Source organism: Xyrauchen texanus, chromosome 15, assembly GCF_025860055.1.
Source record: "Xyrauchen texanus isolate HMW12.3.18 chromosome 15, RBS_HiC_50CHRs, whole genome shotgun sequence".
NCBI classification, from domain to species: Eukaryota; Metazoa; Chordata; class Actinopteri; order Cypriniformes; family Catostomidae; genus Xyrauchen; species Xyrauchen texanus.
In genome coordinates this window covers 4,755,259-4,877,154 of record NC_068290.1, presented here as the reverse complement: position 1 = coordinate 4,877,154, position 121,896 = coordinate 4,755,259, and the positions used below count along the sequence as shown (strand labels likewise).

Below are 121,896 nucleotides of genomic sequence, written 5' to 3'. Positions count from 1 at the left end.
CTGACCCCAAACTAGTCATTTAGTACACAGATCCAGTATGAAGGCATTAGAGATCTACAAGTCTGTGCGTGGAGGTTATAAAAGTGAAAATACATTAGAATTTTCCTGAAGGAAGCAGCAGTGCATGCAAGGCAGCAAAAAACATTAAAAACAGCTTAAATCAGTCAAAGGTGGTTTGCTTGACTGAGGTGGTCTGCCAGTCTGCCAAGTTCCCAAAGTCACTCTTAAACATGCAAATCAGACCAGCTTACACCAGCAAACAAACAAGACTAAGCTATTTGTGTGCGTGCATTTCTTTCAGCAGGGTATCTACAAAGTAATAATAATAATAAGTTTGAATCGAGGCAGTGCGTTAAGTGGTTTGGGCTGAATTAATTGCAGAACTTAAAAGCTTAAAAATCCCTAACTGAAAAGGAATATCAATTCAGTGCTGCTTTGCAGGCAGTTCAATTTAAAAACCAGAACAATTACAATTTCATTTTGAGCTCTGCGAGTTTTCGGTCTATGAAAATCACGGTAATCAAACAGTGGGGACTCCCTTGCAGATATGCTGCAACATGGGTAATGAATAAAAACCAAAGAGAACTGATAAACAAGACCAGCAAATAGTGATGCATTAGTTTTTATTGGCCACGTCAAACTCCGAATTACAAAATTCCCCATAGCTCATATTTAACATTTTCTTTTGCTCTTTAAAGATGAAAAAGGCAGATGTTTTGGTCGTATCTTCGCCTGGTCCCTCTTGACAATCGCTCTAGCTGCTGTGTTCCTGCAAAGCTTCGGCCATGAACAGTTTGCCGAGATTCTGTGACGTGAACTCCTTAATGTTCTGACAGTAGTTGTTGATTTGTCCTTTTGAAAAAGAAACAAAAAAATTATATATAACGAGAACAATTGATAGCTTATTTAACAAGTTGTCAAGTGTTGTCAACTTTGCCAAGCAAAGACAAATGCCATAACTACACATTGTCAAATATGCTTACTTTGATTCAAAGAAAACAGTGAGAAAATGGGATAAACTGTTTCAGTGTGTTTTTACAGAGTAGGGCATTCGCCATTGGCAGGTGTGGCAAAAGTTCAATTTTGGATGTTGTCGCTCACTTATGAATAAAACATGTTCGTAACTAGGGGTGAGTGATATACCGTTAAATCAAAATACTGGTAGAAATTTTCAAATTTCCACTGTGGGCAGCGTTAATCTCATCAACAAAATTACTGATGAAAATGATTATTGACTGTCAACGATAACAAAGATGACTAAATAAATGCATTTTGATAAACTAATTAAACATTGTTGATGAAAATATGCAACTATGCAGTAACTTATAAAAAGTAGCTAATACTATAGTGTATGCATTTTTACACTATTTCAGGAGCTCAGGTTAACACAAGGACAGTTATAATATCGGTTTATGCTCTTTTCTAAATGTTTGATGTTTGGTCAGTTTGTCTCATTTTGGACCTTATCAACAAATAAAATTGTATTTTTGTTCAGCATTATAAGCCAGTACAACAGACTAAAATGAATATGACATGATGAAATATTGATTTAAAAAGAAATTTTTGCCAAAAGACAAAATCACAAAAACAAAAAAAAAGGATCAAATTAACTCTGATTTTGAGTTATGCAAGATGTCGCCGCATGGTAGGGAATGTGCTTTCCAATCAGGGTTTATGCTACAAAAAAAAATAAAAAATTTCTACAACTATTTTATTATTTTATCCATCATTTGTTACTTTTACACTTGGTTATTTGCTTGCCAATTTTGGAATTAGACGTCAATGTCGAAAAAATTCTGCAAAAAACAAAAAAATTCCTGGTTAACACAACCTCTGGTGACAATCACTAGGACATTTTTAATATTTTTTTCTGAAGTTTTTGAATCACTTTCCATAAAAATGGCAAAGATGTGATTTTTATCAAACAAGAATTTCAAAATACTGAAATGTTTGCTTATATCACACACCCCTAATCGTAACTAATTGTAAAGAGTCTGTAAATAAAAGGCAGCGGTGGACAAACAGAAAAAAATGTTTTAGTCCTTAAAAGAAGAACTGAAGTAAAACTTCATTAAAAAAAAAAAAAAGACAGGCAAACATCAGATGTCAAAAATTAATCACATTAATGCCAAAATATAGAGATTAACTTCGATTAATTTAATCTATTTAAACTGCTAGTATTTAATCAAATGATTCAGAGATGACGGCTGTCAGATAAAAGTGGGCAAGTCTAATGAACATTCCAATCGGAATATTACTGGAGAAAAGGACACAGTGTTAAGATTTAAGACCTGCAGTTAAGGCAGATCCAATCATTGCTGAATTAGTCCATTTATGGATCAATTCTTTCAGACAAAGGACCATAAACATCATATATTCTGCAGAATGAGCAGAAAGACCATAAAATGTGTTTAACAGGGGTCGAATAGTAGCTGTTGACCCTTTGGGTACCTGCGATGAGGAGCGAGTCCATGCGGGGAGGGGGCTGTGGGGGTTTGAACATCTTGGTGATGTCTTCTTCTGGTAATGGCGGCTCTCCGCGACTCTGCCGCTGTGCGTTCTCCTGCTGTCTCCTTTGAAGGTACTGCAGACAGAGAAATGATACTTTAGTATAGGTACTGTCAAATTATAACTCAAAGTATCAATGCAAAAACGTGGAGACGGTAAAGTAAAAAGTAATGTTTGGCAGATTACAGCCTCTGGGGGAAAAATACAATGAAAGTGAATGTTGATTGAGGGTAACATTCTGCTTTTGAAATTCACAAAGAAAGTCATACAGGTTTACATGAGGATTAAATTACATCATTTACATTTTTGGATGAAATATACCTGTTAATACCAATCCTGTGTCAATATTTTATTCAAAAGTTAAAGAAATGGGAAGGAAATGTTCAGCAGAAGAAAAAAAGTCACATCAGGGATGGCATAAGGGTGAGTGAATGTTGAGCGATTTTTTTTATTTTTGGGTGAACTATACCTGTCAGGGGTTAGTGGAGTCAAAAATGACAATTTTGTCATCAATTACTTAATGTAACTAAATGCAAGGTAGAATTTTAGGAACGTACAGCCTCCGTCACCATTCACTTTTATTGTATGGAATAAGATGCAATAAAAGTGACGGAGATTCTGCCCAACATCTAATTTTGTGTTCCATGGAAAGAAAAAGTAATGCAGGTTTAAAACAACATAATTAGGGTGACAAATTATAACAGTTTAAATTTTTTGGGTGAGTTAACCATTTAAAAATTACTCTATTTTATATACAGCTGTTACCAAAATTATTGGCAGTGACATAAATTTTGTGTTTCGCAAAGTTTTCTGCTTCAGTTGTTGTGGTGTTGAATCACATTGTTTCTAGATTATTGTGCAGAGTGATCAGATGCAGTTTAAATCACAAAAACACAAATTTCACTGTTTTTTGGCCCTGGCACAAAATGACCAGCTAACATTTCACTAATCATATCAGCAGCACCTGGGAAAGTGTGAACGAGTACTAGTCAGGGGAAATGTTCTATCATTCGGATTATAAGAGCAGACTGATTGCAATAAAAGTAGGGAAGAAGTGCTTCCAATCATTGTGTTCTTGTTAGCAATGGTTACCTCTAAAGAAAGACGTGCAGCCATCATTGCTTTGCATCAAGATGGCCTCACATGCAAGGAAATTGCTGCAAAGAATATTGCACCTGAAAGAACCATTTACCGGATCATCAAGAACTTCAAGGAAAGAGGTTCAACTGCTTATTTTGCAGTTATTTTCCCTGATGAATCCTCTTTCGACTGTTTAGGGCATCTGGAAAATCGATAGTCCGGAGAAGAAAAGGTGAATGCCACCATGAGTCCTGTATCGTGCCAACAGTGAAGCATCCTGAGACCATCCAGTTGTGGGGTTGCTTTTCATCACAGGGAGTGGGCACTCTCACAATTCTGCCCAATATCACTGCCATGAATAAAGAATGGTGGCAAAACATCCTGCAAGACAAACTTCTTCCAATGATCCAGGAGCAATTTGGTGATGATCCGGGCATTTTACAGCATGATGGAGCACCATGTCACAAGGCAAGAGTGATAATGAAGTGGCTCGGAGATCATTACATTGAAATTTTGGATCTGTCGCCAGGTAACTCCCCGGATCTTAATCCCATAGAGAACCTGTGGTCAATCCTCAAAAGGCGAGTGGACAAGCAGAAGCCCACAAATTGTGATCAAATCCGAGCACTAATAAGGCAAGAATGGATCGCCATCAGTCGGGATTTGGCCCAGAAGCTAATATCCAGCATGCCAGAGGGAATTGCAGAGGTTATGAAGAACAAGGGTCAACACTGTAAATATTGACTCTTTGCATATATTGAATGTTTTTGCCAATAAAAGCCTTTAAAACTCAAGAAACGCTTATTGTTTTCCAGTATACCATAGAAACATGTGAAACAATAATCTACATATACTGAAGCAGCAAACTTTGCAAAACACAACATTTCTGTCACTGCCAATACTTTTGGCCATGGCTGTACATTTACAAGTACTTTACACCTCTGACAGGAGGAAGCAGAAAAGGAAAAAAATTGTGAGCCAAACAAGGCAAAAAAAAAAATACAAATAAACTCTAGAAACAGTCAACATTTCATGGAGGTACTCAGTGACCTGGTCGACATCAACAGGAGATACGGTTTCCAAAAGGGTGAGATACAGAGTGAACTAGAGACTCGTAATAGAAAGAAAGATATTCCAATTCTAGATGAATAAAACAGAAACATGGCTGGTGAGATCAGGTGTCATTGTAGCTGCAATTCATGCTGCATGAATACAGATGCATTTATAGGTCATATTGGCCATCGCTTTCCATGATATGTTTGTATAGCATTATTTTTTGTAGATGCCACTTGAGTCTGATAGTTTATCTAATGCAATGACATTCAGATATTTTTAAGTGAGATTTCAAGGCAGAGCGCACACAGAAATGCTAATTTTGTCATTATGTATTTACTTTCATGTAGTTCAAAATTATTATTATTATTTATTTTTAACGGAGGATTTGAAACAACAGCATGAACAACATTTCTGCATGAACAACCTTTAAAAGTGTTCGAAAACATTTGGGGGCAAAACAGACATTTCACATTCACATTTGCTCTAGTTTTTAAAAACCCTGTAATTTCTAAGGTGCATATATAAAGTTTTAAAATATGGTATACTCCTGGAAAAAAGGAAGTGAAATTTATATCCTATTTTAGTTGGTGCGACTAATGTCACCGTTGAGGATACCGGCCATTTTTGTTGAAATTAGGCATATGATTTAGGATTGCAAACAGCCAACACAGCGGCAATTTTCTTTGATATTAAATGGTGATGGATGCAGGTCATTTGGTTTATATGGTCCACATGGGGACTGACGCACGCAGCGCTGTGTGAAGGTGGAGAAGGGAAGGATATGATCGATGACATGAGTAATTACGGCAGATTTCAGCATGGTTGATATAGGAGCCGTTGTGGCGACCTGATATTGCCAGGGCTGCTGGGGTCTGGCCTCATTTGTAGTGCTGTTAAAAGCATTCATTAAATTTATTTTGAAAGGCTAAAACTTCCTGTCAATCAGAAAGTGCTAATATTCTAATATTGGAGGGGGGTGGGGAGGATTGGTGGGGGCACCTTAATCAGGGTCCCCATAATGCCCCTTGATCATTGTTGGGTAAGTTTCTCCAAAGTAATCACTACATTATTCATTTTCTAAAATTGCAATCAGATTACTTTACTGATTACTTCTTAGGAAAAGTAATCCTATTACTAAACACTTCACTTTTAAGTTACTTTCTAAAACACAGAAAGTTGTTTTTCCCTTGTCAGTTTTTCCAATCGTTCATGGTCGCTCATCATGGGTCTCTTCAGCTGTCCGAGAAATGCAAATATATTCTATTCTACATAAATTATGTTAAAGAAATATGTGCAACTACTAACGTATATACAAGTAATTAACTTAATTGAAAGTCAGTAACCGTAATGCATTGCACATTACACTTATTGCATATTACAATAACTAATTACTTCGTAATCGGATAAAAAAATAATAAAAAAATCCTAAACGGTGTTTGCGGTCATTGCCATCAAACCTGGCAGGACGTGTCTTCGTGTGCCATTTTTAAACAAATGAACACAAATGAGATTTAAGAGCTAAAGCGGAGGCGAACACTAACAAGTCTTGGCCCTTTCCCAAATCGTACGGTTGTATGGACTACTTTATGGTACTTTTATGGTTCTTGTTTGCCTTTGTTGGGGCTTGATGGTCCCCATTTACTGTATACATTCAATGGGCCTCATTCATGAAACACGAGCAGCACTACTTTGTGCAAATAGTTCGCAAAACCATTTAAGTAAACAGTTACATTCATTAAAGTTAGTGGGTATGAACAATTTACACCTGCACCTGACCACGAGTTAATTGCGCATAAGACATTAGAACTCTATTCTTTCAGGCAAACTGCTGTGACTACATTTCGATAGAAGTAAAATTAAATAAAATTATTCATAATTGAATAAGTGAAAGTAACCTTAATAACAAATAAAAAAAGGGTTGCTTTGTTTTGTTGACATTTCTTTAAATTTTATTTTGTTTACTAACCAAATTTCTGTAAAAGATAGTCTGTAAATTAGCACGTTAATGAGTCGAACGACTTCCTCTAATCCGTAAATTTTTATTTTTTGCTGTTTTTTTTTTTAATCAACAACTGACTGTAAAGAACAGAAAGGGTATTAAAAAAAATACATTATTTAATGAGAAATGTTGTGTATGTATAAATGGATGCATGTATAAATTTGTGTGGATGTCATTTTTGGATATGTATTACACGGAACAAATTTTACTCTAAACACGCAGTGGATCTCGCTACTGAATACTCCACAACTACTGGTGAGTGAAATCTGAACATTTACCAGCCAGTTGCCAAATATATATATATATTTTAGTCACATAGCGTGCAACATTTGGTTGCAAATGCAAGTGATTTCCTCGCATTGTAGTAGAGCGGTAGCGCATAGAAAAAACATTGATCTTGGGATCTAATAATCGATATAGAGATCAAATGAAGATGGCGGTGCATTACAAAATCAATGTTTTTACTCACCCCTACTGGTCCTGCTAAGCTGTAAGGCTTAAACAGCCAGTGATCTGACTCATGTGTTTCTGGACCTGGAAAGCCCATCTTATTGAACTAATGACTTAGCCTTGCTATGTGTGGATTTATTTAAACTGTGGGCCAGTGCCTGATTTGGCTATGGCTTACCTTGATAAAAGTTTGCTTCTATGTGTCATGGCCAAAAGCATACCTTACTGTGCAAGGAGATGGAAGAAAAACCCCAGTAACCACCTGAGCAAATAGCATTTTTTGAGAAAACTCTTGCAGATCACTGCAGTTAAACAGGCTTGCAAACCGAGCAAATTTAAAATGTTAGGCAAAGAGAGTAAGTCGATCAGCTTAGACCATGTGAGCCGATTGGCTTGACACATCACATGTGAGCAAACTAACTGGTTAACAGATAACAAAACTGCTTGTGCCATTTAGAGTTTTATGCATGAACTTATTCATCAATTAACATTTTCCATTGAGCATCTGCATCTTCTCTTTCCTTAATTGACATCTGTAAGTTAGATACTGAGGGCTATTGCTGATTTCTTTTGACACTACAACCTTAGATGAACAGACAACAAGAATAGGACCAAACTAATGTGCACCCAAGCCAGCCAAATGAAATCAGAGCCTTTCTATGCCCTTTCATGCACTTCTTTCTTGTTTGTGATGTGCTATTTTCAGGTGGATCTTATAACTCATGTTTACAAAATGCCACAGAGCAAAAACCTGAAAATTAAGGGAATTTTTGAATTTTGGGGTTTTAAACAAGACAGCCTGCCTCAACTTTAAATAAGCATCTATTGGCCGGTTGTATCTCAGGCACAAAGGGACATCAATATTACTAAGCAAGACATGTTCCATGGCATAAATTAGTGCATGCACCAACTTTTAAAATGAAAAACTGACAATTTGTTATTGTTTAATAAATACAAATTAATATTTGAACATAACAAAAAGTGATATACCTGCTGCTTCTGCTGCTGTTGCTTGCTGAGGTTGCGGGAGAACGTATTGTACTTCACAATTTCTTGGCTCATGTCATCCACGCGATCCATCAACAGTTGAAGGTTTTTTTTCAGGTGGTTACTATGGCAACAGATTGAAAAAGTTTAGTCAAAGTTGTGTAATAAACGGTTGGCTGCACATTATTGCATAATTTCTCAACGCTGTTCTCCTCAATTAAAAATCCAAGATGACAGAATTATGATCAAGTCGATAAGGGCGACTATCTGCGCCGAATTTACATGGTTCAGGGAGACTTCTGATTTTAGCATGTGGCAATTTTTGAGGGCCACAAAATATCTTAAACCTTTTTTGATCTACTAACATACCGATTCAGTTCCAAAGCCATGAGCCCCCTATGTAGGCAGCATTTTAAGGTATATTTCCAAAGCAAATGCTGCTCTAAAATGTATGAGCATACTGCCTTTCATGATGCCTTCTTTTGGCCAAATTTTAAGGCCATGTGCACACTTAATAGATTTTGATTTGAAAACGTATACATTTCGCTATATTTATGCCTCTCATCCACACTCAAACAATGTTTTCCTCGACCGAAAACGTTAGGAAAAGCGGATTAGTGTGAATGTGGCCCAAGGAAGCATCATTTGGTGGAGGAAAACACCATTTCAGTGTGGATGAGTGCAAAATGTATGCATTTTCAAACAAAAACATTAGTGAGAGGCCACGTCCATTTAAGTTTGAAACCTCCGTTTTCAGTTTCCTAACGTCATCTTTTCCCAAAATATGTGGTACTAGTGTGTTTTAGAATGTCTCCATTTATGGTGGAGGAAAATGCTGTGTGACATTGTGGATTGAGAGGCATAAACTTAGTAAAATCAGTATTCAACGTAAACGTATTAGCGTAGACCAGGGGTCGGCAACCCATGGCACGCGTGCCAATGCTGGGGGTAGTAATCACTGGCACGCCAGCAATGACGAGAGTAGACTATTTTGTTCATATGAAATTCTGCAACTGCATTCCAATCTACATCTTGATGTAATCCTTCCTCATGATCACGCAGCGTTTTTTCATGAGCTGAATGGGAGGCTAAACAAAAAGTTAAATGTGACGAGACTGCAGTATATGCAATAGACTCGTGTGGTGCATGCAAGCCATCTGCGCATCACGAGCCGGTAGCACTTTTGGTTAATTGCGCAAGTAAACGTGTCCGCTTTGCTTCAGTCAGGCTGCACAGGTGACAGCCTACATTCAGTGTTCAATTAGTTACTTTTTGCTTTCAGAACACGTCATGTAATAAGGAAAACACCACTATTAATCCTTGAGATTTCCAACCCAGCATACAGGAACACTGCTTAAACCATCGTCACTTTCAAAATTACATTAAACGATTTAAAGAGAAAACATAAACCCACACTGTGGGGTTAAAAATTTAATTATTCCAAAAATAAATTAAACCTGCAAAATAACATTTTTGGATTTTGCAGGTGCGATTCACCAAAAAGGGCTAAATAGCTGATTGGCTTGCATGCGCGGCGTGAGTCTCATCACACTTTAATAATATTTACATCGAGACACCTGTGTTCTGTTCTACTTGTTGCACTACTTCCTTTTTTTAGCGTAAGAATGCGTTCAGTCTAAACATCACCTTAAGGTGTTCACACAGGATACACAATTGTGTTAAAAACAGTTAGACAGGGGTGGCCTGGGTAGCTCAGAGAGTACAGACACAGACTACCACCCCTGGAGTCGTGAGTTGGAAACCAGGGCATGCTGAGTGACACCTAAGCAACAAAATTGGCCCGGTTGCTAGGAAGGGTAGAGTCACTTGGGGTAACCTCCTCATGGTCGCTATAATGTGGTTCGCTCTCGGTGGGGCGTGTGGCGAGTTGTGCGTGGATGCCGTGGAGAATAGCGTGAAGCCTCCATACGCGTTATGTCTCCGCATTAACACACTCAACAAGCCATGTGATAAGATGCGCGGATTGACGGTCTCAGGCGCGGAGGCAACTGAGATTAGTCCTCCGCCACCCGGATTGGTCACTCACTACGCCACCACGAGGACTTGGGAGTGCATTGGGAACTGAGCATTCCTAAAAAAAATTTGAACGTAGATCTAAAAGTAGATTGAGTAGAATGGAACAGACTACAGGGGATTCGAGAGACAGCATCTAAACGTTCAAAACGGTGTGATGCGACAACGGCCCAAAAGTGCCTTTCTGACACATATACTAACTATTAAAAAATGTTGTAGACTGAATACATTTCTGTTTCAATGGCCCCTTAGAAGGCAAATGCCTGTGTATGCAGTACACATCAAGACAGCTCACTAGGTTACGGAACGGATGTTATTCTTATATTCCAAATCGGCAAATTTCAGAAATGCTTCATCTTTATTAATAAGGTAAAACAAATTATTTCCCATTTCCAGGCCTTTTCAGGAAATATTCTGGAGGGACAGACCATCCATTATAGAATTGGGTCACATCCTCCTACTAAAGATGACACTTTAACATTCATCATTACATACTTTCAGTCTGTGCTTTTGGTATGACATTTGCACTTTTGACACATTGGTATTTGCCAAGAAAGGAAAGGGCATCTCTGTACACAGGAACACCCAAATTACACGCTGAATACATTATCATTATGTGCACGCTGAGCGATCTCATCAGCAGGGCCTATTAAACACACCAGCTCCCGGGATGCTCTGAATAACAAATGAAATAAGTATTCTAAATGGCAAAGATTTTGCCAGCTCATAAAGTGTTAAAGTCTACAACACCTGCTCACATCCCAAGTATTTAGTCCATCAATTAGTCTGATTCGCAGGAGGGCCTAACCAGCTGTGACGGCTGGAGATGAATAGTCAGAAAAGCTGAATTATCAGTCACAATGTTCATTAAAGAGGACGTATCATGCAAAAAGGACTTTCCCTGCACTTTTGAAATAGAAGAGAAAAACTACATAGACTAGGACTGGGCGATTTTGCAGTTTTCCCGCCCTATTGACAATATTTGATATACATCACAATATACGTATTTGCACTGAAATGGCTATATTTTACATATACATATTTTGTTACTAAAATGTAATTAAGCAAACAAATCATTGAATCAGTTTAAAATCCATTCATTGTATCGGACTGATTTGAAGTAAATCATGAAAATTATTTGAACTAAATGAAATTTGTGGTAATTTTTTTAAATTAAAATAATTGCAATACTTTGCAAAATCACTGTGAATATAATGAAAATGGTTGTGTAAAACTAAAACAGGAGAAAAACGTTTGCCAAGTTATTGGTGCAAGAAACCTTGACTAATATAAGTGGATTTCTACAAAGAAAGAATAAATATGGCAACTGTATAGTACATCCCTTTAAAACTTAAATATGGTCCTTGAAGCTACTTGTCATATAACTAAAAAAAATAACAGTGTTCAACTGTAATGACTCATTTTCAAGAACACTTCTGTTCATCGAAATGGTCTCGTTTCAATCTGTAATAAAATTCTGTGGAATTGATTGAATAAATTAAAAAGAGAATATTTGCAGGAGAATGGCACTGTCCTGCCATGTCATAAGCCCTTTCTGATTTACCGACCTCTCCAAATAATTACATTTTAGGTCAGCGGTTCACTACTGGTGGTAGGGTTGTGCCGATGGACGATATCATCGTCCATCGTGATGGCTGACAAACATCACGATGTAGAGCCACCATCGTGATGCCACGCCCCCTTTTGCGAGTCTTGCTAGTGTGACTCACTAATCCTAGTCTCTTCTATAGTTAACCTAAAAACTTTGCAGGGATTGCTCTGTAAATTAAATTGAGAATATAACTAATGCATATATGCTATTTAGGATTGCGTAAAGAAGTCTAATATCTTTCACCATAGACCATGTTTAAATTTCGATGTTTCTGGCCAGAAATACCAACATATCCAGCACGTGCAGGCAAGGTGGCATATTCTGCTGGATGGCGCACACGCAAGTGGTCATGAAGATTGGTCGTCTGCCCATCTTTTGCGCGGCTCACACATGAGCAGATCTTGCACAAAACTTCGGACGGGTCCCTTGGCTGTCCACTCTCAACAGGTCTAAATCCAAAAAATTGCCATATAGGCGAAGTAGTACCCTTTTTAGCAACCAACACCAACGCCATTGTATCAACTCTACGTGGAAGGAAGCTTTTTTTTTCTTACGTGCAATATATTACAAAGCCCGGATGAGTAGGCTACTAATTAGTTGGGCTAGTAAAATAACGAAATTATAGTTTTTCAGTAGAAAAAAATATCTATGTAAAGAGATATATTAAAATAAAAAGTGCTTAAAAGTGCACAACTCTTAAGTGGAAGAAATATTTTTCCCCGTTACGTGCAACCTATTGGAAAGCGCGGATGAGTCAGTTGGGATAGTAAAATAACGAAATTATAGTTTAAGTGGAAAATAGTATTTATGTAAAGAGATATATTAAAATAAAAAGTGCACAACTCTTCTTAATTGAAATCAAAAAAATAAAAAAATGCTTCACGTGTCGTGCAACCTACTGATAAAGCGCCGACGAGTCATTAGTTGGGTTAGTAAAATAACGAAATTATAATTTGTCATATAATTTTTGAAAATTATATGAAATTATATACCCCGACGATATCATCGTCCATCGCAATGTTTTACTGTCAACATCGTCAACTGCCAATTTAGGGGACATCGCCCAACCCTAACTGGTGGGTTGTGATCCAAAATATGGGTCTCACATCTGTTCTGATGGGGTCACAGAAAGCAGGGAAAAAACAATGCTAAATGCATCTTTTTGGACTCTTGAAAATCAAGATTTTGATATTGTGCATAAATGAAGAATAATTTCTAGTTTCAACATTATTTGTCCTTCAAACCAAAACATTAGCTTCACAGCATGTGAACCACATTTGATTTTCCAAATTTAAAATTGTACACTTGCAGCCAACACTGACAGCCCCATATCTCTGGGATTTAACTATATAGGGCCTTAAAAATGATCCAGAATCTGAATCAGAATCTAAATGGATTTTAAGCTACTTTTAATACTTTGAGTTATCAAGTCTCAAACTTTTGAAAAACACAAAAATAGTTTACTCCATTTTTGGACTCACACCATTGGCATATAACAAGGGGTGCTGGAGACAACTGATTTCAGTAATAGACCTACATATCTCTTTCTGTGTAAAAAATAAAATGACCACCTTTTCTAATGTTATTTTTTTTTTACCTGTACTTTTGCCCCAAAATAATAGGTGGTAGACATTTTAAATTCCCTCTACACAATAATGGATTACTTAAGGCCTATAATGAAAAATGGATCAATCCATTGCATTTAATATTTTGGCTTACATCATTTATGTAACATTCACCATTTACATTTTTTTATAAAAATCAAAAAACAACATTAAAACATCTCTGGTTGATACAGAACCAGTTGAAAACCACTGCTTTAAGTTTTACTAGGGCAAGATAATATGCTAGAAGCAAAGCATGCATCCATATCCTAAGTATGTATTTGGTTGCCTGTAAGCAACAGGATTTAATAAATGCAGGCATAAAATCACAGCTTTGCATTCAGAAAATGTCTCTGCTCCCAGAAGGCTGGTTTTACGACAATATTCCTATTGCTTTCAGTTAAAGCTACATGCAAGCCGTATTTCAGGGGTCAGGATTAAACTGTGCCTTTGGGGCATGTCATCGTGTATTTCCTCTGTCAACATGCTTGTGCTAAGCAGACTCATGGAAGAGAGGCTTAAAAAGACACAAATTGACAGGTTGAATCAGCAAATTACAAATCTTTTTCCACATTCTGACCCAATAGAACTCCAGCTGTAATTTGCATGATTGGCACGGAGGTGGTCGGGGTGATACTGACCTGCTTGACAGATTGAGCAGCTCATGTTTGTCAGCCACTGTACTCTTCTCCTGAAGGTCCCACATGAGAACGTTTATAAGATGAGAGTTCTTGATGACAATGGGGACCTCCTCAAACATGTGCTCGTAGCCGATGTTGGCCTTCTTTAGCCTGCAAAATGAAACAAAATGGTTTTAACTGCATGTGCATTTAGCACTATTTGTCATTTGAAACATCATTGATTATCTTGCCCTTCAATGTAATAATGAATGGCGCCATTTTACTGGTAACATTGATTAATTGGGGACTGTGTGTACAGAAAACATTTTTACAAGATTAAGACATCTAGATGATTGCTTCCCTTTTCTTTTAAACTGAATGTAGTCAGATGAGGTTTCTTGAATGCTTGGATTAGTTCACTGATTCAGGGTCTCCATGGTGATGAAAACATGGAAATATTAGGGAATTTAAAAAATTAGATTTCCAGGCCTGGAAAAGTCAAAAATTAATACATTAAAAATAAGATTGGAACTGGTGATTTTAATCTCCTTGCCATTTTTGCTTTCAATATGCATCAGATGATCATCGATCAGTGAAAAGTCTGAAGGTGTGCCATGAAAGGCTGAGACAAGGCTACGTTAGACTAGGTCAAAACAGGCCAAAGGAACAGAAACGGAGAAACATTCTTGAACCGCAAGCATCCCTACGACATCTCAGTCCCTGGAGGCCTATTTTAGGGGGGGATTTAGCCCAGCCCAAAAATATTCATTAGCGCCCCCCAAATAAATCAATATATCAGTCAATATATTTTCTCAGTGATTTGGTTTTCCACCAACCGTTCCACCGCATCTTAAACTTGCGGGCACTTGGACCTGGGGAAGGCTGCTGCTGCACACACTCGTGACTGGCCGCTTCACACGGGACATGGCAAGCAGTGGAATCACAGCGCGGCTGCCTCTTTCTCTAGTAGAGGAAGCCTTATGTGCAGTCAAGGCGGTGCTAGTGTCACGATTTCAGGGGCAGCTGTTGCCATAGTTACAATCAACAAGAACTCAGTCACCTACACGCATAGCAACAGCAGCAGACTTCCAATGTATGTGAGAGAAATATTCTGCACCCATTTTACCTCACCTGATTAAGTGCCCTGGCAACTGTGTATATAGTCAGGGGCATAGATTCAAGGGGGTTGAGGAGATGTAACCCCCCCAATAATTAAAACAAGCAAGTACAATCCCCCCTGGCCTGGGTAGCTCAGCTACTATTGACGCTGACTACCACCCCAGTAGTCGCGCGTTCGAATCCAGGGCGTGCTGAGTGACTCCAGCCAGGTCTCCTAAGCAACAAAACTGCCCAGTTGCTAGGGAGGTTAGAGTCACATGGTGTAACCTCCTTGTGGTCACTGCTCTCAATGGGGCGTGTTAAATTGTGCATGGATCGCGAAGAGTAGCATGAGTCTCCACATGCTGCGAGTCTCCTCAGTGTCATGCACAACGAGCCACGTGATAAGATACATGGATTGACTGTCTCAGAGACTTGTCCTCCGCCACCCAGATTAAGGTGAGTAACCATGCCACTATGAGGAACTACTTAGTAGTGGGAATTGGCCATTCCAAATTGTGTAGAAAAGGGGATAAAAATAAAATAAAAATAAAACAGCAAAAACAACCCCCACCCCAAAATGTATACCATGATCAATGGAAACATGTAAATTCTTCATACTCTAGTCCCCCCAATGTTCAAGCCAAATCTATGTCCTTGTATATAGCTCATACAGAAGTTATATCTAATCATTAGTTGTTCAATTAAAAGTTTGTATGATTGGCTGTGAATAAAGCATTCACTTTCTCACATTCATCAGAAAAAGATAAAATATTTTTATCTCACGGCACCTGCCGTTAAGAGCCGTGCACATGAAAGTGGCAGGATTTTGGGTGCATGAGCACTGCTTGCTCAGCATCTGTGCGTCGCTAGCAAAATTAGCCTCCAATTGAAAATTAACTAGAGCCTTACGCTTGCAGCGTCCAGTGTGAAACGGCCTTTAGGCCTACTTGCAGCTAATATTTTGGTTAAAATTATCTACTTCTGTGGCTTTAGACTGCTAGCTAACTTAAAGGACAGATTCATGCAGATAGGCTACTATATGAATTCGTGTTGAGAGACAGAGAGAGAGATCACTACGATATAGTCATAATCAAAGCTTAAACCAGAACGTTTTTATGTGAGGCTGCCTGTAAGTTACAGTGTAACAGACGTTGTGAGCGAGCTAACGGTAACATTAATGGTCTTTTAAATTCGACATGAGTTATGTGGCGATAATATCTAATTATTTGTATTTAATGTAGTTTTGCTATCTGTGCCAGGCTATAAATGAGACAGATGATGTAACATCATGCACATTTTTTTTCATACTCAATTGCTTTCATTCAGTAGGCCATCAAAAGAGAGAAGCAGTTCTGTAATATAGGTTGTAATAGGTGTTTAGGATCTTACTTTTATCAGATTTTATGCCTAATTATTTAGTTTTGCCCCATTGTGGATGGTACCGTTTAATATGTACCATGTGTCTGAATGATTGGGTTAATTTTGAGAATTAACAAAAGGGTGAAACTTAAATAAAAATGTTTTTCTAATGGTATAATATGAATAATTTCTCTCTCAAAATAAAAACCAAAAAGTATTTTGGCTACATAGTACAGCTATTTTTGTTGGTGTTGGATGAATGGGGGACAGTGGACTTTAATTTTTTTATTTGGATAGAAATTAAGTCAGTCATATTAGATCAGTGTCTAGCACTAAGGTTATTGTTACTCTAAACCGGTATGTTACTCTTAAAATACATGATGAAAAGATGTTTTGGGGGCTTAAAAAAAATAAAAATAAAATTCTGTGGTTAGAGTCTTAGCCCCCTTTCCATGAATCTCTGCATGGAGCCAAAGACTTTCTGTAGGCAGTTTGAATTTTTCCTCCTGAAAGCTCAAACGTCACTGCTTTGCTGATACATTCTCCCATTAGACGCATGTCTAGCAGCAATTTAAAAGCAATTACCATCAGCCGAGAAGCCAGGGAGGTTGTAAACTTGGTGCATTTGTTTGTTTGGCAGACAGTGCTGTCTGCTGCTTCAAAGACATCCCATCAAGACAAATAAAATCCCCTCACTAAAGGCTCCTTTAGAGAGGGAAGGATTTCTCTTTGTGCGTGTTGGGGAAGTTTCTCATTAGAAAAGATTAATAGCAACAAAAACAGGAAGTGAATAAGGCACACAAATAGTGTACAAATAAAGTGTCTGTAACGGATTATTTTTATTTTGTGAGCGTGAATGCTGAATGTAAACCTGAAATATAAACATATTTTAATAAATATAATATTATAGCATACATTATATAGTATTTAAAAAATTCTTATTTTTAATTGAAATGTTTAATTATTACTCAATTTATATAAAAGGTTTGTCACTGTTGAACCCAGTTAACAAAATTTAAGACAGAACTAGTTTTAAAGCCCTGATTTAGGTCATTTTGTAATTTGAGCAATAAACCTTAAATAGACAAAACAAATATACCACAATGGGTAACCGGGTTACATATTTGGTCTTAATTAATGAATCACTCAGTAAGTGATAGATTGTTTGGGACCAAATGTTGCAAATGCTTTATCAATATGGTTATTGATCAATTTCTTTAATGTAATGCATTTAAAACAACCTAATTTTAATGCTAGGTTAATTTTACGTTGGATTAGAGAATTTATTAATATTTTATCTATCATAACTAATACATGATTTGTCTCTCTTATGCTTTAAATAAAGTAATGGCACACCAGTGTACACTGTAGTTGGAAATAGTTGTGAAATGTAATGATGCATTTCACATTAGGAAGAATTCTGCTCCTCACATCATCAATGGATACTATTGGGTGTTAAGGTGTATCTTACCCCTCCGGAGAGAAGTCTTTCTCCTTACAGATCTCCATTAATTTGGGGGTTAACCTGTAGGCCTTGAGACACAGAGAGCCTTGTGCTGTCTTTATGGGATCTACAGGGGGAAAAAAGAAGTTGCAAAGGCAAGTTGTATTACATATAGTAGCCTCAAAAGTACAAGGACACGTAGGCCTCTATCAGACTGCAGCTAAATACTGTTGTAGTATTTAATCCAGCTCTGTTCACACGAAGTTCAGTTAAATACAAGCACAATCTAACCGAAAGTTTGTCAATTCCCGAAAAATCGACAAGCAAATTTACATTAAATCAGCGATCAATATTTAAAAACACTTGTGGATATTTCCATGGAAGTAATGAATCTGACAAATGCATTAGGTGGCTATTCTATACATGCATTCAACATAATAATCATATTATTTTATAATATACCACAATTAGTTCTGGTCCTCGAATCTGACTGGATGAGACGTTCTATGAGCACTGATGGTGTGACAGTATCAGCACTCGGATGCTTCACTGTGTCTATCACTCCACTTAGTGTTCATGCCGTTCTAAACTAAAGTGTAGTGCATGTGTGTTAGGAGTTACTGTCTTTACTTTTGAAATTACATATGTTAGCCAGCAGGTGGTGGCAAAAGATAATTTTTGTGTGTAATATGAGCCAGTTGGTGACGTTATGTGAATCCGTTAGTCATTGTTTACATAGAACAGCGCTCTGAGTTTCCACATTGGATACATACTGTTTAAAATGGCAGAGGACATCGCTGTATCTATAGTGAATTACAACATTTGCTCACCGGCTACCCCGAAATAAGAGGGAAGATGCTTGGATGTCTATATTCCACTGAGAAAGCTGACCTTCAGAAAGCTGACAGCATCTCTGCTTGTGAGTGGCAACAGGTAATCGCTCTCTCTCTCTCTGTCTCTCTCTGTCTCTCTCTCTCTCTCACACACACACTTATCCAATAACTTGTTAAAAACAGCACAAGCCGTTATACTATTTCTGAAATGACATTTTTGCATTACTTTTTGAACCAGCAATGGCAGATTCACACTCGCAATCGTGCTATATGGCCCTAAATCAGCACTGCTGTGATTACCTTATGGCACTCGGCCAAATCACAGCAGTACTGATGAAGGGCCATATCTCAATCTTGCTCGTGTGATATTGCTTAATTTTAACATGGGCTGGAATAATAAAAAAAAAAAAGGGTGACTAAAAAGTGGACTTAGAAGATATTTAAAAAATTATAATAATAAAGGGTCCAAGCACCAAAGGTGCTGGAACCCTATTGTGTTTGTACTGATTTTCTTATTATTATTTTTCTGCCATAAACGTATATGGGAGCAAAAAACGTAAGTTCTAGAGACACCAAACTTGGCAGGATGGTTCCAAATCCATCTCAAATGTCATTTTCAAATGCCTACATTCATTTGACCACTGGAGTCATATGGCTGATTGTCTGTGCTTTTTAGAGTATCAAAAATTGTGTTACCATCTACTAGCATTATAAAAGGACCTACTGAGCGGAGATATTTTTCTGCTGAAGAAAGGAAATTATATATACATCTACGATGGCATGAGGGTGAGTAAATGATGAGAGCAGAAGCAAGCAAGTTTTCTTCCAGGATAACCTTGTACGTGGCTTAATTTATGCATCCTTCACAAAGACGAATCGAGACGAAGATTGGTGATGATCTGGGGGTGCTTCAGCAAGGCTGAAATTGGGCAGATTACTCTTTGAGAAGGGCACATGAATCAAGGTACATACAAAGTTATCCTGGAAGAAAACTTGCTTCCTTCTGCTCTGACATTGTTTCCCAACTATGGATTGTTTTTTCCAGCAGGACAATGCTCCATGCCACACAGCGAGGTCAATCAAGGTGTGGATTGAGGAGTACAAGATCAAGACCCTGTCATGGCCAGCCCAATCTCCAGGACCTGAACCCCATTTAAACCTCTGGAATGTGATCAAGAGGAAGATGGATGGCCACAAGCCATCAAACAAAGCCGAGCTGCTTGAAAATATGCCAGGAGTGACATAAAGTCAGCAATGTGAAAGACTGTAAGAGAGCATGCCAAGACGCATGAATGCTTTGATTGAAAAATCAGGGTTATTCCACCAAATATTGATTTCGGAACTTTTCACAAGTTAAAACATGAGTACTGAGCCGTTTAAAAATGTATAATTAATATATATATATATATAAAAAATTATAAGAGATTGGACAGAATAATTAGGCGAATATACTACACTATATTTTCTAGTATTCTACAATATTTCATTATTATTTTTATTAATAATAACAACAATCTCAAATATATCAATATATTATTTAGTTTGGAGGGTTCCAAAAACAAAAAAAAACAGCATGACTGAAAATTGGACTTAAGCAGACAATAAATAATTATTTTAAGCATTTGTAAATATGTTACCATTTAATCTAACTACAAATACATTGGTAAACCTTGTGCAACATTTGATAAAGCTGTAAAAGAAATCAAACACTGTATTGTATGGTTCCAAGTTCTATATCAGTAAATAATGTAAATGTGTTGAGCTTACACTACTAATGAATTAATCATCAAATCAATTAAACAATCATCAGCCAAAAGTTCATGATTTGGACATCAGAATACTCATGCCTATACCTAGTTGGCATTTTTGTAAAACCTATTGCTACCATGGAACATTTTGTCAAGTGAGGTACAATTCTACATCTTCTACAAACACTAAAACTGATATGCCTCATAAGAATATCTTTGAAAATAAAAAGCCTTGGAGTCCAAAATGCTCAGGCAGTTGATGGCTCATTTGTAATGCACAATAAGGCTTATTACAATATCAAAAAGGTCACAGAGTTAAACATCACAAAACAACCATTCCCTCGTCCTTCTGTTCTGCACCTACAAGACATTTATATTCACTCTGCGGATAACCAATCTCAGGTCCGAGGACCAGGAGGTCATGCAGCGAATCCTTTTCCCCCTCTTCAAGAAAGAAGTCATGGACTGCCAATGCTGTCAGTTTTCATAATCGAGCTGAGAAAGCCACAAAAGTTCACCATTGCTTTTAGTAACAGAGTTGTATTGAATTAATGTGCTTGTCAGAGGGTTGTCAAAAGACTTGGGAAGTGTTCACACAAGGCTTATCAGTGCTGTCACTCACATCCTGCCTGTAGAGGGGGTCCTGAGTACTTTTAAAAACGTCCTTCATTTGCCGAAGATTTGACCAGCTGTAGACAAGGAAGGCCATTTTCTTACCAGAGCATTTGATAGACACAAATAAAAGATAAGGTTTTGTGTTTAAAGGCCTATTAAAGGAATATTGCAGTGTTTTCACAGCTTTCGGGTTATGTACATCACGTATGATGTAGGCATGGGCAATATATTGAATTTACAATATGTTTGCACTATATTTGCGATATTCTGTTTGCGCTAATTTTGCATGTGGAGTATATTCCGATGATTTACATACGATTTATTTGTCCACTGAGCTTCCAAATGAGCATATTTAATTTTACATTTCCTGTTTATTTAGATTGAGCAATGATATGAGAGCTATCAGATAGACTGATGATCAGTTTTACCAATTTTTTAACTGATATTTACAAATTTCTGCTTAATTGGTTCTCTTTTAACTACTGATATATAGTGGGTGTAAAGAATTGCACCCAAGCGTCTAAACAGTATATATACTACTGTGTGTTCAGTACGAAACAGCGGTAGTCACAGGTAAAGCTACTTTCAATGTTAACTTTAATGTAAATTTGGTCTATGCATGCAGCGGTATGCATTTTTTTCCCCTTTATATGTATGATATTACTTTTAATTAAATATGCATAGGCTATTATGTTTTTATTGTTGTAGTCTAATGAATTTTTATAGTTGCCATTGTGCAAAAAGGCATAAAGCAATATTGAAATATCGGTTCGGAATAACAGTAATAAAACAAAACAAAAATCTATATTTTGTTAAAAATCAAAATAGGTCGATCTCTAATTATTGTCTGTGGTAATCGACAGGATATAATGTGGTACATAAACATTAGGATTAAACAAAGCCAGAATTCTGAGAAGTGTACGCTATAGTTTTAAAGTCATGTGAGACTACTAATGTATTGGAAATAGTTATTAAAACAGCTTTCCACTGAAAATAGGTCTAAATCCTCAATGAGGGCCAGAGCTGCATCTAAAATGGAATTCTTTTCACACTATGCAAAGAGATGTTGGCAGACTTTTATTTAGCCTTTAATATATCAGTATGCATTATTGATTAAATATAAAGAATGGCATGACAGTGCGGCAGTCTCGACTGTGAAGTCATGTGTGGAATGATGGGCAAAGAAAACTCTAGACTTCCTGAGAATGGCCTTCAAACTAACAATGTCCCTCAACAGCAGACACACCTGATTAAAGAAAATATGTGATGACCCATTCCACTCTGCAGTAAATTATTCAAATAACTTTAAGACAGAAGCTGGGTTATAGCCATATCCCGGAGCTTAAAGGTGCACTGTGTTAGATTTTAGGTAAAAATTGCCATTATTGATTGAGTACATAAACAGCCAGGGTTCAAAATAATGTTCTTACCTTACCCCGATTCACTAAAATTGCCTATAAAAATTGCCTATAAAAATTATTTGTATTTTGAGCTGTCAAATTTTGTGCCAAATCGGTGACTTATGACATACATCCTTGTGTCATTACGTCATGTCTGTGAAAATATCAAAGAGCCACCAGCTGGTGGTAATGCATGTTTTAGTTTGCGAGAAGCCGTTAAAAAGAAAAGAAACTACAGTTCAGTCAGTCACACAGTTCCGGACAACATTGCAACAGTCTGGATGGACTTTTATCTGTTATCCATTTGCCGAAGTTGTTTACCTGCTTTAATACTTGGATATGTTGTCTGGTAGGATTGTTTAAGCTAACATAATATTGATTCATACAAGCATGATAAGCAATATTATGTTGTCTGGTAGGATTGTTTAAGCTAACATAATATTGCTTATCATGCTTGTATGAATCAAACATTACTCGTGTTATAAATGATTGCAATGTATCTACATTGTCGGGGGAAGTTACTATGACATGTTTACTAATATGACATCTAAAATTGAATTCTTTTAACTGTTATATTGCATTATTAAGCATATTATTTTTGTTTAATAAAGTATGTTTTATCCCAACCATTATTGTATCCTTATTTTATGTTTTTAGTTTACTGTGTTATTGCACATACATACAGTTAGAAGTTTAAAAAGAAACAGATTTAGTTTTTTGTAAAGTCGTTTAGGACATCTAATCTTGCATTACATGAGTAATTTTTCCAACAGTTGTTTACAGACTGATTGTTTCACTTTTAATTGACTACCACAATTCCAGGGGGTCAGAAGTTTATATTTACCAAGTTAACTGTGCCTTTTAGCAGCTTGGAAAATTCTTATCATTTATGTAAAGCCATTCGGCAATTATCTTTCTTCTATTGGAGGTGTACCTGTGGATGTATTTTAAGACCTTGGGAGCAATTTACAAACACCTGAAGGTACCACATTCATTTGTAAAACAATAGTACGCAAGTATAAACACCATGGGACAACATAGCCATCATAACGCTCAGGAAGGAGATGCATTCATCTCTAGGATGCGTCCTAGAGATTAACGTAGTTTGGTGCGAAAAGTGCAAATCAATCCCAGAACAACAGCAAAGGACCTTGTGAAGATGCTGGAGGAATCAGGTAGACAAGTATCTATATCCACAGTAAAACAAGTCCTATAAAGACATATCCTTAAAGGCTACTCGGCAAGGAAGAAGCCACTGCTCCAAAACCACCATAAAAAAGCCAGACTACAGTTTGCAAGTGCACATGGGGACAAAGATATTATTTTTGGAGGAATTTATTCTGGTTTGATTAAACAAAAATGTAACTATTTGGCCATAATGACCATCATTAAGTCTGGAGGAAAAAGGGTGAGGCTTGCAAACGGAAGAATACCATCCCAAACATGAAGTCTGTGGGTGGCAGCATCATGTTTTGGGGGTGCATTGCTGCAAGAGGGACTGGTTCACTTCACAAATTAGATGGTATCATGGAGGAAGGAAATTTATGTGGATATATTGAAGCAACATTTCAAGATATCAGCCAGTAAGTTAAAGCTTGGCCGCAAATGGGTTTTCCAAAATGGACAATGACCCCAAGCAAACTTCTGAATGTGTGGTAAAATGGCTTAAGGACAAAGTCAAGATATTGTATTGGCCATCACAAAGCCCTGACCTCAATCTGATAGAAAGTGTGTGGGCAGAACTGAAAAAGCATGTGTGAGCATCAGTTCCTAACTGACCTAACACAGAGAAATGTTTTCTACAGTTAAATGTCAGGTATTGTGAAAAACTGAGATGACGTCCAAAGAAGTTCAATTCATGATTCATCTGCCAGAAGAGCAGTGCCGAAACAACTTACATTTATTTTTCCTCCGCAAATTGTTTGCAATTCTAAGATTCAACCACAGATGTCACTAGAGAGTACAGTTACGTAGTGCAGTTTTAAAAGAACAAAAACGAATGATTAAAAATAAATAATTTCCAACAACTGAAAAAAAATTACGCTGAACAAAAGTGAATGAAAAACAAGCTAAATTAAACTAAAAGCAGCGATTGAAAACTTTAATCGTATCTACAAAACTAGTTTTAATAGTCTTAAATTCTAGAAATGTTGTGATGATTGAAAAACTGATTCCTAAAGTCAAAGTGAAATAAAAAAAAATGAATGTATGCTTTAGGTCTTATTGTACTTGATTTACTGGTGGATGTTATTACAAATGTAAAACACTGGTCTTCGTAATCTTTTATTAAACTTGTATAAACTTGCTCCGCCTATGAAACAGCATTCTTTTTTGGCTGACGTCAATACCTCTTATTTTTCAACCCCTCCTCTCAAACCACCTCCATTCTGGTAACACCAACTTTTCATAATCCAGTCAATTCCCAATTAATAAAATAAAGTCTCGCTGTACATTTTTTCACAATGAATATCCTGTTTCACTCAGAAATATGTCAGATCACGTGAATAAAATTATTTGACTAATTATTTTAAACAAACTAAACTAACAAAAAAAAAAACGTTGTAAAAGTAACCAAGCAATAGTCAAATCTTGTAAGCATTTCTACTGATAATTATTCAATTAGACTCACCATAAATAAGCACGACAGACTCCTCAATGGCATGCTGGTAGCTGAACTGAGAATCCAGCAGGGCTCGACTCACAAAAGAGCCGTAATATGTGGACTGATACCAGCCGACGTGCAGATGATCGATGTTTACATGACGAAGACTCCTCATCATCTCCATCTGATATTGAACTAAGAAACAGAGAAAGAGAGAGAGCGTGTGTGTGAGTTTATATTTTTACTCCATGAGAAATGATTGTAATGGTCACAGAAAAGTTGAAATTCATTCATTAGTGAAAAGGCTTGCAGCTGGTAGAGTGTGTAGGAGTGTGGTGCTGGGAAAAACTTGATGGTTGGGGAGATTCAGCTCAAGAGCCCTGAAAAAGACCAGATGCCAACGCATATTCATTTCACCAAATGGATAAGAATAACACAAATAAGGGGGCTTCGGAACATGTGGATTAGACATGTCTTCTCCATCCTACTCTATATTCCTCACCTAAATCTAATTATTTGCAAAGAAATGCTAAATATCTAATTATAAAATGGATAGTAATGACTCAATTCCGATTGGATGAACCACATTGCAAACCATTGTAATCTCACACATACGAATGCACATTCTATCATGCATTTATTGACCAAATAAAATGCATCCACATATCGATTATAAGCATAAAAACAGAAATGTGAAATTGTATTTTAGGGATGTGCACAAGTAATCGACTATTCGAGTACTTGTTCTGCCTCAGCTAGTTGAACATAAAAAAAAATGTAAAAAACAATACTGCAAAGTGATTTTTTTTTTCTGACTTGCCTGCCGTGAGCAGCACTGAATCCTGTACATTTCTCTCAAATGTTGCAGTTACAATTGAGTCCACTGGGGGGTGCTGTGGCTGTGTTATCAAGGTGTTGGATGAGATACGATGCAGTCTGCGCTTTTGAAAGCAAAGCCTAGTGTAGCACTAGTAATGTTTGTAATATTTTTGTTCTTATTGAATTCTACTTAATTGGTACTTGTTAAGAGTCATGCAAACCAACGGACGAGGATCTACTTTTAAGGTGAAAAGAAACTGTGAAGCGGTACGAGAAACTCAGAAGCTTACAAGACCAGTATGTGTGTGAAAATCACTGGATGCAGTCCGGGTGCATTTTAGAAAAAGCCAACTTTCACCACTTGTTTTTCTGAATAATTACATGTAAAATGATACAAATGTGACGGTCTTTATGTAGACTCAAGAGTTTATATATGTGCATTACCCTATGTTTTCAATGTTTCTAAACTCCGGGTGTTTTTTTTTTACATTTCATGTTTATTAATGAATGGTTCAATTAAGAATCGTTTTTTGAAGCAACCTAATTTTGAAAACTTTCCTGGTAACTTTTTTGAATAAAAATAAACAATGTAATTTACGAGTAATCAATTACTTGTTTTTTGTGGGTTAGAGTACTTGCCTAAATAAAATGTTTGAAAATGGCCATCCGTAGTGTATTTAGAAGTTTATAATCACGTTTCTGTGTGTTATATAAAGAAAAACGTACCAAAATAAATTAAATCCAAAAGGTCGAGCATGTCGAATGTGCATAATATGAATTTGTAATGTTTCATCATAATATGCGAAACCGCAGTTGTATAAAACTGCAAAAACAGCAGTGCACAAAAACATTTCCCCTCACATATATCCTTGTTATATTCAAAATATTTTTTCTTGCATTTATCTTTCATTGTGCCTCTCATAATTTTGGTCTGTAATGTGTTCAACACATCCAATCCATTTTCTATGAAAATTATTAAAACAAAATCACTGTACCTAAATTTTTAAAGCATAATTCCTAAGCAATAGGGTGATCTCGTGACAAAATATCAATATTGGCAATCTTGTTAAAATCGGAAAACTAAATACCTACAGTTTTGACAAATAAATTGCTTTATAATTAATATTAATAGATTATTATTAATATTAGGTGTCCTTTATTATATTGTTGCAGAAATGTTTTATCCTGCTTCGCATTGTGCCTAAAAATGTGCTTTACCCATGAAAAAAATATATATACTGTATATTTGAATTCAAAAGGAACATTTAGGGATCAAGTTAAAGGTGTAATTTCAGCCCAATCAGTCTCAAATGGAACTACAAAAATCATGATTTTTCAAACAGGTGTCACAAACACTTCCATGTCTTCCATTGTTTGGACAAAAAGAAAGCCCAGACCCCAAATCACACCAAGGATTGTGCCAGAAGTTGACATATCTCCCAGCTCAAACAAACACCAGTGTTCGTAAGCGCCACAGGGTTTACGCTTTTCAGCTAAACTAACCTACAAATGAGTTATAGCTTTCACTACATATATTAAGCCGGGATCCAGGAATGTATTTTAACGTTGAAAAAATATTTAGAGGAAAGGGTTTGTTCAAATCTCTGAAGATGAGCAATAATAACAGTAACACTTGGCTTAGAAAACCTCCTCTGGTATAAATATGCAATAAAAATATAAGTCTCAAAAACTTTAGCTCCCCAGCCTGAATAAAATTCCTTGGCAAGTTTACTCGAGTAATGTAGCACAGTCAGACAGGTAAAAAAAAAAATAAAAAAAAGGAAGGGGCAGCAATTATGAGGCGAGATGCCAGTGTGTCACAAGGCAGGGAGCAGAGGGGGACAGCAGTGAACTTTAATGACAATTCACACAGGGACAGCTCACTTTCCACGAGTGGAAATTTCACATCTGCAGGTGAGAGGAGAACGAGATAAATCAGCATGAACAAACGAAGGCAGACTTCACACCTCAACTCGGCTAGTGAACTCCAATGCACCTGCTTATAAATAAACCCTATTGGAGAGACACCGTTAAAGAGATTCCCAAAAATGAAAATTCTTTCATTATTTACTCACTCACCCACCCAAATTTAAATTTACTTATTATCTTACATGGGACAAAAAAGGTGCATTTTTAAAAGAAAATTCCTGCCGCCTTTTTCTATACAGTGAAATTGAATAAGGACATCAAAAATGATGAAAGAGTCCATACGACTCAAGCTCAGATCTTTTCAAAGAATAGATTGATCCGGATTACAAAACAGGTCTGAATGAGACATCGCTGCTTTTCACATGAATGCATGAAGGATAACTAGGGTGGATGTCAACATTTTAGTTAACGACTTAAATTTCAGTGTTTCTCACACAATCACAATTAAACAGCTTCAGAAGACTTCAAAAAGGTAGTGTGCCAGTTGGACTCCATTTATACTAATTTTGGTTTAATATTTTTTACTTTAACAGCCTCATTAACTTTCATTATATGGAAAAAGTGTGTCCAGGATACACGTCAAACACTCAACTTTTGTGTTTGACATGAAGGCGAGTAAATTATGACTTTTCCTCTAAAAAAGAGAGTTGATTCCTATTCATGTGCAGGGGAAAGTTTAATTGCCTGTGCCAGCTTTTACAAGCAGTAGCAGTTTGAGCACTGAGATCTGTGGGATGAGGACCAGTCCCCTCCTGTTGAAAAGCATGATCTTGACAAGCTGTCCATTTTCCATGATTGCAGTTCCACTGGATGATTGTGAAAGAGGGAGAGATATCATGGAAATCGCCTTTAAGAATGGAATGTCTGTCTGAAGTAGGGTCATGCGGTTTACCGGTACTATTGAACTATCGCAATATCAATTAAATGAGAACGGCACGATATCATGTTGTTGCCAATTTCGGTACCATATTACAGTATGCTGTAGTTAGCAAAATGATATGAGATGTGACAGTTTTGAGATGAAATTAATGACAATTTGAAAATAAAATACCTCTGTATATGGCCAAGTGTGATCTTTAAACAGCAGAAGGATGTCATTTAATGAAATAATCTACAGTCACATGCACTGCATGCTACATAAAGAACAAGAGGTACCACTCCGCTCGGTCATGTGATTCCCACACGGGCGCATGCATGCGTGAACACTCAAAAGCAACTGGTGCTTTATTTTCATTCAGTGTGTTTAGATTATAAACAGCTGTTAACTCTTAAATTAACTCCTTCGTTAACTCCATTAACAAACACCGTAAATAGGAAGAACTCAAAGTTCTGTCAAAATAAAAGTCCCGCTAACATGAAAGCTCTATTCAAATTAGTGTTGCCAAAAGTACCTGTACTTCGGTATCAAGTCGATACTAAAATAAAAAGATGTAACTATCCCAGTATTTCTGCAGTACTGGTAGTACAGTGCACCACAGCTATAAAATGGTCATATTAAACATGTGTTCTGTTACTCCTTACACTAAAGTGGACAATTAATCAAATAAAAATTGTGACGTCCTAATGTGATTTATTAAACCGATAAAAGATGCAATCTTAATGTGGAAGAGATGCGTATTTTAAATGAATGTATACATCTGATCGCTCAAACAACGGAAATGCCAGAGACATTGAGAATCAGTTCACGTTGTTTGAGATGACAAAGCAGAGCACTAATCTACTGTAAACCACGCACATGTAAACTACATATTTATATAATTAAATCACAGCATTTGCGCTTATATCTCTCAACTCTATTTATATAGCATTTAAAACAGAGCTGACCAAAGTTGTTTACAGTAATACAATATAAAAATAACCATATACACAAATACCAGTAATCTAAAATGCTAAATACAAACAATCCAAAACTGTGTCCAACATTTCATTTGTCAGACTCCAAGGCCAGTGTAAACAGATGAGACATGACTGAAGTCTTCAATGGAAGAAATCACACTGGGCCACGACGCAAATTGTTTATGCAGAAAAGTGAAGCATACAGCAAAAAAAAAAAAAAAAAAAAAAAACACTCGTCATAATAAAAGCACGATTCAAAATAAAATTGAAGCCTAAAATTAAAACATTTAATACAAATATATTACAACTATATAGTCAAAACGCAAGATTCACTGTAGTAATAATAATATAATAGTAATCAAAATATCACAAAACTGCTGAATAAACTTGTCATGTTGAAAAGTTCTATTTTCACTTGTTAAGAATTTATAGATCAGACAGATCTATTTTGATGAAATTAAATTGTTCTGGAAAAATAATTATTAAAATATCATTATTAAATTATTAAAAATAACTAAACAGGTGTGTTCAATAGCACATTATAATATTAGCATATTTTGGTATTGGTATCAAAATTGGTATCGAGAACCGTGAAATTTCACTGGTATCGGTACAGACTATGCGCTCCATGTGCTAGACTATGTCAACAAACCTGGCAGGGCAGGTACCTTAATCTGCCAAAACACTGAGGTAACTAGAGAAACGGACTGATGATATGCTCTTTCATATCAGTTTGTGTAGGGTTGAAATGCATGTTAAAATGATGAGGTACGTCTATTTTTATTTTCATTGCAAGATTATCCTAGCAGAGGCCAGTAACATTTGCAAATAAATACCAATTTACCCTGTGTTTACTTTCTTTACTGACACAGATGAAAATGAATAGACTGCATCAATTACAGCTCAGCTTTGGGAACGGAAGAGACAGGGGACAAGATGAGACTGAGAAAAAAAAGAAAGAGAAGATGGAGATGAGAGAGGAAGAGCAGGTACTACCCACTGTGCCCAGAATATGATTAGCATTGTTACTACTGTTTAACAAACAAAAGCTGACCTGATCTCATTCAAATAATGTAGGCCTAATTACCACAGAGATGTATGTTCTTTGGTAATTGGGGGAGGCCTATAGGTTCAATTTAATAAGTATAGTGTCATAATACAGTATAGTACTATTGTATAGATATAATTTTGTATAAAACAAATTTTTCCTACGTTTATGTACTGCTTAAGACACTTTTTTATAATTCAAATAAAAAAATATATAATTTATGCTACTGCACACCAACATTGTTTTAAAGCTATTATTATACAACATCGTAATATGCACATATGCCCCAACCCTGCTAACAAACTTAGTTTTTGGACCACGGTATTTTTTAAACCCTTCATACGGCCATGAATGTACTTTAGTTTTCACTCTTGCACTGTAGACTCAGCTTGATAAAAGTCTAATAAATGTGGAAGCCCTCTTTTCCATCTACCCGTACATGCTCTACTAGCGCTCCAAGCATTCTACAGCGAGTGATGGTATTACAGGGTTACTGCAGGTATCATCAAATCTAATTTAATGCTTTTTAAATGCCATTTTTAATATTTTTAATGCCATACACGACCCACAACTAACCAGGGAGAGAGAGATATATATATATATATATATAAAACCCCCATGTCCCAATTGTAACCATTCAATTTGACAATGATGCAATGATGATAATCTTGGATACCTGAGAAAATCTACATAATTTAAATAAACTATCACTCTGAACTGAATTCGAAATGGCTCAAGGTACAGCTTAAAATGTAAATTTATTTGCAGATATTTCAAATGTAATTTAACACACCTTCAATGGATGCGTATGCTTGGTGCTGAACGGCAGTGTTCAGACACCAGAGCACCTCTGCCTGCAGCGTCGCATTCGAACCAAGCGCTGCTCCAAGGTCGCATTATTTTCCTTTGGCAGTGGCTCCGCTGGAAGTGGTGGTCACTATAGCAGCAGTTGGTAGTAGTAGTTGCTGAAGAGGTTACTTTGTCGGTCACGGCAGAGTAACTTAAAGTTAATTGCTGTCTGCCTATAACAGCCGATTTGTGGCCATCGGGCTGCATATGAGATTTAACGGATCCATGTTGACAACCAACGGGCTGCAACCATGTCCTACATTCTTTGTCTTCCAGCCACTTTTGCTGGAATCTGCACTTACCAGTTTCTTTGCGACTTTACTAAATTTACCTTCTCCATTCTAACTCATCCAGGTCCCAACCTGCCGCTGTCCAAACATCCAGTGTTATGGCAATTTTGCACTGGCCGGAGGCAATTACCAAACTGGTCTGCGTGTTTATAACACCAATGTACATATTTTGCTACAGCAAATAGAAGTTTATATTATGAAGTTGAAGTTTATATTAAAAATAAATTGGTAATATTTTTTCTAAACTATTAAAATTTTTAATGCATGTAGGAATAACATTTAATGCTTTTTAATGCCATTTAAGGCCTTAATTTTCGCAAAATCCATTTAATTACTTTTAATGCTTTTCAACGCCCCGCGGAAACCCTGTATTACATTAAGAGCACTTTTCCCAATAATGCAAAACATTGTACCAACGATAATTTAGTTTTAGCTATTCCACGCCCATCTCGTCATCTCCTTCCGATTGGCAGTTGACTGGCAGCTTAAATATCCAACGATCAGTCCCCGAGCTGTGTGCGGGGAATGAATTTGGCATTACTGTTTGCGTTTGGAAAATGCATACGTGTCTACAAGGCCTAACAAGTAAATTAATCCTCGCTAGTTCCTGACAGGCAACACTGAATATAAATGAGACACTCAGATGCAATTTGTTCTGAAACTCTTGCTTGGATTTGTCGAAGTGAATGCACGAGGGGGCGATGTTTTAAAAGAACTAAATTAAAGCCAAACAAGCGATTCAAATCTTGATGCCTCAAAATAAGCACACAAGCACAAAAAACCCTGCAGCCCAGCTTTCAGAGGAAAGACAGTTCTGTCGGCACAGTAAACAATCCCTACAGCCCTGTAAAACCTGATAGGTATGAGGCAATACATTCAGCGCAAGATGCAATTTGCATTCCCTTGGAAGCTTCACAATGACATTTCCTTGATATGAAACCCTCTAAAAATACCCATAGCAAATGAGGCAAGGACAAGAGGCCGGTTTTATGGAACTTATAGAATACTCTCCATTGTAAAAGGAAATAAATTAAACATTGATTATTGTATTGCAACAATGAATACAATGCTTTTCCATCTATAACACAGCATTCCATTTCTAGACTATTTATGCTTTGACTAAATCCATCATGACATGCAGAGCTCAACAAGAAGATTTGGTTTCCTACTGGGCCAAGTTGGTCCAGAAGATCAGAACTGTACATGTCCGGGCAACATTTTCATAAATGCAGTGGCACCAAAATGTATGTGGACATTTAATACACATTTAATTTATTATCATCATTTAAAACAAAATTATCAAACCAAGTGGAATTTGTTTAAAAGTTGTGTGGCTTTAAGTAGATGTGCTAGCTTTGAGGTCATCTGTATGCTAGTGTTAGTCCTGTTGTGACTATTACATAATAATCAACTGATTATGATTTGATCTAACCGCAAGTATTCAAGATAATCGTGATTATTGTGAACTTCAAATTCCAAAAACATTTTACTGTCCAAATAAGTGCATTTTTTGTGTCTCTATCGGTTTAGGGAAGAAAAACACATTAACAAAATATAATAAAGCTAGGGTAATTAATACAGATTAGAGCCCAACTGATATGGGAATTTTGAGACCGATATGATACCAATTTTAGAGGGGGATAATTCACAGATTACCGATATGGTGGCCGATATAGTTCATTTTTGAGCTGGAATGAAAACAGTCCTTTTCTATGTGGATTGTTCACCGATTATGCACCGATACGACTATGCAAAGGTATTCAGAAGGCTGCTTTCTTAAATATTATCAAATAATATTCATTATTATTATTATACATTGTCAACAAATTCTAGAGATGAACACTGAGAAAATAAAGAATAAATATAAATAAAATAAATAGTAAATAAATAAACAAACATCAGTACTGTTAATTATCAGTAAAATGCTGACTATTTTAATATATGCCAGTCAATTTATGGTAGGTTGTAAAACAAGAAGCATTTACACCTGCAGCGTCGAGGGATAAACAGCGGCATTACACCGTATTCTGCTATACAAGTTCATATATTGAAGACTTCTATATATTACATTTTATAAATGCAACGACTGGAATTGTTCGGTTGGAGAGGGTCCCAAACAGTGAATCCTGAACAAAACACATTAGCTTCCACTCAGCTGACAAGCTATGAAAGAAGCTACGTGGTTAGCTAGTTAGCTATAAGCTTGTTGTCATTTATTTACTCTCCAGCATTGTCTCACCAACTAGATAACAACGTAGCATGAAATCAACACTCAGACACAATCCACCACCGCACTGTTGTCTGCTGAGCTGCAAAAATATGCTCTGATGTTTACCTTTCAATATGCTACATTACTGACTGCATTGAGAAACTATAGCTAGCAAACAGATGTGATAAACATGAGTGACATGGTTGTCAGGGACAGGGTTAACATTATATTAGTTATATTGAAAAGGGAAAATGATGGGGTCATTGTTTATCAACTTTCCAGTATGGATTTCACAAACTAGTTAGCAACTTACCGTGAAGACACCGCTCAACTCTTTAAACAATGGAGTCAAAAGCGCATTCTGCTGGACAAACTATGCAATGACACCAATATATCGATAAAATATCCGCTGATACAGATATATCGGTCGGGCATCAATACAGATTTTCCTATTCAATTCCAATTAACACGCTCTTGGTTCAATTCCAATTTTATATAGATTCATCTTGGAAAATTTTAAGCTATATTGTCCCTTTTGATTACATATGAGAGAAATTCTCTCCCAGCTTATTTAAGCTACCCTTAATTATAACAAAGGACCCTCAAATCATTACGTCTCTTTAACAAAACCGACATTTCTGTAAAGAGCTTCTGTAAATGAGCACCTTCAATGGCTTTCTCAGAGTCATGTGTGATTTGAATTAAATGTTTATTTTTTGTTGTTTTTGATCAACAACTAGGGATGGGCGATATCTTATCGTTTGCGATATATCGTTGAAAATTCTCCTCACGATAAAAATGTGTCTCCTCACGATAATAATGATAAGTCTAGTTGATGACGTAGTTTTGTGCGCGTGCGATTCACTGTTCACGTGCGGACAATCTCTGTGCGGAGTGAAAACATCCATGGCGGAACGCAGCCGTTCCGCAACAAATCCGTACCTGGTAGGTATTGAAGGATGGCAGAGCACGGATCCGACACGCAGAGGAGCCGATTCGCAGCCGTTCCGCAGTTGGTGGAAATCCGGGGTAAGAGTGTGTTTCACTCTGAACTTCTTTACTTTATCAGGATTTATTTGCAGTTGTACTATGTTGTAATTTTGAAACACAACTGAAGACATGGTTGGTGATTGTTACTTTTGCTGTTTGCTTTGCACTATTTTTCCACCATGAGAGTATAAATAAATAAAGAATCTTTGTTTACATTTTAAACTTGTAATTGATTTGAATTATTATTATTGTGTAATTGTTGTTGTGTGATGTTTTTCAGCACAGTCACTGGAACACAACTTAAACAACATAATCTGATATTTTACAGAAGAAAATAATTTATCGTCATTTGTATCGTTATCACAATAAATACCTGAAATTATCATGATAATTTTTTTTGGCCATATCGCCCATCCCTATCAACAACTGACTGTAAACAACAGAAAGGTATTAGAGACAATTAAGTGACAAATGGGTCACATGGATCTCATCTATGGACACACATTATATGGAACAACTTTTACTCTCAACACACAGTAAAAGGATCTCGCTGCTGAATATTCCACCACTATACTACACAATCACTGGTGTGTGCAATCTAAACATTTACCAACCAGATGTCAAACAAACATTGAAGTCGCATAGCATGAAATTTTGTTGCAAATGCAAGTGTTTTCCTTTCATTGTAGTGGAGGTCTGCACAGAGTAAAAGATGGACAAACTTTCCTTTGAGATATACACAATAATATTGACTTGTCAGGAAAACAAGCCAAAAATATTGATGACATCCTGCACTACACAGATTTCTGTCCAATCGAAAGCTCTCAAAGATGATAATGGCCCTCCCCCTAATACCACCTGTAACAGACAAGGTGCAAATTACAGTTAAGGGCTGTGATGGATCTAACATCTATGGGATAACATTTTTTTTTTTTTTTTTAAACGGGACGAGCCTTTGTCAAGCACTTGCGCCTGTCAAGGGAATTCATGGAAAAGATGGCCAAGCACGGACAAGCACGCTTCAAGCAAAAAAAAATGTTTTTTTTTTTAAATATGGATATACTGTTCAAAATTAACAAAGCATTTGGACTTGCATTGCATTTTAACGTTACACTTTAACAGTATGTTTATTTCCTGGGAATTGAACCATATCCTTGGCATTGCTAACACCATGTTCTACCAGTCCAGGCTACAGAAACTCTTGATCTGAAATGTGATGAAGGATAAACTTTAAAAACCAGTCACAATTTGACCCCTTTTATGCTGTGCAAAAGTAGAAAACACTTTAGAGTGAAGGCACTCCCTTCAAACTCTCCCTTTGAGCGGCATAAGTGCCTTTTGAACATGGCTATTTCACAACGATTAATTGTTCCCTTGATCTTCAACATAGAGAGGTCTCATTTAGCCGGGTGAATGCGCAAAGCAAGGATTGCAAACTGTTCTCATTGCAAGTGTACTCAAAGAAACATGGAATTTCACAGAAACTGACATATTTTGCATGAAATGAATCAAAAGCCATCATAAATTATTTTGAAAGCCTGTTCTCAACTGTGGTTTCAGTACTTATCAAATAAAATGTCGAGCAGAGTAATATTTCCCCATTTTCGCTTGGAGAATTGTTTTGTTTCAGATGGGGATCAAGTGCGTGGAGCTACACGATGCCCACCCTAAAGGTTGCAATTTGGTTGCTACCAATAAATAACTTGTATTTAAAGAGGAGAAAAATGTAGAAGAGGTTGTCCTTGATGACTAAAGGGCCATTCAGACCAAACCTATTCTTGTGCTAAAAAAAGTGCAACGAATAGAACAGGGGTCAGCAAGCTATGGCACGCAGGTAAGTAATAACTGGCACGCCAGCAATGGCAAGAGAGTAGACCATCTACTCTACATTAAAATCTACATCTTGATATAATACTTCCTCATGATCACGCATCATGTTTTCATGAGCTGAATGGGAGGCTAAACAGAAGTTAAAATGTGACAATTATGCAGTATACCCAACAGTCTCTGGCAGCGTGTGCAAGCCATTTGCCCCTCACCAGCCGGCAGCACTTACGGTTAATCGTGCAAGTAAACGTGCCCGCTTTGCTAAAGTCAGGCTGTGCGGATGACAGCCTCCATTCTGTATTTAATTTGTTTCTTTTTGCTTTCAGAACACCACTTTTAATCCTTGATTTCTAACCCAGCATACATTACATTAAATGTTAAAAAAGAACACATAACCCTCATTGTGGGGTTCAAAAATTAGTATTCAAAATATAAATTAAACATGGAAATAAAGTTTTAGGATTTTGCAGGTGTGATACACTGAAAAGGGCTAAATAGTTAAGCGCGTGATGCGCGAATGGCTTGCACATGCAGCGTGAGTCTCATCTCACTTTAATAGCATTAAGAAAGGGGCGTCGGCAAAGCCACTGAAAAAGGAAAAATACAAATAAAAATGACACTCCATGTCAAAAAGGTTGCTGACCCCTGGAATAGATCATAATGCAAGGATCTTGAAAGTATTTTTTTTCCCAAGTGGTTTTAACTTGACATGGCTTCTTAAAAAACATGGCGCTCCCAGTATGTTGATTAGGGTGTTACCTGGATTTCATGGTTGACAAATAAACCCAATCCTGGATTGATACATTCTTCAAAAGAACATCTTTGTCATGGCAACAGGTATGCAAGCTCAAACTTGCTTTGGATCAAGCTTATTTAACGTCTGTGACATTAAAAATAAAAAATTAAATTGTTGCAAATTAAAAGCAAGTGTAATTAAAAAAGTTACAGCTACACATTTAACATATTACTGATCATGGTTTCTAGTATTGATACATGTGCTCTTTCAACACAGGAAGACGCCCTTTACTGTGTTATCTCAGACAATTCAATCCAGATATTGTAATCAAATCAGTCCATACATTTGAAGAACAGAATTAGCTAGAGGAATTATAATTAGAAGATCTGAATACATTTGTATAATTTCATTAAGCTACATACATTGAACGGGGGATCTGGTCAAAGGTGTACGTGTAGCACATATTAACATAGAAAAACAAAACAGACAAATGTTAAAGCACTGAAAAGCCCTTAAGTCAGCGGAAAGACATTTTAGAAATTAGTCACTAACTGCGTTGGAGCAGAACACAATCAAAACATTTCCCATCAATCAGGACAGCTACTACTCTGAAAATTGTGTCAACAATATTGCTGTATCAATTTTTATCATACACCCAAAATAATTTCTCCTATTTTTAAACAAAATTCCATCAAACTGAATTGCATATTTTTTAACGCCATGGAAATCTAGGCCCGCGGACGGGCCCTTAAATGTACAAAATAAAAGTATGCGATAAACAAAACAGCTGTGTGTTACATTGGTACACATGCCACATATCTTTGGAAAGCTACATTTCTTTTTCTATTGATATAAACCATTTTAAGATACAATCACAACAGCAGGTACAATCTATATCTTTGTCAGACCACCAACATATAAACAACCAATAACAAAATTTAGGCAACTCACCTATGATGCCTCATAGTTGTACACTGAGCCATAACTTCCCGACAAAAACGGTGTTGTTTCATTGTCAAATGTCCAAATGATCAAATCAAGTAAAATGTTTAGTCCAAATCACAGTATTACATCAATAAATATCCACAGACTCTTGTTGCATAATTTCAAAGCACCTGGCAGCTGTGCCTAATCTTTCACATATTACCGGTAATAACTTCAGTTCAGATGTAAACATTTCCTATATCCGGTATCAAAATGGAAGCACGCACTCTGACCTTTCGATTGACACCTCATTTGACCCAATAGGAGCTTCCATGTCCTGTCCACAGCCTTCAATACCCAACCACCATCTGTGTCGAGTGTAAGGGCATACCCACTTTCCTTTGTTTACTGATCAAACCAATTACATTGAAGAGTGGAAATGACTGACGCATCGTGATAGCCAATGAAATTCTGAAAACAGTGATATGTGGCTTTAGTGGAACGATTAGAGTACGGCTCTGTTGTGTGTGTGCGCAAAGTTTCCTCGAGTTTACCCACTGCTGTGCGCCTCCGCAGTAAATGCATGCAGAGCTGCTTTGGAACTGTTTACACATTTGGCGATTTAAATATGGTGAAACGGACGCTGAAAAACAGGATTTTCACCCCAGGATGTGATATAAGAAGGCATTCATTGTCAAAATTCTGAGTTTGGAGATGAAATTTCTGAAAACAATACAGATGATTCAGAGGCAGATGGAGAGATGAGACATGGCTCTGGACAAGTAAGTGTTTTCTTGTGTTTATAACATATATTACTGTATATTCCGCATAAATAAGCTTTAGTTTGAATAATGAATACACATTTTGTAATTACCCTTTGTCGTGTGTTTCCTCAGTGAGTGTTTGAACCGTTTGTGCGTGTTTTTAGTTCATTGTTTGTTTCAGATCTATTGACATGCTATATAGATGTTTTGTATATTTACTGTAAATATATATATATATATATATATATATATATATATATATATATAGTAAATAAATCAATAAATATAAGTTGAAAATAAGAATATATGTTGTGTTTGAGAGTCTATTTGTTACAATGCGGGGAGGTGGGGGAGGTGTAGGGCCATCTATTTGTTCCATAGTACATTGGCAAAGTATACAGTATTTACAGTAAATATACATACAATAATACATATTTACACACTCGAAAAGAAAAACATATATATATATATATATATATATATATATATATATATATATATAGAATACAGAAAAGATGGAAAAGTTGTGTCTAGCTTTGTAAATTACATTTATTTATTATCCCCCACTCAGCAAGCGGCCACATAAAGTGGAGCAGCAGGACAGCACCTCATCAAGAGAGGAGGGCTTTCAGAGAGACACTTGCTGAGGAGCATGGCAGAGTTGGGGTCTCAATCCACAGCCAGACCCGTATCTCCTGCTCCACGAAGAGCACATCACAGGCCGTTGCACATCACCAAATCTTGCACCGCTGGTCGTCTGAAGTGCAGGCAGTGTCATGCAAAGACACCAGTGAAGTACTCTCCTGTGTTGTGCCTATGTGCTTTGTACACAAATGTGACTGCTACAATGACTGGCATGTTGCTAGAAACATGTACAATTTTATAATGGTTTGTAAATACTTTATGTAAAAATTAATGTAAATAGTTTGTTGTGTATTTTTTATATAAACAAATTGTCCACTATAGCACTAGTTTTGACTCTTTTATATGCACAACATTTAGTTTCAAGAAGGGAAAAGGCACTCTAATGTGTTTATGCATCAGTTACTCTGTGTCAGCAAAACTAATAGTGGATCTGGATATGGAATATGATAGCTCTAAGTGTCATCTTTCATTAGAGCCCAAAATTATGACTGTACGTTGAAGCGTTCAAAAGTTGCAGCCTTTTTGTCCTAGGTTTCCAAAGTGTCCTTTTGGAGTATCCAAAAGGCACTTTTGTAAAACGCCTGGGTGTACCCTTAGAAAAACATGTGTAAAATATTCATTTTTTATGATATTGTTATAACATTTGAACTTGGACTAGGTAAGGATTCATGCTGTGATCCCATTGTGTTCTCAAGCTAATAGCTACAAGTTATAGTCATCTGCAGGCATCTGTATGCAAAACAAATTTCAGGCGGAAAAAAAAAACTTCTATTTCATTGTGTTCAAACTTCTATTACTCAGAATCAGTAGCACTTACAGTAATTCTGATGCATGTACTCCAAACGGTTCAAGAACAGCTTTAAATTTACTTTGGGTATGCCTTGATTAGGCGTTTTAGGCTAATTTTACAGGATTGGGAAGAGGTTAACTAAATTAAACTAACACTAAAGAGACCTTTCTACTGACTCTGAAAAACACCAAAAGAAAGATGCCCAGGGTCCCGATCATGCTGCATGGAGGCATGAGGACTGCAGATGTGGCCAGGGCAGTTGATCGTCCTTGCAGTGGCGGATCACGTGTAACAACACCTGCACAGGATCGGTACATCCGAATATCACACCTGTGGGACAGATACAGGATGGCAACAACAACTGGACACGTTACACCAGGAACACACAATCCCTCCATCAGAGCTCAGGCTGTCCGCAATAGACAGAGAGGCTGGACTGTGGGCTTGTAGGACCTGCCTTACAACAGGCCTTACCAGACATCACCGGCAACAACATCGCCTACGGGCACAAACAGACCTTCGCTGGACCAAACAGGACTGGCAAAAAGCGCTCTTCACTGACGAGTTGCGGTTTTGTCTCACCAGGGGTGTCGAAGGAATGAGTGTTACACTGAGGTCTGTCCTCTGGAGCGGGATCGATTTGGAGGTGGAGGGTCTGTCATGGTCTTGGGCAGTGCGTCACAATATCATTGGACTGAGCTTGTTTTCATTGCAGGCAATCTCAACGCTGTGGAAGGACATTCTCATGCAGTACCCTTCCTGCAGGCTCATCCTGACATGACCCTCCATCATTACAATGCCACCAGCCATAATGCTCCTTCTGTGTGTGATTTCCTACAAGACAGGAATGTCAGTGTTCTGCCATGGCCAGCGAAGAGCCCGAACTCAATCCCATTTAGCACGTCTGGGACCTGTGGGATCGGAGGGTGAGGGCTAGGACTATGCATTCCCTCCAGAAATGTCTGGGAACTTGCTAGTGCCTTGGTGGAAAAGTGGGGTAACATCTCACAGCAAGAACTGTGAGATATAGATATATATATTTATATATATTTTTTTCTTCAATAGATTATTCAATAACATTTTATGAAATTTGCTATGAACATTTTTAAATCTTAAAAATATTTTTACAGGTATTTTCTATTGAAAAATATGGTTAATGGCGCTCAACTGTTGAGAATGGACATAGCACAGTAAAAAATGTATACTGTAGCTTGAAAGCATAGTAAGTTGCTTTGAATAAAATATAAAGTAATTTGTCATCCAGCATCTTAATTGATAGAGCATGATGTTAGCAACGCTGTGTCCAATTCGCAAGAACACAGGTGATAAAATGTATAGCTTGAATGCCGTACAAGTGAAAGCATTTGCCCAATGCATATTACTTATAAAAAGTTTGATTTCATATGATAATGTATGGTGCTCAAACAGGATTAAATGACTAAACAGAAAAAATAAAAATGGAAACAAACATAATAGAATTTAAAATTTCAGATTTCAAAGGAGCCAATTGAGGGTCAAAGCACACCTGCACCGAAATTGCTTCAACTCCTGATACATTGTTTCCGTTGTCAAACCCTAAGTGTGAAACACTACCGAGTGGGAGGCAAAGACATCATTACCTGGACGTGCAGTGACATTAGATTTGTCAAGTGATTGTGCTGGAAAATTCATCCCCTAACGAAATTCGCCATTAGGCCAACACAGCCCTTCTATGTAAAGTGACACCAGTAGTAAGAGCTTGTGTCAGGCAGCAGAATAATGTATTGCCTGATTTCTTGGTGTCAAGGCAACCATGAATTCAGTCCGGCAAACAGGCCCGTCAAACTTAAGAGCAATAAACTAGTGTTTGATATTGCACTTTTACAATCATCAAAATCTCAGATCATTGATCGCACAGCCACACATTTAATTCATTAAGGCTTTGGCATGCAAATAGATTGCTTATTATTGGCCAGGTCTGATAGGCTGAACCTTAGGCTAGAAAACATCCAGTAAAGTGTCAGCACAATTTTTTATAAATTTTATCCATTTTCCACTAGTCAAGAACAGTTTACCCCAAAAATTTTTTTTATATTTACTCAGTCAAGTCATTCCAAACCATTGTCTTTCAAAATTATCTGTTCCAATTAACGAAAGTGAATTGACACTGGAGGCATCAAGCTCTAAAGTAGGTGTGTGCGATATATATCGTCTACGATAATATAGCAATTGTGGTTTTAACGATATGCAAAATCACATTAGAGTACGTCACTCATTTTCAAAAACCAATCAAAAAGTCATATAAGTGTCCACGAATTCACTGCTTGCTGTAGCATAGTAGTATATACTAATGCACATGCGTATTCAGATTGTGATGTTGCACATTAGATTGTGGTATGACAGAAGTTAAAAATGAGCGAAGAAACGGCGAGAGAAGATCAAACACCAACAACCTCGCAACCCACGCTAGATTTAATTGTTAGATGCGGGTCATCATCAATAGCATGGAGGTGGTTTGGTTTTGAAAGGTCATATGCTAGTCAAAAGACGGCAATCTGCAAAAAAAATCGGTTACAGTCAAAAGCAGCTCGATGACCAACCTGTTTCACCATCTTCGAACTACCCACCACACTGAATATGAGGAATATGAAAAGCTTTGCGAGTCAACTGAACTCAACATGCCTGCAGCTGACAGGGTAAAAGCAAAAAACACTCAAACTTTGGCCGAATCATTTAGCAAAAAAAGTATGCTCAAATATGGTCAGACGTTGATATTATTTGGCATTTTGTTTGAAACAAGAAATCTTTAGATGTAATTTTTCACTTACACATTTGGCAGATACTTTTATCCAAAGTGACTTACAGAGAGCCCTTATTACAGGGGCAAAAACCCCACAGCAACCTGGAATTAAGTGGCTTGCTCAAGGACACAATGGTGGTGACTGTGGGAATCGACATTTTCTTGATTCAAGCAGTTTCATTATCACTTTATTTACTGCAAAATTTAGCCAAGTGCCAAGTTTCTGCACCATTTCCATCACCAAATCGAACCTTTATGCAAACAGGTTTTCAAAACACTCCCATGCTAAAAAAAAGATTTATAGTAGTGGACCTTACTGATCAGCTAGTCATCCCAAAATCATTCAAGATGGTATTGTAAAGTAAATGTATACATTTGTACTGGTGTACACAAGACTAAAATCCACTAAAATAGTGGCATCGAAACCTCTGAATTACACAGCAAAGATCCAGAGCCATAGCAATGATTAGACAAATTACAACCATATTCAGCCTGACAAGTAGAAACCAGAACCTCCAGAGATAATCATCATCCATTCCAACTTAATTTCTCACAATGAACCCAGCGAAGAAGCCGTGAACATACCGAAAGACAATGCCATGCATCCATCAGGCCAGTCGTGACAATCAAATGGATGGAGTTGTGCATTATACATGCACATCAGCCTTCCAAAACTGCGATTCTCTAATTTCATACGGCTGAGCGGGTCTGCGTAATGGTACTGCAAAATGGCCAATCCCAAATGCCAGATTTAGCCCAAAAAGATTGAGCGCAGATCCCACCACTGCTCACGTTCAAGCGGCAAAGGTCAACATCGGTCCTTCTGACAACCCCCGTTTTTCTACTTTGAATTCAACATGGTGTCTCCTGCCGTGGTAATTCACTGCCTACACACGGCCAGGTTAGCAAATATTTGATGAAGTTGCAGTAAGGAATATAGGATGCCTGCTTCATCAAATGGAAACACAATGAAAATTAATACTGGCAGCAGGCCAGCAGAACTACTCTTGCGTGGTGTGGGCCATATTTGATTTAATGCCAAGGAAAACAAGGCTGTGAGGGACACACATACGTGATGTTTGTTCAAAGGGTAGTACCACATCATCAAAAGTTTGGACGCACTTTATTTTAAACATGTTCTACAAAAACATTTTGATCTAAACCTTTTGATCTTTTGAAGACAAATATAAGTTGCCAATGTACTTTTTCACCCAAAAAAAAAAAAAAGAGTGGTATTCAAGGCAATTAATTTTAATAAGATGTTATTTTGCCATGTCTCTTTCGAATGAAAACCAAAAATATCATTTTCAGCCATTTTCGGAAGAAAATGTTAGGCGGACAAACATTCTGGAGCATCCCTGGATGTTTAAGATCCATTTTCAATAAAACTTTAAACAGACTCTGGACTGACTAAAAACATGTTTCAAGGGATTATTCTAAAATGTGGAAAATACTCAGTACCCAAACCTTTGGAACAAATAATTTCCATGACTTGTCCAAGATAGTTTTAGATTATTAGAAATGCTTAAATTATACATATATATAGAAATAATTATTATAATTTTTTTTTTTTTTGAGATTGCAGTTAGAAAGAGGAATTTGTAGCCAATAAAATTTGAGCTTTAAGTTAGAGCTGTCCATCTCTGAAATTGACTATAAAGTCATAAAATTCTTTATAGAAATTCATGACTTTTTAAAAAGGAATATTTTTTACATTTGAATTATTATTATTATTATTATTATTATTATTCCAGACCTATGGCCGGTTGCACCAGACATTCATAAGTTAACACTTGATACTAATTATAGTGTAAATTGGCACTAAGTTACAGTTTTTACACTACTAAATATTAATAAACGTTGCACCATGAAACTTGAAACACATGGATGGCCTCAGGCCAGAAGTAAATGTTGGAATAAAACAGAAATGTAAGTTTTACACCAATTTAAAAACGTATGTTTTGCATGACAGGCTTAAATCATTTAGACATACAGTATATGATGTTGACTTTTACACTCGCTTACATTTATGATTAGATTTAATTAGCGGCTCGTCAGCATGTAAATTATCTAAACGTTGTACTTTCTATTCAAAGATAGGGCTACTCAAATGAATAAATGTAAAGGTTTCCAGTACTTGTTTATTTTTTGCCTCTATTCATTTTAGATATCTTTCCTAAGTAGTTTTTTAACATATTTAATATAGGCAACACTGGCTATTTTATTTCCCTTACGCATTTGACAGATGCTTTTATCCAAAGCGATTTACAGTGCACTTATTACAGGGACAATCCCCCCAGAGCAACCTGGAGTTCAGTTCTTGCTCAAGGACACAATGGTGGTGGCTGTGGGGATCGAACCGCCAACCTTCTACTTACCAGTTATGTGCTTCAGCCCAAAATGCCTTTTTTATATTTAGCCAACTCATTTATGGGTCATATTTCCTGATACATGGAACAGAAAAGGTTTGAACACCAATGTGATCAGATTATACTGAAATGCACACATTTTCAACTCTTCATTTACAAAGACTTCTTATTGGTTTAATAAAAGGTAAGGATAATTTTGTTACTACAAATTGCTATACAGAGAGCTTATGATCTATTTGCAAAGTGTTGCATTATGAACAGGTGGTGAAACCAAATTAAGCACAGCCATTATTTTTAACTTTTCATCCGGACTAAAAAGGAATATTCCGGGTTCAACGCAAATTAAGCTCAATCAACATTCAAGCATATGTGGCATAATGTTGCATTACCATAAAAAATAAAAAACATTTGACTCGATCCCTTGTTTCTTTAAACAAAATCAAAAGCTAAAGTGAGGCACTTACATTGGAAGAAAATGGGGCCAATCCATAAAAGTTAAAATGGTCAGTTTCAAAAGTATAGCCAAAAGACATATAAATGTGTGCTAACATTATTTTAGTCCGATATATCCAATTTTACAAACGTGGTTCGTTGCCATGACAACATAACTCTGTAAAAACTAAAAAAAACGACAATTTAAACAACTTTACAGCTCAAATAATTGAACATTAGAATTAAGTGTTTTTGCAATATTACAAGCTAACTTCCATCTTAAAACCATTTGCCCCATTCACTTCCATTGTAAGTGCCACACTGTCACCTCGATTTTTTTATTTTATTTTTTACGAAAACGGACTGTTCAAAAATAATTTTTGTGGTAATCAACATTATTCCAAAAATGCTGTCAATTGAGCTTAACTTGTATTGAACCCAGAATGTTCCTTTATGACAGAACAACCCGTAAAACGCCTGCACCATCCCTCAACAGCCTCGTTTTCACCTGTGTCAAATATAATAAGCTGTATAACCCCAACTAAGGTCTATAGATGTGGCATGTCAGGCTCGTTGTGAACTCAGTAGTCTGTGAGAAATTTTTAATACACATTCCTTGGTGAAATGCCAAAGAGAAGGCCAGGGAAATCTCATTCAGACTGAACGAGCTGGCACATGCCCATAAAGATAGTCGTGAGTGGAATCATGTGGGATTGAAGAGTAACACTGCATAGAGACACAAAAGGAGGGGCCAACACAAGAGCTTGACTGATGGGATGTGTTTGTCAAATGAAGAGCTTCTTTGGTCGTCTCTTGTCCCATTAGAGCACATGATATTGACTCGTATAAACCTGCTTGATGTTTATTTTCCACTCAGCCCTGTTCCGCAGCAGTGGCAGCATTACATTCCTCCCGGCGCAGTCGCGTGTCGGGGACACACAAGGCTCTCTTAACTAAGATTAATTGCAGCTAATCTGCGATTCCCGGTGGAACGCGGAACAAAGCAAGCCTCAGATCTTATTATGCAGCTGCTCGCAAGGAGAAAATTAGCTAGCGCGCCTTGCTGTCGCCGGACAAGACGTGGGCACTCAATGCGCTGTTTACTAGCAGCCACGCATGCATCAGTCAAGAAAACAGTGAAGGGGACACGTGTTCTGGCTGTATGTTACAATGACCTGTCAATCATCTTGAAGTATCAATACATTTGTTGCATTGAGAGGACTGATTCTCTATTAATACATTGAATCTAAGTGTTTTAGGGTCATTTACGCACTCATGTTGTTCTTAAACTGTGTGACGTTCTTCCTTGGAACACAAAAGGAGATGCTTGGCAGAATGTTATAAGATGTCTCCATTCCCTTTCATTATATGAGAAAAAAATATGCAATAAAATTAATGGTGACCTTTTGTGTTTAATGGGGGGAAAAAATGGGTTTGGATTTTATATTTGGGAGAACTTTTATTTTAATGTGTATCATAAGCGTCGCTCATTTTAACACGTACAGAACGCAGAAGACACAGAGCACTCGCCTCATTCACAGCACCCTTTTAAACAGAGAGAGAGAGAGAAAGAGGGAGAAGTTTAAATTTGTTTACTTAAATTCAAAGTTGTTAAATTCATTGTTTTTGTTCATCATGCCATGAAAAACAATTCCAGAATGTGATATTTTTAAGCTTTATAATTATATCAACCAATTACCCTTTTTACTGATGTTTTAAACAGATATTTAAACCTTTCTGCTTGACCAAATATATATTTTTATATTGAATTTCCACTAAATTGTGTCAGCTGATGGGGCATTTAGTTAACTTATAAAAACAGTAATCAAAATAATTTTGTGATACTATGATTGAACAGCTGAATTCTGCGGTATATACTTTAGTTTTTTTACAAGAACGTAGCTGGATTTTTCCAGTGAACTAGTAGGCTATCAAATGCCCTTTTAAACAATACACTCCGCTAACCGTAAAACAAGAAAATATTTAGTTAGCAGAACATTAGCAATAATTCTGTTACAATATTATTATGATAACTATACACTCACTGAGCACTTTATTAGGAACACTTTGGTCATAATAAAGTGCCCGGCTTGGTCTTCTGCTTTTGCCCAAGGTTCGACGAGTTGTGCATTCGGAGATGTTATTCTGCTCACTGCAATTGTACAGAGTGTTTATCCGAGTTACAGCCTTTCTCTCAGCTCGAACCAGTCTGGCCATTCTCTGTTGATCTCTCTCTCTTCAACAAAGCATTTCAGTCTACAAAACTGCTGCTAACTGTATGTTTTTTGTTTTTGGCACCATTTGGAGTAAATTCTAGAGACTGTTGTGAGAAAATCCCAGGAGATACCAACCAGTCTGGCACCAACAATCATGAAACGATCAAAATCTCTGAGGTAACATTTTTCCCCATTCTGATGGTTGATGTGAACCTTAACTGAAGCTCCTGATCAAATCTGCATGATTTTATACACTGCAGCCACACAATAGGCTGATTAGATAATCACATGAATAAATAGGTGTACAGGTGTTCCTAATAAATTGCTCAGTGAGTGTATATAATACGGTATTATATTTTCAAAATATTCATAGACTAATGCCATTATGTTTTATTGGTTAATGCATAACAATTACTAAATATACAATCTGCATATCAGTTATCTATACAAATAAAAAATAAAAAAAAGTAAAGAGAGTAATCTATATCAGTTGTTAAAAACATCAGTCGATCTCCTATAACTACCCATTTTATCCTCAGAAACAGCAAACATATAATAGATTCCAGTCCTTATAATAGTCTCTTGCTTTTAGTATCGATATAATCAATATTGGATTGAAATGAGAATAAGTGGTATCGAAAATCCCTACCCTCCGCCAGCATTGTGGTGTAACTAAATAAAAATAGCGACGCCACGAATTTGACCACGTTTGTTAGTGGTCTTTTCTAAATGGCAGCTTGACATGTTACATTTATTAGCTTGGCAAGCGACATTTCCAATGGAGCTTCAACACGTCACGCAATCTCATTACTCCCCGCTGGCTGGCAAAGCAAGCACAACAGAAGGATATACATTTATATACATTTACTGGTTCCCTTCAAAGGCCATCCCTGTGCACATCTGCAAATGGCGGATATGATTTCATATTTCACATTTGTTCTGTAGAAAACCACCCCGGTGAGCCTCTAATTAAATGCAGGATTTCAAGTGCAACAACAAGAAAATATAATACGACTTGCAGTGGCACAACATCAGAATAGCAAGTGCGTAAGCAGTGCGCACACTCTGTGTCGATGCGCCGTGCTGTGCCCTCAGATGGCACGCAAGGAGTGAAAAGGATTCAAGCATTCATGCATACCTCATTGTCCAATGCCACAAAAGAGCACAACAGTAGGGTTCCTGAAGTAAAAAAAAAAAAACATTTCTTTCCTACACAGGAGTTTATTTTTAATGATAATGTATAAAGCTGTCAAGACAGAAATCTGTTTTATGATTATTCATTTCAACAGTGTCTTATCTTTAAAAAAAAAAAAATCAAATGAGAAGGTATTTTTCAAACGTATTCAATTCACTGGATTTTCAAAAACAGACACTACTTAACGGTTATGTAATTTATGTGCTTCGAAGTATTGTAGTTCATTCCCTCATAAAAAAAAAAAAAAAAAAAAAAGTAGTACGCACACTTATTTTCAGATATATTTTTTCTTCGAATCAAAGTTTGCAATGTTGCAATTCATTCTGGATCTGGCCAAAAAAAAAACAATAACAAATCTGAATAGGAAAAATTGTTCCAGAACAAAAAAGAACTGAACAAGTGAGCCGTTACAGTTGCGCTTAATTACAACAGGCATAAAACCAAGACATCTCAGCATGACATTTGCATCAAGATCAAACTCCACGCTCGAATCCCTGCTACAGCCTGACCTGTACTGCAAATAAGGGACAGGACAAATAAAATGGCTGTTACACACTGAATGTTCACCAAGGACTTCATATTTCAGGGAGTCAATTAAGAGTACAACCCACAAGGGAGGCAAAGCACAATAACTATTTTACACAGAATTGCCTTATGGCAACTGAATGGATGAAATATGGCTCTCTAGAGAAGCGGATTGTAACATTTTGTCATGAGTATTTTCAAAACAGCCAAACAAAAGAGCTACTGTCATCATTTTTCCCATTAACGGGCAACATTTTTCTATTAATATTATTTTTATTAATTACACGTTGCTGACAGCTTTATTACTCGAAGTGGCGCCAATGGCATGTTTATGAATATTAGATTTGATACGTCAAATCTGCCAGACAGTATATTTTTTTATGGTTGCCAAACACAATGTGCTTAAGCTAATACACACAAACCATTGTAATCTTTATTGAACACATCCAATTAAACATTCACAGTGCTGTGGAAAATGGGAAACCCTGGATTTCATAACTGGTTGATCCAACTTTGGCAGTAATAACCTCAACCAAGCGTATCCAGTAGCTGCATGTTCTTCCGTAGTGCGCAGTGTTCTTCCGAAACAACTCAACCTGAGCTTTCGGACCACAAAACATTTTCCCAGTAGCGTTGTGGAGTTTAAAGGTGGTCTTTGGAAAACTTCAGGTACACAGCAATGTTTTGTTGGAAAGCAGCAGATTCCTTCATTGCGTCTTGCCATGGGCATCATGCCAGTTTAATGTTTTCTGTATTTTAGGCTCATGAACATGAGATTTTAACCAGCTCCACTGATTTCCTCAAGTCTTTAGCTGTCTCTCTAGGGTTCATTTTACCTCACTGAGCATTCTGCGGTGTGCCCTTTGAGTCATCTTGGCTGAACGGCCACTTCTAGGGAGAGTAGCCACAGTACTAAATCGTTGCCATTTATATACAATTTGTCTAACTGTGGACAGAAGTGTATGCAAATGATCACATCCATGCTCTTTGAGATAACTTTGTAACCATTTCCAGCTTAGTGCAAAGGAAATATTCTTGACCGTATGTCTTCTTAAACATACAAATCAAGATCGCTTTTTTTGCAAGGCATGGTCCACGTCAACAGATGCTTCTTGTTAATAGCATACTCAATTTTAGCGCTTTTATAAGTCAAATTATTTCTAACCCATACCTCTAATCAAGTTTCATTAATTGGATGCAAGGTTTGCCAACTCTTGAGTCTAATTAGCTTTTGCTGATTTCAATAGCCTAGGGGTTCACATACTTTTTCCAACCTTCCTACCTGTTATTAAAGCAAATGTGTTCATTATTGTAAATGAGATCAAACCATTCCAAAGGGTTCACTTACTTTTACTTGCCACTGTATAGACAATTTTGCTATAACTACTTAATGCAGCTCATTCAATCAGATTTAAAAGCTACTGTTTAAGGTTTTAGTTTTTAAACTTAATTGTATATCGTGCATAAGATTACGAAGTGTATCATAGGGCTGGGCGATAGGACGATGTAATCGAATATCAACGATGTCGTAAAGATCCCGATGGGGAACAGATGATGATCGACGATATAAGAAATGGTAAAATCATGGATCTTGGAAGACACCAACTACATTAAACTGACCATTGACTATGTAATCGGATTTAATAATATTCTTTAAAGAAATTATTGCAAAAATACTTTAACATATCGCCCAGCCCTAGTGTATCATCTCTAGGTTTGCCTTAATCTATATTTTGATTCTGTCATGTAGAATTTGAAGTACTTTTCATTTGTAATGCATATAATTAACTGGATGGATTCAAATAGGCATTACCAAATACAGTCAAATTACTAATTACTTATCTTTACTCAATTTACTAAAGTTTTATTTAATTAGTTTCTCATGTTGGCCCAACATAGTTTATTTTAGTAATCATTAGTAAATTGCAGCACTCAAGTGCAAGTCTATCCTCAAACGCCATTCTTCACCACAATGGTAACCCCCAAAGCTCCAGCAGACCCTCTAAATACAAATACAAAATGATCATATTCTAATCTTGCTCAAAAAACACATGTTCTCCCTATCCAGTCCCATGCAAAGCATGCAGGCAAACTGAAATCCCATGCCCCGTTTTATCAATGCTACATTAACACCACAAGTATGAATGTACTCCAAACTCATATGGCTTAAGTAAACTTCAATTTTACAGTTTTAAACGTATAGAACTCAAAATAAAGTTGTGACAAAATGTTTTAGAGTTGTGTATACAATTACTCATACCATAACATAAGATTTTGCTCAGTGTCCACCATCCCAACATGCAAGTCATTGCAGACTGTGTGACAGAAGAAACAAGAAACAGGCAGATTTTATTTATCTGTCATTCTGTCAATGCTAACTGAAGTTCCCCCTAATGACATCATGATGTCAGCCAATTAAAATCCTTTTAAACCAACTGGTTTTACTGTTCAGAGAGTGTAATGTTGCTTTGACATTAACATGCTGCTAAATATATTGAATGAGACTTCGAGTTAAGTACAACACTTTAATAAATGGAAGTAATTTAATGTGTTCATACCACACAAGCTTCAGGCAAAATGGCCACTAATGAATCAGGTGGGTTTTAAAAAAGCCCCCTGCCAACAAAACACATATGCGCAAATATAATCAAAATTACAAACTGATTACAGTGTATGCAAATGATCACTATCAAATGTAAATTCTGGTAAGACTTAATTTAAACTTTGATTTTGTATTTATTTGCATTTAAACCATATGTTTCAATAAATTTTTTTGTACACTTCACCATTACGACATTTTAAAGAATAGAAATCTTCCATAGATTTAAACTGCTAATGTTCGGCATTAAAATTCAACTGTAATATTTGCACGCAGACATCCGCTTGGTCTTTCATACATCCATTTGCAAACTGAATTGTGATAGATTTTTAGATCTATTTTAATTTTACCATATAGGAGTCTTTTCACTGCAAAGATGATGTCACTTTGATTATCATACATTGCCAATGCAAAACAAGCATCATGACAATGGCAAAGCAGCTTTAATGTGGCATTTCATTTACACAGAACCAAAGCCTAAAACCTAAGCTTATCTAAACTTGAAAAAAAAAAGTTCCTGCCTCGCAAGCACTACCATTTCCCTCTGGAAATGAAAATCTAGCTTTTAATTTGTAACTTAATTATCTAGTGCGGAACCACTGTGGCACATAAGTTCATAACCTTTCAGAATCTGAAAGACGGTGCTTCATTCAGTTGATGTGTTGGCAAAGTGCAACTTGAAGTGTTGCGCTGTTGTACAGCTGTAATGCTCATTTGGGAAATAAACTCTGCCTCTTGTCATTTTGCCAAAACGATTCACAATCAATCAGGTTTACAATCTGCATTAATCCGAGAGACATTGGGGTATGACTGAATTCTTCAACAGACCCATTCAAGCCCCAAATAAAACACAGAACCATATAATTGAGAGCTATTAGCTGATTGGGTCAAGTGGAGGAGCAAAGTGAAAGGATCCTTTTCATACGGGTTTAATAAAATTACAAATTGAAGAAATGATTGCAAGGTCCTCATTTTACATCTTACACACTGCAATAAATATATTTTTTAATCAGTATTTGCCAAAAATGTAAATCCTGTCATCATTTACTTACCTCATGTTTTTCCAAACCCGTATGAACATAGGAGATTTTTGTGGGCAAAATGTTAGGTCTCACTATTCATTCACTTCCATTGTATAGAGAAGAACAAAAAACAATGAAAGTGGATGACCATTGACATTTTTTTCTTTAATCATAAAGTTAACAAAATCTGTTGAGTTTTATGCTTAAAACAAGAATGGCCCATTACAATTAAAGATGAAAATACAGATTAAGAAAATAATTTTTGCTATGAATTTGTACACATCTATACATCACAATTGTTTTACGTGAAATTACATTTTCAGTTAATATAAATATCAATTCAGAGACTAGCTCTAATTTTATGTTACTCTTTTTTAAATATATATAAAAAAAGTCAACGTTCTTAAATATATATTATATTTATATTATTTTATTCAATTTAATTATACTTAATTTATAGAGATTGTCTTCATAAAAAGCAATTTCTAGATTTTTTTATATTATATTAACATTTGAAAAGTGGAGAAAATTTACATTATATAAAATACTTTTAATTTCAAGAACGTAAAAATGTTACAGTAAAAAACTGTTGATTGGTTAACTAGTACTAAGAATGTATGTTGAAAAATTATATATAAAAAAAACGTAATTATACTGTAAAATATAGTAAAAAATTTAATAAAAAATAAAACAAGTAAAAGTATGATTTATCTATGGTAAACTATTAGAATAGAATATTCTATAGAATAACAGTGAAATAACCTGTACTTCTGGTATTCATTTAATTTAAAAGTGCAATGATATTCACATATTTAAAGGGTAACTAAACACCTGCTCAGAGTCTGACTCCACCCACTAGAAATATTTGAAAATGCTGGAATAGATGGGAACGAACCGAGTGCGGGGGAGCGGGGGTCACCAGTTGTTCTGTTTTTTTTTACAATAAATTTAAATTGATTTTTGTTTGGTGTATGTCTTTTCCAGCACTAAAGAGCTCGTATCAGCTCTTCCATAAGCCGGTTGCATGTGCAAAGGGACTTGAAAGTGACTGAATAGAATAAAAAATAAACCAAGTAGACATCACACTGGGATACAACTTTGTACCCTCAAACGCTCCCATTCATCCGACACTGAAGAAACAGTGATGTGATTCCAAGACACGTGCTAGTCACTATGGCTGATCTTCATGCACTTGTGATTAATTATACCTTGAGAAGGTTGCAGAGCAATCTACTAAAACCCTGCACAGGACACATTCAGTGGTGGCATCAGGGACCATTAATAAATCAAGCCATTTAAGTAGAAGATGGGACTAGTGCCAAGATCAGGATGGCGGGACACGTCCGATGAGAATCCGAACTGGAAATGGATTGCGATTCCTCACTGATTAACTTACCCTTAATGTGCACATTAGAGTCTAGAGTTCAGCGGTCTCATTGTTCTAAGGGTTTTTCAACAGGTGACTTACAAACTCCTGTGAGGGCTTTAAGATTGCAATAGAAATGCCAGAGCCAAGTTAAATAACATTTTGAAAAAAAGTGCTTTTTCCAATGAAATTTGAAACAGGGAAGAAGAAAAAAAAAACAAAACAAAAAAAAAACATTTATGCTCAACCTTTAGACAAAAATAAGTAATTGTGAGACATGGCTTTGTGGCTTCATGCACCGACAGAGGACTTTGACCAGGGCCTGAAAACTAAATGTTTTCATTTCCGTTCGTTCTGAGCAAAAATTATTTTTCCAATCTGGTTTAGAAGTAAATAACATTTTCAATCCGGTACAATTGAGAATCACTTTGTTCTGGTTTTTGGATACGTTCAGTTAAAAATTTTCGTTTCCGTTTTTGTTCCATGAACCGTTTTTAGACCCTGACTATGAGTGTCACTTAAAAATTAAATAAAGGTAACCCTTTACAGTCAGAATGAGCTTTAATATCAAGTGTTCTCACATACACAAGGAATTTATTTTTTTGGCGATAGCACAGAACATTAAAGACACAGAATATAAAGTGAGTGGGGGGGTTCACCTGTGTTTCACAATGATCATCTCCACTGTTTTGAGCGTGTTCAGCTCAAGGTTGTTGTGACCGCACCAGACAGCCAGTTCATCAACCTCCCTTCTGTATGCTGAGGATGAGGCCGATGACGTGGTGCCGTCTGCAAACTTCAGGAGCTTGACAGTGGGGTCCTTTGCAGTGCAGTCATTTGTGTACAGGGAGAAGAGCAGTGGAGAGAGAACGCATCCCTGAGGAGCACTAATGCTAACAGTGAGGGTCATGGATGTGAGTTTCCCCAGTCTCATTAGCTGCTGCCCATCTGTGAGAAAGCTGGTAATCCATCGACAGATTGGGGTGGGCATGGAGATCTGGGTGAGTTACAGCATCTTCCACAGACCCCCATTTGCTCAGTAAGCAAACTTAAGGGGGTCCAGCATGGGTCCATTGATGTCCTTCAGGTAGGCCAAAACAGGGGGGAGGAGGGGGGGTTCCAGGAGGTGTTGGTGTGTATGTGTGTGTTTGAAGATCAGAGCGGAGGAGAGGTGTGAGACTGGGCTTTTCAAACCTGCATTAAAGCACATTCAGTCCGTCAGCCATTAGCTGACTCACTGCATAGCGAGGAGGTGGTGTTTTGTATTTGGTGATGCTTTTCAGGCCTTTCCAAAAAGATGCAGGGTCGTTGGATGAAAACTGTTTTTTCAGCTTTTCAGAGTAGCTTCTTTTAGCCACTGAGATTTCCTTAGTGTGTTCCTGACCTGGTTGTCCAATATTTTATCCCCACTTCTACAAGCAACCTCTTCATTACAAAGCTGAGTTTTCCTATAAACCATGGTTTATTGTTATTGAATGGCAAAAATGTCCTATTAGGGATGCACATATCCTCACAGAAACTGATATATGATTTCACAGTATAGGTAAGCTCTTCCAGGTCTGTGGCTGCAGCCTCAAAAACACTCCAAACAGTGCAAAGCAGGCTTGTAGTTCCAGCTCTGCTTCTTTGGTCCATCCCTTTACATTTCTTACTACAGGCTTAGCTGATTTTAGTTTCTGCTTGTAAGTTGGTAGAAGATTAATTAGACAGTGAGTCCTAAAGAGTGATGTGCATCCTTTACAATGGTGTAGCAGTGATCCAGAATATTTATGTCTCTGGTGGGGTGTGTGATGTGTTTGTATTTTGGAAGTTCATGGGTTAGGTTAGCTTCATTAAAATCTCCCAGAATAATAAGCGAGTCCGGTTGTTGTTGCTCCGTGTCTGTGATGCTTGGAGGAATATAAACACTCACTAGAATGAACAAGGAAAACTCCCGCAGTGAGTCGAAAGGCTTACAGTTGATAAAGAGGGCTTCTAAATTAGGACAGCACATCTTCAACGATGTTACATCTGTACAGTGTAACACAAAAATAGGCATTCACCTGAGAAGCATATAAGATATTTAGACTTGCTTTTAAAGAACATATCTAGAATATAAGTTTATTTTGTCTTTACTGCACTTACAGAAGCATAGCCAAGTGAACTAAATAGTGAATTATCTAAAAGGTGCATTATGTAACAATTTTCATGTCATATTCGCCTTTATTTTGCCAATGTGTGAACAGCTTGTAATGCAACTTAAAATACGTAATTAGCCCTTCCCGGACTTCCTAGGCTCCCTATTAACCTGTTGATACGCACCACCTTTTTGAGCACAAACCATGAAAATGACATACCTGAACTTTGTTGTATTTACTGGACTCTTTGGAGTATGGACACAGTTGTAGTATCTCTTGAAAGAAGACACATTGGGCACATTGGACACATTGGGCTGAACATGTTTTTATAATCTAAAAAAACAATAATAAATGTACCAAGACAACCCAGAAATAAAATGTTCTCAAAGCCACAAGTATAAAGCAGTTATGTTTCAAATTTGAAGATGATCCCTGAAGATGATCCGCCTTTCAAGATGACAAAATCTGACTGCACTTCTCGGCTATTATGAATAAAACTACGCCGCATTTTTAAAAATAGACTTGAGACGGGCTCGTTTTGTTTATGAGACTCTAATATAAAAGATCATAGAGTTTTACAACATGAATGCTGCTCAGATTGCAGTTTGTTGAAGAACGATGACGAAGGGTAATTCTTCCAGGCGAGATCTCATGTAAACAATGGAGAATATCAATATTTCTCAGATTTATCACTTTTATTGACAAAGTGCTTTTTGATGTTTTTCATTGAACGCTTGGCATGGGCAATTGACCCAAGTGTGGCGAACTAGATTCATCTGGCGATCACGTTTTCATAGCAAAGGTATGAAGTCCCGTTTTGATGTTGCATGTTTTCATTTGTACTCCTGGCATAAATAACTAAATTGCTGTTTATGGAGCATTGCTATCGTGAAACGGAGATTGGATATCAATGTTAAACCTTTAGACCTTTGAAAAGATGTATAATATTTATGATAATATTAAATGATAATCCAGAGAGCCTTGCCTCCATTCAACAGAGACAACAATCTGCAACACACTATGTAACATCATCTTACACACAACACCGACTACTACACAAACTCAGAATAAGCCAAAAAACTTGTATGTACCGAATACCGTCAGGCTAAACGGGAACGTGATTGTGGTTCGAGCGAAAACAAGTGAACATCGGCAGGGCATTTGATTCCTGGAGGGACCTTCGTTCGGTTTTTGGGGATCAAAACTTAAGTCCAAAACATTGGATTTAAAGCACTATATTTCACATGCTTTGCCATTATGCAAGCTTACCTGTACAATAAGGATTGATTGTGTAATTTCAGCTAACTTGAGATTGCCTGCACAGTAAATATGATTGTCATAATCAATGTTAATCTGTAATTATTCAGCAAGGTAAACTACGATACACATTAAATGAATGCTAGACAATGTTCAAGAATGCAAAAAGACGTTAGTGTAACGTAACTTGGTTACACAGAAAATACAGTTTATACACAATCTATTATTATAAAACAATAGTGCATCGATATATAAAAATGAATCGCATCAATACTGAATTGTCTCAACATTTATAACGTGTCATTGTTTTAGCTGATGCTTGGGTCCCTATGGAGTGTGTGCGTGAGCACGAGGCAGCTGGCTGTAGTTCACTTAATGGCCACAGATATCATTAATAACAAGGTTTTCTGAATCTTACATACTGCACCTTCAATATACATTCTCTTAAAAGCAAGTCTAAATACCTTATATGTTGCTTCTCAAGTAAATGCATCTTGTTTTAAAAAGGTAATTGAAATACATCAGTCTGGGAAGGGTTACAAAGTTATTTTAAAGGCTCTGGGACTCCAAAGAAGTGAGAGTCAATATCTCCAAATGGAGAAAACTTGGCACAGTAGTGATGCTTACCAGAGGTGGCCGACCTTACGAAATACCTCCAAGAGCACAGCGACAACTCATCCAGGAAGTCACAAAAAATGGAAAACATCCAAGAAACTGCAATCCTCTCTCGCATCAATAAATGTTCATGATACCACTATCAGAAAGACACTGGACAAAAATGCCATCCATGGAAGAGTGGTGAGGAAAAAAACACTGCCAACCCAGAAGAACGTTAAGGCTCATAAGAAGTTTGCCAAAACACACCTTGATGATCCTCAATCCTTTTGGGAGAATGTTCTGTTAGCTGATGAGACTAAAGTGGAACTGTTTGAAAGACAGGGGTCCCATTACATCTGACATAAATCAATCAAAGAATTACACAAAAAGAACATCATATATACAGTCAAGCATGGTGCTGGTACTATGATGGTGTGGGGATGCTTTGCTGCTTCAGGGCCAGGGCGACTTGCAATAATTGAGGAAAACATGAAATCTGTTCTCTACCTGAAAATCCTAAAAGAGAATGTCCAGTCATCAGTCCTTGAGTTGAAACTCAAGCGCAACTGGTTTATGCAGCAAGACAATGATCAAAAGCATAGGAGCAAGTCCACCTCTGAATGGCTCAAAAGAAGTTTGAGTGGCCTAGTCAAATTCATGACTTGAACCCAATTTAGATGCCGTGGCAGGACCTTAAAAGGGAAGTTCATGCTTTGAGAATCCTCCAATGTGGCTGAACTTGAGCAGTTCTGCCAAGAAGAGTGGGCCAAAATTCCACCACAGGATTGTGAAATACTGATCTCCAGTTATCAGATGCATTTGGTTGCCGTTGTTGCTGCTAAAGGTGGCACAACCAGCTATTAAGTTTAAAGGGGCCGTTAGCTTTTCACATGGGTGATATAAGTGTTGGATAGCTTTTTTGCTTCAATATAAAAAATATATTTTTGAAAACTCTATTTTGAATTTACTCAGGTTGCCTTTGTTTTAGGTTATATCTCGTTTGAAGATCTAAAACAATTTAGTAGGAAAAATACACAAAAATAGATTCAATCAAGAAGGGGGCATATACTTTTTCACATAAGTGTATAATGATATGAGCTATCGCTGTTTGAAATAATGTGTAATGTTTACAAGTAAAAACATTGAGTTTACATTCATTTGTATGAGAAAGTTTAATAAGGTACTGTCACTTTAAGAGTTCCAACATGCATTTTTACTGTGTTCCAGTTCAGCGAATATTAACAAGAATCTCACGGTATATTTAGCACATCTTTGCTGTGTGAGATTAAAATTAATATTTATTTTAACTTTATTTGACTAAAGAACAGGAAGGATATTATGACACATTATTCATTGAAAGTGGGTCACCTCATCTTTGACGAACACACATTACACGTAAGAAACGATCCATTTTAATCTTAAGCACTTCATCAAAACAAGGCGATTTTCCAGGTATTCCAGTACTTACATTTCTAAAAGCTAAATTAAAGCACTTTAAAATGACCTTGTGTAAACCCTGTAAAAGGTGTATAAAAAAAGTGCAGTAGGGGTAAAATCAAGTGATAGAGACATTATGATGTTTGATGGGTCATTTAATTTATGATCACATGGACAGAATACGAGATTATGCAAATTTAGAAATACTGAGTTATGCCATGATATGGTTTGTCATTTTGTTTTTTGGCTCTCGATATTTCAAAATACACTATATTTTCCCATCCCTACAAAAAGGCCAAAAATAGAAATGGGTGTTACATTCATACTCATTGTATTTATTAGTGGTAGACTGATATGGGTTTTTAAATGGCCGATGCAGATATCCAGAGAGCAGGGTGGCCGATAGGCAGATACAATGCCGATATATAACACAATTTAATATAGTACATAAATATAAAATTGCTTAAAACTAATAAACTCATTTAGCACTATATACACACTCAATTTCACATAAAACATTGTAAAAACAAATAAGAAAATATTGTATATTAAATGGTAGATAGCCATTTCTTTAGATTTCTGTTTATTCATCTAATTTTTTATAATTTATTTGCATGAACATTTTTTAATATATTAGGAAGAAAAAAAAGAAAAAAAAAAAAAAAACACCGTACACACATTAGTTCAGCAGCAACCATGGATGGCATGTCCACGTTAGAAATCGGATTTACTCAAATACAGAATCAAACTAATTGTACATGGAGTGCATGGTGAATAAGACATTTATTATAGCACACGCGAAGTGCTTTTACCTTGAAGTTGCACCAGAGACTATTCAGCAGAGATGGGCTGACTTCTATTAAAATGAATGGTGAGAAATGGTGAGAAACCAAGAAGCGCTGGCACCCTACGGTCAATGGATTTAGATAGGAAGTCCCGCCTTACAGGTAAAAGAGCAAATCACCTTTTAGATACAGATATCTCCTGTCAATCAAGTTAAGTATGCACATGAGCTTTTTTTTGCCAGTAAAAAAAGACTGACTGATGAGAGGAACTACACAAATCACAGTCCAGATGCTCACTAAACTTTCCAAACAGCTTCAGGTGATTTAGATTCCAAAGTATGAGGGAATTATAAAAAAAAATAAAAAAAAATAGCAAATAAGTATAATCAGAAGCACTCTCATTGTGGAATAAGCGGAGCCGGAGCTCTTTAAAGGAATCACCCCGGTGTTGCATCTTAAAATGCAGTTTGCGTTATAGCTTTATTAAAAGTTCAAATAATACGCAAGCAGGTCATGTAAATAATTAAACTCCAAAACCAGCATTTCTCTGTGCGGTCTGTGCCTCTTCTATAAGTTGCACAAAGGTCCCGATCAAAGAGGGAGAGATTGAAACTGCATCTGTCTGATGCACAGTGTCGTGGGGACGCTCGTCCCTCAAGCGCAAATGCTTAATGCAGCTAGATTATAACATGATGACTCGCGACCTATTGAATCATAATGTCACTGTGCATTTCTTATCGTAAAGAAAGTTTGTTTTTTTAGTGAGAGAGAGGGTAGCCATCGCCCCATTATACACTTCATATACACTATATACAAAACACACTTATATTTAAGATACAGTCTAAATATCCTATATGTTGCTTAACAAGTAAATGTATTTTGTTTTTAGACCATTTTAAATGGAAAACAAGAGAAAAAAAAACTTGATAACAATAGGATTTTTTGCAGTGAATTTCTTTACCAAATTAAACTTAAAAGTATTTTTGCCCCCTGTTAATTCAGTGAATGTCATTTAGAAATATTTTTAAAAGATGATTTTGTCCTCTTTATTGTTAATAAGTACATTTAATACAAACTTTTAATTGAGGCCACAAACTGAATAAATCGACTAAGAGCTAATGATTCATCTTTGCAATAATCGGGAAATAGTCGAAGAATTGTTAGATTAATCGATAATCAAACTAATCGTTAGTTGCAGCCGTAGTCTCACAGATCATATTTTAGATCAGAGGGTTTCAAATGACCTGATTGATAAATAAAATAAATGTAAGGAACTGCTGCCCTACCTAAACTAGCATTCTATAGAAAACTTGTTGTTGAGAGTCAGACTTTACCTGATCAGGTTCATTAAAATGCTTGAACACACCTGCCTAGCCATACATGTGCACAGCAGTGGTAGTGTGAGGGCGAACTGGAAAGTTTGTTTGATTTAACGCTGAGGGAAGCAGTGGGCTAGATAAGCTTATCTAACGGCCACATTGTGGGTTTAATCTCTCAGCCCCACACATGACTGCCAGAGCCCGTCTCTGTAGGGTCTGCTTAATCGATAACCACTGCACACCTGAAGCTCTCTGCCTGTGGCACTTCTACAACTTGTGGTCGAGACTCGAGCATCTCTATGAGGGATACGGTCTCATCTCTAACCTCACTCCACATGAGCTAAAATTAGCATACGTCAGATCACAAGCCTCACGTAGTCAGACTTTTGATTATAGGCATCTAGTCTGTTCCACATCGCAGCTTATTCTGGTAAAACTGCAAAAGGATGTGATATAATTAAATATATGGTCTGAATGAAAGCATTTCAGAATTGCATTTAGCTTATTGAAAACTAGTCAAATATCGATGCCATTGTAAATTCATTACAATAAGTCATGATTAATTTAATCCATGAGCGAAAGTGTCTAATAACAGGCGGTTACTGGGATTAAGAGAGTAGTATTCGGCTGATCATGTCAGTGTTTCCCATTAATTACTTATACTGTGGCAGCCCGTCACTGTCTAATTTGTCCCGCCACAGTTTCATAACGAACCGAAAATATTTTCACACTTCTCATAACATAAAAGATCTATAGCGTTGTGTTTTGCGCTGTTGCAGACCCACTCCCACTCCCAACCAGCATCTAAGGACAAAGTTCAACACATGTAAACACTTCTGCTTAATTTCTTTGATGGTGCAAATGTATGCTCTAGTCAATTTTGAGTTGACTATTTGTGAACTGCGTTAAACTCAGTCTCATTTACCATGCTTTGTGGGTGTGACTTTTTTTGCCTCGTAATCACAATTCATATTTATACAACCAATGTGTTGATTAAATTCACAAAATTGTTTACAAAAGCACAAAGTTCTTCATAGATCTATCCTCTTAATTTTGCTCTCAAAGTGCACCAGACCGATGCATTTAACTTTAAAATGAACAACATTTTCTTATGAGGGAGCACGCCCCTGGACCCCCCTAGAGGGTCAATATTAAAATGTACTAATTTCTTTGAGTAAAACTTTCATTGTCACAATCTATATGATGTAATGTATTTTAATTGTCTGAATTCTAATATTAACTGTATATTTATAATCATTTTAATTGGGCCTGGTAGCTCAGTGGTATAAGACGCTGGCTACCACCACTGGGGTTCGCTAGTTTGAATACCAGGGCATGCTGAGTGACTCCAGCCAGGTCTTGGATTGGTGGTGGCGTAGTGAGCTAAAGCACATAACTGGTAATCAGAAGGTCGCTGGTTTGATCCCCACAGCCACCACCATTGCGTCCTTGAGCAAGGCACTTAACTCCAGGTTGATCCGGGGGGATTGTCCCTGTACTAAGTGCACTGTAAGTCGCTTTGGTTAAAAGCGTCTGCCAATTGCATAAATGTAAATGTCTCCCAAGCAACCAAATTGGCCCGGTTGCTAGAGAGGGTAGTCACATGGGGTAACCTCCTCATGGTAACTATAATGTGGTTAGTTCTCTGAGAGCCGGATTGAGGCGATTCACTACGCGACCACAAGGACTTAAAAGCACATTGGGAATTGGGCATTCCAAATTGGGAAGAAAAAAAAAAAAAGAGGGGGAAAAAAACCCCTAAAAATAAAAATACATTATAATGATAAAGTTCAAAATTACCTTTATTCAGGGGCCTTCAGCAGTAAAAATATTAATATGCTATTAATTGCATTATTAATTGATTAATTATTTTTCAACTATTTGTTTTCGCCAGCAGCCATATCTATAAAGCTCAAGACTGGTTGCCTACTGAAGCCAAGCAAGGTTGAGTCTGACCAGCACCTGGATGGGAGACCTCCTGGGAAAACTAAGGTTGATGCTGGAAGAGGTATTAAGGAGTCCAGCAGGGGGTGCTCACCCTGTGGACTGTGTAGGTCCTAATGCCCCAGTATAGTGATGGAGATACTATACTATAAAAAGGCACAGTCCTTCAGATGAGACGTTAAAATGAGGTCCTGACACATTCTGTGGTGTTAAAAAATCCCAAATTTCCCCCATTGGTCCTTATCAATTATGGCTTCCCCATCCATTAATTGGCTGTATCACTACTCCAACAATAGCTGCTGTGTGGGAGCGTACAGGGGCACCATGTCTATAAAACATTTTGGACCACGTATACACCTGTATTTAGCACTGCCTACATGTGATCGGATCACCCGAAATGCTTCTTAGCCTGTTACACTAGATACAAACTCTGGGATGAGCTCCACCATAATCAGTCTGCTCTGAACGTTTAGTCGCAACAGTTGAACGCCAGCCCACCTCCACATCCTTAAACAATCCAAAACACCCCTCAACTCCTCCTCCCGGTCTGGGTCATCCATCTTAAGACTACCTAAATAAAACCGAAGCCCAATACCGTCACCTGTTGAGAATTTCAAGTATTACCGAGAAACGTCCTTTCCCAGACATTTAGACACGCAATCTGAGCTCCACTTACACGTATCCATTACTCATCATGCTCAGAGAGATGAGAAAAACACTAAGTTTGCTCTATAGGATGAGTGATGAAGTGACGAGCGGTAAGTGTGGTCCATGAGACTGAAGTTAACAGGCAGGTCACGTCGAGACAGACATTACATCGCAACAATGAAGCAAGCATTTTTGTGTTTCATGTAGAAGAGCAAAAATTACTGGAACTTAGGTACCAAGTGGAATATATTTATGATGATTTAACATGTTAATTCAGTGTGATTAATTATATTAAAAATAAAGCATTAAAACTTAACTCAATTAATCATGCCCACATACGCATACTGAAATTGTTTTATAAAAATACGGATTTTCCCACCATACCATACATTAAGGTTTTGTAAATCGCACAACCATATTGCGATTTCAATATTAAATCATAAATGCAGCAATAATTTCATAACGATATCTCAGAAGTCAAAGTCTGCTGGTTTCAAAGAATTTGGATTATTTCACTCATCATGTAGCATAGAGTTAAGTGCAGGTTTCAAAACTGTCTCGTCTGTTTATGGCGTTTTTTCCGCATTAGCAAATTAAATACTAAATGTTCTCAGGAGTGCCAACCCTTCTAGACAGAGGCTATTATTATTTGTAGATGGTGCATAAATAAACCATCAGATTTCCATATTACCATTTTCATGCTTATTACTGATATGTTTTAATCTGGTCAATATTTAGATATCGGCTGCAGATATATCGAGCAAACCTAAAAATATAATCATTTAAAGTTTGCTTAATTTTTCCAACGGATCATTTATAATAATAATAATTTTCAGTTTCGGACAAGAATTATACAAAAAAAAAAAAAAAACACTTTTATACAGTATGATGCTCAACACAAACTTCAGTTTAATTTTAAAATGATGGCCCGCATTGTATAAAAGCAGGCTTTAACTAGGGGGCAGTAGTTCTCCAACTAGGGGGCAGTAGTTCTCCAACTAGGGGGCAGTAGTTCTCCAACTAGGGGGCAGTAGTTATCCAACTTACCCGCTTATTCTATTCTTATTGGCAGGTTTGATTGCACTTATTTTGGCACGGATTCTATGCAGAAACTTTATACATTATTTAATAAGCAGTCTTATTGATCTGTCAATTTCCACAAGTCGTAATTTTTATTTGTATAGCACTTTTCACAACACACAACTTATCAAAGCAGCTTTACAAGAAATCACGAATTTAAAAAAAAATTATAATGTTTAAAATGTCTTACAATGATTATTGTGTTGTGTATTATGTTGATAAACCAAACAACAAAACTGGCAAGAGAGAGAGAATTCAATCACAGCTTGTTGTTGGAAATATTAATAAGCCCTTTACAATCAAACATGAACACAAAGTAAAAATAATTCATTTTAATTACAGGCCTGCTTCTCAGTCAAAATCTGACATTATCAGATGTGTATTAATGTGTATCTAATAATCAAGCACTTCACCAAAAATGTTAGTGTTTCTTTTACTTAAGGTCTGAAGGTTTACTTAAATGCTTAATTTTACTGTTAGAAACCAAAAAAAACCTCAAGCTTTCTATTTGTTGTAATTTATTTGTTTATATTTACCAACCGTTTACCTGAATAATCTCTTATAAAAAAAAATAAACGTTCACTTTAAGTTAGTGACAGATTAAAAATCTGCCAAAAGATGCTAATTTTGTCTTCAACGGTTGAAAGTCTTAGGTTTGGAAAAACATGGAGGGTAAGTAAATGACGGATTTCTCATTTTTGTGTGAACTAGCTCTCTAATTGAGATATTTGCAGGCTAAATGCTTTTGTTGTTTTAAAAGTAAAATATCAGCAAACTGAAAACAGAGTGGGTTCGACAACATTCATTTTCATTACATATCGTAAACTTCCACTAGCATTGGTATCAACTAATAAAATGTAGGTATCTTCACATCCCTAATTTTGTATGCTGCTGAGAAACACCTTTCAGCGAAAAGCTTTCCATTTTATTCCTAGCTTTGAAATAACCAAGAGTACCAGTTGTACAGTACATAAAAGCAGGCCTGCTCTTATCATGGCAAATGTGTAGCTTTATCCATACAATAGAAATTACTTTATCGATTCCAACCACGGGTGCATTAGGGAGTGATATTTTTAGCATGTTGACCAGAGACATTAAGCCTTGTCTTCTAACAGCCGTCCTTGGACATCACCACCAGTTTAGTTTCCGATCCTGCTACATCTGGGCTTGTTAGTGCTCAGCCAAACGGTTCAACTACACTAACAAGCATCTTCTAACAACAAGGTCACACACACTCAGTCAAAATGTCAAGGATGGGAACTGACCTCCGCGTGCCACCAAGCCGATAGAGGTCCAGAACTAATTACTATGGTGACTGGACCAGGCCAGTGCAGAAAACTAATAACCCAGATCCCCCAGATCCGACAATGCAATGTGATGGTTGGAAAAGAAAAAACATAATAAGCCCAGCTCACTGTGAGGTGGCATTTATTGCAGGAAAGCTACATTTCCACCTTTATTGCGTGGGACCAAAATGACAGTAAATGCAATCTTAAAACTGGAAAACAATTACACTTTTCACAATTATCCTTTCCAAAGAAATCACTCTTTACAGGCCTTACCAGAGCACATTATTATTGATTAGAGAGAGTTCACCCAAATCTAAAGATTCTGTTATTTCAAACATGTTGGTATATTTTGTCCAGTGGAACAGAGCCATAAAGTCAAAGAGCACCATACAAGCAGTCCATTAACTCATGTGCTATAAGCCAAGTCTTCTGAAGCCATTCAATTAGCTTTGTGTTAAGACTGAATTCTCAGTTTGTATTCACTGAAAATCTTCCCCAGTGCTGATTTTCAGTAAATAATTACTTAAATTTGGTCTGTAATAAGGGTCATTGACCAACCATCAAGTAAAAGGTATTAAAAATACTTTACTTGCACCTTGAATACATGAGTGTCAAACTTCATACATTTCAAAATATGTTTTTTTTTTTTACAAATATCATGAATTTTTTTTGTAAGAATACCAATATATTTTCTCAGGGTTACTCCATATAACCTGAATAGGTTACTGACCCATAAACAAAAATCGTATGGCTTAAGGAGACTTCGATTACAGCACGCAAGTTGTATTAACTTTTTATTGCGCTGCATTGTCCTTTTTGGAGCTTGACAGAAATTGAATCAAAAAATAAATAAAAACAATGTTAGAGAAAAAGCTGCACAGCGTATGGGCAAGTAAATAAAACATTTATGATTTTTTTGGCTTATTGCTTAGAACTTGTTCCTCGCTGTGCATCTCACCTTCATCAAATTCGACATCATCTTCAGTGTGCTGAGGGAAGGGGAAACAGTTTGTGATCTCCAGCCGATCTTCAACCACCAGTCCGAGCAGAACACCCTGCACCACCTCACTGCCCTGGCCCTCCTCCTGGTAATGCTTAATGATCTTCAACACCACCTGCAAATACACAAACGACCTGATCATGATCTGGCAGGAAAATTTCTCCTTAAGCAATATTGAGCCACTAACGCAAATGTAATAATATATTATGCAATTTTCCCCCCTAAACGTATCTTCACAGTGACAATTTAAGGTGCCTTTGCAGGTGAGTTAGCAAGTAAATTGCCACACTTGCGAGAATCAATGTAGATTCAGTTTGACCAGGTAAGTCAATTTAGCGATCTTATCTTCTGGTTATTATAGTATTGTTGAATTGTGCAAGCATTGAAAGTCTGTTCCATGGGTTTTAATGATAAAAAAAATGGTGTACATCCCATGTAAACATTAGGGCTATTAGCTATTATTTAACTGTTAATTGGTAATTCTCACAAAACATGTGAAAATGTCCTGTGCTGCGTGCGATTCCAAAAGTAATCGCAAGCTTAATTTGCTCAGAGACTATTGGCGACAACAGTTTCTACGATCTACTTAGGCTTTTGATGCTTTTGTAAAATGCTTCCCTGGTCCTGTTTTACTCCAAAACATTAAAAGAAACAATAAACCATATTTTGCATTTGGAAAATTAAGCCTACAATTAGGACCAACATTTTTATTACATTGTGACCATGACAGTTATGCACATTTTACCCCCCAAATCTCTAAGTAATGCTGGGGGAAAAAAATCGTATATTATTTAAATTGTAAAGTATTTATATGACAGTAGTACCCCCCCATTGGTACTGCTTTTCATTTTCACTGATTTTAAATCAAAAAGTAATTGGACAGGAGCATCTTTTTTACTGCAATACATGAAATAATGAGAAGAAAACATTGGGAAGAGTAAAATGTCCAGGTACAGTTTCAGTAATGAGAATTCGGGGTAAAATACGCTGGGAACAAAATGTCAACGTGAAACCTACATACAGAATACAACTACGATTTTTAACATTTTGTCACATACAATATAATATATAGTAATTTATAATGTTTGTTTTATATTTTTGTATTGATTTGATGTTAAATATGAACCGGACTTTTTCTTAACAGGTTTCATGAAAACCAACCCTAAAACTTGTCAAATGGTGTATTTTTATTTATTGATTTATAGCTGATGTTGATAATATTAGGGAGGTTTGCCGATAGTATGCTAGTATAAAGGCTGCACGATTATAACAAAAACCATAATACATTTTATTTATAGGCAACTTCCAAGACTCTCAAGGACACCTTACAGACATAATCAAGTTTACAATAAGAGAACATAAAAGATAAATAATCTAAAATCACATAATAAACTAGCATTATAATAGGCATAAATACCTTCATAAATAAGAGTTATTTGTAGTAAGCTCATTTAAAATGGTGGGTTTGAGAAGGGACTTGAAAGTGGAAAGGACGAATATCTGGCGGTAAAGAATTCCAGAGTCGTGGAGCAGCACTGCTTAAGGATCTGGACCACAAAGTCAGATGAACGAAAGGGATCACAAAAGTGAGAGAGGAACAGGATCTAAGAGTGCGGGGTAAGAGAATATATATGAAGATTGAGAAGATAGGAAGGTGCTAGGCTATGAAGAGCCTTGAAGGTCAATAACAGAATCTTGCAATCAATACGAAATTTAACAGGGATCCATTGAAGCTGTTGGAGAATAGAGATATATCGACAGAGTTAGGGGTTTGTGAAATAATCCATGCATCTGAGTTTTGTACCAGCCGTAATTTATATTTCCAATATTCCAAGCGGGACGTGAGTGGCAGTGCTTTAAGTTGTGAGGGAGGGGCGAAGACTATTTATGTTGCACAAGTGGAAATAAGCAGACCGATATATTTGTTGAGAATCATTGTCGATTATTGCCCTTGATATTGCGATCGTGATTATGATGATTAATAGATGAAATGACTGTGGTGTCATAAGCAGGCAACTGTGCTTGCATGTTCTTCAGAACATCAGGTGGTTGTGGGCTGCAGTTTAAGCATTAAATATTGTATAATAACATTTAGTAACATTAACAAAATTATTAAAGGCATATCTATGGTTTACAGTTAATGTATATAGGTTCTTTCTGAACTACTGACAAAAAACTGTTTTAACTTCAGTCACTACGCCTGTGTGTCATGTAACGGGTTGATGTATTCACATCATCACACATTTAACACTTCCAAAGCATGAAAAATGTGGCATAAAAATAAAAAACCACCATCAGACAAGCAATGTATATTTGCTGCTTAAATTATTAGTCCACATACAGTAAATAATAATATCTGACATTCAATAGTCCAACTGAACATTTAACAATGATCTTATGCGTCAAGATCACGATACAGGATTTTAAATGCAGTGAGGAAGTTCAAATTTGACCTCAAATCTGTCACAGCAGTTGCACCTTGGAAATTAAGATCAGCCTGTTTGCAATTTTGTGTGATTCGGTAAAATTAAAATGTACCAACAATTAAATTGTGGATCAAATAGACATTTATTTGAGTAGGTACGATAACAATGACAATGGTCGGTGAAATGAGAAGTTAGGGTTTTCTATGTCCAAAATAAGCCGACTTCAAAACAAGCTATTTTTTAGCTTGTATACATCAATACAATATTCCCATTATAACCAACAATTTTCAAAACTCTGCTGTTCTGTACGCAATAGCCTGCACACGGTGGTGATGTCACTCCGCTTACGTTTAATATATAATTTACCGACATTAAATTTAATTAAATGTTAAAATATTATACATCGTTTCAAAGGTCTAAGGGTCTAACATTGATATCCGATCTGTTTCACAATAGCAATGCTCCAGAAACAGCAATTTAGTTATCTATGCCAGGAGTACAAATGAAAACATGCAATATCAAAACTAGTCTATTTTTAAAAATGCAGCATAGTTTTATTCATAATTGCTAAGTAGTGCAGTCAGATTGTGTGTCGTCTTGAAAGGCGGAGCCTTAATTTTACTCTGTACTCTTCCAGCGATTTTACAGAGAAAAAAAGTTTGCAGGAATCTCCATTTTTGTTAGAAACGTAACTTCTTTAGACTTGTGGCTTTTAGAGCATTGTATTTCTGTGTTGTCTTGGTACTTTTATTATTGTTTTTTCAGATTATAAAAACATGTTCAGCACAAAATATTTCCATTACTATAAACTTCAGCTTCTCTAACTTAAGAAAAATGACAACATATTCATTCGGAAACTTAGGAAATAAAGCCCAAAGTGTCTTTTAAAAGATACTACAACTGTGTCCATACTCCAAAGGGTCCAGTAAACACATCCATTTAATTCAGGTATGTCATTTCCATGGTTTGTGCTCAAAAAGGGGGCGCACATCAACAGGTTAAACACAATAATCACTTATTTAGACCCTGTCTATACCTTGATTATTATGGTCAGGGATCGTTTTAGTTGTCGCATTGCTCGTTTGCGGGTTGTTTACCAATGATAAATAAAACGGGCGGCATTTAACAAATTCAAAATAGCACACCTTTGTTCTACAGATTCTTTTCAAGAGTCAGGTGACGTTTCTTTGGCACATGGGTTAGCAAACAGAGATGAAATATACTGTAAAGCAAATATCTGGACGTCAGACTATTCAAAACTTGCTCATAACGATTGGTGGTCATTACTGATAGGCCTGTCATGTAGACCCACTGCATCTCTGATTGGCCGATGCCAACTCACTGCTCAACGCACACGTCTGGGATTGGTTAGAAACTCAACCCCTGCAAAAACCCGTTCTAAATAGAAATATTAAACAAGAGTAGACATAAATTGAATGCTGTAATCGTCAGTTTTCATGATTACATAATCGTGAGAGCTGTAATCGTAACTGCGAATAGTTTATCGATTAATTGTGCAGCCCTAGCTGGTTTATGCATTTGTACAATTTAATGATAGCAAATGAGATGCAAGCAAAAAAGCTTATAATACACAATGGTTATTTTTCACAGCATGCACTCAAAATCACCTATAACCGAAAAAGAGCATGTTTATTGAAAAATCTTTGGTACATTTTGGAAATGACACAGGATGGAAAAACCACTTCTGTTAATCAAACAATATGTTCATATAATCAGATATTAATTATAATCTCAAAGTGGCAAATATTGGCTAATTAAAATAGGCATGTCTGATATATCAGTCTTTCTAGGCTAATTGTTAATTATGTTTGAAATTACTTTATATAAATCAACCAACTTTACATGTGTGGGTGACTGCGTACACATACACAAGCATTCACAGTAGACCATTTTCGATACAGGAAAGTCCCAAGCACTTTTACAGGGCACATCAGGGTCTCAAGAGAAAATGTATGTGTAGGGACAAACGCATACACAACCCTGAATCTGAAGACTTCTTAAAATAAGTTTGAGAGCTAAAATGGAAGATTGCTACTCCATCTTAAAATGGCACTTTCCAGCCATGCAGAAAAAGATGGTTAATGGAAGAACAAATACATTCGCTGTGTAATTATGCTGTCTGTACGATACAGGCTCCCTGAATACCAATTCCACTGTTTGTTCCTACTACAGACCTTTAGTGGCTAGAACACATCTTTGATCCAGTTGAAACTCAACTCTGCCCCATAGCCTGACAGGATACAATTTCTAAGAAGGGCCACAGAGTTTCATATCGCCAATATCTGATAAGGAACTAAAGGTGTATCAGTACATCCGTAAATTCAGACAGAGTAGCGTGATTGGGGATGCATTTAGAGTGTGCATGGATGCTGTGGAGAGGAGATGGGGAGACTTACATTTACTGCTATGACTGCAGATAAGAGTGCGACAATCCAATAAGCTTTCAACAGATTGGATAAAATGACTTCCAAATCTGAAATACCTCCTACAGGTTTGGGAATTGACCATCTTGTAAAAAAAAAAAAAACAACATACCAAAGCCAAATGAGTTTCATGCAGTGACACATTATGAACTTCAACATTCTTCCGCCTAAAGGCATGATGTGTTGTGCATTCTGAGATGCTATTCTGCTCACTACAATTGTATAGTGTGGTTATCGGAGTCACTGTCGCATTTCTGTCAGCTCAAACCAGTCTGGCCATTTTCTGTCGACCTCTCCTATCAACATGGCTTTTCAGTCCACAGAACTGCTGTTCACTGATTCCATTTTGCTTTTGGCACCATTCTGAGTAAACTCTAGAGACTGCTGTGAGAAAATCCCAGGAGATCAGCAGTTACAGAAATACTCAAACCAGCCCGTCTGGCACCAACAATCATGCCTCAATCCAAATCACTGAGATCACATTTTTCCCCATTCTGATGGTTGATGTGAACATTAACTGAAGCTTCTGACCCTTATCTGCATGATTTTTTGTATTGCACTGCTGCCAAACGATTGGCTGATTAGATAATCACATAAATAAGTAGGTGTACAGGTGTACAGTGTCTTGTTTCGAAGGATGCGTCTTCAGGTCGTCACATTTGTTGACTGCATACATCAGAGGTTGTCTTTATTTAAACATCAAGGTCCCATTGAGAAAATACAATCTCTTCTCGTTTCAGAAAAGCGAGTAGGACACTCCGAATGCAGCCTTCTTTCAGAGGAATTCGGAGGATGCATGAGGTGTATCCTTCGTAGGCACTCACAACCCACAATTCTTTGCTTCAACAGAATTGGACTTCATTTGTCTAAATAAAATTATGCCAAATTGCTCTAAATGTGATGTTCAAGTGCAAGTACGTCAATAGACGGATGCAGAGAATATAATATGTATAATTATAGTAATATATTTTTTAAAGTATTCGTTTAAACACCTGTAAAATCTATTTATTTTCTCTCTACATCATTATAACTCTCCTAAAATTAACCTCACACATTCCCTTCCAAAAGGACTTGTGGAGCTGTCATAGCAACCATGATACGTTCCGTTTGCCCAATGTCCAAGGCTGTCTCGTTTAAATGAGGCTTGTTAAGAGGATGTTCAGTATAAAAGCAACATTCAAAGGACGCGTCCTACCTAGCGCGCAGCCTTCCAAACAACCCGGTCGTGACATTAATCAGATACATCCACAACATAAATATAATATTACTACCTAAAAGTTTACAGACAATGAACAGGTGAGCTTAAGCCAGAATACGTAACTTGTAAATAGGCTGCTTCATTAAATACATGCTAAACATAATTTTATAAAAACAGTCTAACTTCTAAAAAGTAGCTAATACTTCCGTATATTCAATTCGATTTTATTTATAGAGTACAATTTAAAACAGACGATGACCAATGTGCAGTACAATCCATACAAAGAAGAACCTAAACATACTCATATCGAAACACACAAAAAAATACAGCATCTAAGGTTGTAAGCCAGGGTAAACATGTTTTCAGCTTAGCTTTAAAATCATATATTGTTATAGCAGTTCTAATATAATTTGGTAAGTTGTTTCAAAGTTTAGGGGCCGCTACCGCAAAGGCGAAGTCACCCCTCGTCTTTAGTCTAGATCTAGGAACTGTCAAAAGCTTCTGATCTGACGATCTTAGAGCTCTTTGGGGGCTATGTGTATGTAGCATATCAGCAGGGTATGAGAGAGCTAATCCATTGAGAGATTGAAAAACAAATAGCAGTGATTTGTAATCAGTTCTGTATTGAACAGGGAGCCAGTGAAGGGAATGTAAAATTGAAGTAATATGGTCCAGCTTGCAAGCACCCATCAGCATTCTTGCCGTTGCATTTTGGACCATTTGTAATCTTGATAGGGAAGCATGTCTCCTATATAAAAAGGGAATTAAAGTAATCCAGACGGTCAAAAATAAAATGCATGAATGGCCTTTTCAAGGTCCTTTAAATGACAAGAAATGCTTGACTTTTAACTTAATGCTTCACTTTTTCCACATTTTGTTATGTTACAGCATTATTCCAAAATGGATTAAATTCATTATTGACTAAATTTAAAAAGGACAATTTCATCAAAAGGCAAAAATTATGACTAAAATAAAAAAATAAAAACTGAAAATTAACACTGATAGTTAGAATATTATTTATTTTTTTAAATAAAAAAGGACTAAGAATCATTAATGGAATCACTGAGGATCAGGAACATTTAAATGTAATTGGAATCATTATATTCCTTATGATTCTCATCACTACCCTGCTATAGCCTAAAGCCACTTTCAACAAGTGTGCCATCATTTACCACAACATTCATAAAACAGCAGGCTAAAGGCCACATGCACACAATTCTCTGGGTACATGTAACATGTCAAGTCCAAATGACCTGACAAATGTGCTACGGGCTCACAACAACCCAGCTGTAAAAATATATGAACCATTTCACAGAGGCGTGTTCAATTAATTATGGATGGCCTCTCTGAAAACACGCCAAAGTTATGGCAATGCCCTTTGCCTCCCTTTAAAAACTGCACACAGATGGCGGTCAGATATGCATTGGGTGTGCATGCAACCTCATTTCAACATGAGTTACAGGCTTAATGTTTCTATCCAAAGCATATTGTTGCCTATGAGGATTTGCAACAGGCTTTAAGGTCAGAGAGAGAAAAAAAGGAGGGAAGACATGCTCTGCGAGCTGACTCCTGCCAATCCCTTTATTCTGAACTGCGGCACCTTGCTGGAGGAGTGAAAAAACCTTGAGAAAAAGCCTATTCCCCCTAAATCATTCAGAGGGGAAGTCATACGCATTATTCCTCAAGTGAATTGAAGGTTGCTTAGCTGGCCGATACAGTCCGCAAACATTTTGGCAAAACAAAACAAGTGCCAAAGAATACAGTGTGGCGTAAACAAGTATGGCAAAAGAGAGGAGGGGAAACCAATGTCACTAATTGCTTGAGCAGTTGTTACACATTAAAAACAGGAAACAGCCGCAGCCAATTTCCTGTCGGTGATTTCTAAGGGTCTGCATCGTCGCCCATTCGTCGCCCATTTGTGTCAGCGCAATTAATGGTAGATTAAATGAGTGCACATGCTGCGTTAGACCAATTCAGTTTCTCATTGTTGATGATTGTTTCGGTGCCTCTGTCGTCAATGCAAATAGTTGTACAAGCGGTCAAGGGTCAAGAATGCAAATAAAAACATTAACTTTGTAAAGTAACAAACCCTTTAAGTCCAAATGAAACTCCATTCTCAATACATTTGACTAAATAATGTTTACGCATTTCTGATTGCAATCTGATAGAAAGAATTTAGGATGTTATATGGAATTGAATGGATTAAGAAAAGTGGATGTTCCAAACCACAACAGAGTATAAACAGAGAATAAACAGCTGTGTGTCTATTGGTTAACATTTGCAACAATAAGACCATTGGGTCAATTTTGATCTGATGTTGACTCAAATGCATAAATGAAACTTGGCCAGCATTGCAAATGTGCGGTGCCATTGTAAATAGTGTGTTCATAGGCCCCAAAAACACTTCACAGCAAGTACGCACACAAAGATGTGAGCACTTGACCCCACACATTGCCAACACGCAGCTGGTTGAACATGCTAAATGCACGTTCTTGCTTTACTGTGGCAGTAACAAACCTCAGTACTCAAGAAGGGCAACAGAGTTACGATTAAAAGTCTGTGCCATCAAACTGGATTTGTTATTTTTCAGGTAAGATGCTATAAATAATATACATTTATAACTTACTAACTTACTTGCTCACCTTATTGTCTTTAAACTGTTATGCCACAATAACAGTTAGTTGACTTGAAAAAGAAAACTCACCAGAGGCGGAACGTTCACACCAATGACTACAACAGCACATTGAGAATGCAACGCGTACATGCGTTGTGTTATGAATTGCGGTCTAATACACTTTGGGACGCAACAATGGACAAAACAGAGCTTGTGTAGCTTGAAGCATCCATGTTCACATACTTGCATCAAGTTACGCTTCAACCTTTGCGCCATTTCTATAAAAGCTTATAATATATAAATGCTTCGAGATGACAGTAGATACCTGAGAGATACAACTGACCATAAAAGACAACAATTTATACTAATGGCCACTATAATACCCTTTTGCGGCAACGCTGAGCAACGAATGCTCTGAAGTTACATTATGAACTGTGCGATGACAGTTTTTGGAAAAAACAACAAATGAAATCAAGCTTGTGTAGTTAGAAGCAAATGTTGCACTAACCAAAAATTTTCCATCACAGAGTAAAAGAAACAGTCAGTATGTAGACGCATCCGATGCAAGCACACAGCGACTGCTTTGTCATTCTTGCATGTGCAGACGACGCGTACAAATGCGAACAGTCAGTATGTAGAAAAACCGGGCTGCACTCGGACAGTTCATGCGAACTTTGCTGATGACGAAATCTGTGCGCAAGTAGCAGCAGATGGACAACCGGAGATTACTTTGGTCTTAAGAGGCATAAAACCCAAAAGGCAGCTTGGAGCCACTGCAGACTTCCCCAGATCCTATTCGTCAATTGAGCTGTCGTGGAGGTCGGGGGGGAGGTTTTTTTAACCACAGGTTCAAAGTGGTGCTCCACGCCCCCTGTTCTCCGCCTCCATCAACAGGGCGACAATAACAGAATACTTAATGAGGACATGCGGCATGTGGTCCACACTTTGACTGCAAGTGCGCAGACTACACAGCCCCATCAAAGCAGCACAACACAGCTTCAACACTCCATCTAATGATACCCCCTGAACTCGAGAGAATTGAGCGCTTGCCAGTTCTATTTTTGAGAGGCGCTTTGGTTTTGCAGTGACTAGCACTCTGCGGTGTATTGCAAATGTTTTTGTGCCTCCTCGCTTTCAAACATACCTCTGTTGAGACATGATGCAATGTGGATGCCCAAGGCAATCAAGTAAAAGCATTTAAAGAGATAGTTCATCCAAAAATGACAATTCTGACATCACTCGCTCACCTTCATTTCTTCAAAACTTGTATGACTTTCTCGTGTGAGAAACAAAAGATGATGTTTAGAAGAAGCTTGGATATTCTGCTTAAACACCTCCTTTTGTGTCTCACTGAAATAAGTCATTCGGGTTTGGAAGGACATATGGAGTAAATGACAGAATTGTCATTTTGGGGTGAATTACCTCTAACACCAGCGTGCTCTGCAGGGAGCATGTTATTGTCTGTCCCTGTCAGTTAACGGGAAAGGACACGCAGTCACAGCAAGTTTCGTTCCAGTGCAGGGAGGCATATGATCCATCTTCATAGACGATGATGTATAAGGATCCCTAACAGCTGCGTGCTAATCTGGCAGTAAAACGGAGCAGCCTCTGACAACGTCATAATTGTACAGTATGCTTACAAATGAGCCAGTCTTAAGCAGATAATTTTGGCAAGCAAAACCTCTACCTTTCAAGGCCCCAAAATGTTATGTGCCAAGACTAAATGGGGATAGTGCACCAAAAAAGGAAAGTTCTGTCATCATTTACTTGTCATGTGTTTCAAACTCCAATGACAGCATTTTTGGAACTATTCGAAATATCTTTAATTCACGATGATAGAACTATTGTGTACTATTCCATTTAAGTCTGGATGACGGCAAATGCTAATTGAAAAGATGAAAGCGACTGTCCTATCAAGATCAATCTGTCTGAAAATGCAGTAACTGTTGCTGGGTAATAACACAAAGTCTTTTTCTTGATAACTTTGCCCTCTTTTGGCCATGAGATGTAATGCACAGCATTAACTGTAAACACAGACACTCTTTAATTAAACACTTCAGCACCACCATGAACAGAGAGATTTGAAACTTCCGAGTACATTATTGTGATTAATTGTTTTATCCTAATGCAACACTTAACAAAAAGGATTTGAGGCTTGTTTAAATTACACTGTTAAAATGAACTTAAGCACATAATTCTTGAATATTTTGTCAACTTTATTTCATTTTACAAATTGAAATGGATAAAACGCAAGGAAGTTTACTTAATCCATTTGAGTTGGGACTATATGATGAAACTGGGCTGGGGATTTAATTTCCCAGATTGTTTTGCCCAGGACTCAACAGGGGGTTGCACCAACCAGGATTAATCTTAAAATTAGATTAAATCAAGGTTTATCGGATCATTTTGCTGCACCAAATTTTAAATCTTGTTTAAAACTAATCAGTGTTACATTTTAACCATTGAATTGATCCTGACTTACATTTTACAGTAAATCTGAATTTAAACACTTTAAATCTCAGTAAGGCCCGTTACTTTCAACTTGCAGCTAAGGTGGTTTAAATAAACAACGGACCTACAATTAAACATGAATGACTAGGTAAACGAACAGTGGATGTGTTGTCAGCCCTCTGAGAGAAGTCCGAAATCTTGGGTCGTTGTGTGCTTTCAAATTCAGTGTGCGTGTGCAGCGGCTCGTCACAATAACCCATTTCCCCATCTTTTACATGCGGAGACACCGGACAGAGACGGGTCTCTCGAGGAAAAGCGGGAGTAAATCGTAATTTCGGCATTAAACAAGAGTGGCTACAAGCAACAGATGATCGTTATGCTCCCCTCCTCTCCTTTACTCGTTTCAGTCGGCAGCATGGGCTTTCATTTCGGGCCACAATAGTGCCGCTGATGAGAGGCGGCGGCCAATCAGAGACTCGCGTTGTCCTTTTTTCTTAAATTATGATGACATATTTAAAGTTTGTGACATTGTACATTACTGCTGTGACATTTTCTTACCATTCTTGATCTGCACGGTGTACTAACGATCTACAAAAAAAGTTCAGAATCGATCATGGCGGACAAAATGAAATTGCAAGTGACCGTTTTAATCATAGGTTAAAAGTTTCAACTCTGACTTGTTAAACGGTGCAACACAACTCAAATTAAAATTAAACTTGGTTCAACAAACCCTGGATTAGCTCCTTAATTCTGCAACCCACCCTAAATATTCAAATTAAGTGTTGTTTTATGTGTTTTTGTGCAAGATGAATATAAAAAGGGGGATTGGATAGACATTATTGTTTAATGAACAAACTAAATCGACCCGAACCACCTTCACAAGCATGATTTGAGCAGGACGTATCACAGTGTTAAGTTTTACATTTGTAGCTTTTTTTTTACAAGTACACTTTTGATTATTGTGAACCTAACAAAGCTTCAAGTAAGAGACATTAAGTCATCTTTTGCTGGAATGGGTTTAGCCAAACTTTTTTTGCCCGAGATGAACGGAGAACAGTATTAGAGAGTTAGTGAACAAGTTAGCCGTGGACTGCTGATAGTGTCCGGAACATTACAGCCTGTAATTATATCATTATATAAGACTCTTGAGATCAACCATTTTGTTACAGTTTTAGGTAAAAGCCGGCCCAAAATTGAATGGTAAACCCTTACCAAAACAATTACATTACATAGCAAGTTAGCCGAGCACTATCGTGGATTGTTGATGTAAAACTGTCGTTTGTAAAAATAAATCCATCTTCACACTTGATCACAATTCATGATAGTAAGATTGACAAACAATCTGCATAATTCTACACAATTGTAGGTAAAAGTGGATCCGCAGCTGATTAGCAAAACTATTTCAATGCAATAACATTAGCTAGCATGTTAGCAGGGGCCTAGAGCTGTGAACTGGATGTACACCGTAGCTACAACACAAAAGGCCGCATTTGAACTCTCGGTAGCAGATAAATCCACAAATAATCAAGCATACTTACAGGTTGTGATCCTGAAGCGCCAGATTGTCCTAACAAAGTGGGAACTGCACCATCTTACAGGAGTGAATGGCTTTGAACCCGGCATTGGTTATACGGCTAAATAATTAAAATTGAATCACTGATTCTTCAATTCGTCTGCCTTTGTAAGTCCAAACAAAGAGATTTTGCTTTCGCAGTGAAAACAGCATCTTCTCGACACGCGACACTAACCAAATAATCCTGGCCTTGGCTATAATTATGTTTGTTTGAGGGCGGGAATTATGCAAATGTGTTAAATAGTAACGTAAATACATTATGGCTTCAATCCAGCCATTTCTAGTAGTGTTGTCTGTGGGAGAGAATATCTCCAATTTGTGTGGACTTTGAAACTTTACTGTATTGTTTAATATAGGTGTTTGGGCATCTAAAAAGTCTGCAAAGGTAAAATCCCAAAAAGGATAATAGGGCATCTTTACATTTACAGTGAGGAAAATAAGTATTTGAACACCCTGCTATTTTGCAAGTTCTCCCACTTAGAAATCATGGAGGGGTCTGAAATTGTCATCGTAGGTGCATGTCCACTGTGAGAGACATAATCTAAAAAAAAAATCCAGAAATCACAATGTATGATTTTTTAACTATTTATTTGTATGATACAGCTGCAAATAAGTATTTGAACACCTGAGAAAATCAATGATAATATTTGGTACAGTAGCCTTTGTTTGCAATTACAGAGGTCAAACGTTTCCTGTAGTTTTTCACCAGGTTTGCACACACTGCAGGAGGGATTTTGGCCCACTCCTCCACACAGATCTTCTCTAGATCAGTAAGGTTTCTGGAATGTCGCTGAGAAACACAGAGTTTGAGCTCCCTCCAAAGATTCTCTATTGGGTTTAGGTCTGGAGACTGGCTAGGCCATGCCAGAACCTTGATATGCTTCTTACAGAGCCACTCCTTGGTTATCCTGGCTGTGTGCTTCGGGTCATTGTTATGTTGGAAGACCCAGCCTCGACCCATCTTCAATGCTCTAACTGAGGGAAGGAGGTTGTTCCCCAAAATCTCGTAATACATGGCCCGGTCATCCTCTCCTTAATACAGTGCAGTCAGCCCTGTCCCATGTGCAGAAAAAACACCCCCAAAGCATGATGCTACCACCCCATGCTTCACAGTAGGGATGGTGTTCTTGGGATGGTACTCATCATTCTTCTTCCTTCAAACATGTTTAGTGGAATTATGACCAAAAAGTTCTATTTTGGTCTCATCTGACCACATGACTTTCTCCCATGACTCCTCTGGATCATCCAAATGGTCATTGGCAAACTTAAGGCGGGCCTTGACATGTGCTGGTTTAAGCTGGGGAACCTTCCATGCCATGCATGATTTCAAACCATGGCGTCTTAGTGTATTACCAACAGTAACCTTGGAAGCGGTGGTCCCAGCTCTTTTCAGGTCATTGACCAGCTCCTCCCGTGTAGTTCTGGGCTGATTTCTCACCTTTCTTAGGATCATTGAGACCCCACGAGGTGAGATCTTGCATGGAGCCCCAGTCCGAGGGAGATTGACAGTCATGTTTAGCTTCTTCCATTTTCTAATGATTGCTCCAACAGTGGACCTTTTTTCACCAAGCTGCTTGGCAATTTCCCGTAGCACTTTCCAGCCTTGTGGAGGTGTACAATTTTGTCTCTAGTGTCTTTGGACAGCTCTTTGGTCTTGGCCATGTTAGTAGTTGGATTCTTACTGATTGGATGGGGTGGACAGGTGTCTTTATGCAGCTAACGACCTCAAACAGGTGCATCTAATTTAGGATAATAAATGGAGTGGAGGTGGACATTTTAAAGGCAGACTAACAGGTCTTTGAGGGTCAGAATTCTAGCTGATAGACAGGTGTTCAAATACTTATTTGCAGCTGTATCATACAAATAAATAGTTAAAAAATCATATATTGTGATTTCTGGTTTTTGTTTTTTAGATTATGTATCTCACAGTGGACATGCACCTACGATGACAATTTCAGACCCCTCCATGATTTCCAAGTGGGAGAACTTGCAAAATAGCAGGGTGTTCAAATACTTATTTTCCTCACTGTATCTTTGCATGCCCTTGTTTCAATAAAATACAAAACATAATTATCAGGAGGAACAGAGGAATAAAAAAAAAAATACATATTGGCACTGATAAATCGAAAACACCAATATATCGGTTTACCTCTAATTACCACATTAACAGTCCTAAATGGTGTTGTCACGGTACCAAAATTTCAGTAGTCGGTACCAATACCAGTGAAAATTCACAGCACTCGATACCATTTTCGGTACAAAAGCAAAACAAAAAAACAGGTTACTGAACAACACTTATTAACAAAGTTAACAAAACATTAGCAGCAGAACTAAGAACAACAATATACCATTGAGCAACACTCAACATGAATAAAAACAATTTCCAAACTAAAGTGCAAAGTCCTCTCTATTTAATAAAGCTGCATATTGCCAATTTTCTTCGCGATAAAAAATGCACAGTGACACATATATTATGATTAAATAAGTCGCGAGCCATCGCGTTCTAATCTAGCTGCATTAAGTGTCCGCGCTCGAGGGATGAGCGTCCCCAAGGCGGAGTCTCTCTCAGCCGGGTGCAGTTTCAATCTGTCCCCCTTAGATCGGGACATTCGCGCAACTCATAGAAGAGGCACAGACCACACAGAAATGCCAGTTTCTGATGTTATAGTTATTACATGAGCTGCTACTGTATTATTTGAACTTTAATAAAACTATAACACATTAAAATAACTGCATTTAATACGTAACGCACGTTTCCTTTAAAGAGCTCCGGCTCCGATTATTCCACAACGAGAGTGCTTCAGAGCGTGCATCTGGACTGCGATCTGTGTAATTCTTCTCCTCCGTCAGGCATGAACTGCTGCGCTCACGCTTCATTACAGTTTAATGTGATTGCATGTTACGTTAATGAGATCAAACGATGATTAGACAACGATTAAAATTAGAGAAATTTGTATTTTCGACGTTGTCGATAATGTCGACTAAACGTTTCAGCCCTAATGCAAATGATAATATGCTTTTAAACTCACCTGCTTTATTTGCTTGAATTAATCTGGGTGTCTGTCTTTCAGGTGCTTTATTAAGTTTGATGTGTTCCCTCCCGAAAGCAGCGTTTACAAATAGGTTTTTGCTGATCTATGATGTTTCCCTTTTCATCAGCCTCAAATCCAAAGAATTTCCAAACCTGGCTTTTCCACTTTTCTTTTCGACAAGATTAAGTTGAGACTTCCACAGCAGATCTGCTTATCATCTTTTGCTTGTTGTGAGCATTCGAAAGTTCCCGACTCTGATTGGGAACCGGGTAGAAACCGGTACACACGGTTTCAGAATTTCTGGTATCGTAAATATGTATTGTTTGAGTACCGACTTGGTACCGGTATTTTTGACAACACTAGTCCTAAATATCAATAGCATTACCATAGAACATTTTGAAAAACATATCACCGTGGTTGCATGTCCAAAGAACAATAGAAGTACCATGGTACATGACCAACAACCATGATATTACCATATGAACAGTTCTAAAGAATCATAGTACGTTTTGAAAAACACATTACCATGGTAACATGTCCAAAGAACAATAGAAGTACCATGGTTTTTGGTCGTGTACCATGGTATTACCACTTTAACAATTCCAAAAGAACCATAGTATTACCATAGAACATTTAGAAAAACATCACAATGGTAGCATGTCCAAAGAACAATAGTAGTACCATGGAACACGACCAAAAACCATGCTATTACCTTATTAAGAGTTCTAAAGAATCATAATATTACCATAGAACATTTAGAAAAACATCACAATGGTAGCATGTCCAAAGAATCATAGTATTACCATAGAACATGACCAAAAACCATATTAACAGTTCTAAAGAACCATAGTACGTTTTGAAAAACACATTACCATAGTAACATGTCCAAAGAACAATAGAAGTACGATGGTACATGACCAAAAACCATGGTATTACCACTTTAACAATTCCAAAAGAACCATAGTATTACCATAAAACATTTAGAAAAACATCACAATGGTAGCATGTCCAAAGAACAATAGTAGTACCATGGAACACGACCAAAAACCATGCTATTACCTTATTAAGAGTTCTAAAGTATCATAATATTACCATAGAACATTTAGAAAAACATCACAATGGTAGCATGTCCAAAGAATCATAGTATTACCATAAAACATGACCAAAAACCATGGTATTACCACTTTAACAATTCCAAAAGAACCATAGTATTCCCATAGAACATTTAGAAAAACATCACAATGGTAGCATGTCCCAAGAATAGGAGTACCATGGTACACGACCAAAAACCCATGTTATTTCCTTGGTAACATGTCCACAGAACCATAGTATTACAATTACTAACATGGTATTACTATGGTACTTTTTGTGAACATCGGTCATGAGTTTATGGTTAATTCTGAGCCATCTCTAGCAGTCTGAGCTACAGGAAGAGGGTATTCCGGCAGCTCACACTCACTCGACTCATAATTCTCTGACTAACGTTAAAACTGTACAGAAAAAACTCAGTTAGAGTTCTCTTACCAGCCCGTCGATCTGGATCTGTTTGACCTGAGTATCCAGTGAAGTAGAAGCCGAAGCTGCTGATTCTTTGCGGCTTGCCATTGTCAGATTAAGACGCACAGGGCCAAAACCAGTCGTTCGCCAAAACACGTGGGGGCAAAAGGACTTCCGGTAAGATCTGACTGGTGCGAGGCTTCATGGAAAACTACTCGTCAAAATAAAAGTCACCGTAAGCTCAATGCTACAGTACTTTTGTTACGTCTGCTGTATCTAGAAAAGGCTAAATAGAGTAATATGGCTCCACGCTGGACCAAGTATAGCTAATTTGTGGGATTTTATGGGTAAATAGTGCAAAGTCTTTCAAGCAAGTCAGTCCAATGTCGGCCATCTTTGGAACGCTCTCGGAGAAACTATTTCCTGTCATGACAGTACAGCGCCTATCTACTTGAATGGAGGGTACACCGAAATCTCTAAAACGGTTGGTCAAAATTACGATCGAAGAACATATTTCTAATCAGCAATAAAATCATAAACTATGATTCTTTACCTCATTTTACGCAACAACAAACAAAAACTTAAATTTTCACAGTTGATTGACAGTCGACGTCTATCTGAACGGTAATTGGCTCTTTTAATTGTAAGGCGGGACTTCCGTTCCGTTGACCGTTTGGCGCTCAAAGCTGCTTTGTTGAACGTTTCATTTCGTGGCCCATCTCTGCTAAATATTACAGAAATAAATGTTCAGGTCATATTTTACCCCAAAATCAAATAAAATATATTTAGCTTTTTTTTGCATTGTCATATTTTCATAATTTTTCTATTTAAACAACCCACTAGTTGAGCAATGGCTGTTTTAGGAATGGAGTACAAAGATTCTCCATACTAGTAGGCCTATATACTGTTTCAACAGACTGTGAAACAATACACTTATACAATTAAAAAGATTTCAAACCAAGTACGCAATGTAGTTGAACAACGATTACATTTTTCCAAGTGTTTTTTTTTTTCCTCTCCAAAATTCCAAGTGTTTGGAATGGCATACTACCATACCACTCTACATAATTCTCTCAAAAGATACATAGAAGAAATAGTAATATAGTGTGGTAGTATGCCACTCGAAACTACAGATAATTATAAGAGGCTGAAATCAATTCCAAATTTAATTGTAGAGACAGTTGTTTTACACAGCATACTCTATACTTTCCAGAATGTAAAGTATATAATAGAGTATACATACCTCTGAAATAGTAGTAGGCTACTATGCTATTCTCAATGTTGAGTTTTCACTTTTCAAGTCAACCTACAAATAGCTTGCATTTCAAATTGGGTTAGGAGAAACTATATTCATGAAAAAACACTACACCTTAAAAAAAGGGTTTTACATTTTTAAGGATACTAAAATGACCTATAAAGCAATGAGATGCAACTGTACCTGATTTTCACTGTAATTATGATTCATTGGATAAATTCAATTCACACATAATTCATGGTAAAACAGTCACATTGTAGGAAAGCTTAAACAAATTATAAAAAGTTAGAGTAATACAAATTCATACCAATATGCATTTTTTCACGGTAATGCAAGAAATTGAGTTGAAATGTGTATTATTTGCAGTCTAAACTTAACATGCAGTCCAGCCGGATGCAAACAATGTCTAATCACAGACCCAAAAGTTAACATAACGTTTAACTTTAAATTACATTAATGTATGAAAATCTTTTCAATCAATATGAAAATTGAAATCACAAGTGCATAAAAATTCCAACTGTATGAAGGAGTTTAACAAACTTTTAATAATTGTAACTGTCATTAAAAGAGAGATACAAATCACTGAGCTATTGTCAATAAATTCACTTGGTTTTCCAAAAATAAACCTCTCTCTCTCGCTCTCCCCTCTCAATTGTGACATCATTATAAAGTTAAAATGTACACAAATCTAACGCTACTACAATGTAAAACGTACTGGGATAAAGCTTATGGAGAAAAATAAAGAGAACAGTTGAAAAAAGTAGTGAGACTGAAAAATCCCAACGGTCTTGACATTATGAGGTCCAACATGTACTAGCAATAAAACTCCTTACGATGTCTTCATGATCTATTGGGTTTGACTTAAAACCCTAAAATTGGCCCCAAAAGGACAAAAACAGATATAAAAACAAAAAGCAACAGTAGCAAAACAATAATAACGGTGTTAAATACAACTACTAAAAACAGAGGGTACGACGCATCTATACAATATGGAACCGCGGTCCTGGTGTGGCGACGATGTCACTGTACGGTTCTGCCTGGTTCAGCTCGATGGCCTGCTGCTTCTTGAGCACCAGAAAGCTGTAGAACTTCGCTGCAGCCTGTTTCTTGTTGTTGTTTCTGCACAGCTCAAGCAGGCTGATTGACTGGGCTCCGGTTTTGGCCACCACACGCTAGAAGAAAATGAAGAACCATGTTTTGTATGTCTTTCTCAAGCCATATGAGCACAGATATGGTCAAACTATGCTGACATTAGAGGAGGGTGGTATGATTAAAATGTTGCATCATGGTTTGAGTAATTGTATATCACAATGACATTTTCAAATAAGGTTATGACTATTTTTGGATAATTCAGTGAAAAATGTTTAAAATAACTTTTTTTTTTTTTTTTGTCTCTCACAAAAAGCAATTTGTTTGTTTTTAACACCATGACAGCTTCTATGGATTTTCCATAGCGAGAAATGTTTAAGGAATACTATAAAAGGTTTTTAAAATCTATTTTCCTTTAAAAGTTTCTTCCACAGTGCTGACTGAATAAAAAAAGGTTTCTCACGTGTTTAAGAGAAGTATAGACTAATAAAACATGTTTCAGATATGATGGATTCTGGCAGAAGGTACATGTTGGTGAATCTTCTCCTAACATTAAAAACTTGTTTCAACCTGGAGTGTATATGGCAATATGTCAGCGGGTATAAACGATCTGGTCCCAGCGATTTGAAAACAGAGGAACTTCTTTTGCCAGCAATAGGGCTGATTTCATGGAGTTACAAAAAGCGAGTAACAGACAAGTATGTCTTTTACATCCATGTTTCATGTGAACAGGTGCTGCTCACATGCTGCATTTTCGCTTATAACTTCACGAAAAATAAACAGAACAAAAAAATATCACATACCATTACTTAGAGGCAATTATATTTCAAACAAACCCACACACCATAATCGAATGCATAGATCATTAGATAATTGACACAAAGCACAAATGTGCACACAGCACATAATGTGCAATCTGGCTAAAAACAAGTTAGCTTTCCTGGATCAAATTAAGTCATCAGAAATGATGTAGCATCATAGAATGCTAAACCAATCGAATTGGGTTCAGATCGGTGCAAAAATCCTCCATATTTGGGCAGAGAAACATGTGATTGGTGACCGTTTCATATGGCCACCAGGAGATGGCGCCAAGTAAGACAAACTCGATTACACAAATTGCACAGAATGAAACTCATTCTGTGAAATCTCATTACTAAAATCATGTCTGCATGCTATGCAAACCTTTAGTCATTGTTGTGTTTGCATGTATAATTAGTTCTTATGTACATTTATTATATTCTTAGGCTGAGAGTCTCAGAATTTATCATAATCTATAGCATTGAAAAATTACGTTTTTTTATTTTTTAAATGACACCAAACATTTTAGACCTTCATTTATAGACTTATAATTTATAGTTATAGACTTTTAATTTTGGGTATGCCACTGAAACAGGAAATCATTAACAACACCCTCAGAGCTTAAAGTTAAACTTTGAGAAGCAAACCAAATGATGAGATCATTAATTTCTCATGAAAAATAAGCCTGGCATCAGTGCAAAAAATGCTTCACATTATGCAAGTTAAAAACAACACTCAAAACAGTAAAACTGATATTATTAAACGGACAGTTAAAACAAGAAATTCTGATTGGCTGAGCCACATTCAAAGCCGTTATAAAAGCAGCTATATGCAAAATACACTAATGTGATCACACATCAGTTGAATTTTACAGTAATGCATCAAGTTGCGATGTAACACTGCAAACCGAAAAAACAACTAAACTCCATTTCAAATGAAGGCTACGGCTGAAGGCTATAATTTTTCCGTTTGCCGTTACGTCTTGCACAGCGGTCAACCCGCCAACCTTAATGGACGTTTTCCTCAATGCTGCAAATACAAACCTGAAGTCCGTGAAGCATCTGTTGAGTTCTCTTGTTCCATCTCCTCTCCTCTTGGTCTTGGTCTCCTTGTCCCTCCTCCCCCTATTGATTAATAAAAAAATTGGTCAATTCAAAAACAATAACACCAGGCCATGAGGAGTAAAAATTAGCCATTTTTACTCATCAGCGGTCAAAGCATGACTTGTGTATGACAAATCTCTGACCTCTTCATCGCTGTTGTCCTTGTCCTTCTCCTTGTTCTGGTCATCCAGTAGGTCCAGCTCAGGGACGAGTGTAGAGAGGTTGACGCTGTCCTCTGGAGGAAGATCCACCTGGGGCATGTCGAGCTGATGGGAGAGGACTGACTGATCCAAGGGTTGCAGAGTCTGATCCAAAACAGCCATTTGCTGAAATGACAAACATGTAATATTAGAGACATCAATAGCTGGGTTTGTTTAATTAAAATGATATATAACTTGTCAGAGGAGGGAGGGTAAAGTCACATGGGGTAACCTCCTTGTGGTCACGATTAGTGGTTTTCACTCTCAATGTGGCGTGTGGTAAATTGTGCATGCGTCGCAGAGAGTAGCATGAGCCTCCATATGCTGCGAATCTCCGCGGTGTCATGCACAGCGAGCCACGTGATAAGATGCACGGATTGACTGTCTCAGAAGTGGAGGCAACTGAGACTTATTCTCCGCACCCATGACTGGGGTGAGTAACCGCACCACCACGAGGGACCTAATAAGCAGTGAAAATTATATATTTTTTCTTCATTAAACTTTTTTTTTGTACCATTAGACAAACTAATATATATATATATATATATATATATATATATATATATATATATATATATATATATATATATATATATATATATATATATAAAAAAAATGTTTCACATTTTTTCACATGTCATATTTGATACATTAGGCTTTAAAGGTACATCAATTCAATTTTGTGTAGGACATTTTTATTTAAGTTTTTCTTAGCCCATACATGCTACATTGGTAACTCATGGGGTATTATCAGAAGGCTTCCTGGGCTTTTCAGAGACACCAAATGTTTGAGAGTTTGGCCATGACAACTTCCTCTCCTTCATCTTTAAATATGGACTGAAATGTATCATAGTTCAATTCAGCACACTGAATACAATATGACTAAAAAACATTTTAATGAACAATTATTATCATATGTATTTTATGCACCAAACACTATATTAACATTTCAAAAAAGGGAAATTGTAACTTTTTTCACTGGGTTTCAGGAAATGTAATTTTTTGTGACATGCATCAATCAACATGTTATTCTTTGTTATTTAAAAACATTTTATGTGTACCGTTATTGTAGATTTATTAATTTTTTTGGCAAAACACCGAAGCTTTAAACTCTGGTGTCTTTGAGAGAAGCATTTTTTATTATTATTTTCTTGAGTATGTATAGCATTTATGTAACAATTGTTTAAAGCACTTCTAAAAGAGGCTATTTAGCCCTTGTTTATTTCTAAACCTTGTTCAGACAAAATGCGTTCTTGCAATAAAGCAAGATGCAGCGCAATGAATAAGGCGAACGCAGGTCTCAAGAAGCGTTTTTAACAGTTGAAGTTCTTTTAACAGCCCGTAGTTAACATTATAATTGGTACAACTAAATTAAAACGTACGATATGGCCCCTTTTCACTTGGTGTTATGGCTGGCGCTGGTTGACTTACAGGCAAAGCTGCTTCTTGGTCTTGTGATTTGCGCTTGACTCCACGCTGCCGAGATGGAGGTGGCATCATGGACTCATCCAGAGCAGTTCTGCTGCCCTCCATAGAGGAAGCCTGCAGCATACTGGGCTCTTCCATGATGGTCTGATCTGTAGAGCATAAAAATACAGTACAGCTTGAGACACTAGCTATAATGTTAGAAGGTCAGTAAATGACAGAATTGTCTTTCTTGGATGAACTATCCCTTTAAGCAAGAGTAGTAAGGCTTGTACTGTGACAAAACAGCGGGCAAGCGAACTCACCAATCACATCACTCCTCTGGCCCAGCAACTCCTCTCTGGGCACCTCTGGGTTCTCCAGCTCCTTCAGGAAGTCCTCCAGGCTGTCAGCCTCTCCGCCCTTCCTTCTCTTTCTCATCTCATCAGGCACCAGTGGAGTCAAACAGCGTGTAAACATCTGAAAAGGCAGTAATAAATTCAGAGTTCCCACACATTATAAATGAGTTTCAAAGTTTCTGGTCACTTGTGATGACAGGATGAGGATGACTGCTGATGATTCATTCAGAACGATTTGTGAATCAGTTCAGCCGATTCATTTAAAAGAACAGACTCCCAGTGTTAAAAAATTCTCCACAGAAGAAATAGTCATACAGGTTTGGACAACATGAGAATGAGTAAATGACAACAGAACTTCAGATATAGGGTGAACTAACACTTTCAAATGCAGCCTAGTTAGGCAGCTCACTAGGTTTTGAAACAGAACCATTATTTGAGTCCTGGCTTCTTTCTTATATGTTAAAGTCAAACGGTCACCTTCAGCAGTCTGCCGTTCCAGAGGGGCTGAGCGGGCAATGAGAAGAGCTTCTCAACGCCACCAGTCTCCTTCCACATCATCAGTTTCTTAGTGGGTGGAGCCAAATCCAGAGTGGTGACGATGTCGGAGTAGTCGCTCAGCTGTGCACGGATGGTCTTGCTGTCCAACTCCTTCAGACTGTCCACAATGAGCTTCCTCTTGCGTTTGGCCTTCGTCTCTTTCACTGAAGACACATCAACAAAATATAGAAGGTAATTTTTAGTCATTTACACATTGAGGAAAACCTGGTGTTACATGACAATGGTGAAAGAGGCACTTTTACATGATGAGGGAAAACAATCCAAAATGCTTTGAAATCCACAGTTTTTGACCTGACACTGTATGATACCCAAGTCTGCGCAATTGACCTTTTTCCACAGACTGTGATGAAACATTTTCGCCTTATTTAGCAGCGTAAATCTCAAAACATTTTTAGATTACAATTTTTTCTAAATATGGAGTGTAAATTTATAACATTATGCTTTGTGTTATATTATTCTGGAATTACCACAGATGTGAGGGGGTTTCTATTACAGCTTCTGAGAGTGTGACCGTAAATTTGGCATCTTCTCCAGCGTCTTAATGACCCCAGCTTAGCTGGGATATGTGAAAACCAATAGATTTCACTGTATATATGCAAAAATGTATCTATAATGTATGACCAAAATAAAGGCTTCTATTAATCCACGCTGTCTATTTTTTACCTCTTCTAGAAAGTCATTCAAATGTAATAGTGGATTTTTTTCTTTTGATCTTGAGAGCAAATGGGTATGTGAAAATAATATTTGCTGTGATCTCCCATTCACCGCTGTCAAAGTTTACCCTGCAAAGGTTTACTTCCACGTTACAAAACCTGGAGTGTTAAAAAGGTCTATTGATTAAATTGAGATTTAAATCACTACATGGACTAAACCGCAAGTCTGCATTTTAAAATACACACGTCTCAGAGATATAAGTTTTGCCATTTTAGATAGTTTCCCCTCATCCTGAAAGTGTTTTTTTCCGCAACGGTCACATCCGCAACAAAGAGATGTAACGTCCATAATGACAGTTTTTCCCAATTTATGTGAATACAACAATTAATAAAAATTATATTACATGTTCTTAGGAGTGCCAACCCTTCTACATTATGTGGCTAGTATTATTTCTGGATTGTGCATTTTAATTTGCAGAGTTTTTACAAAGTGTTTGGTCACCCAAAAAACTATACATGTTAAAGTATTAAAGTATATTAAAGTAATGTTAAATTTTATGTTTTCACAGCAAATGTCACTTCCTTAATGCTGAAATCTGCAAAATTTTTAGAATAAAATAGCTTTTGCATCTCTTTTATACGTATTAAAGCACAATTATGTCGCTTTACAATACAACCGACTGTATATATTTTTTATACACTTTTTATTGTATGTGTATTCCAGTGGCGGCTGCTGGTCTTTCAAAGAGGGGAAGCTCATTTTCGGCCTACATTATAAACTTATTTAAAAGTAAATTCTGCCCTACGTTCCTTTTCGAGAAAATGCACTCTGACTCTGTCGTACCAACTAGGCGTCTTTTCCAGTGACTTGACCAGTGTCTTCTCAATGGCCAGCAGAGCTAGGCTGCTTAAACGACCTTGGCCCATTGTGTTACGGGTGTAGGACTTGAGACATTTTAAACAGGAGAAGCTCCTTTCTACACCTGCAGATGTAGCTCCAATTGTTGCCACTAATGAGAACAGTTTGTAAAGCTGAGGCATTGCACTGTCCAACTCCATGTCTTTGAGGAACACCAAGTAATCACACAGCTTTCCCTGTTACCCTGCAAGTCCTGATCTGAATACAGGACTTGAAGTTCAGACCTCAGTCTCCCTGAATCAAAGTGATGGCCATAACTTTTCAGGACACTTTGGAAGGCCTCCTCTGGAAATTCTTGTCTCATGTCATCAAATTTCCCTGGATTGACTAATTCTAAGAAGAGCATACTTTCCAAATTTGAAAAACGTTGAGGAATCTGCTCCAAGATGTTATCAAGGATGGCCATGTAGAGATTTCTGTAGTGCTCTTGGGGATCCTGCAATTGGGTCAGACGGCGCTTTCTCATGGGCTCATCTCGTGGGTCTGATGTGAGATCTGCTGTTTTGGCATAAACAGCTTGGAAAGCCCCCTCTGACCTTTTCTCTTTGACAAATGCAAGAAGAGATTCAATTATTTTCTTGCAGTAAAAAACATCCATCAGCCCTCTGCTGGACAACATCAAAGACCACATCAGTCTCAGTGAAGATTTGTTCATATGTGTACAACATGAACACAAACTCAAAATCCTCCAGTTTCCTCAGAAAGCCTTTGGCACAATCCAGTGTATCATCATCAATTGTCGTGCCTGCAATGATGTTTTCAAATGTCTGCAGGAGGCCATCATAATTGTTTGCCACAGTGCTCACTATCCGTGATGTGAAATTCCATCGAGTAGGAGCGTTTCTGGGCAACCTTGAACAGCCTGCAGACTCCAGAAAAGACGTCCTCTTTGTGGATTTTGAAAAAAATGTGCCAAACCCAGAGAGTGATGCAAAAAAATTCTGCACTCAGGCAAGCATTTAGCCCCCTGTGACAGCACCAGATTCAGTCTGTGTGCATAGCAATGCACAAACATTGCACTTGGGGCTATTGCTTTCACTTTGGCCTGCAGACCATTGAGTGCTGAAGCCATGACAGCAGCCCCATCATAGGTCTGTGCCACAAGCTTACCCTTAAAATTGTAGGCCTGCATGTTCTCATTTAAAACATCAAAAACGGACTGAGCATCTCGCCCTCCAGAAACATCAAAAAATCCAATAAAGCGCTCCTGAATTTTACCTGCACTATCCACATAGCTGAACAATGACAGAGAGTTGGGCACAGCAGGATATATCAGTTGTTTCATCCACCTGCCATCCAAAAAAGGGAGCATCCTGAATTTCATCTCTGATCTGATCAGAAATGGTGGCTGCAAGAGCAGAGATCAAGTCATTTTGAATAGTATGGGACATACCAGAAAACACAGTTGAGGACTCTAATTGTGTGGACAGTACAGAGTCATATTTAGATAATGTTTCTGTGAACTCCCTGTAATTTCCCTTGTTGGATGATTCACTACTCTCATCATGTCCCCTAAATGACAGCTCCTGTCGGCCAAGCAAGGATGTTACATCAATAAGGCGGTTTAGGAAGGCCCTGTTTTGTTTGACTGTTTCATTATGTTTAGTCACTTGAATGCGAGCACCTTCATTGATTGCATGCTCAACCCTGATCCTGCCCATGCAACTTAATCTTCCACATGCACTCACATGTTCATTGCTCTTTTCATGTCTTTTATATGCCCTGTCAAAGTTAGACAGATCTCCAAACCCCACTTTTGACCAAACAACACATCCGGTGAGATGGTTTCATCAAGAGGCATGGCCAGCAGTACATTTTATTTGTCACAGCACTTCCAGTCAGCCAGCTAACTTTGTCATACCAGGAGAGCTGAAAAGACCTGTTATTTTTCCCTATTTTTTGCACTAAATCAATCTTAGGTGTTGATCTGCCCTGCTGTTTAATTCTAATTTTTTCCTCGTAAGGAAGACTTTCAAATGGCTTCGCCAAAATCAGGTCGACAATATTAGCACCGTCTGCCATCGTGCGCAGTTTCACCTGTACGACGCTAGCCTAGCCTACTGTATGAATGAATGAATGAACGAACGAACGCTCTAAAACAAAATATATTAAACTTGGTAAAACTGAAACAAGGAATGTGGTGTATAATTGTGTGAAATGTATTATGCAAATTGACTAGCAATTTCAGCCAAACAAATATAAAGAAATAGGTTGCAGCAGTTTGTCTTTCGACTACACTTGAGAAATCCGCGATGGGACTGAGCGCGAAATAGCTTCAGTGACTTCTTATAGTACAGATTCGCTGTCAATCAAAAGGAGATGCAGTCTTTCGACAGATCCTCCAATCATCACGCGGAAGCCCCGAGTCCGGGCCAGCCCACCCCTCATTCACCCCCAGAGACGCTGAGCGTCCGTGGGCGGGACATAATCGCAGCATTTATCCAATGACCGTCTATTTTCAGAGCACTGAAAAAAACTGTTCAGAGCAGCCCAATTGAAGTCAATGGACGCTCGGCTTCAACAGGGAAATGCACTGACGCTACGGGAATGTATGAGAAGTAAATCGAGTCAGCCGACCTGCTATATGTAATGTAGCTGATTCTGAACGAACTCGTCTTCGAGATGAACGTGTTCTAACGCATTTTTAGTCAATAAATTGTTTACACAATAGTACATATTTGACCATTATTTTTTTGACATTATAGGGGAAGCTGAGCTTCCCTTGCAGTCTTAAAGAAATCCCCACTGGTGTATTCTATATTGTGTGTATTGTTTAATGTACATTGTATATTATTATTGTGTAATTATGTGTACATTTGATATGTAAATTGTGTTGTGTAAATAAGTTATTGTAATTGGTATATGTCTCGTCACTGTCATGACTGCTATGTTGCTCAGAACTGCACACAAGACTTACACCCACTGCTGCACTTGTGTATATGGTCGTGTGACAGTGAAGTGATTTAATAATTCCTTAGCAAAAGAGTGATCTGATGACAAATGAAAGGTAAGAGGCAAAATATTGCTATTGACCTATAGTTTTTGGTTAAAATCAGTATTGGCCAAAAAAAATTCATATCGTCGCAACCCTACTATACATTACCAGTAATGTCGATGGGCTCCAGAGCGAAAGCTTCTTCCTCATTAGGCACCAGAGTGGTCTGTTCCGTCTGATCTGTGGTGTTGGGGAGAGGCTCCACTGGTCCAGATTCGGGACTGTCAAGACCACCAGCAGCTAAAATAATAAATGTAATGCGTAATCATGTTTTAATTTCTGAATTCATATGCAATGACATTTTTTGTGGGAAAAAATTACTTTAAAGTTAGGCATGATGTTTTATAAGTTATTTTAATACAAGCAACAGCAGTTTTGTTTGTAATGATTATTTGAAATAAATTTGTTTGCCAAAATTAAGTCAATGTGGTCTGAATCTATTAGTCATGTAAAAAGTAGTAGACCTTTGTCTGAAACTAGTGAAAACTAATAGCAACTACTTGAAAATCATGCCAGTTGAGTATGAGAGTAAAATAACGTTTGAAAATAATAATTACAATGTTTATGATCTTACATGTATTCAGTGTGCAAAGAAATGTAAAGATGTCATTTTTATGCGATTAACACATAAACAATAAGAGTCCTGAAATAAAAATGATAGAAAATGGTATAAAAAAAAAATTACAAAAACACATTTAAATATGAAAACAAAGATACCATTCTAAGAAAGTGTTTAAAACTAGATTTGTTCTAGGCGAGACCTAGATCTGAAACACCCCTATTTGTCATTGACCAACAAAAAAAAATTCTGAACAAAACAGTACAATCTATACACTTTCAGAAAATAAATTAATCAAGTGCAAAGGAGCATATCAGTAGAATAAAACACTCAACCTTTATGATGAATTCTCCTTCTGCTACATTAACTTCGCAAACAATAGCTATGAATTCAGTACGATTTACTTACGAGAAAAGTTATCGAAGTCATCTTCATCATCCCCATGGTCTTGTGGCATTATTATGCCCCCAGGGATAACTGGGGGATCATCAAATATTCCACCACCTTCCTCATTGCTCAGAATCTTATCCACTGAAATGGAGTAAAAACAATGGATTAAGAATCACCACATCATCAAAAAAAATATTATAAAAGGTCAAATAAATGAGAACTAACTTAGAATTCCCCCATCACTGCTCTCCAGGTTGTTGTCCCCAAAGTCATCATATTCAAGGTTAGTTGATTTGTCAGGTAGGTGGGCGGGGCCAGGCTCAGCTTCCAGAAGCAGGGTGGAGGAACCGTGGATTATGTCCACCTCAAAAGCATTCTCCTCCCTCATCATCTCACGGTCATCCATGCCAAAGTCACCTGGTATCCCAGTAAAAGCATTATGTTATGTAATACTAGGCACATATTCTTTTCACTAGTGAGGAAAAAAGCCTGTGAGATTTTACCAAAGTCATTGTCGGCCATGAGGCTGATGTTTCCCACTTCCTCTCTCATGGTGATCTCCTCAACACGGCTCTGGTTCAGAGTGAACTGCTGTGCTACATCTATATCACTGAAATCCATCCACAAATATTTCAGTTAAAAATCAAAAAGGTGTAGAAAGCTCATTAGAAAAATAATGCTGACCATCAAATAGATGCTAGTGTCTTAGCTATAGTATTCACCATGTAGACTGGGGCAGGGCGATTTAGCAAAAAAAAGGAAATGGCTAAAAAGAAAACATTATTTCAATCAGAGGAATCAACAATTGATCCAAACAGCCATTAAAGCCAATCAAATTTGATTACATTTAATCTGTAAAAATCTAGTTTGAAATAATCAAGGAGTAGTTTCCAGTTTTTCCCTAAATGAACAAGTATTTCCATAATTTTCATTTATATGCACCAATATAACAACGGATAGCAGATATGGGGACCTGAGTTAAGAGACATTTTAATAGATTTCAGACTTCACAAAAAAGACTTATGAATGTTTGAAAAATGACTCGAGCCTTTTTAACCTTAACTATTGATATCTTAAAGTCTGCTCCTGTTGCATCAATGGTTTCTATGTGTAACGGTTCGTTTTGGAGTATTCAAAACAATCACTAACATGTAAGTTGAACAATAAAATGGCAATCAGAGCCACTTAAATTAGTCCTCCATCCTATCAGTAACGACAACTGATCCTAATCCGCAAGTTTTAAATTGAATGCCCAGATGCTTGCTTTTTTATTCCACCTCTGTTCACGGTGGCATATGAAAATTTATACTGAAGAAACATCACCTGACACTCGAAAAGAATCTGTAGAATGAGCGAAAAGCACTTTAAAATTATTTTGGATTAATTGCATATTCCTCCGCTCGCTTTGAACATAGACGTTAAATACACTGCAAATGAGCAACACGACGAATCTAAAACGCTCCTGTTCTAATCAAGGCATAGATGCGGTGTAAATGATTGATTATGCAGATTTTTGGTTTTTAATGAGATCATTCGTTAGAGTACAGAACTATATGGGGCCTTATCGAGCTCGCGGTCTCAAACAGTGTAAACCTGCAGTGAGTGATAGCAGTCATTGTAATGGGAGTTTGTCGTGTTGCACGATTTCGGTGTAAGATTTATAAAATAATGTAATATTAGTTTTGATTTGTCATGTTAAGTAGGCCAATGTGAATTTGATTTGTACAAAATAGCAATTAAGTAATTCAGCTTAACTGTTCTAAGTTTGTTTTGGAGGTGTAGCCAACATAAAGAATATGGCATGAATAGCATATTTCTGGAATCACCGTCATCGTTATTGCATCTGCTCTAATAAGGCCCATTTGCTATGCATCAGGTATTAGTAAAGATTTTCACAAAATCGCACAAACTCTGATGACGGTTTTTAATTTCCCAAGTGCAACCGCTGAGGCCAAAAATTTACTAAAATGAACAAGATCACCATTGAAGATCTAACGGGATGAATGTCACCCTGTCTCGCCACCAAAGGGCTTACTGAACGCAGTAATCAACTCGGTCAATTTAAATCGGCTGTTAATAAAAGTTTGAATACCTATATTATTTACTCTAATACTAACTCAAGACTAATAATTTAAGAAGTAATTTAGCAATAATGAAATTTTTTCTATACCATAGATATCTGCGTAAAATAATTTTTATTTGGCCTAACATTAACAAACATTATTACAATATTTAAAAGAAACTGGAGCACAGCTCATATCCATTTAAATCTGCTACTCTGACTTCACAAAATAAGCAACCGTGCGATTCTTCACAGTCATTTAATTTTTTCATCAACATTAATAATCGTGATTACAATATCAAGGGCAATAATTATGATTTTTGCAACAATTGTGCAGCCCCATTTTATTACATCTGCGCTGGGCTTAGAAATTGGCAGAGGCGTGTAACTTGGTCACCCTTACTAGCCACTTTTACGGGTGGCCACAGCCGAAAGAAATGTAATTGTATCATCTTACGTTCAGCACCTTATAAGCACTAAATATTCCTCTCATAACTTGAGTATCTATGCGGGGTGATTGAAGCATGCCTTGTACGAATCGCCGCACCGCACATCAACGTAATCCAGAGAGAAGACTGCCAGAGCTCTGGGACAGTCACAATGCTAAGCAAAACTTGCACGATTCAGTCGGACTTCAATCGATATCGCAGTAGCCAGTGGAGACCACAAATTTTACCCATTTTAATCCTTCCTAGAATCTTCTATATGAGTGATAAGTCGAACCTCAAACTGATGAGGTAAACAGAATTCCATGTATCAACACCAAGTACAATGTTTTTAAAATACACCTTATTCATACTAAAATGTTTTAACTGCAGTAACATCAACTGATATAGATGCATAATAACTTTCTTTCATGATTGTTAAAAAGATACATACATTTTTCTATTTATGGAAAAAGGTGTAATGAAAGTGAATGAGTTTAATCTACTTAACATCTCCTTTTGTACTCAATGGTATTAACTGTGAGAGTTGTAGATAAAGGTTTCTAAACGTGTTTAGGCTATTCGTTTTTCATAAAGCCATTAATTAAGAATTCATTAATTAAAATGTAACAAGTTCAGGTAGAATTCTAATAGTACCCAGATTTTTCAAATATCATACATTTTGGCTATATAATGTAATTTTGTAAATATGATCCAAGTAGAGCATTTTTTTGAGTGTGAAATATGTAAGGTTTAGTGACTTGAGACTCAATTGGACAAAAGACTAGACTTGACTCGGCCACCAGCATAAAAGACTTGTGAAAATCTCTGATAGATAGTAATAAACAATAGTTACCTACATATATGATTGCATCGGTTTAGAATTAATTGAAATCAACACTTCGAACTAATTCATGGTAATGAGTCAAACTAACCAACTCTAAGGGGCAGTTCAGACCGACCGTATTTTTGCATCTATCTGCACTGATTTTAAATAGTTTATGTAAACATGCATTAGATGGATATTTTTTTAGAAGCCATGTTTAATCATACATGTCACACATTTAAAAGCAAGTCTTGAGACTTGTGCGTTTTTGCTACAAGCTTAAATTAAAACATCCGCCTTAATGCACTCATACTTGCAAATCACAAGACATGCAAAAATCATGAAATTTGTCTAATCAAATACTCTTCACGAAACTTAAAGGTAAAATAATAAAATGCATTAAAATTCATGACTCTTTAAAATTCTACATTTAATATAGCGAGCAAAATCAATGCACATGTGATGCACTTCCTGCAATAAAGTGTAAAAAGGTCAGAAATGGTCTCCCTTACTCAAGATCAGGGAGAGGCTGGTCGAAATCATGAAACTCCTCTGGCAAGGTGATGGCGTTGTACGCAGCTTCACGGTTATCCTCTGGCAGATCCACAACACCTAAAAGCATGTAAAACGTCCCAGTAAATACATGAACTAGCTACAGCCATTCAGCCTTCATTTGAACCATCTCGATTCTTAAATAGTACTTTACTTAAAAGTAAAGCACATGGATATGTGACAAAATTTAGAATCATCGGGGTGCCAAAGCTGGTGTTCGGCGCTTGATATACTTTAAACGCATTTGTGAGGTGCAGTTGAAGCCTGGTTGTCATGCAAGTGTGGCACGAGACATCACAGAAGCTCACGCAAGTGATGCGCTCAGCTCTAAAACCCATTTTAGCTTCTATTGTAATTCTGGAGCGTGCGCTTCAACGGGCTTCCCTCGCTATCAGCACTCCAGAGATGGGATAGAGCAGAGCTGATCACTTGATATCAACTCAGCTTCCCTTGATATCGTTGCGCAGACTTCTGAACTTAACACATATTTGAATTCTGAAAATTACTAATTTAAAGCTCTATTGAGGAAGTCAAACCTCTCAAAAGATTCTATTCAGCACTGTCAGGGGAAAACAAGACAAAACTCTGCAGGTGCCAAAATAAAGTATTTTTAAATTACACATCACATACAGTAGTGACAGTGACTATGGAATTTTGAAAGAAATTTTAAAGTTTTAAATAACATACATATTTACTAAGGTGTAAGTTCAAATTTCTGATGGGTCGGTTTTGGTATTTGACATATTCAGATTTTTTTTTTTATTACAGCCAAATTGAGTTAGAATACTCTATTTCGTAACAAACACTTCAACAGGTTTGCCCTTAAAAAAATCATTGTTTTACAGTAACCATATTTTAATTATGGTATTTTTAGTAAAAACATAGTAACTATAAAGTCAACATGGTAACTATCATGGTTACAATATATAATAAAATCATAGTTAATATATGGAAACTACAGTATTACTGTTGTAAAGCCATGGTTAGATGTATCAAAACAATGATTTCTGCTAAGAAAACCAGTGACAGAATCCATGGTTATTACAGTCAAGGTTACTATAATATTACTATAGTTAAACCATGGTTAATTTTTGTTACGGTCATATATAAAATAAAAAAAAACTCATTACTAAATAAACATTTTAACATAACACCTGCACAATTATGCTACAAGCATCAATAAAGTGCATTTCAAACTCAAACCAACTTATATTCAACATTCGGAAGCTGTACATCCCTACAGAAGGAATAACCTTGTTATTAAAATTGATAAAAGGAGGGATATAATAACACTGGTTGAGTGCCGAAATCCCAAATCTTCATCAGCGGAGTAGGGCAACATAAATTTGGCAATGCTTTAGTTATTGTTTCATGTCTGTCTGCATTGAGAAAAAGTGAGAACCCTTTACACATGCGTTCCACGAGACAGCACACCTCCAAACAAACAGTGCGTCAGACAGGTGTATAAACGGCTTTTCGGTCATCTGTTCTAAAAAATATAATAATGTGTGCTTCTAAAAGCATGTGTCTAACAGCATTTCTTGTGTCATTCCAAATCAGAGATGTTTTACATTTACCCACCATGTACATTATATTCGCTACCTGTAAATTAAACATCTTCTGTCAGTGCGTGTACTTTCAGAAGTTGGCAAAGAACATCTGACTTTCAATGCATTATTGAGGTTCATTGATCATCGGTCATACTCTTCATTACGCAAATGTTCTTTAATTAAGGCTATTCTATTCAATAGGCTATTGTATTGATATCGGAAGTTCCATTCATAATGCTTCCACCTTTTAACCAGTATAAAATTTCACACCGGTGTTGTCCCTTGTACCAAGTAAAACTGGTAACACTGTCTATTTGATGCTTTGATTTCTTCTCGAAACCTTGTGCTCCATGTGCATCATTAAACTTGGTGAACTGTGGTGCCAATAATTACCGAACCGTGGGTGAAAAACTGTAAGGTTAGTTTTTTTTTTACTGAGAACCATTACACCCCTAATTTTCACTGCAACTGTGGCAGATTTTTTAAAAAGGCTATTTACAACGACCTAACCATAGTAATGATTACTTAGCCCAAATCACTAAGAGACTGATGAAAGACAAATATTTTCTGTTATGCAGTGGAAAACAAGAATTTTCACTAGCACAGTCCCAACTCAGTAAAGTGCTCTAATGTACAGATAAAATATGATAAGTCCTATACAAGTTAATTGTAATAAATGTTAATTCAATTTACTTTGAATTTACATAGTACCTTAAGGTAACAATTATGTGTCAAATTCAAAATGTTCAAGATGCTACAATGATGCAAATAGTATAAATTGTGCATGTAAACAAAATACTGAATATACAGTATATTTATTTATATACGCAATTTAATATCTGCAAATTATCAAATAATAAGACATCATATTTATTGATGGAATAAATGCAATTTTAAAAAGCTAAAATGTGACAAAAATGATACACTGATGATTAAATAAATGTGTAATATTAATATTGTCATATTGTACCAAGATAGAAGGCCTTCTGTATACTTAGGCACTCAAACTGAGAGGGAATTTAATGTCAGCAACAATGGACACTGTAACTGAAATATACCCATATGAATCGATCTAGTATCAAATCGAATTTGGAATTGAAAGCTTGTGAATCGGAATATAATCGGGAAATCCTAGCAAAAAATATGCATTAAAAATATAGAAGCTGACATTTCACAATCATTACCTGGGCGGAAAGCCATTTTGATCTTGATAAATGCTTCATTACAATCAGCCAGGAGATACTTTGCTTTTCTGTGGTAGATCCTCACCACTCCCAAGAGAAGATGGCCAGATGTACGCAGCGCCATTTTCACCTATTAGTCAGAGTATCGAAGCAAAATTAACATTTGTATTCACATACACATAGCATTCAAAAAACACGCATTAGAGACACACCTTTGGTGAGATGATGCTTTCCACACTGCTCTCCAAGTTGCATTCAAAGACGTGAGCTTTGGTCAGCTTCTTGTCCCAGTGAGCCGCCAGCCAGATCTTGGCTAGCGGCCCACGTTTGCTGAGGACGAAATGGGCGTAAAACATTGCCCCAGTGTCTGGTCAAAGCTCTGAGAATGCTCTGCTACACCTGGAATGGGACATAAGCATTTAAGACATATGAGCAAACTTTTGACACTTAGGACAATTGAGGGACTTGTACACAACTATTACACAAGGTGCAAACATTCATTGATGCTCAAGAAGACAACACATTACTATATGCATACGTAAATATCTTTAATATAGATTCTGAAGAGCAGTACTAAATAAAAAACATTTTATCTCTTATATTTGTATAAATTATGAAAAGGGTGTGAACAATTATGAGACAAAAGGTGATGCACACTTATCTTCTCAACTATATATATATATATATATATATATATATATATAGTTTATTAACCTCAAATGAATGGGTTAACAGCGGTCTATCTTGTTTCTGAACAGTGATATAAATAGAGCAATTATGTGATTTGGCAATAAAAAATAAATAAAAAAAGCAATTTGGCTCCTTAATGTTTCAGTGCCAAAGGCTCATGTTTTCAGACTATTATTGAGTTCCCAGACTATTTTATTTTAAAAAATGTCCTTAACTTTTCCATAATTGTTGTTATTACTTTATACATTTATAGCGACTGAACTCACAAAAATGACGCATTTAGAGCAGAGCATAAGAAATTGCATACGCAATATGAAATTAATTTAGTAATTTCCACGACATCCCATGCCCAGATATTTCCAGGTTTTCCATAAACGTGGGAACCCTGTATTGCATTATGCAACTACATGTTCTCCAGTGCGAAAAAAACATCACATGAGACCCATGATTGACAAATCAACAAATCATTCAATAACAAACTATGCATCTTAAGATTACTCTGTTTTAACTATTGCACGCCTAGATTGAGTTCATAATTAAAATTATTACAGTAATATTATTGTGCAGCATTACCCGCCTTTACAACACCAAAGCATGCAACAGCGAGCTACAATACAGTTCCACTCCATTAAAACGCCAGATTATACAATGCAAAACCTTTAAGAGCTTAGTAAACCTATAGATAATAAATAACACTATATTATATTTTTCTTGATGGTTTACAAACGGTAAATTTAAACAACAATTAAATGTATGATTGTAAAAAATATTTACAAAGTCAGACAGTTATTTTTTTTTTTTTTTCAAGCTAGCATTAGCCAACTTCTGATTAGCAACACCGCGCGAGCATCAAATTTCAATCTCCTGCTCTAAATATGTTTGACTTTCCAGGAACATTTAACCTCAAGAAAACGCATTTTACAGAACTCACCATCCAAAATATGTTTTTCGTGCTTGATTTCGGCTGGTTTAGTCGCTCCCCTCCTGCGGAGAGAAGTTAGCAGCCGTTACCTCTCATTGAATCCGACAAAGATGGCGCGCACTCTCGGCGGGATGTTTACAGTCAAAATTCGGCGGTGGGTGGGGCTTGGACAGGACGCGACTGCCAGAAAGAACGATGGAGGGAGGTGCTTGGTCGATGATTGACAAGACGACTGCCGGAAAGAAGGCTGGAGGGAAGGGCTTGGTCAGTGATTGACAGGACGTGAGTGCCGGAAAGAAGGGTGGAAGGAGGGGCTTGTTGGTGATTGACTGGACGGGACTGCCGGAAAGAACGGTGGAGGGAGGGGCTTGGTCGGTGATTGACAGGGCGCGGCTGCCCGGAGAGCCCAATGTGGCGTGTGCAGTTGATAGAGGGCGGTGTTGTGTTACAAAACGAATGTTGGTTTTTAAACGCGAGGCCACACAACAATGAGCTGAGAGGAAGGATATCTTTTGTATATTAATTATAATAATAGAAAGTGTTGGGTGTAATGCATTACTGTAATTAAATTACGTTTTCGTTGAAAAAGCAAAGTAAGAGATTACTCTTAATTTTTAGTAATTTAATTACAGTTACTTCTGATGTAATTGCAATAAATACTGTGCAGACTATAAAACAATTTATTATAAAACAATAGTGAATTTAAAATCGCAATTTAACGTCTAATGTTAAAATATATGTTTTCTAATTAAAGCTGCCCCCTTAAATTATTTTGCCAGTTCAATTTATTTGATGTTAAAAGGAGTAGAGTGGTGGCGTAGTGGCTAAAGCACAGGGCTGTTAATCAGATGGTCATTGGTTCTAATATGGGTTTTAGAAAGTAATTATTAAAACGCAACGGAATTACTATTCAGACTGAGTAATTAGTACTGTAATCTAATTACTTTTTTCATTTCAAGAATTATAAGTACATAATAGGGTAATGCTTATTTCTGATATATTATATTAACATTTACATTTGGTGGTGGTGTAGTGGTCTAAAGCACAGAACTTGTAAGCAGAAGGTTGCCTGTTCAATCCCCAGCCACCACCATTGCGTCCTTGAGCAAGGCTCTTAACTTCAGGTTGCTCCAGGGGGATTGTCCCTGTAATAAGTGCACAGTAATTAGCTTTGGATAAAAGTGTCTGCCAAATGCATAAGTGTAATATTTCGGTAGAATACATTGATTATGGCCCCATAACGAGTCATTGTGAAGGAGAAATGCGGTGCTGAGTGTATGACTTGTGTGTAATAATGAACAAGCTATATAGACATTATTTGTATTATTTTGTTTATTTTTGTATTTTTGTTTTATGCATGCTATGGTGGTGTATGCGGTCACCAAAGGTCAACATGTGTTAAATGAACGTTTTTTTACCTCAGCAATAACAGCAATATGCATAATCAATTGGATTTTTGTAGTCAAGATTTTAATTTTTCTATAAAGAAAATGACTTTCAAAAGTGACCATAAAGATACCAAGAGAAATGTGGGACAACTTGCCTCATTCTCACTTTATTCTTCTATAAAAAAAAAAAATTAAAATGTATTAGTATATTCTAATCAGCAGCATCCAACCCTCAAAAAACAGTTCAACGTATTGATGTGGCATGAAGAATAATTGGTTTCATTCTTCGCGTATTGCTTGCTGCAGGCCTTGATTGGCTTCTATTAAGAATGAGTTCACTCAGTTACCAAAGGCTAGCCACTACTCAGTGTCTCTTTCATGGTGCTAAGTTGATTTAAAATGGGAGAGGTGATTAAGGGGCGTTCGTGCTGCAGACTCCGAGCTATTCTCGCCCATTGATCTACTGTGCCTTTGATACTGCCACTAAATGAATTTAGATCTTGCCGTAGCAAGCTGGAATTTGCAGGAAACATTTTCACATTTCGCAGTGGAAGGCACTGTGGCAGATTACAGATGCAACAGGAATGTTTTGTATTATTGAAACACTGTTAAATAGCATAAGAGTCATATAGATGTGTATGTATGTTTTTAAAAACCCTTTGGAGGATATGATTGGGGAAAATACTTCCAGAACCATGCAAGGCAGCTAAAAAGTGAACGATCACTTTTGTGATCTGTTACCTAGATAGAAAATAGCTGCCAAGGGGCGTCGCCAAGATGGCAGTTGTCTTTGTTATGCCTCAGAGTGAAAGCGTAATAAAACCCGAGGTGCTACAGTTCTGTGTGTGCGATCCCTTTGCCCTACTCTTTTGTCTGTTTGGCATGGTAATGAGAAAAGGTGATGGCATTGCTTAGCATATCGGACATGGTTTGTATTCACTGGGAACAGCTCTGAGAAATGGGACTAATCAAAATGTGCAAATGAAAACTCCCCATGAATTGATTCAATTTTATCCAATTGAAATTCCACACATGCTCAGGTTCAATTAAAAGATGTGCAAGCCACCTAGGGGCACAATCCCATATTGAAAAAGGTTCAAGATATTACCTTGACATGTGGTCTGCCTTGTTAACTCTCACTTGAATATATGTTTAAAATTTCAGATAAACACACCTCTGACCACACATTTTATATTAAATAAATATTCCGGGTTAAACACAATAAAGCTCAGTCAACAGCATGTATGGCATAATGTTGATTATTACCAAAATGTATTTAAATTCAGCAAAAATCTGGGGTACAGTGAGCCACTTATTATGGAAGTGAATGGGGCCAATGTTTGGAGGGTTTAAAGCAAGGGCATAGATTTAGCTTGAATATTGGGGGTTGCAGCATGAGACATCTACATGTTTCCATTGATCATGGTATAAATATTGTGTGTGTGTGTGGGGGTGGGGGGGTAAGCTTGTTTTGATTTTTAGGGGGTTACCTCCCCCCCATCCCCCTTAGAAACTACGCCCTTGGCTTAAAGGCAGAAATGTGAAGCTTATCATTATAAAATCTTTTTGTTTAATCAAATAATAAATGTATTATTTCAGCCATACAGTTGGTTTAATTTCTCATAGTTTGCGTCTTTTACAGGTTTTTATGGTTTGCGGCATTACAAAGTTGTAAAATGTTTTTTTTTTTAATATAACTTTACCCAGAAAAGGTTAGTAAGCGATTGTATCGCACAAAAATCACGTTAGCACGCATGTATTGTTTACATGGATTGGTCCCATTCACTTCCATTGCAAGTGCCTCACTATAATCCAGATTTGAGCTTTTATAGAAAGAAAAGGGGGTTCAAATTGAAATGCATTTTGGTGGTAATCAACATTACGCCACAAATTCTGTCGATCCTTGAGTATTCCTTTAAAGAGCTAAATTGTTGCACTGCTTGGCAACCATTAACAGTTTGAATAATGAACTATATGACTAAGCAGATGTTCATTCCGATTATTCATATAAATAAATGCAATTGTTCCTTAAACATTGATGATTTTATATTATTGCTGCAATAATCCATTCAAAATATAGCTTGATTCAAAGAGGTCGAGAACCAATGCACAGCTGGACACCTAAACACTCTGAACTAAAATTAGTCTCGATCAAACGTCTGTCTTTTATTATGTGAACACATTGAAACTGTCGGTTGCATTTGCATATAAATGGTCTCCATGGCCTGCGAGACCACAGGGGTATAGCAGACCTGATTTGCCAAGGAGTCTGTTGTGCTGTTAAAAGCTTGAAAACAGCTTTTCTATTTTCTTTTAGCCAGGGACTAGAAACGGTTCAAGACACGAAAACCGAAAAGAACAAAGCTTTTTGCAGAAAAAATTTAAAATGGGAACAATGTCCCTTTTAATTGTTCCACAGTGAAAATTGTATTATTTCTTTATGAGGTATTTTTTATGAAACCAAAGAACAAAGGGTTTATCACAGTACATTTTCTGAATTACACCACTAGCTGTTGCCCAAACAAATGTGGCCTCTCTCTATTTACAGTAGTTGAACATGATGCGCATGTGCTGGATCCTGATGGAAACTGCTGCATCTCACATTTCTTTGCCTAATTGCACGTTATGGATGTAGCATTCTGTGACTACATAGCCTATAATTTCTACATTCAAATGCATAGAGATTAATTAATACATTTTAGATGGCCAGTTTGAATATATTTGAAAGTATTTCTAAAAATATTTGTAATTATTGTTGGGAATGTAATTAATCATACGGATACATTTATTGAAAATACATTAGCTTGTTGTTATTTTTTTTGATAGTTTTTTTTCTCACTTAATTTGGTGAAGTAAGTTACTTATTTTGAGCTTGTTTTTCCAGTCCGGGTCACTTGTTTCTCTTGCGAGGTCTGACAACACTTCAACTGGTATATCACCCACCCTAAGTGCTGTCATTTAAAACAATTATGTTCTTAAAAGTATATTTCACCCCCCATCCTAGATGTGTATGACTTTTTTTTTTCTGAACACAACAAAAAAAAGAACACAAACAAAGATTTTAGAAGAATATTTCAGCTCTGCAGGTCCATACAATACAAGTGAATGGTGGACAGAAGATTTAAGGTCCATAAAATCAGATATAAGCACCATAAAACTAACCGATATGACTCCAGTGGTAAAATTCATATCTTCTGAAGCAATATCAGTTAATTAGTGCTGTTAAAGCTTCTGGAATGTGTAGTAGTTCAGTGGGAGGCAGGGCTGGATTGGGAAGAGAAATCATCCCAGGATTTTACATAGCAACTGGCCCCGCTGTCCTTTTCTGCATATCGCGGCACCGTTTTGTGGTCCGTTCTGCATAACGCAGCGGTTCATTTTAGCTTATCAGCTGCCACGTTCAGCCCATTTCACGGCTCACCCAGAGGTGTGGGTGAGAAACAACTCATTATTTAGTTACGTTTTCCTTATAAATCTCCACTTTCACTTTCACTTCTACATTCTTCTTCTTTTGTTTTTGGCGATTCACATTCTTTGTGCATATTGCTACCTTGCAGGTAGGAGAATTTTGAGTAAAAAAGGAATTCAATATTGATTTGTTTCTCACCCATACCTATCATATCACTTCTGAAGACATGGATTTAACCACTGATCTTATAGATTACTTTTATGATGCCTTTATGTGTTTTCTCAAAGTTTTGGACACCACTCCCTTGCACTGTATGGACCTAAAGAGTTGAGATATTCTTCTAATTTTGGTGTTCAGCAGAGAAAAGAAAGCCATACACATCTTGAATGGCATGAAGGTGAGTAAATGATGAGGAAATTGTCATTTTTGGGTGAACTATCCCTTTGAAGAAATATTCTAGGTTCAATACAAGTTAATCTTAATCTACACCAATTGTGGCATAATGTTGATACCACAAAAATATTTATGTTACATTGGAAGTGACATTGGCCAATTTTTGGAGGCTTTAAAGGCAGAAAATATGAAGCTTATAATTTTATAAAATCACTTACATTAATTACAACATTTACACCCGTGTATTATTTGAGCTGTAAAGTTGTTAAATTGTCACGTTTATGGTGTCATATCGTCATGGCAATTGAAGTTGTAAAATTGGATATTACTTTACACCAGAAAAGGTTAGTAAGCCTTTTTATTTTTATCACATAAAAAATCCCATTACGACACATATTGTTTAAGTCTTGTTGCTGAGACCTTTAGTGTTTATGGATTGGCCCCATTTACTTCCATTTGATGTGCTTCACTGTAACCCAGACTTTTATAGACATTTAAAGACATTGCAAATGCAAAATTGTATTAGTGTGTTTTTCCAAGGCAAGCATCACCATTACTTTATGTTTAGAGAGTTCAACAAACCATATTTAACTTTTGCAACCCTATCAAACTCATCCCGAACCGTTGCTGTTATGGACATGAAGGAGATTGCATAATAAAATAATCAACTACATTCTATTAAAGGAGGGATTTGAACAAAATAGCAACACTATGGCAACCATCCACAATACCCGTTGCATCGTGGTGGTGACTTTTGCATGGCAATACCACACTAAAACTTTTCTTTATGTCTGTAATGTGAAAGCTCACAAAACTTTACATCTCAATGTCAACCCAGCAGAACTATTCAAGTGACTAGAAGATTAAAATACCTGACTCAATGAAATGGAATCAGAAATAGCCCCTTTTTCATGCAAACCTCCTCAGGGCACTCTCCACTCGCCAGTGATTTTACAGCTTCAAGCACACTCAAAATTCAAATCAAGATCTGTTTCTTCGGCTTGTCACTAGAGTCACTATACGTGTATTGGCCTGTTCATTCCTAACCTCTGATAGCAAACAGTGAAGGGAGATTAAACGAAGCCTTTAGGAATTCAGAACTGTTGATCTTCTACCATTCTCTTTATACCGTAATAAGTAAGCAACGAGGGAATACGGTATTAACAGCCTTTGACAGTAAGATTATTTCTACATCAATTAAACATGCATATTGACAGATGGCTGTGGGGGAAAAATCTGCAACACATTTTATCTACCGAGAAATCTAGTCCATGCCATATCTCAGAGGATTATAACACAAAGGGACGTTGTCTTTCCATCTGTCTATATGCTCACATAGACATATCGAGCACAGAAAGCACAGTATATTTTATTGATGGTGGTTGCTTTTTAATTGTATCATGTTTCAATGTTTTGATGTGCCCATGGCACCATGTAATGCGGTTTTGCAAAGGATTGAACATGCGGTTGAAAGCGAATGACATGCCGTAGAGTAAACATTCCAAGTAAAATAACCTATGAGTATAAATCTAAACTCAAGCGAAATGTTTTGGCAATTTTTACTTCAGTTTTGCTTTTTTATGGAAAGCAGTTGGACCCATTGTCAATACAACCTCTTTCATGGCTCTAGGGTTGGCAACTGACCCGTATTTTGGCCGAAATGACAACGTCCCGTACGGCAAAACACTGGTATCGGTCGAAACGTCCCGTAAGGCATCGTGTCCCGTGTTGAAGCTACAAATGACAAATGCCAGTTCTGCCAGTTCTTGATATCAGGAATAGAATTAATAAAGTAAAACTGTTATTTTCTTTATATCAGTAATTATTCTACATTTTCACTAGTAAAACTAGTAACATTTCTTTTTGTAAAAAATTATGCCATTACTCGTGGAAATTATCATTCTTAATTTAAACAATGGAATTTCAACTAATAAATTGTAACTGCATTTTCACCCACATACAACTGTACAATATATAAATATCTATACAACGTACAATAAATGACTATAAACAACTATATGTATATAAATAAATATATATATATATATTGTATATAAAAAAAAAAGAATAAAAAAAAAAAAAACTTTGTGGGGGCCCCCTGGTGCCTTAAGCATCCGCTTATATGACTTGTAGCTTATAGAAATGGCCCTGTTCACAATGATATGTCATTCAATTCTGTTCAAAATGCAATTACAGATACTATATCTATAGTTAATTTTGTTACTAATTCCAAATACACATTCAGTATTTTTTCTTATTAGTAATTTTTTTTTTTTTTGGGTATCAATAATTAAATTGTTATTAGTGCAAATGCCTACTCCGATATCAACTATTTATTTAAAAAAAAAAAAACAAATTATTGTTCATTTGAATAACGTTTTACTTTTTTTTTGAATTGCCATTTTGTGTGAAATGTGCTATGTAAACAAACTTGCCTTGCCTATGACTAGTAAAAATATTTGTATGTATATTTTATATATCTGTAGTTTGGTTTTCACTACTGGCAATGTTAATTTCAGATATCTGTAATATGAGTATAACTAGTAAGAATAGCCAGGGCTGATTATAACATACTGTGTTTATTTCCTCCCACCAGGGCTGGACTGGTAATCTGGCATACCGGGCATTTTGGGTCGACACACTTTGGCAGTCGGGAGAACCTAGCTGGGTCGGCTGTGAAACGGGCTGAATGCGGCTGCGATAAGCTAAAATGAATGCGTTATGCAGAACGGACCACAAAACGGTGCCGCTATGCAGAACAGGACAGCGGGGCCAGTTGCTATGTAAAATCCTGGGCTGATTTCTCTTCCCAGTCCAGCCCTGCCTCCAACTGAACTACTACACATTCCAGAAGCTTTAACAGCACTAATTAAAATGACTGTTCTTTAAAAGGACTGCAGCTAAGCTGCTAATGCTCTTTTGTAGTGCCATCAGTAAATCAGCTCAGTTTGTTCATCTAACCAAAATATGCGTATTTTAAAATGGATAAAAAGAATAATCAAGTAAAATGACAAATTTGTGACAGAAAATTTGCATTCAATAAAAACTTCCCTGATGTTTCAAAACCTGTCTGCAACCCAGGGCTGTAGCTAATGATGTGAAAGGTGGTAAAGCTTCTAGAGGCCCACAGGCCCATGCAGGGGGGTCCACAACAAATTTCAAACTGTATTTTTAAAAATAAAATGGGCCCAGACCAATACAACCAGGGGGCCCAGAATTCCTTGCCATGGCGCTACTGCAACCAGAGAATGACACAGGAGGATCACAGTGAGTTACCTCTCCAGTTTCCGTCAATATATCGTAGGTTAAAGTTAAAAGGACAAATGGACTGCACTCATAAAGCAAACTTTTAATGCTTTTCTTTTCAGTCTAGCACTCAACATTTTACTATACCTTTTTAAAACCTTTTGCATACATTTTTTTATTACGTTTTATAATATTTAAAAATAATTCTATGAAATTGTTGAGCGGAAGAGGGCGGGGCTGGAACAACGCACGCCCAATCCCCAATCAGCTTGATGGGGGCGTGTGAGGGATAAAGCTGGCCGGTGACAATAGAAAGAGAGAGGATTACAGGCAGCTGCTCTGTGCGTTTATGTTTGTGTGTTTTTCCGTTCAGTTTTAAATTAAAACTATTATTTATATTGTCAAGCCGGTTCTCGCCTCCTCCTTTCCCTTAACCCGCTTTACAGAAATAAAATAGCATACACAGTAAACATTAATTAAAGTGATACACTTTAATGTGAGCCAAAAATTAAGTGTGTTGTTTAGACAATTGATTAATTGGACAATAGATATTGGACAATTATACTAATACTGGATAAAACCTCTTTAAAAAAATTCAACAGGCAATTTCACTATTGACGAAAATGGTGCTTATTCGCAGTAGTTCTTCAGAATACAGGCACATCTGATCAGCAAACCTTCTCTCAAATTCATCATATGGGATTGAAGCATGGTGCATTGGGAGTGTGTAGACCAGTATTTATTTTTTATTTATTTTTTCCCCCAATTTGGAATGCCCAATTCCCAATGCACTCTTAAGTCCTCGTGGTGGCGTAGTGACTCACCTCAATCCGGTTGGCGGAGGACGAATCTCAGTTGCCTCCGTGTCTGAGACCGTCAATCCTCGCATCTTATCACGCGGCTTGCCACGGAGACATAGCGCGTGTGTTGGCCCACGGTACTCTCTGAAGCACAACTCACCACGCACCCCACTGAGAGCGAGAACCACATTATAGCGACCACGAAGAGGTTACCCCATGTGACTCTACCCTCCCTAGCAACCGGGCCAATTTGGTTGCTTAGGAGACCTGGCTGGAGTCACTCAGCACACCCTGGATTCAAACTCTTGACTCCAGGGGTGGTAGTAACCCAGGCTCCCATCCAGTATTTATCTTTAAAATAGACCTAGTAATAGAAAATGTCAATAATTTATATTGTGCTGCTTATTATGAGATTAAACCTTTCCTGATGTTTTTACAGAATCAAAAAAGAATCAAGAAAATTGGTGTGGAACTTTCTGGCATCAAACAGCAACTTTAATGACTCCCTTTACAGATTTCTGAAATACCAATTATGTTGAAATAAATGTACAAATAATAAAATTTGCATTTTTACTAGTAGTATTAAAAAAAATTATATCAGAAATGGATATTTGTACTAGCAACAATGCCATTATTGATTTCAAAAATTATAATTTTTATAGTAAGAAGAACAGCTGATATGTGTATTTTGAATTTCAGTTAGTAAGAATTTAACAACCAAGTCACATGTGTTTGAAACAACATTAGGGTGAGTAAATAATGACAGAATTTTGGAATGTACTATTCCTTTCAACTCTGATAATATCGCTGGAGGAACGCAGCTGACAGCTCCTTCGTATTATGGGCCCCAAGTAAATATTCTTTGACATGCAGAAAGTCTGTTATTAATAATGCAACAAGTGAGCCGGAACAGAAATAAGTGTCAACCTGACAAAGAATTTTTATGGGATGGTTGCTATGGTTCAAACTCAGATACATGTTACCTTATACTTCACCTGTATTTTTCATTTTGCTTGACAAGCAGCTCAGAGTCGGATATCATATTAAAGCGATCTATAATCCCTGATGTGAGCATGGATAACAGAGAACTGCCTAGCTACATGATTTCATAAGAGACTGCAACAGGAAATAAGTTTATATTTATATACAGCACAGACAGATAATAACATACAGTAAACAGACTTGTCTGTGTCCTCATTCTTTTGCTTGGATCTGCTTTATGAAAAACACCCAAGGTGATGTGGTACGTGGCACACAAAGAAAAGAAAAATCACAAATGAGATATCTTAAAAGGGATAGTTCACCCCGATATTAAAATTCTGTCATTGTTTACTTACCCTCATGTTGTTCCGACCCTGAAAAAAATATTCATTGGCTTAGCAAACATGACGTAAGAAAATAAATAGCTTCTAGACAGAAACGTACATATTTATAACATTTGTAGCTTTACTTAATTTGCATCAATATGTACAACACAAAATATTAAATGTAAGGTGAACTTAGAGTGATACATAAGTAAAAGAATAATTGGGAGTTCCTTGAATTTCTTTGTCTTAAAAATGTGTAAAATGATATGATAAGATTTTAACTCCAAACAGGTTGCATGTGAATAATTTAAACACATTTGTTTGGTCAAAAGGAACATATTGGGGCATTTATTTAGTTGTTATTAAAAATGTATAGAGATTTTAGCTTTTTTTTTGTATTATTGATGTTGTTACACTGTTATTAGTTTTGTGTGTGTGTGTGTGTGTGTGTGTGTGTGTGTGTGTGTGTGTGTGTGTGTGTGTGTGTGTGTGTGTGTCACCATTAGGTTGATTAGTTTTCCCTTTGGTGATGTTGGATCCTGTTCAATCCATGCCATTTTTCCTTGTGCATGTAAATGTGTGTAGATGAAGTGCAGCTATTTTGCACTTCTTTGTGGAATCAATTGCTTAATGACCAACCTCAGGCATGTTTCCTTTTGAGCCAATTAAATGAGGTAAAAACAATAATATTATAGTTCATTTGAAACAATGTGCTATTAGTAGTTAAATTGATACATTTGTGTAAATCTATCAGGGATGGGCGATACCACTTATTTTCTTTTCGATCCTATACCAAGTACTTTTTAGGCCAATATCGACGATATCGATACAATACCGATACCCAGGGGCGGACTGGCCATCGGTAGAACCAGGACTTTTCCCGAAGTGCCGTCCGTGAAACAGGGCTGAATGGGCCACGATAAGTTGAAATGGGCCAATGCGTTATGCAGAACGGGCCACAAAATGGCACCACAATATGCCGAAGGGGGCAGCGAAATGCAGAAAAGGACAGCGACTTTATTATTACTTACATTTTGTATATATTTATGGGCCTAAACAGAAAAATATTAGGCTGCTTGGTTTACCCTTTACAAATGTGTTAGTATAAGCCACATATAGAACCACAAAATTAACCATAGATATTAATAAATGATTAATATTACTAAAACCAAGTTACCATATGGATACTACAGTAATGATGTTTTAAAACCATGATTAATTGTATCAAAATCTTGGTCACTGCCAAAAACAGTTATATATGCACCCCATCCCCCCTCCCCTCCCCCCAATATTTATACCATGATCAATGGAAATATGAAAATTCTTCATACTGTCAGTCTCAGTTAGGAAATGAACTCACTGAACTATTTAACATCCCTGGAGGGAAACCATTCAAAAGCATTCCATTGTACACGTGTGCACTTGAACAAGAGTACCTTGTGTTTATGTAAGGACAGCTAGCATCAGGATCATTGTTAAAAATGTTAAGCATTGTCATCAAATAATTAATCAGCTATTTTTGTGGCCAGACTTTGGACTATCAGCCTGATACACTTTGCAGCTTTTTTTTGTTGCTTTATAAACTCACATAACTGCCTTCATCTCTCGTAATGCCTTGTTGTTTTCACCCCCCACCACCCCATCACCACCAGTTTAGGCCCCGTCCTGCCATAGGGGTAAGCTCCTCCCCCCTGCTGTCATCGGCCTCCAGTAGGATCTGATGATTCAAGCAAGTATCGGAGCTCTGAACCGTAGGATGGGGCTTTCACCAAATTATCTAAATATCTCTACATTCGTATTAATTCCAGTTATCCCAAGTCTTTCCTGATAGAACTCAACGTGTTTCTACCAAATGTTCTAGTACCCTGACACTGATCCCATTCTGCTGAGTTACTGATAGGTGGCATTCCCCTTCAGACATTTTTGCATCAATTCAAATTATTTACTTTTCCTGTGGCGCTACATACGGCGTGTTGAACGAGTAAATTCAGAGACATGGGATCTAGTCCCATGGAAACCATAAAGTAATCATGGTCACATAATCAATGATTAGCACCATCGAAGGTTGCATTTTACTTCACTCACAGTTAGGTTTAGGGTTAGGAAGTATGGTTGCACGCTGTGTGCGTAAAATATGAAACACAACATTTGACAGCCTCTGTTTTACGCTCTGTTTATGCCGACCAGCCAAACAACCTATAGTATGTAAGTTTCATATGTTTATGGCACCATCTAGTGGTTATTTGTGGAAAAAAGTGGTTTCAATGTTTCTATCGATCTATTTAAAATAGTGGCAGACTTGCGCGAAAAGTGACTCATGTCGGGATAAATGTCAGCTTATTTTAATAAAGTTAAAGTGACAGTAATGATTATATTGTTATTGATGTCCACCACAAAAAACAAAACAAAACCAAAAATGTCATCTCACCATAATTCAACCTTGATACATTTCTATCCATATTTATAGATGAAGGAGAGGAAGTTGTCATGGCCAAACTCTCAAACATTTGGTATCTCTGATAAGCCCAGAAAGTCCTCTGATCATAGCCTAAGAGTTACCAATGTAGCATGTATGGGCTAAGAAAAACTTAAATAAAAAATGTCCAACACAAAAAAGAATTGCTGTGCCTCAGGAGGATAATGACTTTTAAAGCCTTATGTATCAAATATGACACATAAAAAACATGTGCAAAATTTTTTCTTTTTACGATTTCTTTATATATTTTGTCTAATGGTACAAAAATTAGTTTAGCCTAATCTAAAAAAATATAATTTTCTGACAATGTTACAGGGTAAATAAAATATGCATTCCTGTTGACTGTATTATATGATTGACATCTAAAACAACTTGCAATACAACTTGCTATTTGCACCACTCTGTAAACATTTTACCTGGAAACTGGGGCTCACACGTGCCCCTATGTTCAACAATACATCCAACTTCGTCCACTGGGGGCAGCGGTTCGAATTTTGACAAGCAAGACCGATTTCAGCTAAAGAACTTTCGACCTACTGTTGCCGAATTCATACTGAGATCAGTTTGGAAATTTGCACACGGGCAAATATAGTGATTAGTTCTTCCTCAGAAGTGCTCATTGTAGCAATATGATGGCTTAATTTCCAATTTCAGCCAGCTCTTGCCATATTAGTGAGCAATGTGCATCATATGATCAGTGAACTGTCTGTTTGACTTGACTAAAATTTACATGCCATGTCAACAGCATGCCGTGGTGAAGGAATGCTTATGATTGCTTAATGATGATGGCCCCACTGGATTTAATAGCTTTTTAGACTCTACTATGGCTGTTGTAGAATGGAAATGACCTTGCATTTGCCATGGGTCTCTCAAACCGCCAGAGATTAATTCTGGGCCTGTTTTCTCCTCTAATGTTTATCGTTTACAAAAGACTTCATTTAATTAGTGTCACCACTTTCCATTTACTGTTTCAAAAACATAAAATGAACTTTTAACAGTCTACCAACTGAAAACAATCACTTTGTGAAACAATCATGATGGGTGATGGATAAATCTGTTACATTTTTATACATTTAAAAAATAAATTCTTGTGAATTTTTGTATGAATCATATTTTCTAAATTTGATCAAATTTTAATTTGAATTTTTTAAAGTTATTCTTTGATAAATTGTACAAATTAATTTGTTATTTAAAAAAATCTAAAGACATTTTATAAGTTATATTTTTCAAAATGTATAAAAAATATTTATATTAATTATATCTTTATTAAATATGCTGACTAATTTGATAGTGCTTTCAACTATAAGTATGGTACTTTCAATTCTGATAAACACATTTTACCATGTTTAAATCCATTCCATAAATTCAGTGCAGTGAAGAAAACTAAATCTCTCTTAACCTGAACATTATCAAACACATTCAAGTCATGCATCTGAATGGACAGCTTGCGAATGTAAATGTGACTTGCAATATTAGCAGCAAAGGAAAGAATGAGACGATGGAAGGAATGCTGGAAAGAAAGACCTCCGCTTTGATCACTGGCCCGTAGTAGCACCCGAATACGGATATGGCTCCACAACTTCCAAGGAATGCGGTTTCAAATACCTCCTTTGCTCTTTGGCTGTCTCAGATCCTCTCCTGCAAAATCACTTCTCTCTCTCTTGAGTCTCTTCAGACCCCTGCAGCTGTCCAAACAGTTCAAAGGAACATTCTATGGCTCCCTGCTGATATATTTAATTTAGCTAATGTACATTAATTTCTAAAGCCCTGTTTCATCCAATTAATCCACTGTGATCCACTATGCAGTGCTCTTAGTGCACTGAAATTGACAAGAATTGCATGAACATCTAGACAGCTATATTGCTTCTTCCCTTCTCCCTATATACCAAATATACTCTGCAACTTATTTACTTAAATAAAGCATCATCTAAGGGACCGAATCTCACAGAGCAATGCAACTAATTAACTATTAAATCAAAATGTTGTGCAATGCACCCATGCAATATCATGACCTTTACTTTAAACGTATAACTCTGGGTTGTACTTAGAAGGTAGCATAAGAAATGTTCATTTTGCAATTGCAATTGGTCTTGGATTGTTCCCAGCATTGGTTCTCAATCGGTTCATCCCCTGATAGCATGTACATTGAAACTGATGTGTGTTTACATCTGAAAGATGTATTTGTTTTGGGTTGTTTGCTTATCTGCAGTACGTTTATAAGACGTTTCACCTCGGATGTCAATAAGACATTCGGCAGATGTCTTTGAGACGTTGACGATTAAGAATGTGATGCTTTGATGAAACTCTCTTGAACAGACATCTCAGAGATGTACCCAAAACATCCCAAAAACAGGTCTCAGGTCTGTTGTTTTCTTGCATACAGCAAAGAAAAACAAAGCTAAATACAAATAATAAGATGCAATTTACCATTTAATTATGCATAATTTATTTTTATTTTCCTTTTT

General features: G+C 36.9%; 2 protein-coding genes across 2 annotated transcripts; both read right to left on the bottom strand.

Moving 5' to 3' along the window:
• Positions 1-606: 606 nt before the first annotated feature.
• On the bottom strand, positions 607-86,107 carry eif3ha (eukaryotic translation initiation factor 3, subunit H, a). The gene is made up of 8 exons (XM_052143301.1): positions 85,947-86,107; positions 68,643-68,799; positions 25,080-25,247; positions 17,882-17,981; positions 13,972-14,121; positions 8,084-8,204; positions 2,452-2,584; positions 607-852 (listed from the first exon to the last, which is right to left on the bottom strand). The coding sequence occupies exons 1-8, from the start codon at positions 86,025-86,027 to the stop codon at positions 755-757; spliced, it is 1,008 nt and encodes a 335-aa protein (XP_051999261.1). The 5' UTR covers positions 86,028-86,107; the 3' UTR covers positions 607-754.
• Positions 86,108-87,279: 1,172 nt separating this feature from the next.
• On the bottom strand, positions 87,280-106,552 carry rad21a (RAD21 cohesin complex component a). The gene is made up of 14 exons (XM_052143960.1): positions 106,422-106,552; positions 105,013-105,199; positions 104,801-104,930; positions 102,027-102,126; positions 98,705-98,811; positions 98,427-98,618; positions 98,220-98,342; positions 97,361-97,492; positions 92,605-92,828; positions 92,095-92,248; positions 91,796-91,941; positions 90,308-90,490; positions 90,105-90,185; positions 87,280-88,346 (listed from the first exon to the last, which is right to left on the bottom strand). Exons 2-14 carry the CDS (start codon positions 105,154-105,156, stop codon positions 88,155-88,157), a joined length of 1,908 nt encoding a protein of 635 aa, XP_051999920.1. The 5' UTR covers positions 105,157-105,199; positions 106,422-106,552; the 3' UTR covers positions 87,280-88,154.
• Between the last annotated feature and the right edge of the window lie 15,344 nt (positions 106,553-121,896).

What these genes read in the sequence shown, in the direction of transcription:
- eif3ha (XM_052143301.1), bottom strand. Translation starts at nt 86,027, where the DNA reads ATGGCAAGCCGCAAAGAATCAGCAGCTTCGGCTTCTACTTCACTGGAT. An exon ending in GTCTGTCGTGCTTATTTATG is followed by an intron (nt 17,982 to 25,079) that starts GTGAGTCTAATT and finishes TTCCCCCTGTAG; the next exon opens with ATCCCATAAAGACAGCACAA. An exon ending in AACAGCAGCAGAAGCAGCAG is followed by an intron (nt 2,585 to 8,083) that starts GTATATCACTTT and finishes CTCTGTCTGCAG; the next exon opens with TACCTTCAAAGGAGACAGCA.
- rad21a (XM_052143960.1), bottom strand. Translation starts at nt 105,156, where the DNA reads ATGTTTTACGCCCATTTCGTCCTCAGCAAACGTGGGCCGCTAGCCAAG. An exon ending in CAGTGATGGGGGAATTCTAA is followed by an intron (nt 98,343 to 98,426) that starts GTTAGTTCTCAT and finishes ACTCCATTTCAG; the next exon opens with TGGATAAGATTCTGAGCAAT. An exon ending in ACCAAGAAGCAGCTTTGCCT is followed by an intron (nt 90,491 to 91,795) that starts GTAAGTCAACCA and finishes TTGTCATTTCAG; the next exon opens with CAAATGGCTGTTTTGGATCA.